The 115079-nt window shown below is 37.5% G+C and overlaps 3 protein-coding genes across 4 annotated transcripts; 2 read left to right on the top strand and 1 right to left on the bottom strand.

Moving 5' to 3' along the window:
- Nucleotides 1-5288: 5288 nt before the first annotated feature.
- On the top strand, nucleotides 5289-24323 carry LOC149814481 (GroES-like zinc-binding alcohol dehydrogenase family protein). Its single transcript, XM_089989786.1, has 7 exons — nucleotides 5289-5660; nucleotides 11406-11633; nucleotides 19229-19302; nucleotides 20063-20222; nucleotides 20502-20621; nucleotides 20713-20821; nucleotides 23879-24323. The coding sequence occupies exons 1-7, from the start codon at nucleotides 5439-5441 to the stop codon at nucleotides 24058-24060; spliced, it is 1095 nt and encodes a 364-aa protein (XP_089845912.1). The 5' UTR covers nucleotides 5289-5438; the 3' UTR covers nucleotides 24061-24323.
- An 8277-nt stretch (nucleotides 24324-32600) lies between these two features.
- On the top strand, nucleotides 32601-79711 carry LOC149814482 (OPA3-like protein). Its single transcript, XM_089989734.1, has 4 exons — nucleotides 32601-32858; nucleotides 48237-48371; nucleotides 70439-70525; nucleotides 79363-79711. Exons 1-4 carry the CDS (start codon nucleotides 32730-32732, stop codon nucleotides 79522-79524), a joined length of 513 nt encoding a protein of 170 aa, XP_089845860.1. The 5' UTR covers nucleotides 32601-32729; the 3' UTR covers nucleotides 79525-79711.
- Nucleotides 79712-84131: 4420 nt separating this feature from the next.
- On the bottom strand, nucleotides 84132-99108 carry LOC149814483 (putative E3 ubiquitin-protein ligase ZFP1). Of its 2 annotated transcripts, XM_089989817.1 has the most exons (7): nucleotides 98979-99086; nucleotides 97929-98009; nucleotides 86684-87618; nucleotides 85618-85997; nucleotides 85407-85505; nucleotides 84556-84723; nucleotides 84132-84451 (listed from the first exon to the last, which is right to left on the bottom strand). In XM_089989817.1, the coding sequence occupies exons 3-7, from the start codon at nucleotides 87570-87572 to the stop codon at nucleotides 84314-84316; spliced, it is 1674 nt and encodes a 557-aa protein (XP_089845943.1). In that variant the 5' UTR covers nucleotides 87573-87618; nucleotides 97929-98009; nucleotides 98979-99086; the 3' UTR covers nucleotides 84132-84313. The 2 variants fall into 2 exon arrangements, with proteins under 2 accessions (XP_089845943.1, XP_089845944.1); XM_089989818.1 differs by lacking the exon at nucleotides 97929-98009 and having other exon boundaries at nucleotides 98979-99108.
- Nucleotides 99109-115079: the final 15971 nt, after the last annotated feature.

The raw sequence follows: 115079 nt of genomic DNA on the forward strand, positions 1-115079 counted from the left end.
CTTTAACCAAAAAAAAAAGGATTCTGATCAATACTGACTCATGCGTGTAGGGATGGCAGTGGACCGGGGGAAAGCGGGGCCCCGCCTCGCCCCGTTTGGACCGGGGATGAAGGGTATGAAACGGGGATGGAAGCGGGGACGAAGGTTAAAATCCATCCCCGTTCGGGGATGGAGGCGGGGATGCACGTACCCTTTACCCCGCCCCACCCCATCCCCGCCTCATCCCCGCCCCGTCCATGCCAATTTCCCCCGCCTCATCCTCGTTTGAACTGCAGATGGAGGACATGAAACGGGGATGAAGGCGGGGGTGGAGGTTAAAATCCATCTCGCTGGGGATGGAAGCGGGGATGGAGGTTCTAATCTTGAGGCGGGGCGGGGGTGGAGACCTTCTCCCCCGCCCCGCCCCACCCCACTGCCATCCCTACATGTGTGTTGGCGCCTGCGCAAAAGATGAGACAGAATGTACCTGAAGCAGCCATGTTCGTCTGATAATGGTCGATGAGTGAACCCGATCCATCATCTCTGAAACATTCGTCTCCTCAGGCGATCGCAGCCCTTGATGAGAGCAGGCCCTCCAGCGACGGTGAGCAGGATCAAAATCCCAAAACAATCAATTGTGTTGATTAGCTTCTGTTATTGCTTCTCTTGGGATCTTTCATCAATACCCATTTTATAGCATTAACCTTCATTAGGAAACAGTTAAGATAATTGTTCCCTCCAATTGGTAAGGTTTATTCGATAGAGACACCTCTAGAAGAGTCCTTATACGTGGGTGACTCCAACATTCCTCCACTTGTCCCATCGATAAACCCTTAATTAACCGAATAGCTTATGGGAATAACTTGATGAATAGATTGGCCTTTAAAATCTATTTTACAGATCCTTAGTTGAATCTCTAATCCTTATGAGATTAACAAAACAAATGACCATAATGAGAATCAAAACTGAATGTGATCACTTTATTCTTATGCATATATCAAAAAGAGTTTAACAAGCACATCCTCAATACTTGTTCGGAATATAATCCTGGTGCTAGCCCTTTAGTAAGAGGATCAACAATCATCTCTTTGGTACCAATATTAACAATATGCACTAGATGATTCTTTGTTCATTCTTTAACAACAAAGTACTTTAATTCTATATGCTTACATGATGTAGTACTTTTATTGTTATTCAAAAAGGACATCGTAACTTTATTATCACAGTAGACCTTCAGTGGCTTCTCGATGGAATTAACTACCTTTAACTATGATATGAAGTTCTTCAATCATATGGCCTACGAAGTAGTTTCGTACAATGTTATAAACCCTGTCTCCATGGTGTGAGCAGTAGTGGTCATCTGCTTCTCACTACTCCAAGAGATCATGCCTCCAGCAAGTAGGAAGACATACCCTGTAGTAGACTTTCTACTATCAAGGCACCCTCCTAACTCTGCATCTGAGTAGTCAATGACCTCGAGGTGATCAACCTTATGATACGTCAACATATAATCTTTTATCCCTTACAAATATTGCATGACTTTCTTAGCAGTCTTCCAATAGAATATGCCTAGGTTAGACTGAAATCTACCAATCATCCTTACTGCGAAAGAAATATTTGGACGTGAACAAGTCTGCCCGTATTGCAAGCTACCAACAACTGATGCATATGGATAAGCACTCATATATGCTTTGTCAATATCATTCTGTGGACAATCCTTTAGGCGCAGTTTATCACCTTTTGATATGGGTGATACACAAGGAGAACAATTCTTCATCCCATATCGCTTTAATATCTTATTTTTATAGGATCTTTAGGAGAGACCTAGAAAACCTTTTGCTCTGTCTCGACGGATCTCTATGACAAGTACATAAGCAACATCACCCATATCTTTCATGTTAAGATGTGATGTAAGAAACTATTGTCTCTGCAAATAACTTTATATTGTTGGTTGCAAGTAGTATATCATTTACATACAACATCAATGTGATGAACTTAGTCTCACTTTCTTTAAAGTATATATATATCGATCAATGATGTTTTATGTAAACCCGAAAGTCACGATGACATGAAAAAATTCAATATACCACTGTTGGGAGGTCTGTTTAAGTCTATATATTGATTTATTAAGCTTGCAAACCAAACGATCATCTTAAGAGAAACCAAGAGGTTGGTCCATGTATACCTCTTCATTCAGATCCTCGTTGAAGAATAATGATGTTTTCACATCCATTTGATATAACTCTAAGTTATAATGAGCTACGAGAGCCAAAATTATCCTCATTGACTCCTTAGTTGAGACAAGAGAGAATGTCTCATTGTAGTCAATGCCCTCCATCTGGGTTAATCCTTTAGCAATCAATCTTGTCTTATGTCTCTTTATGTCACCTTTGGAGTCCCTTTTGGTCTTAAAGACCCATTTACACCCTATGAGTTTTACTCTTTTAGTTAACTTGACAAGATCGCATATTTGATTCTTAGCTATAGAGTTCAACTATTCTTTCATGGCTTTTATCTAGTGCAAAGATTGTTTGCTTTCAATAGCTTCCATAAAAGTCAATGGGTCATCATTTATGTTTATGAAATCATCAGGCTCCTGAAGGTACACCACATAATCAGGATGTATGGCAGATTTCCTAACTCTTGTGGATCTCTAAGTAGGTCATTATAAAGGTTCATATTGAACCTGTTCATCATGTTTGTGTTCTTTTGCATTATCCATAATAGGTTCATTTTGGATTTGTGCATCAAGAACTGGGTGATCAACCACATCATTATTAGGAATAACAATATGGTATCTCCCAGTGTTCTCCTCAACAAGTAATAAAACTTGATCTTGTATTTCCTTAAAATCAAGATTTTGAAGTACACTTAATCTGACTGAACTATCTTCAAGGAATTTTGCTTTATTCATTTCAACAAATTGTGGTGAATGAGATGAGCAATAAAACATGTATCCTTTTGATCTCTCTGGATAACCAATAAAATATTCATTGGTTGTTCTTGAATCAAAAGCTTTAATGTGTGGTTTATACAACTTAGCATATGCAGAACAACCCCATATGTGTATATAAGACAGTGATGGTTTCCTTCCCGTTCACAACTCGTAGGGAGTTTTAGGTATAGATTTGATAGAAACCTTATTCAAAATATGCACAATAGTCCTTAAGGCTTTACCCTACAACTTGATGGGAAGTGTTGAATAATTCAACATGGCCCTGACCATTTTTTAAATCGTACGATTTCTCCTCTCAGCTACACCATTTTGGTAAGCACTATCAGGCATGGTATACTGAGACACAATGCCTTCCTCTTTGAGAAATTGCGCTAATGGTCATTTCCTTTGCTTCATCTCAATGAACCTATCATAATATTTGTCACCTCTATCGGACCTGAAAAAAAATTGCATATTTGAGAGAAAGTCTCTATATATATACAAGGAAGTCCTCATATTTATGAGGAAATATGCATATTTAGGAGGAAATCCACATGGTTACAAATGTGAACTTCCTTATATTTATGTGAATTTTCTTATATATAAGTTCAAAAAATGACATTTAGTGGTAATTTCAAAGCATCACTAAAGGCCACAACTTCATTAGGACCATTAGTGACGCTTAAAGGTGCCAAAAAAATTTATTGGGCACATCCTTTGAGGCTTTTAGCGGCGTTTGAAGTTCATGTTCATCTCTTGTTTTAGGAACACTGTCGTGGCTATATCCTAGTGTCTATTTATCATTTTTCAGGGAATCAGATGTCGTTGAAAAATATTTCTATCTAGTTTCTTTGTTCTTTTATGTATTTTTTTGAAATCTTTTATTTTCTTGGTTGAAACATCTTCTCGAAGCTAAGACTATTTAATTGTTCTAGTATGTAGAGCATGCTTTTATTCTAGTTTTTAGAACTCAGAAATGGAAATGAAAATCTTAAATCAATTTTCAGTTTCGACTAAAAACAAAAAAGTTATAGACTTGTGTCTCATCTTCCAATGAATATAAAAACACAACTTTTTAACGTCAATTCATATATATATATATATATATATATATATATATATATATATAAGAACAAAAACTATTATGTAAAAAATAATTACATATTTTAGATGAAATTCACATATATTTAAGAAGTTTATACGTGCGAAAGGTAAAAAGGACTTTTTAAAACTGAATATTTGCGATTTTTGACGTGAGGAGAATAGTGAAAGTTGTAAAGCATTTCGAAAAATGTGTCATTTTTGCCATACGTAGGATTATTTTCAGTTATATTATTATGCATCAAATGCAAACATTAGGAAAACAATGGAGTAGATAGTGCAGCACCCTCAGGGTACCAAAAGTATGCCTTTAAGAAAACAAATACAGAAAGATTTAAACCCAATATAGCGGGAAGATATCTAGATCCGCCTATGTTTGATATATTGGATTCATATCCAAATCAAAATAGGTTATCACCTAATCCCAATGCAGAATGTCACGTCTAGGTTCGGATGTCATAAACTCAACCTGGTAACACCATAGAATCTGCTTTGGTGGGTCTGAGTCTAAAGTCTCTTGACACCAAGACCAGGTACCTGACCTTGGGTGGGGGCGGGGGACAATGTCTCCACCATCGCCCCGTCTCAAAATTTTGTCCTCTATGCCCACACGGGTTTTGATTTTAACCTAAATCCACAGCTCCATACCATTTTCATGCCCTGCATACTCGATCCAAACTGAGCTAGGAGGGTCGATCCACTGTCATCTCTAAAAAGTATTTTAGTTCATTCGAGATCGAGGACCGGGCAGTCCATCCCGCACAGGTTTTGATTTTAACCTCTATTTCCGCCACTATCCCCATTCATGTCCTCCATACCTGATCCAAACTGGGCGGGGCGGGGCGGGGCGGGGCGAGGCCCCGTTTCCCCCAAATCGACTGCCATCAGCCCATCCCTACCAACCGACGCACAAATGAACACGTAGTGAAGCCGTTCTCCCCAGTCTCCACGTCCACAGGTTCACATGAGTGACGCAGCCCAATGCGGAAGATCATTCTTGTCCTTTGACCAACTGAGGAGGTTGACTTTCAACTGTCACTTTTAAAGAAACCCAATGATTATGGTTGTGAGGGAAAATCAAGCCGTCGTTGATATCAAGCCATTTTTATAAAATGTTTGGTATTTGGGAAGATACAAGAGTATTAAAAAGGAAATATTTTCATTTTATCTACGCGGCAAACAATAAACTTTGCCCTTAATTTTCAGAGTGAACAATGGGTTACGGAATGTTTTCCACGATGGCTTGAAAAGTGAGGAAGGGAGCTGCCGCCGAACGATCTTCCTGAATCCGACGCTTCCGATCTATCAAGAACGGGAGGTGTACTCCCCGGAAGAAACAAGAAGGTTTTAGGCGTCCGGAGGGTTTTAGGCGTCGGTTCCGAAGAGTGGCCGGGTTGAAGGCGTCGGGCGAGAAGGGAGGCGAATGGCGGTTCTGAGGATTCGCTCCTCCTCCTCGACCACCGCTCCGGCGGCGGCGAAACTATGGTTTAGGCTCCTGAGCACGACGTGCCGGGCGGTGGTCGTGCCGAGGTTCGGGGACCCAGGCGTGTTGGAGCTCCGATCAGGCCTGGAGATCCCCGATCTGAAGCCGCGCGACGTGCTGGTCCGGGCTCGCTCCGTCTCCGTCAACCCTCTCGACACTCGAGTGAGCTCCTCTCTCTCATTCTAGCCTTATGGATGCCCTCTTGGACATTTTATAGTCTTCTGTTTATAATTATAGAGCTCCTTCTTGTGGCGAGAAGGAGCTAGCTGCACACATCTCCACTGCACCCAGGGCAGGATTCAGGAATTTAAGCTAAGTGGGTGCAGAGCCATGAATTTAAGTTAGGCTGGGCACAAATGCACAGTAAAAAAGTTATGACAATAAACTATACTAACAAGTGCAAAAAAACATTGAGGAACTATATAGTTGTCATATTTATAATTAGGAACCTTGGTTGAAACTCATGTTTTCAGTAATAAAGAAATATGCATGTATACTTCCAGGGGCGTAGCTAGGATTCATGTGAGGGGGGGGGGGGGGGGCAAACAGGGGTGTAGCAAAAAAAAATTTATTTGTGTGATAGTCGGGGGTTCGGGGGCAGCGCCCCTGAATTTTTTTTTTTGAGATAAAATAAAAATGGCTACAATTATTAATAAAAATCTATTTCATATGAACAAATCAAACTATTTGCTGCAGTCAGGGCTGGGCTAAAAAATGGATAAAAATCTATTTCATATGGAATCAGGGCAGGGCTAGGACTGGGCTTTAAAAAAAAAAAAATTAACTGTTTGGGGAGGCAGGACTGGGCTACAGCCCAGTCCTGCCCCCCCCTAGCTATGCCCCTGTATACTTCAACATTTAGCTTCATTTGATATAAAGATCAAAGAAAGTACCTTCAATTAATAATGCACTGCGACTAAGCAAGCTTCGATCTTGAAATGCATTTAACAAGAAGTGACAAAGGAACAAAAAATTCTTACAAATAAATAGCTAATTAATTAATTAATCTTTCAAAAAATCTACAAAGAACATAAAAAATGTTTTATAAATAATTAGAACTAGTACAAGCCATTCAAAACTAAGAGGAACATAAAACATATTTAATAAATTTTATGTCTTTCACCAATTTATCTTTATCATAAATTTTTCAAATAACTTACAAAGAATCATATACTAATGATTATTAACAAGTAATAAGTAATTAATAAGTGAATAAGAATTGAATTAATTAAAAAAAAACAAATATATACTAATTGAAGAAACCTAAAATTCTCATCTATGCTAATTGAAACAAAAATAACTCAAATTCTATTATTCTAAGTTCTAACCGAAGTCAAGAATTACAAAAAAAAACACATGACACTCTAAAAGCATAATCCAAATTCATGTCATTTAAACAAATAAAAAATTGAAACTCTAATTCTTACATCATCAATATGCAAGGGGCTAACCCTCTGGTTTTCCTATAACTTGTGGAAAAGACAACTAGCATTCATCCTTAGTCTACGCTTCTCTGTAAATGATTTTCAAATTTTCAGTTTTTAGAAAATTAAATTATTTTACATGTTTTATCTGTCAAAACTAGATCGATAGAAAGTCAAAAAATCTTAATTACATGTATCAATAAAATCCTAAATTGAATGATTATCCAAGCAAAAGGATCTAAGTTATTGAATAAGTTAATTTTTTCTGGCCCAGGCTGCCCAGTTGTTCAGTCCAAGAATACGAATATGGAATACATCTCATTCTCAGCCAACGATTACAGCATAACATAACTGGATCCATAGAAACGAAGTAAAAAAAACAGATCACAAAACAAAGAACTCCAAACTCAAAAACCCACAAAAAAGAATAAAAAGAAGGAGCAAGATGATGAGTCCTTTTGAAATTTCAGAATCTTACATGAAAGATCTGATGGAATGAACGCTTGTATTGATGAGAAGTAGGTATTATTTTTAGACAAAGAGAGAGCGGAGGGGGCCACAACTTCAGAGAGAGAGAGAGAGAGAGAGATGGATGCCCGTGCCTGGGTGGTTGGGGTTAGGGGCAGAGCCTCGGGGAGGGTGGAATAGGGCGGGTAGGGTCGTAGAGGCGAAACAACCTAGTTGGGGTCACGACTCAGGCTACAAAGCCTCACAGTCGCAGAGAGAGAGAGAGAGAGAGAGAGAGAGAGAGAGAGAGAGAGAGAGAGAGAGAGAGAGAGAGAGAGAGAGAGAGTTTTGTTTGTTTAGGGCTAAATTGGGGGTGGGGGGATTGGATCAGTCACCGGTTCCCACTCTGACCTGGTCAGGCTGGGCACTGCACATGGGGTAGGGTGGGCACTGCCTACCCTGACCTATATCCCTCTTTAGGGATTTCTTCGGGTTAGGGTGGGCATGTGCCCACCCTCCTGTGAATGTGGCTCCACCCCTGATTGCACCCAAATGAACTCAAATACTGCCTAGATTAGGGCAAGTGAGCTTTGAAAATGAATTTGTGTTCCTTGAACGTATGGAAAATTCCACAGCCATTGCAATGATTCCCTCTTTCCGAGTGTATGAGTGCCGTGTCATGTTGATATGAGATATGCATGCTAAGAAAAGCGTCCTTTACTAGGTAACTATATGCATGATTTCTCTCTTGTTGTGGGCATCTAGGCATTCATATTAGGGATGCAAACAGTTCAGATTTCGGATCATGAAATACATTAGGGAGTCAGATCGGATCAAATTCGGAACAGTCAAAATTTGACCTTCTTGAGTTCGATCCGTTTGCAACCCTAATTCATATGAGTAGAATTTTCTTTGTTAGCAATATATATATATATATATATATATATATATATATATATATATATATATATATATATATATATATACCAGCCCACACCAAAGGCATAAGGATCTGGGCACTGTCTCGAAGACAAGCTTGGTGAAATAAACATGGTTGTGAAGATGCTGAACTATATATGTATACACACACACACACACACACACACACACACACACACACACACACACACACACACACACGAAAGGCATAAGGATCTGGGCACTGTCTCGAAGAGAGGCTCGGTGAAATAGACATGTTTGTGAAGATGCGGGTCATAGTCACAAATCTAGTTCTCGGGATATTCTCAGCGAGAGAATATATCGAGATATTTTAAAAAAATGTGTTTTTCTTGGAGAAAATTCTGGATAATCTTGACAAATAAAAAAAATAGAAATATATATTTTGAAAGAGAGGAAAAAAATATTAGTTTGTATTGGAGATAAAGAGAAAGAGAATGGAAAGAAAATAAAGAGCTTGTAGTTTTGGGCTGAGCACTATGCTATTATTGCCCCTTCATATGGGATTAGTCCCATATCAAAGAGAATGGGTGAGGGAAGCCTCTAACATACTTTATAAAAAGGGGGCCTCCGGCCCTCCCCTCCCTTCTGCTTAAAAAAAGAAGCCTGCCCAACTAACATGGGGTGGGCATTAAATGCCTTCCTTATTTTAAAAGGTTGGGCTAGCTCTCTTTTTCAAGAAAGTAGAAGAGGTAAAAGGATGAGCATTAAAAGCTTCTCTCATTTTCAAGAAAGTAGGTGAGGCAATCAAAATAGTTTTTTTTTTTTAATATTTTAGTTGTTTAGCTCTTGATATAATGCCTTATTTTAAAAGGTTGGGCTAGCTCTCTTTTTCAAGAAAGTAGAAGAGGTAAAAGGATGAGCATTAAAAGCTTCTCTCATTTTCAAGAAAGTAGGTGAGGCAATCAAAATAGTTTTTTTTTTAATATTTTAGTTGTTTAGCTCTTGATATAAATGTGAAATATTTGTGATAATATCGCTAGATATTAAAAGTAAGCGAGATTTTGAAAATCTTGCAATATTATCGGGAATGTTACGTTTTGTGAATATTTTGCTATAATATCGTGAGATTTTGAAAATATCAGCGATATTTATGACTTAGATGCAGACTACTTGCACCTGGAGTCCTGGACAGAAAGACCCTATGAAGCTTTATTGTTCCCTGGCTCGGCTTTGAACGTTTCCTATGCAGCTTAGGTGGACAGTGAAGAAGGGCTCCACCCAGGGGCACCTGAGCCATCAGTGATGCCACTCTATAAGAGCTATAATTCTCTCTCTCTCTCTCTATATATATATATATACTGTCAACTGTAACAGTTCTGTAGCATCATTCTCTAATAATAAGATTGTTTATCAGTTGATGGATTTAACTCTCATATGTTTTTGATCCGTCAACAGTAAACAGTCCTGTAGCATCATTCCCTAATAATAAGATTGTTTATCACTTAATGGATTTAACTCTCATATCTTTAGCTGCCGATGAAGGTAGTTCCAATCCTGAATCATGTCTATATAAGTTGAAGGGTAGGTGTGAAACCCTATCCACATGGATGGGGTACAGATTCTTAGATGTGTGTCCATGTGGATTCAACAGAAAAACCAAACTGCCAAAGCAAAAACACCTTTAGCAACAGTTGTGATCACTTCTAAACACTTTTTTATGGCAGTCTTAACTGCTGCTAAAGGTGCACTTTGCAAGAACTATGCAAATCTGATGATGGCAGTCTGTCCACACGCCACACAACTAAGAACACAAACTTTGTTGGATTCTATTGTTGATTCCATATGTTAAAGGTATATGTAAGATTAAGGCTCTGTTTGGGAGCCTTAAAACAGAGGTGTGTTGCAGTTTCCCTAGTTATCCCATGCTCCCTGTTGTGTGGGAGCAGTGATTCTGCCAAAACACTGCACTGTTAATGTAGTTGACAGCCCCAACACCACATTTCAACACCATTCACAAGATGATGTTTTTGGCAACTCCCATCAAAACCACATTTTGGGAAAACAATATTTTGGCAACACATAGAAATGGTGTTTCCATGTCAATGCAGGGTTCCCAAACAAAGCCTAAAAGATGATGGACTTTCTTTGTGCAACTTTGGGAAAGAGAAATTTCATAATCTACACCTCTTTAGGAGTAAGGAATTGATTTTGGGCCTTAGAGGCTCCTGCCTGGGGAGTAGGAGTGGGCAACAGTTTGAGCACCCTGTGGGTCAAGGGGCACCCAGTCCGGCTGAGCCAGGTCAGCGTTGGGTATTTGAAGCCCAAATCCGGTATAGACCTGGCGTGATCTAGCTGAATTAGTCCTAGTCCATCCATTATATGGGCTTGTTCATTGCCCAACCCTACTAAGGAGCTCGTGTTAGTTGTTTGATGGGTTGACTGGTTCAGGAGTACTTTTTCTCCTTGAGCACCTTGTGGGTCATGGGCTGCCCAGCCCAGCTGGGACAGGTCTGGGTTGGGTATTTGAAGCTCAAACCCGGTCTAGACCTGTCATGATCTAGCTGAATTAGTCTGGGCCCCATCCAATGTATGGGCTTGTTCATTGCCCAGCCCTACTAAGGAGCCTTGTGCTAATTGTTTGATGGGTTTCACTGGTTAAGGGTTATTTTTTCCCCTTAGAAAAGTGACTCCTTGGAACATCATCCCCTTGCACATTGTATAGTCTTTTCTCATATATTTTTCTCCCTTCTTGAAAAAACAATAAGAATTTCCTCATAGTTTCTATGTGTAGTATTCATAGTTAAGTTATAGCTGTAAAGTTTTCTTGGTTTAATCCTTCTATATGTAGCTAGGATCAAGCCTGTGTTTTATGATACCATGTTAGCATTTTCATTTAATTACTGTTTTGTGTTTTTTATTTCAATAGTTTTTACTGAGCTAGTAAATTCTATGAAAATACATTGTTATTCATTTTCCAAGTTTTTTTTTATCTTGCTTGAAAATTCTGAATTGTTAATGAGTTGTATGGAATATTTTCCTTCAACGACATCAAAAGTTTTGTTTTTTTGTCAATCAGCTTCTTGTTAGAATATTGTACATTTCTTTTTGTTATTTGTTCATTTTTCATATTCTTCAGATGCGATCTGGTTATGGTCGTTCCATATTTGAACCGCTGTTGCCTCTTATTTTGGGTCGTGATGTTAGTGGCGAAGTTGCAGCTGTTGGAGCTTCTGTTAGTTCACTTAACGTTGGCCAAGAAGTTTTTGGTGCATTGCATCCAACTGCTATTAGGGGTACATACACTGACTATGCAATTCTTTCCGAAGATGAGCTTACTCGGAAACCACCTTCATTAACACATGTGGTTAGTGAACTTGTAGCTGCTTTGACTGTTTATATTAGTAGTTTGACAAAACCTGTCCTGCACATAATTATTTCACTTATTATATATTTAATTGTGAGTAGGCTTTCCTCTCTCCCACTATTAACTCTTCTTGAATATTGAGATGCTTCTGTTAAAGCTTGTATTTGCTTTTAATCTTTACGAATTCTAGGTATCTCTTGTTACTTCCTTGGAGATAAAGTACATTCCTTATTTTTCAATATTCGATTTGTTTTGCTTTTGTGTTGTATGAATAATTTTCTCTTTACTTTTAATGTTGAATTTTAACCACCTATACAGTTGTAGGATCCGGCATTAATGAAATGATGGTGGTATGTTTTTTGGTGACATTCAAAACAGAAAGAATGAACCAGAATCTCCCACAAGTTTTTGATATTCAAAACATTTATTTATGAACCCTTACAGTACATTACTGAATGTATTATGTCTAAATCAGCTAAAGGTGATTTACATATTCTGATAGAATCTTTTCCATTGTGCAACATGAAACAAGTGGCTTTGTGTGTTGATAAATAAAATCTTTTCAGCCTATCTATTCTATGCACCCAGAACTGACCAGCATGCTCTGGGTTTGGCATAAAGCAGCATACATGCAACCTATGTAGGTGTGGCCTGATTAAGATGCTCCTTGGTGCTATTAAGTTGTTGGTTTGATTTACATGGATTTGAACTCAACCTGATTTTAACTTCAAGGGGCCTGTCAGGTTTGGATGTGTCTGCATGCCAGATATTGGCACTAGATGGCACAGATATGGCTGCAATTTGTGTTGATGTTACTTGATTGAAGCAAGGAAAAATGAAAAACAAATGCAAGACAGTTTCTTGCAGTATGACTCTTGTTTATCCAAACAAGAAAATCACCTTGTGAAACATCATGAATATACCATTGAAGCAAGTCTTCTTATCATGGAGAAATAAACCAAGAGGAAAACACACACAAACAACAACTCCACGTAATCATATGTATGAAACATTTTTCTGAAATTGTCAATTATAATTTTGGAAATGACTAACATTCTCCTACAACCTAGACTCAGAAAACTAACTGACCTGAGCATTTTAGGCGAGTTTGACTTATGTCCTAATTCCCAAATTGACAAGAAATGAATAAAAATAACAATGATACCCCGTGAAAGAGTTGAAAAATTACCACTTTGCCCTTCAAATAAACAAGGACAACTCTGGATACACTACCCTTGGCTCTTGTTGCATTCTCAACTTAAATCACAACTACATGCCTGCTAATAGAGCAAAATGAATGTACTCTTGTTGTCCTTGTTCATCAATTTTTCTTGGATAAACAACAAAGTAGGCCAGTTTTATTTCCATAACAAAAATATTTCATATTATCTTTACATGCATCATTGAGCTTGCCCAGCAGCGGGCCAACTTAACCCATGCCATTTTGCTGCTTAGACCTCAAACTCAAGTCTGATCTGAACTATTGATATACAACAACAACAACAACTACGCCTTCATCCCAAAACAATTGGGGTCGGCGATATGAACCAACAAAGAAAATCATTTTGGGTCTTCCACATGAATCCTTCTCCTCCTATCATTTTTATCCAATGTCATGTCCTCGGTGAGGTTCAATGCATTCATATCCTTTCCTATCATCTCCATCCAAGTCTTTCTAGGCCTACCTCGACCTCTTTTAACTAATATATTTTCCCATTTCTCCATCCTTATAACTGGAGCATCATTAGGCCTTCGCCGAATATGTCCAAACCACCGTAAACGATTCTCTCTTATCTTATTTTCAATGGGTGCAACGCCTACCTTCTTACGTATCTCCTCGTTCTGAATCTTATCTTTTATTGTATTTCCACACATCCATCTAAGCATACGCATCTTAGCTACACTCATTTTTTGAATATGATGTCTCTTGGCAGCCCAACATTTCGTACCATATAGTAAAGCAGACCTAATAGTCGTCCTATAAAACTTTCCCTTCAACCGCAATGGCATTCTACGATCGCACAACACTCCAGTTGCACTTTTTCATTTCATCCACCCAACCTTTATCCTATGATTTACATCTCCATCAATTTCTCCATACTTTTGAATGATAGATCCCAAATATTTAAAACAATCATCCACCAATATTTCTTGCTCACCAAGCTTCACTATACTCCTATCACTACTTCGTTGCTTACTAAACCGACATTTCATATATTCTGTCTTACTCTTACTCAACTTAAAACCTCTTGCTTCCAATATCTGTCTTCATAATTCTAACTTAGCATTAACCCCAGCTCTAGACTCATCAATCAAAACAATATCATCAGCAAACAACATACACCATGTCATATTTCCTTGAATTGATCTCGTAAGCTCATTCATCACTATAGCAAATAGGAAATGACTTAAAGCAGATCCTTGATGTAACCCAACTGTTATAGAAAAATTGGTTGTCACCCCTCCACAAGTGCAGACATTGGTTACTACTCCTTCATACATATCCTTAATTATACTAATGTACTTGAGAGAAACACCTTTCTTCATCATTGTCCACCAGAGAACGTTCCTAGGTACTCTATCATATACCTTCTCCAAATCAATAAAAACCATATGCAAATCTTTGTTCCTCTCTCTATTTCTCTCAATAAGTTGTCTAAGAAGATGCATAGCTTTCATAGTTGATCTTCCAGGCATAAAACCAAATTGATTCTCCGATATCATGACAACCTTCCTCAACCTAAACTCAATCACCCTCTCCCAAAGTTTCAGAGTATGACTCATGAGTTTTATACCACGATAGTTTGTGCAATCTTGTATATCACCCATATTCTTATATAGAGGCACTAAAGTACTTTTCGTTCACTCATTAGGCATCTTATTTGTCCGCCAAATCTTGTTAAAAAGATTTGTCAATCATTCTAAACCTTTCTCTCTCAAACATTTCCAAGCCTCGATAGGTATACCATCTGGGCCAACTGCTCTTCTTGATTTCATTTTCTTCAAAGCCTTTACAATTTCTTTTGAATCTTGCGCATGAAGTCACGATTTATCTCATGAAAAGGAATGGACAAATCTCCAAGATCCTGAGCATGACATCTATTAAATAGCTTATCAAAATAATCTTTCCATCTCTCCTTAATCTCCTCATCTTTGACTAAAACCCTTTGTGTTTCATCTTTGATACATCTAATCATACCCAAATCCCTCGATTTCCTATCTCTCATCTTTGCAAGCCTATAAATATCCTTCTCGCCCTCTTTGGTATCCAACTTGTCATAAACCTCCTTATATACCTTATCTCTCGCGTTTCGAACTACTTTTTTAGCTTCCTTCTTTGCTATCATATACTTCTCCAAATTCTCATTATCACGACTCTTACTTAGATTTCTATAACACTCTCTTTTAACCTTAATAGCTAATTTGACATCCTCGTTCCACCATATATCATTATCTGAATTATTGATATATGGCTAGATAATTTGGTTTATTTTAAATGGTCATCTCTTTAGGTTATCCAATGAGCACAAGCGGCATCAAAGTTCTTCCAGGCTTCCAGCCCTCAGGGTTGCCACTGAGAGCCAAGTGGATTTATTTAGCAGTCACTAAAAGAGAGCAATAATCAGTGTGCATTCAGCTTTTCATTTTCTAGTGTTTTTAATCTTACTGTAGCAGGGCTATGCGTACTATGCTGGGAATGATTTCACTGGGAAGTATCCACATTTAACTCTTGTTTCTTCTTGGTTTTGAAAACCTGATCTTGTTTACAATGTTAACAACTTAAAGAAACTCATAACTAGATTAGTTGCATCCAACAATGTTGGCACAATATTGATCAGGAACAAGGCTGATATAGATGGAAGTGAACGTATGAATGAGGCTGATGAGAGTTTAGACTTTAGAGCTCACCCGGAATCTATGTCACATAGGTGCGGGTGCGGATGCGGATGCGGGTCGGCGATGCGGCACTTTAAAAAAACTTGGGTGCGGGGGTGCGGGGAGGATATATATATATTTTAATAGTTTTAAGTTAACGCTATGTGTATTTGTGTGCATTTATGTATTTATATATATATATATATATAATATAGATATAAATGGACTTGATTAGGGTTAACTGAATCTACTTTTGGATAGAAATGGACCTCAGTGTGGTTGACTTCACCTGACACAAAGGAAGCTGTGTCCAAGTGTCGCACCCACCCGTGTGCGGGTGCGGTGCCATGTTAGAAGGGTCCGTGTGACATAGCCCGGAACACATTTTCCTGAGGAGTTGAAAGTTTTTAGCTGGCTTTTTCTTGTCTGTCTTTTTATTCTGATTTGGACAATAGAGTTGAGTCCTATGTCACATGGGTGCAGGTGCGGGGATTCGGCACTTCCAAAAAACCCGGGTGCGGGGGTGCGGCAGGGGCAAAAATAAAAATAAATAATATATATATATATATATATATATATGCGACACGGGTTTTTTCAAATTTCATTTTATATACAGCTGCACACACCCATTTCGTCAGGAGAACAGTGGAAATCCTTTACTAAAAAGAACCATCATTATCATTTATTATGGAGAGAGAAAATCCTTTACGAAATTGAAAAGGCAGGAGCAGCAGCTGCTGTCATTTATTGTGGAGAGAGAAAATCCTTTACGAAATTGAAAAGGCAGGAGCAGCAACTGCTGTCATTTATTGTGGAGAGAGAAAATCTTTTACTAAATTGAGAAGGCAGCTGCTAGCAGAATTTTTTTTAAAAAAAAATTTCGCAGCCCATTTCGTAGGGCAATTTTTTTTTTTAAAAAAAAAAAATCCAAACAAAAATGGACCGAAATGATCCTGGGTGCGGTCAACGCACCCAGGATTGGGTTGACTGCACCCGGTGCCGCACCCGCATCCGCGTCGAGTCGAGTCGACGCGGGTGCGGCACCCTGCTAGCCGAATCCCTGTGACATAGGTTGAGTCTGAATCATATTTTGGGCATGATGATAGTGATGGGCATATGTTGGTAACTGAAGCGTATGTTAACTGTAGTCAGATAAGGTAGAACCGTAGAAGACTTTAAAATCTGGAGTTTGGACGGTAGAAAACAAAATAGAATATTCTATTGAGTCAGAGATTTCAGCAGATCAGTTCTTTGGACTGCATTCTTAGGAGATTACTCCTTGTTCTGATTCAATATTGCATGTTTCCTTTTGTTTTTTCATGCCTGGATAATGCTTAAATCTTGTATCCGATAGTTGGGCACCGACAACAATTGGCAGTTAAGGGAAGAAATGTTGTTTCCTAGGAAGCCTTATTGTATTTTAAGATCACTGGACTGACTTCTGACTAATCCTACATATGCAATATCCAGTAGGGGTGATTTATATTTGCAAATCTTGGGTTTTGTTGGAAAGCAGAAACTCTCATATTGCATCCTTAATGAAAAGTAAACTACAGAAAAAAAACATTATCAGGTCTATGAATAGTCCATATACAGGGAAAAGGTTGCGTCATTTGCTCTGTCATAGAATTGCTGATAGGCCAGTCCCATGCAAACATGTGTCATGGGTTCCCTCTTTCTTCCAGTGGGACCCAACATGTCCACATGGAATTCGTTTGTCACTACCATAGAATGGAATTGGCTTGTCGTTGGCTCTTTGACATATTGTTGAAGTCTTGAAGATAGGGCTTTTGACTTGTCGTTGGCTCTTTGACATATTGTTGACCGTAGGGATTTTGTCCTGTGTTCATCACATATGGTGCAATGGCTGACCATGTATTAGCAATAACATATTAAAGACTGCATGAATTCTTTGGCAATAAATGCAGGCTTGTGTTTTCTCCCAAAAAATGAGGAGAAAAGACTCACTGGAGGAAATTAAAAAAATATAGATAATGCAACAGAGCATGCCCTGATAACAGGGGATCGACCAAGCAAGGATAACCCTGATTAATGCACATGGCACTTCTACATTGGTAGGACTACTTGTTCAAGTTTCTGACTGTATGCAATCATGCTCATATAGAAAGATATCTGGATTTTTTTATACAACAACAACAACAACAACAACAACTACGCCTTCATCCCAAAACAATTGGGGTCAGCGATATGAGCCAAAAAAGAAATTCATTTTGGGTCTTCCACATGAATCCTTTTCCTCCAATCATTTCTATCCAACGCCATGTCCTCGGTGAGGTTCAAAGCATTCATATCCTTTCCTATCATCTCCATCCAAGTCTTCCTAGGCCTACCCCTACCTCTTTTAACTAATATATTTTCCCATTTCTCCAACCTTCTAACTGGAGCATCATTAGGCCTTCGCCGAATATGTCCAAACCACCGTAAACGATTCTCTCGCATCTTATTCTCAATGGGTGCAACACCTACCTTCTTACGTATCTCTTCGTTCCGAATCTTATCTTTTATTGTATTTCCACACATCCATCTAAGCATCCGCATCTCAGCTACACTCACTTTTTGAATATGATGGACTGCTTTACGTATCTCTTCGTTCCGAATCTTATCTTTTTAATATCTGGATTTTTTTATATGACCTAAATTTATGCCAAGAAATTAACCGATTGATCCATTATTTATCTGAACGTCGTCACCAAGGCCACAAAAGTGCCAACAAGTTCGACCTTCAAAATTCCACCTGTAACTGGGTAGAGCAGTCCAATTGTTACGAAGTGGTGCAAAACCCAATATACAAAAGGAATTAAAGCACAAACACAATTTATTTAACCAAAAAAAAGAAATAATATATTTATACATTCATAAGAACAACAAGAAATAAAATAAATAATTTTTACTAATAACAAAATAAACAAAAATTGCAAATGAACCTCACTATAAAACACTCAAACGCACCATATATTCATCCATCCTCTCTCACCTATACAATAAAAGGATGGACAATATATAAAGGAAGACATAACATCTAATTTGACTAGTCAAACTAGCCGTTAGAGCTAGAGCTAGTCCTAATGGCTAGTTTGACTAGTCAAACTAGTTGTTAGAGAAAATCCCAACAACTACTTTGACTATTCAATCTAGTCATTAAAGCTAGTCAAACTTGCCATTAAAACCCCAAGGCTTGTTGGTCATTCAGAAAATGACCAAAAAAAAAGAAAAGCAAAAAACAAAAATACATGTAGTCATTTTAATAATGACCACAAAACCTAATCTAACCTAAAGTATGCTATGAGTGTATTTATTAATCTAATAGGTATACCTAAATTATACCTCTCCTAAAATACATAAAAGGCATACCTAAAGTAAAATATACCTTGAATACAACTCAAATTAAATGTACAAGAATACACATCAAAAGAAAGAAAGAAAATACCTAAATTACACTTAAAGTGTACTTTGGTATATACAAGACAAATACAACAACATACGGAAATGTTACATATATCTTAACACCAATGTCTGCACTAAGTTAAGTTTTAGAGTTTTTTTCTTTTATATTTCCATTTTTCCCTGGGGTTTTGGTGGTAATAGCAATGTACAGAAAATATCACCGTTCTTTTTGTTTCCATGTCAGATGATGTACTTTGTCATAATTATTTCTACCTGTACATGATTGTTGCCAAATGCACTGTGTGATCCTGTAGGAAGCAAGTGCAATCCCCTTTGCTGCATTGACTGCATGGCGAGCTTTGTATGGTACTGCTCGAATTTCCATTGGGTATGTTACCTGTTTTTTTATTGAATCAGCATTTGCTATTCTCTTCATAAATGAAGCTGTGCGGCTGCATATCGAACTAGAAAGCAATTAAAGAGTGTGTTTAGGGGATTTTTTCTACTTTGGGGCAATGCCACAAATCTCATTCTCGGGAAGTCTAATAAGGAAAGACTGTAAATTAAAAATTGTGGGAAAATATGAGGACCATATCAGAATATATAAAAATAAAAATATATAAAACGGTAAGGAACATAGCAAATATAAAGTGTCAGAAAAAGTGCTTTTATAGCATTGATATCAAGTTGGTGGTGTTCTGGAAATAATGTGTTTTTTCCTAGAATGTATCAGTTTTCAAAAATATTACAGTAAAATCTCGACATTTTTCAAATTTGGCCAGCACATAGACTGGCATATTCCAACTACTGCTTGTCCATAGTACAAAAAGCTGCCCTGGAGGGTCAACACAAGGATTAATTCCAATCATGATCGGTTTGGGATTATCTCCGGAAATTTCATAAAGAAATCATCTATCACCCCTAGATTGCATACTTTTCATGTTTATTTGTTCCACTAATGCTGAATCATTTGAACATTACATTTTCCTCAATTGATGGTGTTTCTCACTAGTTCACCATGCCATTTGCTGTACGGGCATGGATTAAAAATGGCCAATAATGAAAATCTTTGAGTGGAAGTATGCTGTTTAATTCAATCACATTATATTGTTTGGCGTTCTTGTGATTCCTTGTGTTTTCATTTTTAGTCAAAGGTTGTTAGTTATTGGTGGAGGAGGTGCAGTTGGACAGTCTGCAATTCAGCTGGCAGTGGATAAAGGGTGTAGTGTCTCAACTACATGTGGAAGTCAAAGTATTAGTCGACTTCAGGCTGCTGGTGTCGAACAGGCTGTTGACTACACTGCAGAGGTAGTAGATGCTCGGTTTGCTTTTCTGTTATATTTCCCATTAAGGAATTTGTGGTTAGCCTGATACAGCCATATCTTTTGCGGGAGTTAATGTCACTAAAGCATTCTTTCCCACGTGTAGTATGTGGGTGCTTGTGAATGTTGGATATTAAACTGTCATGACATTGTTATTTGTCTTTTGATAGAAGTCCAGGAAACTTTCCAAGTATGTGTCTAGTTATTACTCTATCTCTGTTGTTGCTATTTCATTTGTTGGAATTTTGCTGTCTCCAATTTACAGGATATTGAGTTTGCGCTTAAGGGACCATTTGATTCTGTGTTAGATACCATTGGAGCCCAGGAAACAGAAAGAATAGGTGTTAATCTGCTAAAGAAAGGTGGGCACTATATGACACTGCAGGTACCACATTATTGGCCATAACTTTTTTTAGGCTTTGGACGTGTTACTGGAATTCTACTTCCAAAGAATAGCCTTAATTTTCATTTTGCAGGGAGAAACAGCCACCTTATCCGATAGGTATGGGTTAGCTGTTGGCATTGCTATGGCTACTGCCATATTGCTCAAGAAACAGCTTCAATATCGGTATTCCCACGGGATAGGTATGAGTTTTCAAACTAACTGTTTGAATTCATATTTCAAGAGTGTTGTCTACTCTGAACAATGTGATGTTTATGATTTCATGTTAATACCTTCTTTAACTGTTAGGGCATGTTTGGTAATGTCTCAAGATTTGGAGTCTCATGCAAATGAAAGAATGAACCTCATTGGCACGGCTAAATAAACATCAGAAAATGGGCAGTGAGAAACCAACTCCCATTTGCCTTTTCAAATGTGAGTAGTTTTCTCATTTATGTGAGAAACAGAATTGCAAGGGATCTTTCTTGCAATTCTGATTCATGTTACTCCAAATCAAATTTGATTTGGAGTCATGACTCAGCAAACCAAATATACTGTTATGTGACACCTATATGTGAATATCAGTGTACCTGATGTATTAATGTGTTTAATATTGCAGCTACCATTTTGAAACTACTGCTGGACAGTAATTTTCACTAAAAATCCCTATGTTTGGTTTTGATTTTGCCACTTGTTTCTTTGAATTTTGTTGATCATTCTTATTGCAGGAATCTCCACTTGGAACTGTATCCTTGCAATGCTATATATTTTGTTTACTCTCTTAAGACTCTTTTGAAGCTTTTGTTAAAATATGATGTATATTTATATATACATATCTATATATATAGATTACGACACATATACATATATATGATATATATATGTCTATGTGTCTCTCTCTCTCTCTCTATATATATATATATATATATATATATATATATATATATATATATATATTTGTAAAACCCGATAGGGGTATTTCTGTCATTTCACCTGTACACGCATATCCTTGATATGCTTTTTCTTTTCTTTCTTTTTCCTTTATTCTTTTTCCTTTTTCTTTTTTTAGTTTTTCTTTTTAATCATTTGAGAGGGGTCCACATAGAGTCGTTGGACCCCTCCAACGGTCATAAATATGACCGTTGGAGGGGCTCCAACGACTCTATGGGAGCCCCTCCTTGGGTCCCTTGCTGTGTATAAATAAGGGGCTCAGCCCCATGTATTTTCTAAGCTTCTTGTGAAGCATTCTATGAAGTGAAGAATATTTTTTACCTCTTTTTGTGCTTGATCACTTTTTGTGGTTTATTTTTGCCCCTTTGTGGCCTCTTGTGTATGTGCGTGCTTCCGTGCTTTCGCTTGAAGACTTTGCCCTTTTCATTGGGCACTTCATTACAGCTTTTATCTGTAGCATATTTCATTTTCTGATGCGTGTACACTAAGTTTATTGGGGACATTATCTCTGAACCTTCTTTGGTTTTTAGGAGTGTTTTATACCTCCCTTTCAAATTGAATTTTCAGTTGTGGTGCATGATACTAACACCATTCCATGTATCCAGTTATGACCATTGATTTTTCAGTTTTCATGTACCCCATTCAACAGGTCCTACTATGAGCAATCAATTCTCAAATTTGATAAAAGTTATATATATATATATATATATATATATATATATATATATATATATATATATATATATATATATATATATATATATATATATATATATATATATATATATATATATATATATATATATATCAAGTGCTTCCAAGTGATAGACAACACTGGGGCAGTCCATGGAACCATGTATAGTATGGCACATACATCAACAGATAAGTTGATTTTTTTTTTGAGAGGAACAGATAAGTTGGTTTTGCTTGAAGGGGCTTGTGATAGTTCTTTAATAAACTTGCTGTAATACCTGAATGGGCATTTGATTGCGCAGACAGCAGCATCTGCGGGTTGCTGCTGTCCGCGCTCCATGTGCAAGGCAGAAACGGTGGACGCGTGGGACACCTGGAACATGGTGTCCCACGCATCCAGAGGGACACCTTTGAGATGTCCCGCGGTGTTCCACCCCTTCCCCTGGTGTCTGGGGAACTTGGGACCAAAAAAAGAGAGAATGGAGCACCTTGGACAAAACTCGAGTTGTCTAGACTGCCTTTGCGCCCGGCCAGCAGTGTCCAGTCAGACCTGTTCTACACAGTTCTGTCTGTGCAATCAAGCGTCCCCTGAAGAACTCTTAAATGTCCTTGCCCCATATTGAGACTAGCAGTCTATTGCTTCCATTTTTCTTTTCACTTTTATTTCTAGCAATCATATCCAAAGACATGGAACATATTATCAAGCACATCATAGCACTAATGAAATGTGACAGTTAACTCCAGTATTTGGAGAGCTGTTTATATGACTAAAATCATACTAGCGTGCTACTCAAGTTTATCATGTCATGTTGAGGAATTCAATACGTAATTAAACATGTCAATGTAATATTTATCCCTTCGATGGCTGCCTTGAGATTATGAATCTATCAACATTCATGAAGTTTTCTAGTTTCAGCTGAGAGTCATGAAGGTCGAAATCATTTTATCCTTTACTCATTAAAAGGTTTAAGGCATCTATCCATGCGAATGACTGTTTCTTCAAGGAGCCATTGTTTTTGCTTGACATTAAACATTGTGTACTTAAAGAATATTAAAAGTGGAGAACTGTTAAAATCAAGTCAACTGCTGAATGACCAGTGGCTGATAAAGAGCCTGGTAGCCACATGGGTGTAAGAAGCAGTATCATTGACTGCAAATGTTCAAAGTTGGAACATTGCTAAAAGATGTTTTTCCAAGCGGTAACGCGGCTTGAATGGACAATGGTTATATAATTTCGTTTTTCCTTTGCCCCTTTTATTTAGGCTCTGTTTGGGAGCCTTGAATCAGAGGTGTGATGCAGCTTCCCCTAGTGCTCTCATGCTTTCTGCTGCTTGGGAGCAACGGTGTTGCCAAAACACTGCATTGGAAATGGAGTTGGCAGCCATTCACAAGATAATGTTTTGGCAACTCCATAGTCAAGACCACATTTTTGCAACACATAGAAATGGCATTTCCATCTCATTGCAAGGCTCCCAAACAAAGCCTTAATATGCACAGGGTGGAATTGACAGACTTCTTAAAGCTGAAGACTTATTATCACGGCATTTGGCCACCTCCCTCTTCATGACGGTTTGTTCAAGTCACTGATTCCAACACTCTGCTCTTGTGATCTGCAGAGTATTCGTGGACTTATATGCGAGCAGATTCTGAAGGGCTCCAGGAGATACACAGGCTCGCTGAAGCTGGAAAGCTGAAGATCCCTGTAGAGAAGACATTTCCGCTTGCACAAGCAAGAGAAGCTCACGAAGCCAAAGAAAAGCGGCTCATTTCTGGTAAGGTTGTGCTGGAGATTGACTGATCAAAATGGTGAAGGGCATCTCTCTCTCTCTCTCTCACAAGACCACTGGGCACGAAATTGTACATAATCGTTTCATTTCATTTCCATGGAATACTGTTCCTTAAGGCCTATTAGGTATCGGTACTCTCTTTATCGCCTTTCTCTCAATTTGTTCTTAAGCACCGGAGGAAAAGTTCGTTGTCACTGATAGATTTGTTCTTGTATAAGTGATGAGGATGCCAACCTTGGCCAAATGATCAAGGTCTCTCTCTCTCTCTCCCTCCCATATTGTGAGTACTTTTTATAGGGGTGGCTGGAATCTACACAGCCTTTTCAAGACGTGTTCACGTTATATGCAGCAGTTACCGCATGGTGGCCATGCAGCAACCTGCCTGACAGCCATCCATCTTGGCATTTTTTGAGATGGGTGTGGTTTCCATCTCTATAAATGTTGAGATAGACGGTTAGCAGTAGTGGAGCTGCATGCTCCGCTGCATAAAAAATGACCTCTTTCAAGAATGCATGTGGGGGAAGCAAGAAAATGAAAATAATCTAATAGAGCAGAACTAAATAGGCTTCTGGAGCATGCTTCGAATAAACGGTCAGGCATTGGGCCAGGTCTGCTGTAAGTGCACGTTTGGAAGTGAGAAAAATGTGAAAATTCTACAAAAAATAATTATCGCAGAATCCTCCAATGCGCATCCAAAGGAGAGAATTTTTCATATGAAAAGTTTTTGTATTTTTCTCGACAAGACATTGTATCAGTTGAAACATGAAAGGGGTGAACTGTTTTCCTATCTTTATCCAATCAAGCTATCTTATTGGACTCATTGGGTTACAACTACTTTTAAGTGAAAAAATGAAAAAGATTCAGATAAATTAGTCAAAAGTTCAAGGATGAAAATAAACCTTTATATATATATATATATATATATATATATATATATATATATATGGGTAGGTGCTTGACGCTTTTTGTGCCTAACGATCTTTGGAGAGGTTTTTATTTTTTTCTAAAATCTGACCATACTTACAATTTTAAAAAAATATTCATTGCTTAAATAATCATTTTTTCCTCAAAAACACTAGATCTAAGTGTGAATTCCTAGCAAATAGATCATGCCTGCAGGGTCAGATTTTTGAAAGGCAACTTGAAAACCCCTATCCACTGGAAGTAGGCACAAAAAAGGCATTGACCCATTACTCTCTCTCTCTCTCTCTCTCTCTCTATATATATATATATATATATATATATATATATATATATATATATATATATATATATATATGGACAAAACTTGCAATTTGGTTTGAAAAAGAAAAAAGTAAATATGGATGAGTAAGACATTGAATTTTATGCTCTAGGTGGGAACCGTAGGTTGGGGTTGCAATGTTCCACATGTAAAATAAAAATAGTGAATGATTGTACTTTCTTTGCAAAATGTTGCTTTTTTCAAAATGCTTACAAATTTTGACAAAATCACACTCATATCCAAAATAGCTGATATTCATTTTTTTTAGAATATTTTTGCACATGTGAACTTATTGAGGTTTGCGCAATATATATGTATGTTGTAGGAAGTTCACAACTTGTCAATAAAAAAGATATTCTACAAACATTTACAAATACAACATGACCTTTATAAATATAGTACAACCTTTACGAAGATAAACCACAAATCTCACTTAAGTAAATACTCATCAAGGAGGTTTACAAATTTGTGTTGACATTCACAAATTCCGATTGTGAATGTCCCCGACTTTCATATTCTGATGTGACATTTACAAATATAGTACGACTTTCAAAAAGAAAACCTATAAACCTTCATTAACTAAATACTTCTTAAGAAAGTTTGCAAATGTCTGCTGATATTAAATACATGTTGTAAATGCCTTCACACATTTGCGGATGTCCTCTTGACATTTGCAAGATGATTCATGAACATCCTATATATGTGTGGTTCTTGTGACCTTTGTGGGCTTTACGAACATTTACACATTGGATATAAGATTCACAAATTTTCTTAAAACTTTAATGTGAATGTCCTCATATTGTTGTGAATTTTTGTACGAGCATTAAATGCGATACTTTATTTTTTCAAAAGTGATGGTTCACATTTTAGGGCTATTTTCTTATAAATTAGGATTTTTTATCTCCTACTCGTGGTCCCCAATGTTTCCCTCGATAAAAATTTTTAGCAACTATTTTTCAGTAGAATTCTCTAGCGTTATTGCTTGCTCTCTGTCACACAGTGGCACTTTATCAATGACTTTTTGAGCGATTGGGACATCATTGACGATGAAATATTTTTGTAAGTACATCTTTAATGATTGAATAAATTAATTTTAAAATTTTTAGTTATTTTTTGAAATATTGGCATGCATAAGTTATTTTGTGAAAGAATTGCATGATTCTCAAGTTATTTTTGCATTTTTAATATCCTATTTCGTTTTCATAATACTTTTATGGAAAAATTTATATGATGAAGAGTTTTTGAAAGTTGGCAAAAGGTTCTTAGTCATATCCTATTGTACATAATTGAAACAATAGTAAACCAATCGATGCCATGATTTTTTTTGTTTTATGTTATTTTTTAGTGTTTGATTTTTGTAGTATAAATTATATTTAATCCCTATCATTTCATGGTCATAAGATGTTATACATATTTTTATTTTGTAGGATCTTATTTTTGACCATTTTAAAATTGATCTTATGTTTAGATGAGTGTATTTCAAACCTGAAACCATATTTATCAATGTGAACACGTATTTGTGAATGTCTGTCTTTGAGAGTTGTGAAGGTTAAGACGTTCACATAACATATTTGTGAACATCAACATGTATTTGTGGATACCAAATTTTCAACTTTTAAGTTATTGTATACTTAAAGGAGATCCACATGCAATTAACATGAGAAAGTCTTTACATTCACAAATATGTGAGGTGAACATGTGGGCTTTGTATTCATCAAAGAGTTGCAAAGGTTCGGACGTTTGCATCACATATTTGAAAACATAGGCTTGTATTTGCAGATGTCCTTCGTTTGCAAATTATGATTTATATTTCTAAATGTCCTCAGTTTTGCATAATGCTATATGTGATCATGTATATGATTGTCAAAATTTGCTCTAATTAAGGTAACAATTTGCATAACTTTGTACTGACAAAAAAATTACATAACCTTACATAAGAATGTGCATGCAAATTTACATAACTTTGCATAAATTAGTCATTTACAAAACTTTATTAAGCAAATTTACCACTGCATAACTTTGTATAACATGTGATTACATAACCAATGCATAACATTATAGTCACAGTAAATTTTACATAAAGATGTCAAATTTACAAAGCATATGATTACATATCAAGAACAACTCATTAAATTCCATATTTTCTTAATGTTGACTTTTTCATCAAGGTCTTCCAACACCTCCTTCTTTGCTTTCTCTTGTTTATTGAACTTTGTCTTTTGTTTGGTCTATGGATCTTTTATGGTAGTTGGCTTCACTTTTCTTACCTTTGTTTTGTATTGTAGTCATTTTTGCTTCTTTGCCTTCTTCTATGTTATCTCTTGGGTTTGCTTTTTTTGTATTTTCTTCTCCTTTAATTTTGAGATGGAAAGATTATTTTGATAAGCTATTTAATGAAAGTCATGCTCAGGATTTTGGAGACTTATCCATTCCTTTTCATGAGATGAATCATGACTTCATGCACAAGATTTAAAAGAAAGAAATTGCAGAGGCTTAGAAGAAAATGAAATCAAGAAGGGCAGTTGACCCAGATGGTATACCTATCGAGGCTTGGAAATGCTTGAGAAAGAAATGTTTAGAATGGTTGAAAAATATTTTTAACAAGATTTGGTGGACAAATAAGATGCCTAATGAGTGGAGGAAGACTACTTTAGTGCCTCTATATAAGAATAAGGGTGATATACAAGATTGCACAAACTATCGTGGTATAAAACTCATGAGTCATACTATGAAACTTTGGGAGAGGGTGATTGAGTCTAGGTTGAGGAAGGTTATCATGATATCGGATAATCAATTTAGTTTTATGCCTGAAAGATCAACTATGTAAGCTATACATCTTCTTAGACAACTTATTGAGAGAAATAGAGAGATGTACAAAGATTTGCATATGGTTTTTATTGATTTGGAGAAGGCATACGATAGAGTACCTAGGGACGTTCTCTGGTGGACAATGATGAAGAAAGGTGTTTCTCTCAAGTACATTAGTATAATTAAGGATATGTATGAAGGAGTAGTAACCAATATCCGCACTTGTGGAGGGGTGACAACCAATTTTCCTATAACGGTTGGGTTACATCAAGGATCTGCTTTAAGCCTTTCCTATTTGCTATAGTGATGGATGAGCTTACGAGATCAATTCAAGAAAATGTGACGTGGTGTATGTTGTTTGCTGGTGATATTGTTTTGATTGATGAGTCTAGAGTTGGGGTTAATGCTAAGTTAGAATTATGGAGACATACATTGGAAGCAAAAGGTTTTAAGTTGAGTAAGAGTAAGACAAAATATATGGAATGTCGGTTTAATAAGCAACGAAGTAGTGATGGGAGTATAGTAAAGCTTGGTGAGCAAGAAATACCGGTGGATGATTGTTTCCAATATTTGAGATCTATCATTCAAAAGTATGGAGAAATTGATGGAGATGTAAATCATAGGATAAAGGTTGGGTGAATGAAATGGAAAAGTGCAACTGGAGTGTTGTGCGATTGTAGAATGCCATTGCGGTTGAAGAGAAAGTTTTATAGGACGACTATTAGGCCCACTTTACTATATGGTACGAAATGTTGGGCTACCAAGAGACATCATATTCAAAAAATGAGTGTAGTTGAGATGCGTATGTTTCGATGGATGTGTGGAAATACAATAAAAGATAAGATTCAGAATGAGGAGATACGTAAGAAGGTAGGCATTGCACCCATTGAAAATAAGATGAGAGAGAATCATTTACGGTGGTTTGGACATATTCGTCGAAGGCTTAATGATGCTCCAGTTAGAAGAATGGAGAAATGAGAAAGTATATTAGTTAAAAGAGGTCGGGCTAGGCCTAGGAAGACTTGGATGGAGATGATAGGAAAGGATATGAATGCTTTGAACCTCACCGAGGACATGACATTGGATAGAAATGATTGGAGGAGAAGGATTCATGTGGAAGACCCATAATGATTTTCTTTGTTGGTTCATATCGCCGACCCCAATTGTTTTGGGATGAAGGCATAGTTGTTGTTGTTGTTGTTGACTGTATGCTTCATACAATTTATTGCATCATCTTGAAAAAAAGTTATTGGCAAACAACTAATTACCTTACATATAAAAAATATAACAAAATAAGACATATAAATATGTACATATGTAAAATTGAGTTTCTTGTTTTGTTGAAATACTACATGTACATTAAAACAAATACACCATAATCGATCATGCAATAATCATATATAAAGTCAACATGTATATATATTGAGTTTATGAATAAGTGTAACAAAACAAGACATATAATGTATGTTTTTGCTTATATGGTTCTACGAAAGATCAAAGTCATAAATTTCTTAGAGCTGCTATTTTTAGACCACTATAGATTTTCAGTTAGGATAATTAGACCTAAGACAATGTGTTTTAGCTCGTTTAGACGCCATCAATCTATCATTTATCTAATAAAAATAATATGTAACAAAAAGGTCATCCATATATCATTCATATGTTCAATTAACAAAACTACCTACAACAACTTTGAAAACCAACTACCTACAAAAACCTTAACCCCTATTAAATGTTTGTGCACAATCAACCCCAACCTCATCACACTAATTGAATGCTTGTGCATAGGGGTGTCAATGGGTCGGGTTTACCGAGACTTGTCTCAGACCAAACCCTATAGGGTTCAGGTATGGTAACAAATAAGAAGACCAGATTAAAACTCAGGTCCGGACTTGAAGGTCAGATTAATACATGGACTTGGGTATAGTTTATGAAAATTTATACTCAACCTAAGTTTTGATTAAGACCCACAAATTTTCAATATAAAAATGCTAAAAAATATGATTGCATTGGGTATGGTCCAGGTATGGTTCATGTAGTTCTTAAAGGATCCAAGTATAGTTTCTCTTATAGTAGACCCGATTAGACTCGAGTTTAGATATAGGTCTGAACCAAACCTGATCCGTTGACACCCCTACTTGTGCATAGTAAACTCTAACCCCATTACCCTAAAATAAAACCACTAATTATTAAATAAAAGACAAGAAAACAAACATAAATAGTTTACAACACCCAAAAATATATATCTATGAAAAGCCTTAAAAATAGTAAACCCTAAATACAATATTCAGTGCCAAATATTAAATAAAATATAAGCAAACATACATAAACCTTTCACATCAACAACCAAATACAAATACTACCAAGCCATATTAAATATATATCTAAAAAAAATTAGAAAGGCAAAAAAATAATATATATAGAGAGTAATGGGTACGTGCTAAATGAAACATGCTAAATGGGTTTTTCTGCTCTTAAGGTGTTTTTTTCATAGTTCTGACCCCATAAATGTGTTAGGCATGGTCGATACGAGGAATCCATACCCGAATCATGTGTTTTCAATGAAAAAAATTATATTTGGAGTGTAAAAAAATTATAAAGATTTTGGACCATTGATTTTTTAGAAGTTATAGAAATCCATCCATGTGTCGGAATTGAACACTTCAAGAGTTGATCCCTATAAAATTAAGTATATAGATCACAAAAACTCATTTTAGCATGTTTTATTTAGCATGTACCCATTACTCTCTCTCTCTCTCTATATATATATATATTTCTACCTAATCGAAAGACGAAAAAATTGATCAAAAGAATGCTACAATCTCGTTGGAATGCTGCAAAATGACTTCATAGAAATCACCACAAAGAGAAGAGGAAAAAGGGTTATGGTTCTAGGAGGATTTTTTTTCTAATAAGAAACAAATAGAAAAATAAAAAAATGAACTGCAAACACTTTATATATGAATCAATAAACATGTGAATGTACAAAGTTAAAAGAGTAGTTAGTTAAAAGAGTATCGTAGGTTTTTTATGAAGATCGTACTATATTTGCGAAAGGCATACTATATTTGCAAAGGTTGAATAAGAGTGCAAACGTTGGGGACATTTACAACATGCATTTATAAATTGTCAGTACACATTTGCGGATCTCCTTGAAGGGTATTTAGTTAAAGGATGTTCACATGTTTTCTTTACGAAGATAATAATGATTTTGCTGAGGTCTCATCGATGTGCAAAATTTAGGGACATTAACATGCATTTGCAATTGTCAATATACTTTTGCATACCTCCTTGAAGAGTATTTACTTAAGTGAGGTTCACAAGTTATCTTTGCCAAGGTCGTATTATATTTGTAAAAGTTGTATTGTATTTGTGGATGTTCATAAAATTTTATTTTTATATATCGTGAGAACCTCAACATGTTTGCCTGTGTGTAAAGGAAAAAAATTTCCTAAAAGAGTGGAGAATAGGCTATTTTGGATATGAGAAAGATTTTTTCAAATTGTTAAGCATTTCAAAAATTGTGCCACTTTGCTAGGATAATATGGATATTTACTAAAATAAAAATGGACAGACACTAGATGTTAAAGTTGCGATATAGAATCCACTCCTTTTGGAAACTGTAGTCATGATGGCGATTATGTATTAGAAAAAGTGGCAGCTGCACTTCTAGGAGGTGGTAACTATTAATTATATTCTTTAGTGTAAACATAATCGAGAGGACCTTACTTCCCATATCAAATGCATAAACACCCATCCCAATTACCAGTTTCAAACATCCACCACCAATATAGTTTGACCAAGTTTTTATGAATTGCATTAACTCCCATCTCAGCTACTAGTTTCCTTGAAATTGTTACACTTCTTGTAACACTTGTTTGGGATCCCATTTAAACTTAAAGGTGCTTGGGATACATCTGCAAAACTTAACTTGGTGGTAGTCCAAAGCGCCATAGGAGTGAATGCCTTTGCAAATTGCCACCTCTAAATGGTGTTAATTGATTTGAGGAGTTGGGGTTGGCACTTCCCATGGTGTAAAGGTGAAAAGGTTAGGTGCAATATGATCACCCTCCATGTTGGGGACAGGGCTTGTCAGGTGTGGGACCCAAGACCTGATGGAGGGTGATGAGATGGTTAATGCACAATTTTTTGTGCAATCATATTGCATTGCACTCGATCCGATCTCTTCCTTCCCATGCAACACCCTCAAAACACTAATTCTCTATGCTCTTCTCCCCAACAAAACTTGGTACTATGGATTCCAAACACTTCCTTTCTCTAGTTAGTGGGTCCCACGTGGAACGTGTCGGGGGTCTCGTAGCGCTTTACGTTGTGGATGTGAAAACGGGATTTATCCGTTCCCTCGTCTCGCTTGGATGTCCGAGACTCTGAGTGCCCAAAAGCGTGGGAGGCAAGAAAGCAATACGCTGACTTCCCGAGAAGGGGGAGACCATGACTTCTTCTTCTTCTTCTTCGCGTTGCTTCGTTGTTGGTCAGAATTGAACACCCGATTCCTTCTTTCCTCTTCGTCGACGAAATGAGGGGGGCGGAAGAAGCGGTCCAATCAATCTGATCTCCTTTTGCGGTTTCCCCATCACCCAACATTCTCCTCTTTTCCTTCGTCCTACTATGATTCTCCCTGTAGTCAAGCTTGGGACGCTGGCATTGAGGACCCTCTGCAAGCCCATCGCTGCAAAGCTCAAGAAGGAGGCCGGTCGGCATCCCAGGTTCCGGAATTTCATCCTCAACGTCGCTCAGGTTGCTCAATTCCGCTTCCTTTCCTTCCGTGATCGCATTTTTTTCGTGATTCTCGATGTTGGTATTGATTGCAGTTTTTGAGAACTAATTTTTTTCTCATGTGGGGAATTGCTTATTGCGGTCATTAGGATCGGCATTGTTTGATTCAAATGGGTTGTTGAAAAACGTGTAGCTATTGATTGGTTTTTTTGTTTGAGGGGCTCTGTTGTTGTTGGGTGCTGTTACACTCGAATTGTAAATTATCATTTTGTTGTTGCTGCTATTATTTTTATGTGTTATAATAATGGGTGGGGAGTCCCTGCATCTTACGGTGGTCTATATGCGTGATGAGGGTAACCGGATTCTGTTTTGAGATTGTGTTTTGCGAGATTTTTGCAGACCTTGTGGAGAGAGGGGATTTGATTGGTCTGGGAATTTTCCCTTGGTCAAATTTTTATTTTGAATCCCTGCTGCAGAAAACTTGACAGATTCCTCGTTCTCTATGGTCTTGGTGTTCGAGGGCCCGCTAGAGATAGCCTAGGACGGGTTCTGATTATAGATTCATAGTCTAATTAACTTACAATGGGGAGTGGCATTGAAATTGTGTCATTTCGATACGATAGCCTATGAATGGTTCTGATTATAGATTCATAGTCCAAGTAACTTGCAATGGGGAGTGACATTGAAATTGTGCTATTTCGATACGAGTGGTGATGATCTAGGGTACCTAGGTTCAAGAAACCAGTAGTAGATAGCTGTAAGGAAGATTAAGATCACCACCACTCATAGTCTGATTCACTTGCAATGGGCAGTGACCTTGAAATTGCACCATTTCAATGTGAGTGGTGGTGAAGATCTCGGGTACCCAGGTTCAAGAAACCAGTAGTAGATAGCTGGAAGGAAGATATTCAGGGGGACTGAATGGCTTTCAGATTGTTAAGGAAGCTAGCTAAACTTGGGAGCTAGATAAACATTTGGGAGTTCAACAATAGAAAGGATTTTACTGCTCCCTTGCTTGTGGATTGGGAGGATAGATTGAACAGATTACAGATAGTAACAGGGGTGATCGATGATGTAAGGGAAAATAGAGTTTGTAGAGGAAAGGAGAATTCAGAAAAAAACTATGCTGTCAATGCTAGCGATTTATTGGCTGTATGAGGGTGACCTGAATGCCTGTCACTTCCATCCGTGGCATCGGCTAGGAGAATAGTAATTTCCAGGAAGTCTAGAGGTGGAGTGTGCATGGTTGGAAGGAGCTGAGAATATTCTCAGAGCTTCTTTGGGGATTCTTCAAAGCCCAGTATAACCCTCTGTATAGTTAAAAGGACACTTATATGACCTAGTATTGAACCAATGCTTAGCAAATGCCTAGGTGAAGGGCACAGACTAATTAGGTGCCTGGAGGAGAAATTAATAAAAAACCATTAAGTTTTTAAAATAAATTTAACAAAATATTAAACCATAACTTTGTAACTTTATTTAATTCTAATTTTAATTTTTATTTGGGTCTTTAGGCAATCACTAAGGCCCTGTGTGGATGACATATATGAAAATATCATTTTTCATAAAAATGACTCTAAAGCTCATTTATATAATTTAACTATCTATGAGAATAGTAAAAATGAGTGTGAAAGCTCATTTAAAATAATTTAACTTGTTGGACCTAATTTTCACATATCCATCACTGAAATGTCGTTCGGATATTTTTACCCTAAAATTGTTTTTCTTGTTAAAGAAGCAGCTCCCACCCATGTGCCAAACTATAACTATATCTTACTTCTAAGATCAATGGTCCATATCAAAAGAATACGGAAGAAAAGAAAAGAAATCACCTCCGACATTTCAAAAAGACAAACTCTCCCCCTCCCCAACAAAAACCAGTCTTGTCCTCTCTTTCTTCAATCAATTCTACCACACAAGTTGATGATGTTGATGAGTTTGGATCCAATGCGCTCCTCCTGTTGAGGAATATAGTGGTGGTGGAGATGGATGCCATGGTTGGAGAGATCTTTGATGGTGGTTGAGAAGATTGACCTGGTGGTTGGCCCTTTAAAGTGGAGGGCTACCCTTAAAGTTTCATCCCAAAACTCAGGTTAGGTGGGTATCAGCTGTATGACAATGGTTGACACTCATTTTTTCATCTCCTTCTCCCTTATGTTGCAATCAGTGTTGTTAAAAACGCGCCTCAAGGCGCAAAAAGCGCGCCTCGCCTCGAGGCGAGGGCCTTTTTGCCTTGAGGCGCACTTAAAAAGCGCAAAATCGCAAAAGCGTACGCCTCATGCGCCTTGAGGCGTACGCCTTGAGGCGAGGCGCGCCTCAAAGTGAGGCGCGCATTAAGAAATCGGATGGCCCGGACCCGAGTTCGACCCGGATCCGGGCCCGTATTCTCGAAAGATCGAGAACCTGTGTCTTTAAAAAAGACACAGATGCTTCGGGGCGAGGGAAAGCCCTCGCCCCTTCTCTCTCCACTCCGTCCCCTCTCGTCCCCCGCCACTGCTGTCTTCGGCCACCACTCGTCGCCGTCCACCACTCGCCGTCGGCCACCACTCGTCGCCGGCCACCCGCTGACTAAGGCGAAGAGTTGTTACCTTGATTTCCAGGATGGTATAAGCCTGGTAATAGAGAGAAGCCAGCTGAGCCAAAGTCTCTGTTTCCTCCAACGTGGCTCGAACGAGGAACATCGAGAACGACTCCGCGTCGTGCTCGTCATCGGCTGGTCTGCCCTCCAACTCCGCATCCGAACCCACGCAACAGTATCCATCATGACAGGAATCTCCTCCATCGTGCGCCTCCGCATTTTCTTCAACAGCAGACCGCCCCTTCCTTCCATCCTTAGTCTCTCCCTCCACCACCTCCTCCTCCTTCCGGCCCTTCCAATCCCTCCTCAGCTCCAGCAACCTCTCGATCCAATTCACCCTCTTCGGCCTCTTCCTCTCCTCCGGCACCTCCTCCGCATCCGCGATCCCTTCCTCAGGCTTCTCAACGAATAACCGAACCGTGTTGGTGAGAACTGAACCGGCAATATGGAGCGGGAGGAACCCTAGCAATCTCAGCGAGGTGGACGAGCTTTTCAAGTGGGTCTCGCTCGGCGAAGGCGATGATGCCCAGTTGTTGGTAGCCAGCGAGGAGTGTATCTGGGGATCAGAGATGGATCTTCGCATCTTGCAATGGTCTGTCATGCCTTTGCCCACAATGACGGGGTTAGGGATGTTGACCGCCATTACTGGGGTATGGGGGGAGGGCAATCGGAGATCCCCAAGAAGACACCACAAGGATCAATGGTCGATATGGCCTCCCCTCCTTTATCGTTCACTTTAATTTGTTTTTCCCCTTCATCCTGCAGAGGAAAGAAAAGGAAGGGAGCGAAGGACCAAGTTTGGTTAAACAATAAACACAATGAGAGCTACCGTTTTTTCTTTTAATGTGTGTGTATAGTGGATCCGATTGTAGTTTGACCAATGGGCCTGGCTTTGCTGGAAACTGCTGAGGTCGTTCGGGGTATAAGAGACAAAATCCAGAGAGGTTCGCTCGGACTTCGCCTCTTTGAAGAACAGCATTTTTTTCGCTGGATTGGTTGGGAAGGTTGTTGCAGGAAATGTGGTTTATGAAAAACAAAACAGCTTTGCAAATAACGCACGTCTGTTGCATGGGTATATGAAGTAAGGAGAGCTTTTAGGTGAGGCTAATTTCGTCATATTGGTCAGAGTTTCTGGATCCTGGAAAAACAAACAACTTTTATAGTTTTTTTTAAGTTAATTTTTTTTTGAGGCTTACGCTTTGCGCCTCGAGGCTTACGCCTCGCCTCAGATTTTGGTGGAGCGCCTCGCTACGCCTCAACGCTTTTAACAACACTGGTTGCAATCAATTCATATTTAGGTCTAGTTGACAACCTAGATTCATGATAACCTTTGCCAGAAGTTATGATGGTGCTATTGGCATTTCATATGATGGTACTGGGTGGGTGGGGATGATGCAGATGTGAATAATAGGGAGGAAGAATTGCTCGCTCTCGGCACATTGATGAGTTTCCAGAGCACCTTTCCTCTGTTATGGAATAGTGATTGTTTTGATGGGTTGAAGGATCTGCTTACCTCCTTGTTGCATCATGGGAATGAGAGGAAGGCACAAAGGAAGCATGGAAACAGAGGGACCGGCAAATAACCAAAATTTTGAACAAAAAGGCTTAGAAAAGATAGTTTTTTGCTGTCTTTCCAAAACTTTATTTTCACATCTCAAAAGACCATTTCAAAATGTTTTTTAACAATAATATCAGCCAAATGCACTTTAAAAGTTTTGGAAAAAGGTAGTTCTCAAAACTTGTTCTGGACGTCACCTGAGCAACCCTTGAGTTTCTCCTAAGTACCTATGTGTAACCTACCACATTTCTAAGCATAAGTACCAGGATCCCTAGGCACCTACCGAGTCACAACATGCAACCTATAATGAAATGATGCTCTTCCACAAAAGCACGAGAAACCTTCAAGGAGTGTCTATTGGAGATACCTCAAACACAACCCATAAAAGGGTAAAAATGAAAGAACACACTAAAATAATAAATCTTTATTTCTTCACAAGAAATGCTTAAAAAACATTGATCCATTATTGAGGGGGATCACCCCTATTTATACAAGTGAGAGAAAGATGAGAGAGCTCTTTTAGAGCTTTCCTTGAGAGTCTAGTCCAACGACTCTAAATATGGCCGTTGGACTAGGTCCAACGACTATATCCTAGTAAGTCCTAGTTGGGACTTGACTAGATTATAATATCTAGTTCAAAATGAACTAGATAATAAATCAAAAATAAAAAGGAAAGAAAAAGAAAATAAAAACTATATATAATAATATAATATAATATAATATTATTATTATATATATTATATATGTTATCTTTTACATTTTAACACTCCTCAAACTTACGGTACAATGAGCGAAAGTTTGTTTAAGAGGAAGTGAAATCTGGGAGCAACAAGAGGTTTGGTGAAGAAGTCTGGCAATTGATATTCTGATCAAACATATGACAAACCAATGGTTCCATGTAGATATTCCTCTTTGACATAGTGACAGTTCATCTCAATATGTTTGGCGCGTTCATGAAATTTCCGGTTGCTGACAATATAGATCGCACTCTTGTTGTCACAGCACATTCTTGAAGCTTGTGTTGCTTCAACTCCCATGTCAGGTAACAAACGTCTGAGCCAAACTACTTCCATTATCGTAGTGGTCATGGCTCTATATTCAGCTTCGGTGGAGGAGAGAGAGACGTTCTGCTGTTTTTTATATCTCCACGAAATTAAGGATTCACCTAAGAAAACACAAAAATCAGTGGTTGAGTGTCTATTATTGGGATCACCTCCCCAGTTAGTATCAATATAGACAATTAAATCTAATGACGATGAAGCAAACAAGAAGAGACCTCGTGAAAGAGAAGACTTTATATATCTAATAATACGCAAAACTGCTCTCATGTGAACAAAGGTGAGAGCATGTTGAAATTGGCTAGCTGTGTGTACAATGTGTGCTATATCTAGCCTAGTAATGGAGAGATAGGAAAGTGCTCCGATAAACTGTCTGTAAGGAGTGAGATCATCAAGAGGTTCTCCATCATCAATTCTCATTTTAATGTTGACAACTTCTGGAGTGTCCACTTTCTTATCATCTGTAATTCCAGACCTGAAAACAATATCAAAGACAAATTTAGATTGAGATATTAAATACCCATGAGGGGAATAAACAACTTCAATTCCTAAAAATATCTTAATAAACCTAAGTCAATCATTTCAAAATGAGTTTTAAGAAGTTTTTTGATGTTTTCGACTCCCTGTTTGTCGCCTCCGGTGATGATCATATCATCCACATAGAGAATGAGAACAATAATTCCTGCATCAGAATTCTTAATAAATAAAGCAGTATCAGTCAAAAAAGATAAAAAACCAATATCAAGCATAACATGACTAAATCTGTCATACCAGGCTTATGGTGCCTGTTTAAAACCATAAAAAGCTTTTTCTAAATAGAGCTTTACCCTTAGAGATACTAATACTAGGTGGTGCTTCCATGTACACTTCTTCAACTAGATTTTCATTGAGAAAAATATTTTTGACATCTATATGAAATATGAATAATATCCTAATAGAGGCCAAGGCTATTAATGTTCTGACAATGGTCATACGAGCAATTGGGGCAAAAGTTTCTTCATAATCGATGCCATACTCTTGGGCATACCCTTTGGCCACTAATTGGGCTTTATGCCTTTCAAGAGTTTCATCACTCTTGGTTTTGACTTTGTAAACCCATCGACAACCTATAGGTTTCTTACCTAGAAGAATATCTTGAATAGTCCAAGTGTTAGTTTTTTTTAATGCGTTCAATTCTGCCTTCATGGCTTCTACTCATTCTATATGATTTTTGGATTGAGAATAGGATAACGGTTCTACATATGATTGTATTAATGCAATAACTACCCTATATGTGGGTGAAAAAGATTCGTATGACACAAATTTTTCAGGAGGTCTAGAAATTCTAGATGACCTTCTGGTTGATACTTCAGAATGTTTTTCTAATGAATATAGAAGATTTGACTCTTTACGCCTTGAATATTGTAGACTAACGTCCCTATGAGTTTGCTCTTCATTATCAACATTATGTTCAAAATCAATAGTACTTTGATTATTGTCAAAATCATATTCAAGATCACATTCATTAGATTTTGAAGTCAAATATATTAAAAAGGAATATTCAGTGACTTCTTTGGGTTTTTCAAATTCAAAAAAGCTTTCTTTCTCTAGGAAATATACATTTCTTGATACATATAATTTTTCATTTTGAAAATCAAAACACCTATAGTTTTTTTTATTATCGGCATATCCTAAGAAGGCACAAGGAATCGCACGGGGAGAGAGTTTGTCATTTTTGTTGGTGAAAACAAAACACTTGTATCCAAAGACTCTTAATCTAGAATAATCAGGAGATAAGTTAACAAGTTTTTCAATTAGAGTTATATTTTTCAAAGAAGAAGATGACATTCGATTAATAAGATGAGTAACAGTTAGGGCAACTTCTGCCCAAAATTCTTTTGGAACTTGATTTGCTATTAATAAAGTCCTAGTGGTTTTCATGATGTGTCGATGTTTACGTTTGGCCAAGCTATTTTGTTGTGGTGTGTGTGGACAAGATCTTTGATGTGTGATGCCATGTAAGTTGTGATAGTCTTTGAATTCTTTGGACATAATGAGTGTAAAAAATGGAAATATTATTTTGAAATTTATTTTTAACCATTTTATGAAATGTTTGAAAGTGTGAAAAAACCTCAGATTTATACTTAAGGAAGTAAATCCAAGTATACCTAGAAAAATCATCGACAAAAATTACATAATATGCATATCCACTTTTTGAAATAACTGGTGCAGGACCTCAAACATTCAAATGTATTAATTCAAATGGTCTAGAGGAAACAAAAGTTCTATCATGAAATGGTAATCTTTTTATTTTGCCAAGGATACAATCTTTACAAGTAAAACTTTCAGAATTACAAAATTTTCCTAAACTTGAAAAATGTTGGATTTTAGACATATGAGGATGATCAAGTCTTTTGTGTCACAAATCTAACTCTATTTTTTGAACATTATAACAGAACGCATTCTTAGGCAATTCCAAAAAATTCATATAATAGAGTCTTCCTTCTCTATGGCCTTCCCTAATCAGCTTCCATGACTGGCGATCCTATACCCAATAACCATGAGAAAAGAAGGATATATTACACCCATAATCCGATATTTGAGAAACAAATAAAATGTTTCAATTTAGTTTAGAAATATATCTAACTTCTGGGATAAAAAATTTCTTTGTTTTATGAAGTTTTTCAAATTTTTTTATTCGGTACCATCAACTGTGAAAACTTTTGACACACTTGAGTTATTTTTAAGACATCCAGATAAGTTATTGATATTTGGGATCATATGAAAAGAAGCACCTGAGTCAAGGAGCCAAAAAAAGTTACCAGGATCGGAGAATGATGAAACAACTGCTCCAGTTGAGGAGGATGCTCCTTTGAGAAGAGGTTGAAAAATATCCATTAATTGAGCCATAGATACCAATGCATCTTGATCTTTTGATTTCGATCCGATAGATGCAACTTTTTTTTCTTCTCGTCTTTTTAGCTTAGGACATTGAGGCTTATAGTACCCCGGCTCATGACAATTATGGCAAATAACTTTTCTTTTGTCAAAATCACCATTTTGTCTACCGAAATGAGGTGGCCTATAAGTGCGCACATAGTTACTCGGTCTAGATACAGCTAGAACAAAATCATCTTCTTCCTAAGTCTATTTTCCTTCATAGTCAGTTCTTCTATAGTGTCAATGATAGAGGGAACCTTTTCTCGATATAAAAGAGCCGATTTGGTAGACTCAAATTTCGGTCTTAAACCGTTTATAAATTGATAAAAGTGTTCCATATCGAGTTGCTTTTGGCGAAGCTCGATATCTTCAGAACAATGCCATTTTGGCTCAAGAAGAGCCAATTCCTCCCAAAGTTCAGATAACTCATTGTAATATTCCCTATAGTTTTTGTCCTTTTGAGTCATCGTTCGAACTTTGTCTTGCAAATTGCACACATGTGCAATATCTTTAAGGGAATACATATTTCTAAGATATTCTCAAGCTTTATCGGCATGTTCAAATTTAGCAAGGCTAGAGCATTTTTTAATGTCAACGCTATTAAATAGCCATGACATAATTTTGGCGTGCCCTATCCTCCACTTTTTTCGTATTTTCTCATAGGTTGCCAACGCCTTATTCTTCTCTCCTTCCGTGAGAGGTACTTCTTTGTTATTCTTAGTTTTTGTGAGAATTAGTTTCGGTTCCAAATCAGAACCATCCACTATACCCCCACAACCCTTTTCCCTAAATGTGATGCTTCATGATTGAAGCCCACATCACATAGTTGGTGTCATTTAATTTCATGGGTATGATGGTGATCTTATCATTGTCATCCATTTTTTACAAGGGTGAGAAAAAGAGAGAATAGACGAGAAGAAAAAAGAGAGAAAAAGAAAGATAAGAGAGGAGAAGAATGAGCATAATTACAAAATTCCATAGCCAAGCTTCCTCTAAATACTTTCCTTCTTCAAAAAAGGTCTCTTGAGTCACGAACAAGAGGATAAAGCACTCTTTGCAAAGGAGGCACAGAAAACAAGATGAGAATCTTCAAGATCTAAAGATCTTCAAGGCTTTAATACCATGCAATGAAATGGTGGTCTTCCACAAAAGCACGAGAAACCTTCGAGGAGTGTCTATTAGAGACACCTCAAAAACAACCCATAAAAGGGTAAAAATGAAAGAACACACTAAAATAATAAATCTTTATTTCTTCACAAGAAATGCTTAAAAAGCATTGATCCATTATTGAAGGGGATCACCCCTGTTTATATATGTGGGAGAGAGATGAAGGAGAGCTCTCCTTGAGAGTCGGTGGACCTAGTCCAATGGCTCTAAATATAGCCGTTGGACTAGGTCTAATGACTATATCCTAGTCAAGTCCTAGTTGGGACTTGACTAGATTATAATATCTAGTTCAAAATGAACTAGATAATAAATCAAAAATAAAAAAGGAAAGAAAAGGAAAATAAAAAAATATAATAATAATATAATATTATATATATGTTCATTTTACATTTTAACACAACCAATAAGCTGCTTATTCTGGTTCTAATAGCATGTCATGAAGAGTCACCAATAGCTGTGATTGGAAAAGGATTTCTCTGTAATAGGAGGGACTAAGTTGGGTTGCATACAAACATGTTATTAAGGGGAAGCTATTCAGAAAAAAACATCTCTGTGAAGAAAATCTGTGTGAAGAAAAACCATACTCAGCCGTGAATATCTAGCGTGCATCTGTGTGAAGAAAATCTCTGTGAAGAAAATCTGTGCGAAGAAAAACCACAGCATCAGCCGTGAATCTCAAAGAATCACAGCATCAATCTGTGATTTCTTTCATCAGTGTGCTTATACCTTTCTTTGTGAAATCAGGTTCCCCCTTTCCTTTGTGAAAATTCGATCCTCTTTCGATCCGTGGTTTAATCCCTGCTGTTTTCCTGCTGTTTTTCCTACATTTAATCTCTTGATCTGTGATTTCCTTTCTGTTGTTTTTTTTTTCTGCTAATCACTGCTAATCATTGTTAGCCATCTGTCATATCTTATCTGTCTTTTTCTATTAGCCGAGTTCTTTGTTCTTCATACCTAAGTGTCAGTTCAAGCATATTCATCAAATGGAATTTACTCAGGGGCAATCATGCCTGTCCTCAAGTTTTCTTGGTCAACTAGTCTCTGAAAAATTGAATAACTGTAATTTCTTGACCTGGAAAAGACAGATTATTCCGTTTATAAAAAGTCAGGACCTTTCTGGTCATCTGGATGGATCGGTCCCACCGCCTCCAGAATTTCTCTCGCAAGAAAAAGTGGACGATAAAGGCGAACAATCTGTTGTTCTTCACAGGAATCCAGAATATGTTGCTTGGATGAAGAGAGATCAATCGCTAGTGGCATATATCACTTCAACTCTTTCACAGGAGGTCCTTATTGCTCTTCCTGATGATTGTTCGGCAAAGGAACTGTGGGATATGTTAGTTCAAACATATTCACAAATTTCTGAGGCAAGAATTATGTTTCTTAAGCGAGAATTTCAAATGCTGAAGAAAGATTCCATGTCTATTATGGAATACCTGAATAAAATGAAAGGCATCATAGATCAGTTGGCGGTTATTGGGTGTCTTGTCAGTGAAAAAGATAAAGTACAACAAACCTTGAGTGGATTGGGGCCAGATTATCATGTTATGACGACCTTACTATGCTTACCAGAACTTCCAAAGTTTGAAGATCTTCGTGCAAAACTGTTGCAATATGAGATGAATCTGAAAGGTTCCTCTGAAGCCTTTCATGGGAATTCCGGAACACAAGATGTGCTGGCTATGGGAATGAGTTATGGTCGAGGTAGAGGAAGTTCTTTTCGAGGAAAAGGAGGACAAGGGAGAAATAACTATGGAGGTCGTGGCATACTTCCAACACCCAATGTTCAGGGACAAAGACCCATTCCCACCTGTTTCCTATGCAACAAGAAAGGGCACATTAAAGCGAACTGTTGGTTTAATCCTCAAAACAAAGGGAAAGCTCCACAAGCAGAGGCTAGAAACGATGGAGAAGTAAAAGAGTTGTTGTTGGCAGCCTTGGCAGGATTGAATATGAAACAAAATGACAAAGGAACTTGGTATGTCGACTCTGGAGCAGCTACTCATGTTACAGGTGATGTAGGTAAACTCTTGACTCTTACACCTTATGTTGGAAAGAATAGCATTGTCACAGGAGATGGATCACATCATGCCATCTCACATACTGGAAATGCCATTATGCACATGTCAAAGTCCTCTCTTAAACTTTCAAGTGTCATCCATGCTCCTAATATTCAAAAGAACATTGTTTCTGTCTCAAAGCTTGTTGATGATGCAAATGCTTCAGTTGAATTTACTCCCTCTTCTGTTTATGTCAAGAATCTTCGCACGAGGAGGACATTCGCTGAAGGAAAACGATGGGGCAACATGTACATCTTCCAAGAAGATCCTTCCTTCATTCATCCCAACTATTCATCCTTGAAGCCTCACCAAGTTTTTGATTCTGATTTTTTATTTAATGTTTCTGAAAGTAATAAGCCAAGACTTTGGCATAGTCGTCTTGGCCATTGTGGTCGCCATTTTATTGAAAAACTTGTCATGAATAATCTTATTCCTAAGTCCAGTCTGAGTTCAGAAGTCGTTGATACAAAATGTTCTAGCTGTCATCTATGTAAGAGTCATGTCTTACCTTTTGCTTCCATTAATAAAAGAGCTTCAAGGCCATTTGAGGTCATTTGTTCAGATGTCTGGGGTCCTGCTCCAATTACTTCCTTTTCTGGCAGTAAATACTATCTTATTTTCGTTGATAGTTATTCACGTTATACTTGGATATTCTTTATGAAGCACAAATCAGAAGTTTTTGGATTGTTCCAGAAATTCCACTCTTTCGTTCAAAATCATTTCTCTACCAACATTCTTAATTTCCAGTGTGATGGAGGAGGTGAATTCTCCTCGAGTGATTTTGTTAATTTTCTTCAACATAATGGGATAAAGAGAAGAGTGTCTTGCCCTCATACACCTCAACAAAATGGGATTGCTGAGAGGAAGCATCGACATATTGTTGAGACTGCAATGAGCATGATGCACGGGAGCAATCTCCCTACATCATTATGGACTGAGGCCTTCCACTTCACAGTTCATGTGATAAATCGCTTGCCCATGAATATCTTAGAAAATAAGTCACCATACTTCTCTCTTTTTGGCATACAACCTGATTATCATGAATTACGTGTGTTTGGGTCTGTTTGTTATGTGCACATTGATAGCTCACTCAGGCACAAGTTCTAAGATAAAGCTTTGAAATGCAGGTTTATAGGATATGCCGAAGATTACAAAGGGTACAAGTGTTATGATCCCCTGAGTAAGCGTGTCAAAGTATCAAGGAATGTTATTTTCGATGAAATGAACTTTGCTGATCAGGATAATAATTCAACTATGGTGGATACTGATAACTCAAGCTCCAGCATTGAGGTATACTACCCATGGTTAAATTCAGAACTCTTCTCCAATGGTACAGTAGAATGTCCAGAAAATTGCAGTCAGAATGAGCCACATGAGGATTCAGCCAATGAGACTCAAACGGAGGAAACTGTCACATATGACTTGGAGCCAACAAGGTATAAGGGAATTGTGTACACTCGGCGAGAGAAAGAGCCCTCATTCATTTCTTGTTCGAACACGGATCCATCTGGATCATCCGTTTCGCAGCAAATGGATATCAGAAGATCTTCACAGATTCGACATCCACTTGACAGGTGGGTAAGTTATAAAAATTTTTCAATGGATTTTCAGTTATTCTTGACATCCATAAGTAAAGAGGATGAGCCTCTTATGTTCTATCAAGTTGCGAGCTCTAGAAGATGGGTAGAAGCAATGAATAAAGAAATGGAGGCCTTACATGAATGTGGCACATGGGAGATTGTGCCTAGACCACTGAACAGAAATGTTGTTGGGTCAAAATGGGTGTACAAGATAAAATATAAACCAGATGGGAGCATCGAAAGGTACAAGGCTCGACTGGTAGCCAAGGGATTCACACAAGAGGAAGGCCAAGACTTTGATGAAACTTTTAGTCCTGTAGTCAAGATGGGGACTATTCGTATTGTGTTGAGTCTAGCCATTAAACATGGATGGACATTGAGCCAGCTGGATGTAAAAAATGCTTTTTTGCACGGGGATTTAAAAGAAGAGGTCTACATGGAACAACCCACTGGATATGCAGAACGAGACGCCAAAAAATATGTATGCAAATTAAAGAGAGCACTCTATGGTTTGAAACAAGCTTCTCGTTCCTGGTTCGACAGTTTTTCTCTAGAAATACAACGGCATGGCTTCTCTAGGTCTCTTCTGGATCACTCATTATTCATTCACAATGAACAAGGAGTTACTACTCTTCTGTTGATATATGTTGATGATATCATCATCACAGGGAATTGTAAAAGCCACATTGAGCAGGTGAAGAAGTTATTAAATCAGAGATTTAAGATGAAAGATTTGGGAGAGCTGCGATATTTTCTTGGGGTAGAAGTTGATAACAAGAATGATACACTTACCCTTACTCAACACAAATATACGCTGGACATTCTCGGCAGAGCAGGCATGACAGATTGTAAGCCGTTAACAACTCCAAGTGTCATTCATCAGAAATTGAGTTCACAAGAAGGGGATATATATGGAGATCCCACTAAGTATCGCAGTTTAGTTGGCATGTTGCAATACCTGACTTTTACTAGACCCGACATAGTATATTCAGTTAATCAGGTATCCCAGTTTATGCATGAACCTCGTGTGTCACATATGGAGGCAGTCAAACGTATACTTCGCTACCTAAAGGGTACAGTGGGTGATGGGCTGGTATACAAAGGCAAGGAAGAATTAGATCCAGGCGGGGGCCATGAGATTGTTACTTATGCTGATGCTGATTGGGCGGGTGATCCAGACGAACGACGATCAATATCCGGTTACTGCAGCTTCATTGGGCCAAACTTGGTATCCTGGAGCAGTAGAAAACAAAAGGCGGTTGCTAGATCGAGCACTGAGGCTGAATACAGATCAATGGCCACTGCCACGGCCGAGGGTACGTGGATAAGACATTTTCTGACTGAAATGGGAGAGCCGATTGCTCGGTCACTGTTGCTGTGTGACAATCAAAGTGCCATCAACATGTCATTCAATCCCATTCACCATAGTCGAGCAAAGCACATTGAAATAGATCAACATTTTATTAGGAAAAAGGTTGAAGACAAAGAGATTGAGCCCATGTATGTGTCAACTAAATAACAAGTTGCTGATATTCTCACTAAAGGGTTGACAAAGGATAGATTTTGGTTTTTGAAGAACAAGTTGTTCATGGTCCAACACCATGCACAACTTGAGGGAGGCTGAAAAGAAGGCATCGTTATCTTCATTGTGTATGTCTGACCCGATCCATTTATGTAATGGATCGGGTCCAGATCCAGTCCATGTGTTGTAAAATAACATTTTGTAAAGGGGTATTTTCGTACCCTAGTGTTTTACATTTTATTTTAAATAGAATGAGAGGGCAGTCACGATGGACTGAACCCTCCTTCATCTGGAATCTCTCTCTCCCTCTCTTCTCTTCTCTCACTATCGATTAGGGTCTCCTTCTTTCACTTATGACCCCTAGACAATAGTAATGGAAATTGATAGACCATAAAAGAGGTAAAAGGACTAGAAAATACCCCTTGTTCATTATGCTGTGGTAAGATTTGGGACATATTAATCACCTTTATACTTATGTTTTTTGTTTTGAGCTTTCAATGAAACTGCGCTTACTTGATTTACTCAATTTTGAAATAAAACTGTTCATCTCTTTTGCCTATAGTGTATTAGTAAATATTAAGCATTTGATCAAAGACATGGTTTTATCATAATTTACTTTTTACAAGTGAAAGTTTGTGAATCAGGTAACCTTTACTAGGTTGCAGGCCATCTATTTAGATGCTTTCTCATTTCTACATTTTGAATGCTAGCACTCCTCCCTCTCAATCAAACAACTTGCACTCGTGTTATCTGTACCATCTTGAGATCTTTTGGCAATCATCTAGAAAAAGAAGAAAAAAAAAGAATGTTGTACATTAGGATAGCCTATTTCTGGTTCACAATTGATACTAGGAATTTCCAGGCCTGTAAGATATTCATTAGTGCAGCTAATCCGATCATTGAATGTAACTTATTACATTACATGACAATTTTTTCTGTACTTGCAACGAAAAACAGATCAATCACAGATTCTCAACAAATGTGCAAAGGAACCTTTATGGGCATTCAACTAATGTTGAGATCCGTCCTTTGAATGAGGAGAAAGCTATTCAAGCTGCTGCAGATCTTCTTGGTGAAATATTTGTGTTCTCGGTACTACCCTCTCTCTTGCTGATGGAATTTATGGAAATTTTCCTTTGCATTTCCATAGTATTTCCCCTATTTTTATGTGTTTTCTCAATTCAAGATGTTCTGTCCCATTTTTGAATGCTTACATATCTCAACTGCAAGAATATTTGAATTTCTGTCATGTGGTGAAACCATGGTTGCCAGTTGAGGAAGCGGGAGCAGGAAGCGATACGGGAAGCGAGGCACTTTCAAAATTTTAGGAAGCGGGGAAGCGTGGGACCACTTAGGAGCGATTCGGGAAGTGTCTCGGAAGTGACCTAGGAAGCGTCTCGGAAGCGAAAAAAATAAAAATAAAAAATAAAAAGTACAAAAAAATCAAAAAAAATCAGGGGAAGCGAGGGGGAAGCGTGCTTCCCATTAAAGGGAAGCGCGTCCCCCATTAAAGGGAAACACGTCCCCCATTAAAGGGAAGCACGCTTCCCAAAAAAGGGGGACGCTTCCCCCCACGCTTCGGAAGCGCGACGTTCTGCGCTTCCGAAGCGCGCTTCCCCTTTTAGCTAGGCGCTTCCGGTAACCCTGGGTGAAACTAACATTGATTAAACTATCCCCTGTGAGTACAAAGGTTTCCTTGCAAATCCCAGTATATTTTGGTCATATCACCACTTAACTGGCTTTTACATCAAAAGTCAAGACACTAAGTTCTATTTAGACTGACTATAAAGCAAGCTAACATGTGATGAACAAATCATTATGCTGGTGCAGAATCATGGCCGTGTGTGCGTGCATGTTGCCATATGCCTAGCTGTTCATTGGTTTATTTTGATGTTTGAAGCCTTTACAAGGTACACCGTTATTTTGATCATGATGGTGTAGTAAAGATGCCAATATTGCAAATATACCAGAGCGGAGATGTTCTTGAAAAGGTGAATATTTGCCAAGTCTGCTAGCATTAGATGCATGTTAGCTAAATGAAACTGCAAAGGGAGACGGTTCTCTTCACTCATAAACATGGGAGAGACACGTATATGTTTGATGCTATATGTCTAAGAGTTTTATGTAGTTGTTCATAATTGGCATCAAATGCACAACTGTGCAAATGGTAAAAATTGAAGAAAATGCAGTATGTAGTTCTACTACATAGAACACATGCACACGCACACAAACCATACCTGTTTTTTTGCTTTTATGATATTGTTTTTCAAGATTAGACTGGTAAAAAAGCAGTGGTATTACCAAGTCCATGAAGGAATCAGACTTATCTTTTCTGGAAAACTCAACACAAAATTTTATTCTGAACTATATGAAGTTGATTCAAGATCCGATCCAACCTAGAATCAAATCACGACTAAATAGTCTCCCTCAAGTTGTGCGTGGTGATAACCATGGACAACTTGAACTTCAAATGCCAAATTTTTTATTTAGTTAAGCCTTCTGTGAACAAATCAGCCAATTGATTTTTGGTCCTAATGTTTGCTTCCAATTCTCCATCCTCAATTTTGCTTTTGATAAAGTGCTGGTTGAACACTGTGATTTGTCCTTCCATGGTCAACCGGATTTAATGAGATTTTTATAGCACTTTGGTTATCACAAAACAATATGGATCACAAAATCCTTTCACTTAAATCATGTAATGGATATCGAATCTAAGCTAATTCGGATGAAGCTGCTGCCATACCTCTATATTCTACCTCTATGTTGAATTGAGCTATGGCCTTCTGTTTGCAGCTTGCCCAAGAAACCAAATTGCCTCCAACAAATACACTATCCTGAAATTGATCTCCTATCATCTAGGTCACCTACCCAATCAACATCTGAGAAGGCCATAACTGTAAGGATGTCTTATCCTTGTGTTCTCTTTCGATAATACAAACCATCGCCAAGAGTCCCTTTTAAATACCTCAGTATTCTTTCTGTTCTTGGCTGGTGTATAAATTAAGAAACTTGGTTTACCACATAAACTTATCTGGACGAGTGAATGTCAAGTATTGTAGCATTTCCACAATACTTCTATATCTGGTTGGATCACTATAAATCTCCCTATCCTTCATACTAAGCCTTTAATGTATTAGACTAGGCGTTGATAGAAGTTTACAATCACTCGTACTTGTCTTGTTTAAAAGATCGAAAGTGTATTTGTGTCGTGTGAGGATCAACCCCTCCTTATCAACTTCACTTGTCACATAAAGTATCTCATTTGCCTAAATCTTTAATCATGAACCTCTTACACAATACATTTTTTTATCTCTTTAATGTGCTCTTCCTAACTTTCTGTAATAATTATGTGATCAAAGTAAATAAGCAAAATTGACATATAACCTTTACCTTTGTGAATGAATAATAAGTGATCAAGATGCGATCTATAGAATCCATGCTTTTGCATCTCCAAGGATAAGCTCTCAAACTATAAATGTGATGCCTACTTCAAACCATAAATAACTTTTTCCATTGCACACATAATAATTTGGGTCTTTTTCATTGTAGCGTGGAGCTTGCTCGATGTGTACCTATTCCTTCAAATCTCCATGTAAAAATGCATTTTTAACGTCTAGCTGGCTCAATGAATGCTCGTAATCAATAGCAAAAGCTAGTATACTCAACACAATAGACCGAATCTGCTGTGTTCACAGGGTTCAACGTTCTGTTGTCAGCCACAATGTGGTTGATGGCTGGCCTACGAGTTTTTATATATATATATATTATATATATATATATATATATCCAACTGCGACAAACATAATGTGTGTCATAGTGCAAATTTTTTTTTTTGAACAAGAACAACAACAACAACAACACCGCCTTCATCCCAAACAATTGGGGTCGGTGATATGAACCAAAAAGAAAATCATTTTGGGTCCTCCACATGAATCTTTCTCCTCCAATCATTTCTATCCAATGTCATGTCCTCGGTGAGGTTCAAAGCATTCATATCCTTTCTTATCATCTCCATCCAAGTCTTCTTAGGCCTACCCCGACTTCTTTTAGCTAATAGATTTTCCCATTTCTCCATCCTTCTAACCGGAGCATCATTAGGCCTTCGCCGAATATGCCCAAACCATCATAAACGATTCTCACTCATCTTATTTTCAATGGATGCAACGCCTACCTTCTTACGTATTTCCTCGTTCCGAATCTTATCTTTTAGTGTATTTCCACACATCCATCGAAGCATACGCATCTCAGTTACACTCATTTTTTGCAAATGATGTCTCTTGGCAGCCCAACATTCCGTACCATATAGTAAAGCGGGTCTAATTGTCGTCCTATAAAACTTTCCCTTGAACCGCAATGGCATTCTACGATCGCACAACACTCCAGTTGCACTTTTCCATTTCATCCACCCAACCTTAATCCTATGATTTACATCACCATCAATTTCTCCATTCTTTTGAATGATAGATCCCAAATATTTGAAACAGTCATCCACCGCTATTTGTTGCTCATCAAGCTTCACTACACTCTCATTACTACTTCGTTGCTTACTAAACCGACATTCCATATATTTTGTCTTACTCTTACTCAACGTAAAACCTCTTGCTTCCAAAGTCTGTCTCCATAATTCTAATTTAGCATTAACCCCAGCTCTAGACTCATCAATCAAAACAATATCATCAGCAAACAACATACACCACGGCACATTTTCTTGAATTGATCTTGTAAGTTCATCTATCTCGTAAGTTCATCTTTTTTTTGAACAATAAGACCCCAATTAAAGCCTCATGTCCTTACATATCTGATTATGCATTTGTAAGTCAGATTTACATAAAGGTTTTTGATTCAGCAAACCATGAGTGTAAATGCTTATGCCCAGCTGACTACACTGTATGAAATCCTTTTATTATATATATTTTTTTCAACACACTACTATCAGCAAGTAGTGTATGCTTAGGTACATGATCCACACTACATTCCATAACTGTGCATCTCACGTTAGGGTGCAAGTTCACAGAACGATCATGGTCAGGTGGCTGTCAGCATACTTATACAATTATGAAATAAACAGTTTTTGTCACTAACGATGCCCCACCATATTTGTGTATGCCAGTTTTAAAAATTATTCAGGGATCTGGTATAACACGCTCATACCCCTTAATTCCCAAACCTAGATTCATCTTACCCTCAAGTTCGGATCCATATATTTGAATAGGGTCGGATGGTCAGACCCTTATGACCGATTCATGACCTAATCCAAGCCTTTCACCTGGAATCCAATCAGTGTATGGATGTGGTCTCAACCCACTACCATTTCTAAGTTTAATTAGGGTACTATACAATGAAAGAATTCACACAAGTTAAATCGATTCCATAAACAGAAATCACAAAACGTTGTTTCAAGAATTCATTGTTTTTTTCTTCATATGCATACAATCATGAATAATATAGGGAATCAGTGCGTTCCCTTTTATTCATATTATTATTATTTTTCTTTATTTTCTGCTGAGGTTGGACAGACCCACAACCAGTCACGATTTGCATCAATGACTACTTATATGTATCATAATACATATATCGCAGAATTGAATGTTGTCCATGAAACACCTAACATGGTGTATACCCATAGAGCTCAGGTGTACCTACTGACCCAATCAATAAAACATCCATGGAGAATAAAAACTAGCAAAAGAAACCTTTAAATAAATACTTTTACCACCAATAAAAATTCTGTTTTAACATGTACAGAATTTTATTTCTTTGAAAGAATAGAAAGAATCAAGCATACAACCATGGAGGAAGATCTATGCCTCATCTTTCATGTGTTTTTGCAAAAAATAGATATAAACACTTTTTTCATGGATTTTTATCAGATTATTGCATGAAAATCCAATCTATATCAATTTCTCACTAGATTCAAGAGAGAAAACCCATACCTTGAATAAAAAAAGTGAAGAAAAATAGGAGTGAAGGTTGAAAAACGTGGGTGGAGGGCTGGAGCAGGTCTCCTCCTCCTCTGCTTCCTCTCTTTTTTCTTTCATTCTCTCTTTCTTCCTTTCTCTTTCTCTTTCCTTTTTTTTTTTTTACTTTATATAGATAAGAGGGGGGTGATACCCTCCCCCTTCTCCAGCCCTCTCTAAATGGGATGGAGAAGGAGAGTTTCCTCCTTGGAGGATTCTCTCTCACCCTCTTTTTAAAATTTCCAAAACTCTATATTTTGACTTTTTTAAAGTTTCCAATTTTTTTGAAGTCCTTTCTTAAACTTACTTAAGTCTCTTTAGGAATGTATAAGGACCCCTTTTAAGAAGTCCTAAACAACCATAAAATAAAATTCGGAATTAAATAGAATTAATTAATTATTTAATTATTTATTTAATTAATTAATATTAATTAATTAATAATTATCTAGAAATTACCAAAAATATCCAAATTAACTAGGGAGACTTTTTAACCTTAATTAACTCCAAATTGAAGCTTTTTAATGAATTTAAAGCTAGAAAATGTTAGGCATGGATTTGGGTCTGGATCTAGATCCAAGATCCAATTCCATTTCAAAAATCCAAATAAATTTTGGGTTGGACCAAATCCAGATTAATATGGGTCTTGGATAGAGTCCAGATCCATATTAATTTGGATCGAATCTATCGGATTGAGTCCGATCCAACTCCGGATCCAAACTGACAAATTGCTCCTTTTTCGAAAAATGCAATTTTCAGGCCAACCGAGACTCGAATTCAAAAAAGTGACATACCGTTGCGCTCGGTATGTCAAGACGCATCCAACGACATATTACACGAATATCAAATTCTGAATTTCACCTAAAAATAACCTGAATTTCGCTTAAATTTAAAAGTCAAAAATTAAACTTTTTTTCAAGTTTTGATTGGCTCATCTCGACCTAGCTGATGAGACCTGAACCAGGCTGAGACTCAAACTCATCAGTCTAATATTGAGGTTCAAACGATCTTTCTTTTATACTTAGCCAAATTTTCGAAAAATCTCAAAACGATTAAGTGTGAAAATACGTGATATTACATTATGACTCTTTTTTTCCAAAATACAAGGCATTCATTGCATTAATTTATTCATACGTGGAACCTTCAACCTATAATCAAGCTAAAGAACATTCTGTATGGATAAAAGCCATGAGAATAGAGTTAGAGGCTTTAGATAAGGCTAATACTTAGACCATTCAAGATGTTCTAAAAGGAAAAAAACCTATATGCTATAGGTGGATATACAAGATTAAAACAAAGAGTGATAAAACTCTTGAAAGATATAAAGCTAGATTAGTTGTCAAGGGATATTCCCAATAATATGACAGATTACGAGGAAACCTTTGCTCTAGTCGCTAGAATGACCACCGTTAGAATCCTAGTAACATTAGTCTCTGTTAAAAAATGGCCTATATTTCAAATTGTTGTTAAAAATATTTTTCTTAATCAAAACCTAGTTGAAGAAGTTTATATGGAGGCACCATCAGGTATAAATGTTCCTAAGGGTAAAGCTCTTCGTCTGGAAAAGACTTTTTATGGACTTAAACAAGCACCAAATACTTGGTATGACCAATTTGGTCGAGTTATGCTTGATATTGGATTTAGAACTTGTTTGACTGATACTGCACCGTTTGTTAAGTTTCTGATGCAGGTATTATTATTCTTTTTCGCTATGTGGACAACATGATCATCACTGGAGGAAATAAACAATGGGTTGAAAATATTAAAAAACTTCTCAAAAAATATTTTGAAATGACTGATTTAGGCCTCTTAAAATATTTCTTAGGAATTAAAGTTGCTTACTCTCCTAGAAGATATTTATTATCTCAGTCTAAATTTGCTTTTGACATTGTCTCCAGGTCTGAAATCACAGGTGATAAGAGAGTTGATACCCCTGAGATTGACAACACCAAGATGTGAATTGATGATGGAGAACTTCTTGAAGATCCTACTACTTACAGACAACTTATTGGAGCACTTTCTTATCTTTCAATTACTAGACCTGACATTACACACACTGTATACACAATTAGTCTATTTTAGCACGCTCCTACTTCTGTTCATATGGGAGCAGTTTTGCATATTATTAGATATATTAAGACTTCTCTTTTTCGAGGCCTCTTTCTGTCTGCATCATCTTCTTTAAATTTAATTGCTTATACTGATACTGACTGGGGAGGTGATCCCAATAAGAGACACTCAATTACGGGTTTTGTGTTTTCTTAGGTGAATATTTGATTTCGTGAGGATGCAAAAAACAACAGAAGGTTTCGATTTCATCAACTGAGGCTGAATATCAGGCCATGACAACTACAACGATGGAGGTAGTCTGGTACAAAAAGTTGTTGGCTAATATGGGAGTTCAAGTGACAGATGCCTCTTGCATGTGTTGTGACAACAAGAGTGCGATTTACATTGCCAACAATTATACTTTTCATGAACACACTAAACATATCGAAATGGATTGTCACTATGTTCGAGAGGAGTATCTACATGGGACCATCGATTTGCCTTATGTTGTATCAGAATACCAGTTAGCAGATTTCTTCACCAAATCTCTCGTTGCTCCCCATTTTCATTTTCTATTAGACAAACTTTCGGTTATTGTACCGTAAGTTTGAGGGGAAGTGTTAAAATTGTATATATATATTTATATATTATATATATATTTATATTATATATATTATATATATATATATTCATATAAATATATATTTTTCTCTGTTTTTTCTTTTCTTTTCTTTTCTTTGTAATTGAACTAGTCAATACATGTTGACTAGTCAAACATAAGAGTCGTTGGGACTCCAACGACTCTCTACGGAGTCATCCTCTGTGTATAAATATCGGGCAAAGCCCCCATATTATGTATGCTTCTTTCATAGAGGTTATTAATAAAATATTATTTATTTTAGCCTCTTGTCTTTGCCCCTTGTGTGGGTTTTGTGAGTGAGCCCATTTGTGGATTTTGGCGTGTTCACTTTTGCATTATGGTGGATCTTGTTGGAGGCTTCCATTTCTTTACAATTAACACGTGGGAAGAGCTCATCACACAACTAGGGCTAATAGTACTCTATTCTTGAATCAAATGTCTTATGTTGATCCAATGTCATGTCCTGCTTAAAAGGATTTTCATCGTAAACAACATTTTGTGAAGTCCGAATACATTTATTCTTGGTGTCATAACATCTGAACCCTTTATAATCATCAACATAACTAAGAAAATTACACATATAGGCTTTAGCTTCAAATTTATTTCCCAATGCTTTATCTACATGAACATAGCAAAGACAATCATATGCACACAAACGAAATGTAATCATGGTTCCTTCCAAATAATATATAATATGGCAATTCATTATCCAAAATTCTCATAGGAAGTCTATTTATGATTTGCACAACAGAGTGAAAAAGGAACATCCCTTTCATACATCATCGCCAAAGCACTCTCAACAATATGTCGATGCCCTCTTTCAGCAAGTCTGTTTTGCTGTGGAGTGTAGGAACATGTGACTCATCGTTTGATCCCATTATTCTAGAGATATTCAATAAATTCTCTCGAAGAGTACTCCCCTCCACCATCACATTGGAAGTTCAAGACAGAGATAGAGAATTGATTTTTAACTAAAGCATGAAATTTTTGAAAGATATTGAATATTTCATGCTTGTGCTTCATAAAGTATGTCCAAGTATATAAAAGAAGAAACAAGTGGAACACCCCATACATCAGAGTGAATAACCTCAAAAATTTTGATTCACTTTTATTTAAAACATTAAAGGAAAGCACATGACTCCTAGGGCATCTAACAACTTGAACAAATAACATCTTCTGACTCATGACTCAAATTGGACTTCAGAATTAAATCACTATACACTAATCTTTCAATAAAAGATCAACTACAATGAGCTAAACGACTATGCCAAATATTTGGCCTATTCGACTTAGACACACTAAGAAGACATGACTGTAACGCCCCAAAATCGTGGACTTGAAACCTTTTATGAAAAAGGTTGAAAGCTTTGAAATCAATCATTTATCAGAGTTTAAAACAGAAGTTCAGCGGAAGATCAGGTTCAAAACAACAAGTCCCTAGACCTTGAGCACATTACAACCAAAAGCAGATTCCCCCTTACAAACCGATTTGCAGTTCAAATATATATTTTATTGAAATGAAAAGAAGAACCACATTTTGGTAATACAGTTTTAGAAATGCAGAGTTATAATAAAAAGAGATGCTTTCAAAGAAACCTTATACCGCATCTATCAAAAGTATCCCCAGGAGCGCAACGTCAGGAAAGGGCATTGCCTTAAATGCATCGCGTCATCATGCCATCGCAAGCTGTCTCAACCTGTTCACCACCTGCCCATGAAAATGGGTCAGTCACACAACAGACTAGTAGGGGTGAAAAGGACAAGAAAGAGCAGAAGCTGCAATAAGTAAGATAAACGCTAGCTCAAGCAGAAACAAGCAAGACTAGCAGATCTAACCAAATGTGCTGTGGAGTAAGCAAAGCTCTAGTAAAGCAGACAGCTACGTAAAAGAGCAGGAATGATCAGAGTGCTTGAACAGACCACTATAGCAATCTCACAAATATAATAGGTGAAGAGTAACTAACTCTATCCACCAGCCAAGCAAAAGAATTGCAAAAGACAGGTATTCATAACAACATTCGTAATAAATACAAGTACCATTATATGGTTCAGCCTATCGGCCAACAGCTACATTAATCGTGAGGCACAAGCTATTGCATCACAAGCAATTTGTAAGCTACACAGGATAAGCAATCAACTAGTATGAGAAGCTAGTTATCACCAAGCACAGAACTGCGTAAGCAGTTTAACCAACAAGGGTAACGCCTCGACAGCCGTACCTAGCTCAACGAGTAGCATACCTAACTACCGAGCTAACAAGCAAGCAAGCAATGCACGTCACAATATGCATATCTCATGATCATGTGCATAAGTTATATCTTGTCTCATTACTGAGCAGGCCGTTGTGGGTACGCACAAGGCAAAACGTAGAAACAACTGAGATCGATTCGGGGGTCCATTATGCTATGTATTTTATTATACCCCGAATGACTGACTGAGTCCGCTTCCTAAGGGGACGGTCTGTGACCAAGAGAGTAAATCCCCAAAGGCAAACAAAGGCCCAATGGATGCGCATCCGTACTTCTGCAGAAGTGGCCCAAAGGATTTCCCCTAACCTCCGATGACTGGGGAAGGTCGGATCTTTGCCCGAGATTGCCATATATGACTGTCCATCGGAGTTTTGTACCATCCATCCTCTCTCTTGATGAACCATCCGAATGAGCACGACGGAGGGTTTCTTAACCGCCGTCCCATTCTCATGCTCTGGTCTCTCAACCCAATCGAGCATCTTGCCTGTGAAGGCGCATGATTATTATTTAGGTGAGTTATACGCGCCATTGCGCGTTCGAGGCAAGCACACAATTCACATCCTACTCACCGCGGTACGCATCGTACCTATTCAAATGTATAATCACAATGAAAGGGGTCAATCCCTAGTGAGGGTAGAAACATCACTCTTGTGATCTCAAACACATGCCATTGCATGTTCGAGGCAGACATAGACCTCTCATCCTACTCATCGTAGTACGCAACGTACCTGTTCAAAAGTACAATCACGATGAGAGGGGTATGGATCTCTCGCAGGAAATCCCAATGCTTCTACTTTATAGAAGCCAACAGTGAACTCATTCCAGTTCCAACTGATCGTGCTCGGGTCCTTTAGACAATTGCGAGCAACCCGCCTATTAGGCGAAAGCAACATAACAGGATTAGCTTAATGTGTCAATACACGCTTAGAGGTTACTGCAGACCTCTCGTTCTGCTCTCGTAGCCCAAACATTTCGTATGTGACTAAGGGTACAACTACAAAAGGAGGAACATGGATCCTTCGTAAGAGATCCAACAATACCTTCACAAAGGAAGGCACTATAATCTCGGTTGAACCAGAAAGCCTAGAAACTTGGTCTCGTATCAGAGGTGAGGTAACGTCGATCTAGTGATGGCGCAAGTACCTCGCTAGGATCCCCGCCCCTATTCGTGCATAGGATCCTAAACTAAGGTTGTAACACATCTATCCCAAATACATCAATTTGGGCGGTCCGACCGCTACCTCTGTTTTACAAGCTATACATCTTGAAAATAGGTTTGCACCTAAGACGATGTCTTTTGAGAACTGAAGTGCATAAGTGTGTGTCGTGGCTTGTAAGACAAGTGAAACGATATACACTATACATTCGAAGCTGCACTCAGGGAGTGCAAGCTGACAAGGGACAAACCCGTGCACAAACCAATACAAAGGCAAGTCGAGGGGCAAGACTCGATGGGCGAAGCCGCACCGCGAGGGTAGAACGCTAAAGCTCCACACGAGGTATGAGATCATACCTCGATCATCGTAACGCACAAGCAGGCAACTACGTAAGCAACTCGTGAGGTAAGAGATCCTATACTAACCACGCGAGTGTAAAGGACGACTCACGAGGCATGGGGTTGCACCTCGATAGATCAATAAGCGCAAGCAGGAAAAAGAGCATGCAACAAAGATATGATATATGCACGAACAAGGCATATGCACGAAGCGCATCAACAAGGTAAAGACGAACGCATACAAAAGATAAGGGCAAAAGCAAGCACGACAGTTCAGGAAGGTAAAGCACGAGAAGTAAAGCAGAAGCAAGGCCATGGCGCATAAAGCGCGGGGCAACAGGTAAATGCAGGAAGTAAAGTGCAAGAACGTAAAGGAGGACCAGGATGTCCTGGAGTAAAGAACAGACATAAGCAAGTAAATGCCAGGGCGCAAAGCGCGGGGCAGCAGGAAAGTAAAGTGCGGAAAAGTAAAGAGGACAAGGATCGCGAAACCGCATCCTTGAGTTAAAAGACATGGAATGTAAAGACAGAAATAGAAAGCCTAGGCGCATATAGCGCGGCGGCGACAGAAAGGAAAGTGCAGGAAAGTAAAGAGGACAAGGATCGCGAAACCGCGTCCTTGAAGGTAAAGACATACATATATATATTATACGTATACATATATCGTCCTCTTTTAGTTATCTATCTTATTTTAGCATTTATCAGTTCATTGTCCTTTCACGCACGAATCCCCTACCTTAAGGGGTTGCGGGTCCTCATACGCATGCAGCGTAGGCAAGCTAGAGCTCGAGCCACAGAAGGCGAGCTGGATCCACCGTTCAACCTGGAGATCTTAGAACGTTAGTATATGCCGAAAATAAACAAGCAACAAGGCAGCAAGGCCTCCCTGCCTACAGGAGGCAGATGCAGAACTCTGCATCTTGCAGACAGGGGTGCCAGAGGCAAGGGCCTCAACCCTGCTTGGCAACAGCAGCAGAGGCAGGGAGCAGAAGCTCCCTGTCTGTCAGGCACAAAGAAAAAGGCAGGGGAGGGAGCAGAAGCTCCCTGCCACACCTGCCATAACAAGGCAGGGGGGAACACCCCCTGTCAGAACACGAGACAGGGGCGCAACCCCCTGCCGACAGCAAGAACAAGGCAAGGGGGCAAGGCCCCTTGCCGGAGAACAAACACAGAGATGCAGGGGGCAAGCCCCTGCTCGAAAACAGGAAAGCAGGGGGGCTTCGCCCCCTGCTGGCACAACGCAGGAGGCAGGGGGGCCTCGCCCCCTGCCGGCACAATGTAAGAGGCAGGGGGATAGAACCCCTGCCGAGGAACAACAAAGAGTGCAGGGGGGCTCCGCCCCCTGCAGGGGAAAATAACTGAAGGCAGGGGGCTAACCCCCTGCCGGCAAGCAACACAAAGGCAGGGGGGGCCTTCCCCCTACCGAGAACCAACAAGGGAGCAGGGGGGCTCGCCCCCTGCCAGAAAACAAATGCAGGGGGGAGCCTCGCCCCCTGCAGGCAAACACCAAAAAAGGGACAGGGGGAGAGGAACCCCCTGTCAACAAAACAAATGGCAGGGGGAAGCGGAGCCCCCTGCCAACCCAATCAAGCGAGAAGAGACGGGGGGTCACAGGGCTCGATCGGTCCCTGCCGACACACCCCGAAAGCCCAAGGTGGTGACAGGGACTCGGTCCCTGCCGACCCACCAGCAAAGAGGCAGGGGGGGGGTAACCCCCTGCAAAAAAAAAAGAGGCGACAGGGGGCTCAGCCCCCCTGTCGACCCACAGCAAACAGGGAGAGTGACAGGGGGCTCAGCCCCCCTGTCGACCTACCCTGCACAAAGGAGGAGAGGGGAGGGTTTTATACCTCAGAAGACCGCAGCAAACAGGGGAGTCTGCAGGCTGGAGGGTCGAGGGCCACTATCGGCTGAGGCCACCCGAACGGAGGGTGGTGGCCGCCTGCGAAGACTCAGAGGGAGCAGCGAGGATGTTGCTGTCGATCGCCAGCAGCTAAAGATGTCAGGTGGCCAGAGGCGAAAAAACCGCAGGTGTCGACCAGGGGAAACGAGGGGAGCCAGAGAATAGGTGGTCGCCGGAGCTGAGAGGTCGTCGGTGGCCGGCGCAGTCGACAACAGATAGGGGGAGACCTGGAGCGAAGCTCGGGGGCCACTGGGTCGCCGGAACTCAGAGCGGAGGCGAAGAGGTGGCCGCAGGGAGGATCGTCGGCGGCTGAGGATGCCGGTTGCGAGTCGCCGGCGACTGAAGGGGAGACAGCACCTCCCGGCAGCAGCCGCAGGGAGAAACAGCAGGGAGGGGGAAGAGGTCGGCGGCGGGTCGCCGGTGCTCGGGGTCCCTGGCGCAACCGCTAGCCAAGCAGGGAGGTCGGCAACGAGGATCGTCGGGGAGGCGGCCTGACGGGAACGCTCGCCGGCGTCTCTGATCGCCGGAGGCAGCGTGAGGGGGGAGATCGGAGCTGAGGAGAGAGAGAAGGGGTGAGGGTTTTGCCCCTCGCCCGAGACACCTGCGTCTTTTTAAAAGACGCAGGTTCTCGAGAGTTCGAGAACCCGGGTCCGGGTCCAGCTCGGATCCGGGCCCGACAAAGCGGCCCAGACTGTGACACGTGCAAGGCACGTGTCTGACACGAGTCTGACACGTTTTTTTTTTTTTCACGGTTGTTACAATGACGAACTTGTCACCAACTTGGACTTGGAAACTGAACCAGCGAACTTGGAAGAAGGATCTTCTCTGAAGATGTACGCATTGTCCCGTCTTTCTCGTTTAACGAATATCTTCTTCATTTGAAGATCCTTGACATAGACAAGGGAATGAGTAAATGCAACACAAAAATTGGTATCATCAACTGATTTAGAGATTGAAATCATTTTTTTTAATATTGGAAACAAAGAATACAATATTCGACAGATTGATATGTCTAAAATTAGATATTTTGCATGTCCACGTACTCTTTCACCACAGAAAACTCCTCTTCCTCTTCCATGGGCAACTCCAGTAGTAAACACCTCATGGGAATCTCTTGAAGCTCTAAAAGCCTCCCTAGTCATATTATTGAGAGTCATCTCATAATGAAGCAACTTGGCTCTCAAATTATCAAAAGAAAAAAAGATCACGAAGAATTACACCGTAGTAGAAAGAACATAATATTCTGGTCTAAGTCTACTGAGGGCTTGCTGAATTCTATCTTTTTCCAGCGCATCATATCCCACCATGGCCAATTGATTCATAATTGACTTCATCTTATTAAGATATTCCATAACTAACATAAACCCGTTTTTGAGATTTTGAAATTCCTTTTTCAAAAGCATAACTCTGAACTCTGATATTTGTGAATATCCTTGCACTAGCTTTGTCCATAACTCCATGGTGACACAATAATCATAAATACCCGAGAGAACTTCCTGCGACAATGTGGATGTGATATATGCAAATAGTGCTTGGTCTCTCTTCACCCAGGCTACATTGTTTGGATTTCTAACAAGAGAAGTTTGTCACAACCCCTTTTTCATCTCTCTCTTCCTTTGTAATGAATTATGGTAGAATCGAGATTGTCCCATCAAGGTGTTCAGCAAGATCGTGAGGAACGATTTTGTAACACCTCGATCCGGGACCTCTGGAATCTGAGTTCGTGGGCATTACTTCCCATAGGGAAATACCAAAGTAGCGCATAGAAACATGGCATCATTTTTTTTTATAAATAAATGTCATTAATTAAATTCAAACAAAGTAATCCCACATAAGCCATAAAGGCCACATCATCCAAATGAGGCTTCAACTCTCAAGTTCAATAAATAAAAGAAAAAGATAAAATTGCTCTGCTGAAAGATGAGGTCACCTACGTCCTGAATAAGGCTGGCAGCATCCTAATACAAAGTCCTGTCTCACAAGTCACCTGAAACCTACTGTTGTAATAATTAAAGAGGGGGTTGAGTCTACAACTCAGTAAGAAATAAATTACAAGCAACATAAACTCAAAGTTACAACTGTAGTGGGCTCTAAGTCCCTAGTGTTATTTTAGTTTTGGGTTACACAATACATACATGTTTATATCTTTTAATTCCCTCCGGTTCCTTACACAATTCTCACAAGTTGGCATTCTCTTGATGCTAGCCACTATCTATTTCGGCTATATCGGTAATAGTTTACTATGAGCGTATCAACCCGTGTAGAATACCCCAATTCTACGGTGTTAGCTAGACTATGAACTACTCCCTCTGTCTATTGCAATGTAGGACCCCCAGTAGCGAACTGCCAAGTCAGTAATCTAAAACTATACCTCCCTTAAGGTTTTTCGTGGTTCATGCTATATCTTAATCTAATTATAGTCTCAAATCTCTCGGTGAAACCCTAAGATTCCCTAGGACATATGTATCTCATGCATTCACATGAACTCTCACTCGAGTTCATTTCCACTGTCTTCCGATAAGTGTTCTCAAAGGACATTCTTATTCAAGTATTCTCAAGGGACAATCCTAGAGTTTTGAGGTTCACCAATTCTCTCAGCATGTAGAGATATAGTCTCTCTATATCTATAAATCCTGAGGACCCCAAGAGTAGCGGCTCTCACGCTGACAGCCATCAGGCAGCTATTTCTACTGTCTTCCCCAATAATTTATGGAGTTTCAGCATGCAAGGTATTTCAAGTTACAATAACACCTTTGTAACTATTGTGAAATTCAAATCTCATCTTAAGAATTCTATTCTCATGCATGTATTTCTAAGTTATTCAAAACTCAATTATGCATTTCATCTAACATACAATAATTCAATACATGCAACTTATGTTGAAGTATCACATATACATGAAATCTTTTATGGCATTCTGGACTAATTCACATGTATTCATTCTCTAATCGCAAAGAAAATGTATTTCTAACACGTAGTTGCAAACTCATTAGGATACAACCATAATTTCAAGCAAACATGATTTCATGTAGTCTAATTCACAAATACGTCAGCATACAATGTTTTATTAACTAAAATACTTTTAATTTTCCTTACCTTGAATGCAAACACTGCATTCTAGTCTGTTGTCGAATATCTCATGACTCTAACAGTAAAATCTGATCATCATACAAGTATGATTATATTAATAAACATACATTATTTATACTTTATCAAAGTTACCAAAATATCTCTCACGAGGTTGTCAGTTAGACCTTGATTTTGTCACTCTGGTTTGGTCAAAACCATAGGACAAGTAGATTCTTCTTTGCGATACAAACCCAATGCACCAAACCTCACTCAATTCTAAATTCAGGGTGCAAAGTTGTGCTCGTTTTACTAACTTGATATAAGGTCGCACATACAAAGGTAATTTGGTCATTTCAACTTTCTATGATTTGACTTGAGTCAACTCAGATTAGGCCAGACTTGGTCTGAATTTAGAACACTAGGTTTATTGAACCTAGTCTAGACCCAACTGGGTTTGGGTTCAAACCCAATTGAACTCTAAAAAATCCATAATAGATCTGCTTACTAAATGATGCAGATCCATATTCAATTTGGTGTAACTCGACTGGACTCAACTGTTTCAACTGAGAACAAACTAGATCGGTTCAGTTCTGTCTTAATTAGAAACATACTAGACTGGATCCGGTTCGGTCTTTGTCAGGATCCAGAACTGCTCCAATTCAGAATAGACTGAACTGGATTCAATAGTTCAAATTCAGTTAGGATCCATAACTAATCACATACTTGATCTAGATCCAGTTCTGATCTTGATCCATAACTGATCCAGCTAGTCACAAACTGGATCCATCCAGTTATAAACAGGATCCCGACCCAATTTTGATATGGATCCAGAACTGATCCATCTAGCCTCAAACTAGATCCAGATCTAGTTCTGATCTAGATGCATGACTAATCCATGCAGATTGGATCCAGACCCAGTTCTGTCTCGATCTAGTCCAACCTGTATTGGTCCAGATCAACTGGATCGAATTGGACCTAGACCCAGTCTGATCCAGTTCAATCCAGACCCAAACAAGGAACCGAGACTCTGTTAGAGCCATCCCGGTCTGGATTCACACCAGACCGGTTCAGTCTAGACCAGTTCGGTCGACCCAGACAGGCTCAAGGGCATATTGACCAGACTCGATCTGGATTGAACCCAGATCGAGTCGGTCTTAGTAAGACCCGACCCGGTCTGGGTTCATACTCAGACTGGTTCGGTCAAACCGATTCGGTTCGGTTCAACCTGGACGTATTTGGTCGACCGAGATGACCCCCCTTTTCTTTTCCTGGGGGGGGGGGGTTGAGGTTTATCCTCGTCCCCCCACAGATGAGAGATGAGAGGGGAAAGCGGTTCCTCAATTTGGGGAACCATTTTCCCCAATCTCATCTCTTTTTTTTTTGGAAGTTATCTTCCCCACCCGACTGCATCGGGTGGGTTTTTACAGATTTGATGCTTTCAGGTGAAAAAATTAGTATTATTCAACTTCTCAAATACTAATTGGGTGAGAAAATTTGAGGATAAAACAGACTGAGATGAATTAGATTTCATGGATATCACCCACAAGACAGAAAATGATAGAAACACAATAAGAAAAAATAAGTCCCCAGAAAAGATCTGCAGTTTTTTTTTTGCAGATCACAGATCAGCCAGGACAATGTAACCATTAAGACCACAATCAGCACACTACATTTTTTCCACATTCCAACATGAAAAATAAAGATGTCTATTTTGGCATTAATAAGACAAGGTAGCCGTAAATAAGATTGGACCAAAATAAGAAAATCTGATGCAAAACACAAGAGACAAAAGAAGCAATGAATCTGATCAATATCAAGAGGAAAATATTTTGGGGACAAAAGACAAAAACGATAGAAGAAAGAAATAGAGACTTATAAAGATGACTTGAGAAGCAAGAAAGTAGATAATTGATAAAGAAGATGAAAGAACAGAAAATAAACCAGAACTAGAGTGCAGGGAAAAGATTGAAGGAAGAAGAATAGAGACAAGAGAGAACCGAGAAAGAAGAAAATCTCTTAATACTTACCTTTGATGGAGAGGACCAGGATCGTCATCGCTCTGATACCATCTTAGGATGCATCAGATCTGTATTTTCATTATCCAATAACCTACACAAAGAAGAGAGGAAGAAGAGCAGACATTTTGGGCTGTATGCTGCACAATTCCCAATGTGGGAAATCGTGTGGTATCTTGCATTATATAACCAAATCAGTTACAATATGTTACATTGACAGAAATACCCCTATTTTAATATACATAGTAAACAACATAACGTGGGGTATAATTGGAAAAGTAAACTTTCTAATAACACAACATGATGACCCAACAATGGATAAGTGGATCCAAAACCCTATCCAACCTAAAATTAAATCACGGTTCAATAGTCATCAGATGTGTAGGTTTGTCAAAATCTTTGAGTTTTAGAGATTCATCTATGTCAAAAGCAACACTCAGATCTTAAAGCATGTGCAGAGGACCAGAGTTAGTCATGTATTAATCTGACTTAGCTTATGATTGAATCAGATTTTAATTTCTTTAGTTATGTAAAATGCATATGTACACCCACATGTGCAAAGACTTTGAATAGCATGCAGCCATTGGATGCCCGGGCATGTACTTCTTCAACTCAATCTTTGTGTGATGGCACCTGCGAGGACTCCATATATGCAATTCACTGCAAAACACAGTAACTTCTGTTTGACAAATATAACTTTTGAAGTTGAAAAATTCTAGAGATAATGCATGCTCAATGAATACATAGAACCTCGATATATCAATGCCTTTGGAAGGACCATCGTTCTCAGAAGCACTTAAAGTGGGAATCCCAATCATAGTCAGCGATACATGAAACATCAAAAATCATTAATTAAAAAGTTTTTTTCATTCAAAAAGATGAGTAAAGAAACAACACAATAAACATGTTGACAAAAATTGGCAAACAATATATGCATGGGTTTAATTTGGTTTTAATTTTATAAAATGAGGTAAAAAATGTATATATGAGATTTTTCATCGAAAAACAAGTTACAGTATAGAAACTGCAGGATTTGAATTTGAGACTCAATGTGATTTGAACTTAACAACAACAACAACAACAACAACTACGCCTTCATCCCAAAACAATTGGGGTCAGCGATATGAACCAAAAAAGAAATTCATTTTGGGTCTTCCACATGAATCCTTTTCCTCCAATCATTTCTATCCAACGCCATGTCCTCGGTGAGGTTCAAAGCATTCATATCCTTTCCTATCATCTCCATCCAAGTCTTCCTAGGCCTACCCCGACCTCTTTTAACTAATATATTTTCCCATTTCTCCAACCTTCTAACTGGAGCATCATTAGGCCTTCGCCGAATATGTCCAAACCACCGTAAACGATTCTCTCGCATCTTATTTTCAATGGGTGCAACACCTACCTTCTTACGTATCTCTTCGTTCCGAATCTTATCTTTTATTGTATTTCCACACATCCATCTAAGCATCCGCATCTCAGCTACACTCATTTTTTGAATATGATGTCTCTTGGCAGCCCAACATTCCGTACCATATAGTAAAGCGGGTCTAATAGTCGTCCTATAAAACTTTCCCTTCAACCGCAATGGCATTCTACGATCGCACAGCACTCCAGTAGCACTTTTCCATTTCATCCACCCAACCTTTATCCTATGATTTACATCTCCATCAATTTCTCCATACTTTTGAATGATGGATCCCAAATATTTGAAATAATCATTCACCGGTATATCTTGCTCACCAAGCTTCACTACACTCCCATCACTACTTCGTTGCTTACTAAACCGACATTCCATATATTCAGTCTTACTCTTACTCAACTTAAAACCTCTAGCTTCCAATGTCTGTCTCCATAATTCTAACTTAGCATTAACCCCAGCTCTAGACTCATCAATCAAAACAATATCATCAGCAAACAACATACACCACGGTACATTTTCTTGAATTGATCTCGTAAGCTCATCCATCACTATCGCAAATAGGAAAGGGCTTAAAGCAGATCCTTGATGTAACCCAACCGTTATCGGAAAATTGGTTGTCACCCCTCCACAAGTGCGGACATTGGTTACTACTCCTTCATACATATCTTTAATTATACTAATGTACTTGAGAGAAACACCTTTCTTCATCATTGTCCACCAGAGAACGTCCCTAGGTACTCTATCGTATGCCTTCTCTAAATCAATAAAAACCATATGCAAATCTTTGTTCCTCTCTCTATATCTTTCAATAAGTTGTCTAAGAAGATGTATAGCTTCCATAGTTGATCTTCCAGGCATAAAACCAAATTGATTCTCCGATATCATGACAACCTTCCTCAACCTAGACTCAATCACCCTCTCCCAAAGTTTCATAGTATGACTCATGAGTTTTATACCACGATAGTTTGTGCAATCTTGTATATCACCCTTATTCTTATATAAAGGCACCAAAGTACTCTTCCTCCACTCATTAGGCATCTTATTTGTTCGCCAAATCAAGTTAAAAAGATTTGTCAACCATTCTAAACCTTTCTCTCCCAAGCATTTCCAAGCCTCGATAGGTATACCATCTGGGCCAACTGATTTGAACTTAAGATCCAATAAAATTGGATCCATAATTTAGTTTCTTTGAAATATATTTCTAAATGTAATTTTTCATTTTCTAAATGTTTCATGCAAAAATAGTGAGCTTTTCTTGATGAATTAAAAAAATTAACTTCAATTTTTCTTGTTTTCGATGTTTGTTTGAAAAGACTTGTTTGAATGGAGTTATGTTAACTATGATCCCAATTCCTAAGCCTGATTTGGAAGTGAGAAGCCACTAGCTTTTGAAATGAGTAGTAAGCAGTTAGGAATCAGAATTCCTACTATGCGGAATCACAAATTCTCATATTTTTAAGAAACGTGATTCTTGAGATTAAGGAAATGGCATTTTCAAAGCAATTATTTTATGGAACTATGTTTTTACCAAAAAGTACCATCCATGGCTTATAATGTTTATTTATGATTATTAATAGTCAATCAACATTGTTGAATATGTTTAATTGTTGCATTAATTTTTTCTTAAAATCTTTAATACCTAGATATACAACGTAAAGTTACTATTAAAAAATGTTATCCTTGTTTCAAATATTGCATAGATGATTACTGTTTTTGAATGTTGAATATCTATTATCATGTTCTTCTAAATAAAGTAAGGTAGGGTGCTTGAAATAGGTTGTAATCATGATACCATGTGATAGTTTTTTTTTTCTTACTTTACTTCTTCGTAACTTCACATGATCATCCTATTTTGCTTCCCAAACTTACTGGTGGAGATTAGGAATTGTATAGTAGAGGAGAGAGTAAAAGTGAAGAGCATCTGTTAAATGTATCTGATGCAATGTGAGGAAATGGCATATGATAAGTAATTCAAAGTTCAAACTCATTTTCTCTTAGTTCTTAACACATTTTGCTCTGAATTGTGATCTAAGTATGATGCAAAATGCTTCATGAAATAAATAGTAGGAATTTGTCATCAAATCTTATTTCCTTGTTCCTATTTATTTTTGAATTCAAATTATCTATAGTGACTTAATTATGGAAAAATATAACAAGTTAACATTTTCAACATGCCTTCTATAATGCTGTGGTAAATAACAAGCTCTTGGGATTATATTTTCCTTTTTAAACATTCTTCAGGTTAAATGTTTCCTTAAAAGAGGACTGCTTTTTTTTTTTTTGGATAGGTTGTAATGCAGTTTTTTTTTCAGTATGAGAGCTCTTTTTTTGTTATTCTGCTACTTAAGTGCCATATTGCATAAAATAGGTAGCAGGAGGTGTAGTGATTTTTGAGGTGCAAAGAGGTGCTAGATCTGAAGCTAGAAAAGAAGAAGCACGGAAGGCAGAAGTGGCTGTAAGTTTTGGACTTAAGCTCCTCATTTTTCTTGTTGATGTTGTTAACCTGGTTTTTCAAATCTATCTTAAATGAATCTATCATATTGAAATAAAGCTTTATGTTTTTAGGATTTCTTTTGAAAATTTACTAGAATCTTGCAAAGAGGGTATGCTTTTATCTTATTGTTAGAAACAACTTATTGCCCTTTTTTTAGGTCTAGATAGATAGCTGTTGTAGTATGTAGTTTGACAAACATTTTTTTCTAAGAAAAAAAGTCTTTCTTTCATTTTGCATTTTCTTTGAGCTCCAGTTTTCATAAAATGTTACAGACTAATTTGAAAGTACTTATTTAGACATTAAAATGGTCATTAGGATTATAAGTGTCTGATCCATATGGAACGGACAAGGGCATGATGATCCCTAATCCATTGGGGTCATGGGTTGTATGTAGATTATGGTTAGAACTAGTGTTTTTGTGTGTGTGTGTGTGTGTGTGTGTGTGTGTGTGTGTGAGAGAGAGAGAGAGAGAGAGAGAGAGAGAGAGAGAGAGATGTCGATATCCTCCAGACTTTGTGAAATCTTGCAAGTTAAACATACTTTTGCCCTTAACAGATTTTGAAATACCATGAAGGTATACATTAAGTGTTATTGCTAGGGATATTTAAGTAATTTTACAAAAAAAATTATCTGTTGCACTTTACGCATGTAAGGAATCTGTTGATAACTTAATGTGTACTTTTCATAAATGTCTTTGTTGGTGTTGGCTAATACGAGGCACCAGTATTTGTTGGTGTTGGCTAATACGAGACACCAGTATTTGAAAATTTGTTAGGGGAAGAAAGTTTTCTTGCTTGTTTATATCCACTGAAAGAAGTTTGCATTAACACCTCTCTCTCTCTCTCTTGCTTGCTGGCTCCCTCCCTCTGAGTCTCACAGACACATGCATAGCATCCTGTGTATATGCAAGGACATATAAACATGTGAGAGTGAGGGATGGTTTAGTGTTTGTAGGGAAGACATTATCCGGTGCACCTCTTTCATACCACACTGATACTGGAAAAAATACTGGTTGTTCCATCTTGGCTTATGTTTTTCAACTTCAATGTGGCTGGAAGCCTGGAAGAGATGCTGATAAAAGGATCTCTCAGTAAAGTCCCTTGCAGTAATCTGCAGTTAGAACGATGTATATTGCAAGTATGGTGACCATCCAACCAAAGGAAGGTACAATTAGTACAAACCACTTTTAAAAATTGTATTTAAAAGCATTTTTTGGCAAATCCGACCGCACAGGTTGTCATCTTCATGATAAAAAAAATGTAAGAACTGTCTCTTGATGTGAGCTTTTTTGATGTATAGATTGGATTTTTATGATCTCGAAAACTTTAAAAATATTGAATTGTTGATTTTCAACACATTATGAAAATCATACGCCGAACAAATTTGCTGCAAGATCCAGTTCTTAGATTTTTTACCATCCAGATCACATCGGTACAGTCATGTTTGCCAAAAAACACTTTTAAAAAAATCAATTTTCGAAAGTGGTTTGTACCTTCCTTTGGTTGGGCAGTCTCTCTCTCTCTCTCTCTCTTTATATATATATATATATATATATATATATATATATATATATTATATGGGCTACTAGAATATGAGAACTAGAGTGAACTAGGCATTTCCAATGTTTTTTTTGCAAATCCGATATTGCACATGCATTCTGCATGGTCCATTTGCTAGGAATCGGTTGTTGGATCATGCTTTTTCAACAAAAAAAGCATGATTTTTAGATACTTGAATATTTATGAAAGTTTGAGCCATCGATTTTCAAGCCTTAAAAAATCCTGCTTATGCATCACAACTAGATGATTCAGGATCTGGTCCCTTTAAAACCAACCATGTAGATCACACATCCGTACAATCAAATTTAAGAAAAAGAACAAAAAAACCCATCAAAATCTTGGTTCACAGGCTAGTTCTCATATATATGTAATAAACTATGCGGAAATATATATATATATATATATATATATATATATATATATATATATATATATATATATTTTAACATGACCCCTGAAACTTTACGGGGAGATAACCGAAAGTTTGTTGAGGAGAAAAATAAAACAAGCAGAAAGAGCTTTGGTGAAAAAATCCGCCAACTGGTACTCTGATGTGACATATGGCAATGAAATAGTTTCTCTTAGATATTCGTCACGTATATAGTGGCAATTCTTCTCAATATGCTTAGTACGCTCATGGAAGGTGTGATTGTTTACGATGTAGATTGCACTTTTATTATCACAATACATCTTTGAAGGTGTGGAAATGACTATGCCCATATCACTGAGAAGACTTTGAAGCCACACAAGCTCCGTGGTCGTAGTGGCCATTGCACGATATTCAACTTCAGTTGAGAATAGTTACTTTGTGTTGCTTCCTGCATCTCTATGAGATCATAGAGTCACCTAAAAACACACAGAAACCTGTAGTTAAGACTATCATTGGGATTTCCTCCCCAATCAGCATCAACATAGGCATATAAATCAAATGAAGAGGATGAGGAAAGAAAAATCCCCTTTGTTATAGTATTCTTGATATATCTGATAATTCTTAAGACAACACTCATGTGCTCAGTGGTAGGAGCATGTTGAAACTGACTGACTGAATGAACTGTGTGAGCTATGTCTAGTCGAGTGATAAACAAGTATGTAAGTGATCCAACAAGTTGACGATAAGGAGTAGGATCTTCGAGTAAAGTCCCATCTTCCAGCCTCAATTTGGCATCAATGACTTCAGGGGTTTCTATCTTCTTATCATATGAAATAGTAGACTTAGTGCAAATGTTAGCACCAAGTTTTATTTGAGAAAAAATGTACCCTCTGGGAGACTACGCAACTTCAATACCTAAGAAGTATCGTAAGAATCCTAAATCAGACATGTAAAAATTTTCTTTTAAAATATTCCTAATGTTATTGATTTCTTGCTTATCACTTCCAGTGATAATCATATCATCTACATAAAGTAGAAAAATAACCACTATAGAGCCTGTACTTTTCACAAAATGAGCAGTGTCAGTATAATACGAATGAAAACCCAAATGAGTCATCATATTACTAAATTTATTATGCCAAGCTTTTGGAGCTCGTTTTAGACCATATAAGGCTTTTTTAAGTTTAAGAAATTTTCCTTTTTCAATGTAAACCCCCGACGGAGGATCCATGTAAACTTCTTGACTTAATTCATCATTTAAAAAAGCATTTTTCACATCTAGTTGATAAATGAGCCATTGTTTAATAGATGCAACAGCTATGAGGGTGCTAACACTAGTCATTCTTGCAACCGAGACCAATGTTTCTTCGTAGTCAATATCATACTCTTGAGAGTATCCCTTAGCCACAAGTCTAGCTTTGTAACGTTCTAAAGACCCATCACTCTTTGTTTTAACTTTAAAAACCCATCTACATCCTATAGATTTTTTTTCTATGGGTAATGAAGTTATTTTTCAAGTTTTAGCTTTTTCAAGATCACTAAGTTCTAAATTCATAGCTTCAACTCATTGCGGATTTTTTTTGCCTCATTATAATGAGATGCTTCATGAAAAGAATGTAATGCAATTAAACATGACCTATATTTTAGTGTTAATGTGTCGTAGGATATAAATCTATTTGGTGGATTGAAAATCTGATTGGATCTCTTAAGAGAGGTTTCCTCTAAGTTTGAATTTTGGAAATATTTTTCTCCATAACCTAAGAATACACATTCAATAGCTTTTGGAGACGATTTATCTCTTTTATAAAAAAACACAAAGCACTTACGACAAAAAATCCTTAATCTATTGAAGTCGGGTGTTCTTTCAAATAATTTTTCATAGGGGGATATGTTTTGTAAAGACGATGAAATCATTCTATTTATTAAGTTGATGTTAGGGCAACTTCGGCCCAAAATTTTTTTGGAATGTCTTTAAAAATAAGTAGTGTTCTAGTGGTTTTCAAGATGTGCCTATGTTTCCTTTTGACTAATCCATTTTGTTGGGGAGTTCTAGGATATGGTTTTTTATGAAAAATTTCATTTGTTTCTAAATAATTTTGAAACTCATTTGACAAATATTCACCACTCGAATCGGATTTAAGGATAGAGATGTTACTTGAAATTTGATTTTTGACAATCATATGTTTTTGAAGAATGAGAAGACATCAAATTTAAAGTTAAGAAAGTATATCCATACATATCTAGTGAAATCATCAATAAACGTCACATAATATGAGTATCCTCTTTTTGATATGACGGGAGAAGGTCCCCGAACATCCAAATGTATTAATTCAAAAGGTCTCTTATAAATAAAAGTTCTTTTTGGAAAGGGAGTGGATTTTGTTTTTCCAAAGATACAATCCTTACCAACAAAATTTTCCTTATTACAAAATTTTTTCCCAAATGGAAAAAGGTACATCTTAGAGAAACTTGATGTCCAAGTTTTTTGTCAAGTTTCAATATTTTTATCTTGGACATAATTACAAAAAGAGTTGGTAGGGAGATTTAAATAGTTCATGTAGTAGAGATCTCCCTTCTTATGGCTTTGCCCAATCAACTTCCTGGATTGGAGATCCTGCACGAAACAACCCTTAGATGAGAAGGAGATTCCATACCCATTATCGAAAATTTGAGAAACGGAAAGAAGATTTAGGTTTAGTTGTGGAACAATTCTTACATTTGGCACAAAAAAAGTTTTAGAAAAATTTAGAGTTCCAACACTTTTAATTTGTAAAGATGTTCCATCGACAATTGAAACATAAGAGGTTTTTGAATTAGTGCATAATTCGGATAAACCACTCTCAAGAGGTGTCATATGAAAAGAAGCTCCCGAATCAATAATCCAAGAAGACATACCTGGAGGTGAGGAAAAAGCAATGGCGGCACTTGATGCAGATGGAGATTTGAGTAGAATTTGAAGTGCCTCCGATAATTGAGCTAGTGAAAAAAATCCTTTCCTTTGGTTGATTTTTCCTTGATGTAGTTTCTTCTATGTAAGCAATTTTGTTCTTTTGAGTTTCATATAACCTAGGACAATTAGGCCTTATATGTGCCGGTTCATGGCAACGATGACAAATAGCTTTCCTATAACCTTCATTATAGCTATTTTGCCTTCCAAAGTGTGGAGGCTTATAAGTTTTAATATGATGGTCGGGCTTAGACATGACCAAAACTTCATCTCCTCCCTTTATCATGCCAATACGAGTTTTCTCTTAGCATATTTCGGTAACGACATCCTCTAAAAAAAGAGGCTTAGATCTATGGAGAAGGGAAGATCTAACTTGTTCATATTGGGGCCTAAGCCTGTGTAAAAATTAAAAAAGTGTTCTTTTTTTTCATTTGTTCTCTTTTAAGTTCAACATCTTCACTAGCCACCCATTTGGGTTCTAGAAGTGATAATTCATCCCACAAGGGACTAAGGGTGCTAAAATAATCATGGACACTCATGTTCCCTTGCTTAATGGTACGGTTTTTTTTCTTGATATTTTTTTTGTCTTGCAAGGTCTTTTTGAGTATACATACCTTTCATAAAAAACCATGCCTCATTTGCTTTACGAAATTTGGCTATGTTGGCGTATATCTTGTGCTCCACATTGTTCATAAACCATGCAAGGATTTTTGCATGTTTACTTTCTCAATCCTCTATCTTGGATTGGTGATCTTCAATGTCTTTAGTGTGAGCATTTTCCACAAGAGTCTTTTCTTGTCCATCCTCCATTTTTGTAAGCTTGAGTTGTGGTTCTGAAATGGAACCCATCACGTATCCCCAAAGTTTTTTGCCATTGAGGTTATTCTCCATGGCAGAGGCCCACATCATATAGTTGGTGTCGTTTAACTTGAACGAAAGATCAATCTTATGCTCATTCTCCATAGTAACTTAGAGAGAGAATGAGCAAAAAAGAATGGAGGAGATTTCCGAATCACAAACTATCAAGAGATAGATTTAACAAAAATCAAGAGCTCAACCTAGTTCTGATATCATGTAATAAAGTATGCGAAAATATAATCTAAGAATGCAACAAGCATTAACCAAGTCCAATAATGGACATGCTCGATGGCACAAGGAAAATACAAAAACAAAGTCAACAATGGGACAATAGCCAAGCCTTAAAAAAGCAATACAACAAGTAAAGAATATACGAACTTTATTTAAGAGAGCTAGAAAGCAATACAATTACAAGGGGAGAGGTCCCCTATTTATACACACGAGAGGAGTGAGAGACCATTGGGGGCTCCCACATAGAGTCGTTGGGAGCCCCTAACGGTCATATTTATGACCATTGGGGGTCCCAACGACTCTATGGTGGGACCCCAAATGTGTATTAAAAAAGGAAAAAGAAAATAAAAAATAAAAAATACAAAAAAGGCTAACCTAATAAACTAGTCATTTCTAGAACAATTATGTGAAAAGACTAAAATACCCTATCAAGTATTCTAGACAAGACTATATATATATATATATATATATATATATATATATATATATATATATATAAGGGGTAGCTGCCTACTCCGATCCGTGCCTACCGGGTTTTAGAAGGTTTTTTGTGCTTTTCTCAAATCTGACCATACATATGTGTTCACACTCTAGTTCTCATATTTTTATAACTGTAATGTTTTCATTTTTTTTGCACATCTAACCCTCCTGATGTGATCTACATATTTGGATTAGTAGAAATTGGTGCTTTGATCATGTTTTTTTCATTTGTATGTTAGATTTTTTGAGGATTGAAGAATCAACAACTTACAATTTGTCAAATTTTCAAGCCTCAAAAAAATCATAAATATATATAGGGGCACTAGAATATGTTAACTGGAAATATGTGAACCGTAGTGTGAACTACACATTTTCGACACTTTTTTTGCAAATCCAAACCTATAGATGCATTCGGCGTGGTCCATTTGCTAGGAATTGACTGTTGGATCATGTATTTTTTTATGAGAAAATGTGACTTTTGGATGCTTGAATATTTATGAAAATTTTGAGCCATTGATTTTCAAGCTTTAAAAGATCCTTATGCATCGTAATAGGATGATCCAAGAGTGTGTTTCTATAAAACCAAGCATCTAGATCACATCCGTATGGTGAAATTTAAGAGAAAAAAAAAAACCCATGAAAATCTCGGTTCATACTCGAGTTCACATATGCCCAGTTAACATATTCTAGTGGCCCTATATATAGGGTGCTTCTATGGGGGTACACTACAAAGCAGTTCAAAGCTAATAGGGCGCCCTGCAAGCCATTGAACAAGCTCGCGATCAGTGGCACATTCTTTTTTTCTGCAAAAAGGGTCTTTAGCAGCAGTCAACAACAGCTGCTAAAGATCATTTTTGATAATTTTTGTGTGAATTGGACTCTTTTTAAGCATCCAATTTCGTTAGACTGTTACAGTGTTCGAATGTACACTGTTATATATATATAATACTTAGAGAGAGAAAAATTTTCTAGTGGTTTTAAACTGATTTTTTTACATTCCTAACATGGCATTCAGTAACTGATTTTTTTACATTTGAAGATCTTTGAATCTTTAGTGGTTTTAAACTTTACATGTTTTGACTGCAAAACTTGCATTTGATATCTTGATCATACATTGAATTTCTTTAATCTTTGATCTGAATTTTATACTTTCCTTTCCAATTTCTGGCAATGCAAAAATTTGGATATGAAACTATTACTTCATTGCTAGAAACACTGAGTTACACAAAGAGGATTGCAAGTGAACTATTGGGACCCTAGAAAATGCATAGGAAGCAAAACATGAATAGTCTTGTGGAAGAATTCTGCTCCTATATTAGAGATTACTGATGTCATGAATGTTCGAAAAAGTGTCAGCTATCTCTTTGAAGATTCTGATGTCTGATCTGAGAATAATTTGAACTGAAATGGCAGTTTATGACTACTTTGGACTTTTCACTGATAATGCAACCTTATGCCTTGAGCTGGCTTGAGATCTCTTTGTTAAAGGGAACTTGGAAACCACAACTTTTGGGTTGATTGTGTGGTAGCTAGAGTTCAGGAGTTTGGCATTTAGTTGTGACATCCTAAGGCCAAAGAAAATTGTCAAGAATATGCTGGAAACAACAAATTTTGGTTTTAGTATTTGAGGGTTCTCTCCCAATAAATTTGGTAGGTTTCTGACATGAGCAACTGTCTCATTTTCATAAAAAAGGAAACAAACTTATGATGTGGAAATTCCTCTAAAGTTTTGAAGCTTTATGATTATGAAGCATTTGTTATTCTTCCAGCCTAGAAATAGCTATTATTGTTATTAATGTTATGTCTTTTAACCACTGCTTCCGGTTTCAAGATTTTATATTTGCTTGTTTATTAGAATGGGCCTTGTTTTGATCATTCTGGTATTGAGATTGACTTAGAAGTTACTAATAAATTTGTTCTTAATCTAAATTCCCTCTAAAAATTTGATTTTTTTGTCAGACCTAACAAGATGCAGAATTCGAGTTCTATAAAATTTTCAGTCTGGTTAAAAATCTATTTGTGGTGATGAAATCAGCTTGCTGTTTGGCTCTTTGATGTTTAAATTGCATGGTAATCTTGGCTAGAAACTTATTGTTGGATTAAGGGTTGAGCCTAAGACTGAATGTTATGGTCTTCCATCATATATATCATATATGACATATATGGGGTTTCTTTTTCCTATCAGATTTCTCATAAGGGCTTGTGACTGATAAAGTTCCTAATCATGATATTTACTTAATTTATTAGTTGCTATTTGTTTAGTTGAGCTCTTCTATGAACATGCAAACCTCACTTGTCTCACTAGTGTAATGACATTTATTTTAACACGGGAACACATGATATCTTTTTCTAGGCTATGCTGCAGAGAGAAGATGATTTAGCTAGAGAACTAGAACTTCTTAAGCAAAAAATCAATGAGCTGGAGCAACTTGCTCAGGGACGGGGCCTTGCAGGTATTTTGAAATTCAGACAAGCGCAGCCAGCTGAACAGACCCAGCCAACTGCTGCTGCTTGACCTCAATTTATCTGCACTCTTCTTGTTTTGGTTTTGATGCACTCCATTAATGATTCCTGAATATGTTTCAAGTAACTGCACATGCCTGTATTCCTGAATTGTAACCATTTGTCTTCTGCCTTCTGTTTTTATAATTCCTCTCTGTAAATGCAATTGATTTGAGTGAATAAAGATTTTTTCACTTGTATCATTGGGACATTGATGTTCCCTTGTCTTCATGAAAAAGCTTTTGAAGTTTCAGCTAAGATATTCTGCCACATGAGTAAACAAGGATAACTTAATCGGCACTAGTAGCCCGGATGAAAGTATTATTGGGCTAGGTGAGAAATGGAAACATGTGATATTCTCATGTTTGAGAGCTGGTTTGGCTGTGAGCTGTTTGTTACCTGACATGACTGATTTAAAGGGTTTTTCTTTTCTGTTCTATTCTTAGTTTCTCCACTGTACCTTATATTAATGTGATAAAAATCACTTTTTCATAGAGGTTTTCCGTATTACTGATTTATTTATTTATTTATACAATTTAGGGAAATTTGCAAAAACACACCTAAAGTTTTGGCAATAATAAAAAATACCCCTAAGTTTCAGATACTGTTAAAAATACACCTAAACTTTTTCGCAGTTAATTTAAAAAATCCAGAGGTTACTTCAGCCAAAGTTGCCATTAAATGTGTGCTAAAATTACCATTTTGCCCTCAAAAATATGTTCTCAAGAAAGCACACAATTTTTGAGAAATTTCCAAAATGCACCTAAATTATTGGAGATAATAAAAAGCCCACCCAAACTTTTTCATGGTTAATTAGAAAACCCAATGAATGCTGAAATTGTCAATTTATCCTCACAAGTGTTTTAGAAAAGAACCTGTCTGACATTCATAGAGAAATATATTTTCAAAATCTTAGATTGACAATTAAAATCTTCATATACCAATCCAAATTTTGACACCTAAACATATCTAAATCTGAGTTGATGATCTGGTCAAGTTGGTCAAGGTTAGAAGTAGGTAAATAAATATGTTCAAAACTAGGTCTGATCTATATTGTCAAATCTAAATGAGGCTGATCCAAAATTTAGGTGTGTTTTTAACAATATCTAAAACTTAGGTGCATTTTTTATTATCGCAAAAACTTGTGTTTTTGAAAATTTCTTAAAAGGTTTAGGCCTTTTTGAAAACACATTTTTAAAGGCAAAATATATTTAAAGGGTAATTCAGTAACTTTATCCTATTAACTCAATTTGGGTTCATGATAACCCAAGTTAAATTGACTGAAATATGTCGTTGAATAACAGAGCATAAAGTGAGGTTTGATGTATGGCCAAAACTCAAGTGTTTTTTTATTATGGCCAAAACTTTTGGTGTGCGTTTTAAAATGCCCTACAATTTAAATTTTATATATACCTATATTTTCTTGAGAAGAACTAGAATTTTCAATTTCGCTGCAAATATTCTGTTAGAACCAGATTTATGCTTATGTTTTCAATATTGTAAAGAAACAAGGCTTTCTTAAAATAAATGTTTTGTAACCACCCTTGGTGATTCACTTAGAAGTTATTAAGAAGGCAAACAGTTCTGCATTGCAAGTCTATTGGATCGGCCATTAACTTGGTTTTATGTATCAAAAAATGATTGTAATGTATGAAAAATGACACATTTTCCAAAAAAAACTTATAATATGCCAAAATTTGATTGATGGCCAATTTTGGCAGGTTCTTAACTTTTTAAGACCTTTTTACCCTTTGTATGTGCAAATCTCATAAATTTTGTATCCAAAATAAGCAAGTTTCCTCATAAATATGCAGAACAACCTCCGTTCTCAGATCTATATTTCATCCATCCGACATCGAAAACCCATATATTCATAGCCATTGATAATTTGATCTCAAACTTTCTTGTTTTGAGTTGAAACCCCCTCTAGGGTTCTCATTTCTAAGATGCAAAACTGGAACAAAAAATTGTTTTGCAAATTATTACATCTGAATAATATGTGTTCCAGAAAGTGTTTCTCCACAACCTTTCATCAGATAAGTGTGATCTTAGTTTTGTTGAAAAGTTAACATCTTGATCTTCCTCTTTATTTTTTATGTTTCCCTGGATTCCAGTTGCAATTGGCTGAAAAATAACGCAGAATCTCTGGGATAGGTGCATCTGCGCCTATTCATCTCTTGTTTCAGAAATGTTCACAAAGTTGTATTTCATCACCCGTTCTTCATTTTCCAGTAAATAAATTATCGTTGGAAGATATTTTTGTCTAGAATCTCTATTCCTTTTTGTATTTTTCTGAATTCTTCTATTTTCTGAGTAAAAAATCAGTGGTAAGATAAAGTACCACCAATAAAGTGTCGTCGATGTGTGTTTCGCCAGAAATTTTGTTGGGGGAGAAAGATATTCGGAGATCACTTATTGGGGACCACAAAAAATCCTAGGTTATATGAAGATAACCCTAGGTTGCACAAAAAAGGTTTTAAGAAACAAAACATCGCATTTAGTATCACGATTTTTGCAAATACTGTTTTGATTTTCAGGAATTTTGCAATGACTCTTGACAAAATTCACAAGTAGTGTTGTGATTTTTGTACTATAGTAACATGATTTTTGCATTTAAAATAAAAAATTGCATCACCGCAAGCGAAACTCGTGAATTCTGCAAACCTTTCAAGAATTTCACAATCAATAATGTGAAACTCTTGACAAAATTTGCAAGTAGTGTCATGATTTTCATATTATAGTACCACAATTTTCTCATGCATCACCTCATGCAAAAACTCGTGATGAAATTCGCAAGTAGTGTCCCGACCATGATTTTCGCATCTGAAAAAGAATTTCACATTACCTCATGCAAAACTCGAGATAAAATTCGCTAGTATCATGATTTTATGCTATGATTTTTGCATCTGAAAAGAAATTTCGCATTACTTCATGCAAAACTTGTGACAAAATTCGTAAGTAGCGTCGCGATTTTCAGGCTCGCTATGAGCTCAAGTTCCGGTCAACTTGCCACAAGGACAGGTCGAGTTTGAACACCCTCTGTTCGGTCCACTCAGATCGTTTACGGACCACAGAGGGACAACTGATTGGGCATCATTCTTATGTTAACCAACCAGAGAATCTATTATCGATTTACTGATGAGGTCAGACTTGATTTATGGAGCCCACCCAAACACAGACCTCAGGTCCTGGATGCATTTAGTCAAGTGCTGAAGGATCTGTAGACCTAATGAACTAGTGTCAACCTAAGTCCGTCAGGTCCACAGCTCTATTTTGATGCCATTTAATTCCGGCAAACTGGTCAGACCAGGTGGGTCTGCCCTGGTTCATTCTCCTCTAGGATTAAACAAGTTCAGGTACAGATTCAAATCCATGAAAAAATTTGACTGGCAATCTTCACCATTGCATGTTCAATGTTTCCAGTCCCTTTCTTGTCCCTTCCGGTGATTGTTTTCCTAAGGTTGCGTTTGAATGCCTCGGATCTGAGATCTGAGGATCTGAACTGGCATGGGGCTGGCTGATGTGGCATGGGCCCCATGCCAGAGATCCGAAGCATTCAAACGGATCTCAAATACCCTCATTTCAGGGATTTGAGGTCCCTGAAATAAAGGGAGAGGGATAGAGATATTCGGATCTCTAATCCCGACCCAGACCTATCTGAGGGATTTAAACGCACCCTAAGGGGCATTTGCTTGTCACGGAATAGGGTGCCATGGCAGCCCTTCCATGGATTCCTCTGCTGGGGAAACTGAATCGGACCCCCTCCCCCCATGGGAACCGTTTCCGCAAAAAAAAAAAGAAAAGGGGTCCAATGTGTAAAATGGCACACCCACCGAGGCGTTTCTACGATGCCATATTTGTTTTGGCATTGTGGGCTCCGCGGAAAAGCAAGCCCGTCCATGACATGGAAATGCCCCAGTTGGCCAATAGCGCACAAAAGTTTAAAACGGCAAAATAGCACCATCCTTTTTCTAGTGAGAAAATGAAAACCCGCAGTTTTTGCAAAAACATCAGTTAAAAAAAGTGATTTAAAAAAAAAATTACAAAGAAAAAAAAAGTAAAAACAAAAAATAATTTATGTGAATATTTTACCGATATTTTACATTTTTTATCACCTAGGCAATTTCTAGCAAATTTTCATGATCTTTTTTTTTTTGAAAAAATTGTCAATATTTGTTACTATGATGTTAGGTACCTTGTGTACCATTACTCCAGCGTTCACAACAAACCTCACATCCATACCAAGGGTATATATTTTCTACATCAACTGTACCATGCTGTCTAGTTGGAAAATATAGGCGAGGCTGTATAAACTTTCTGCTAAGGTTGGCAAAATGGATCATGTTTTTAGTCCATTAAAATCACTGTAGAAATCACATTGTATGGTCAGATCCACGAAATTAATGAGGCAAAAAAAGAGTATGATGGTATTGATGGTAGCAAGGGCAAGCCTTGTGGAGATTGATTTATATATGACGTAAATGTACATCTGCACACTTACAAAGCTTTATGAAGCATGCAAATTGTGTCAAATAAAGGAAGACTAGAAATCATCCGAGGAAGGTTCTCCCGTGTTTAATGCAAAATGGTTAAGCACGAAATGTTGTGGGGCATAGAGAATGAACAAACTGAATAGAGTTTCTTTATACAAAGCTTGAGAGGCAATGCTTTTCCCTCTGAATTTTGAGGGAATAATAAATGACTTTCTACTTTATACAAAATACAAAATGAAAATCTTTCTAAAAACAAATGGGTCAGAAACTGCAATTGTTTGTTAAGAGAGGCCAGTATCTATGTCCTCTTTATTTTTCATCTGTTGTTAGTGCATGTGTTTTGCAGATTGGGCACAAGTTCTTGAATAGCAGCCACTGCCTGATGCAGGCTGCATGGTACTCATGCCCACAATGCAAGGAACCAACTTCCTCCTCCTTGTATTCCTCCTGCAATACCATCATAGTTTAGGACTTCATGAGAAAACCAAAGGGAAAAAATAAGATTACACTAGCATGCAAGCAAAGAATTTACAAGTAAAATGTGTAAATACCTGACATATAATGCAGGTTCCACTCTCGTAGGTCTTGTTTCTGCATTCACTGCAAGTAGAGGAACATGTGCAAGAAATATGCTTCTTGGTTTTCAAACATTTTGAGATGGATTCCTCAGACAATCCAGTCTTCACATCCCCTATCCGTTCTTCCAACGATAGTAACTCCTGTAGTTCCAGTAACATAACCATGAGGCAAGTGCAGCAACAGCAAAAGTTAAAAGAATGCTAAAATCTCAGAGAAACCAGTAAAAGAGCTATGGAATGCACATCCATTTCCACCAGAGACAAGAAATGGAGCTGAGAAACTTGGTTCCATTCTGAGAACTAAAGGCAGGGAATGAACCAAGTCAGCTTTGGTGCCACAGAAAAAAAATCTGTCTCTGATCTGTGCACAAGATGCACACTCTGCCATTATTTTCAGACTGAATTGGCATGAGCACTGCTCAAATTTCCTACTGCCGCTCATACCACACAACACGGGTAACTGAAAATTCCATGATGCAAAATGTGTGCTTCAGAATAAGACATGCAGTACTTATGCACATTATCTATTTATGTCAATGCATATCTACTCTTAGCATTTTATGGACAAGAGACCTCCCTCGAGACTTTACAAGAAAATTATTAAAATTAACCACAATAAATTTGTTGTTTCAATGTCTAAGGGGAACAGTAACTACATTTTGAAAAATATTCAGAATGTGCGGTTGAATGAAATAGTTGAACTAGGTAGATCCATGCTATGATAACCGAGGGTATTTTCAGATGCCAAGGGGGGCTGCCCCCTGGCATGGGTGTTAGAAAAAAGAAAAAAGAAAAAAGAAAAAAGAAAAAAACAGACTCATTACCTCATATGACATGTTGTCAATATCCAACCTCATATCCCTGTACTGATCGATGAAGTCTCCAGAACCATAAAATCCTGAAAAATCTAGCATTGCTAGATTCTGCATAAAACACCACCAATTAAAAATTCTCCCTACTAAGCAGCACTAAGAACATTGCAGCCAAAGGCATAAAAGAGAAACAACTTCTTTCCATAGACAAAAAAATAATCACCTGAGACGACAGCATAGTGAAGTGCATATGATTGTTATTACGAGGGAACCTTGGTGCTTGCTCATAAGAGATCCTTCTTGGGTGTCTAGGAATTCTGTCTCCATTTGGCTGTAAAACTTGAACGTACCTGCTATCATGTGGAGGATTCTGCATGTTCTGATGGAAGGAAAGGTTGGTTGCTTCCCTGCTGATAGGTGCTGCCACGGGGGTATAGAACCTGTAGCTATTATCCCCTACCATTGGCTGCATGGGCTGAGAATGAACATGATGCATGGGTGATGCATGCCATACAACTGCAGGAATTCTACCAAATAACGGACCCTGGTACCCTTGGTTCATCATGTTTCCAACATCAGCAGGACCTCCATTAACACTCGACCCTGTAAGAAACAAACAAACGGAAGGTTTATGTCCATAATCTTCCTGCGACAGCTTAATTTTGGTGACAGCAGCAACAGACACCCTGTTGTTTCAATACAGTAGGTGAGAAAAGAAAAGTTGAAGATAGTAGTATCAAGCTAACGTTTGTGAAATTAATATCCATCAGGAAAAGGGAGGAGATAAGAATATGGTATGAAAAATTATAAGTGAACATACTTTCAGTGGAACCAAAATGTGCAGGGTTAAAAGTTGTATCCTGTATGGCTCTGAGGCCTGAACTTACATATTTTGGCTAATGCAAGCACAACCTAATTATGATTTGCAAGTATGCCAAATGAGCTAATTTGACGCTTAAAATCAATAGGATTTGCATGAAAAACTTTCCCAGAACCACAAACTATCAAGCACACAGTTCAAAATAATCACACAAAGTCTCTTTCTTGAGAAAATTCTTGTTAGGAAATTTGATTGGAACTACAATTTTAAGAGAACAAATTGTTAAATTAGAATTGGACAGTGCAAACTTAAATCATTTGAATTAACAATTATAACATCATGTGAAATAAGGGCAATTTTAATGTAGTGTTTCCCCAAAATAGAGGCATTCTAAGACCTGCAGTAAACAAAAGTCAAACCCATGAAATTTCACCAGGACATGATCCATTTTGTGCAATACAAAACTCACCCGTGGAAGCATATGTCCTCCTGTGCAAGCCAGGAAGAATAGGCAAGTGGCTCCAATTTGAGCTGCCTCCACCATCACTGCCCAATGGTGCCACCATTCCATCACTGCCAGCCAATGGAGGGGGTCGATCCATATGATTCCCTCGAAGGAACTGATTACGAAAGGCTATGGCTTGGTCTGCACCTGTGTTCACACTGCCAGACCTACTCCTCACACTTCTCTGGGAACCTCCTGAGATGGAGATGATACTGTTCTCTCTCTGATCTGATTGGTTGAAAGATGTACGATCCCGAACTCCCCTTACAGATCTGGATGGACCTTCTGATTGCTGCTGAAAAAAATTTATGCAAGCACCTGAAGAACTTGTGCTTGTTGAGATAGCAACAGGGTAGTTTCCCAGTGGTGCTTCTCCACTCTTCCTTTTGCATGATCCTCTACTGGTATCAATAAAATCATTTGACCTGGCATATTGATGTACCCCAACTCCAAATGTTCTATTACTGCTAGAAGATGCCAAATGACCAGAGGGGTTCAATGGACTAGGGTGCATGGAGTTAGCAGTTGTATGGATCATGTAAGGTCTATTACTTCCATTCTGTAAAAAGCTGGTAGGAGTTGCACCTAAATCAGAGAAAGGAATAGGCTGTGGATGATGATTATAATGGTTGGGATAGAAACTGCCATTTCCCAGATGACTAGGCAAGCAACCCAAATCTAGACCACAGGGGTTTTCAGAAGAAAATAAGCTTGTATTGTTGCTATGCTGGTTCGAAGAATTGGAGACATTCCCCAATAAGATGCATGGTTCTGGGTGCACATATCTATGACTTGGCCTGATTTCTGTGTCCAACACTTGGGGAATGCACGTGTCTTTCTGCCCCGTATGCATTGGATTATACCGTTTTCCAAAGAGCAACAATCCCAAAATTTATCAACTGCAGATGATAAGGTACACCATCAATAAAAAAACAGAAATACCTTAGTTCAAAAAACAAAAAAAGAGAAAAAAGGCAGTGTAGCTGAATTCTATCAAAATAATCTTATGCTGGAATTCAGGATTCAAACTCTAACTGAAGAGCTGTTCAATATAAAACAATCTAAACATCTGGAGTAGTCTTAAAAGGCACTACTGCAGAAGAAGGAAAAAACAAACAAAACACCAGAAAAAAGTTGCTTAATACAATGGTTTATAACCATTTTCTGACAATAGCACCATAGATCAAAGGGCATCACACTAGAAAAACTGAACCTACTTAATTTTTCACCTTATCTTGAAAAAACTTGATATCTACAACATCCATCTGGTGTACCCAATGGCATTGACTGCATAACATTTGAATCCTGCTTTATCTTATTGCATTTTCACCTCAGGATAAATGTTACATCCTGACCATGTATATTAATCATAGACAAATAAGCCCAACGTTGATTATTAAAACTATGATGTGAAACTGAAGATAGATGGCATCTTTTCTCTATGCCCATACATAACAAGATCTTTATGTAATCTATTGATAATTTCAGATTATTGGTAATTTGCCATAATAATAAGCTAGCCTTTGGATGAAATAATATAACAGCTCCTATTATTGTCATGTTTATTTTAAACAAAGACATCTTGTTTGAATGCTTTGTTTTTACTTATCTTCGAGAAGTTTGAATAAATAGAAACAAAAAACAGCCACACCTTTTAAAAACAGGTGGGGGCTATTTCTAATTGTCATTTCTATTTTTTTTGGGGGGTGGGGTGGGGTGGGAGGGATGGGGGGGGGGGGGGGGGTTATGATTCTCCCCAGAAAGTAATCCCTCACCCTATCAAGCCACTAAGTCACTAACTGCCTAGACTCAAACTCCTCTTTCTACACCTTTTGCAGTAGCGCTACCACCATCACCACAACCAGCGGCTCTAGCTACATCATTGAATATGTCCTTGTGTAGCTCCTTCATCACCAATGCACACAAGCCTGGGAAAAAATTAATGCTCGCTTGTCTTCCAATCCTTGTTCAAAACCCTAAATTACATGCTCGACCCTCTTGGCTCATCTTTCATCCCAGAAAATTGACACTAAACGTGGCCTCAATGACTTTGCAAAAAGGGACCAGCAGGGTATTGAAACTCTGCAGCAGAGGGTGACAACAACCTTGATTTGTGCAGATGAGGCCAACCCTATTGGCTGATCTTCAATCCCAGCAAATTGATACTAAACACGACAATCAGCAGGGTATTGAAGATCTGCAGCAGAGGGTCGACAACATCCTTGATCATCTGCAGATGGGGCCTTTTGCTGTCTTGAAAAAGCTGCCGCTGAGCATGCCCTTGATGAAAAGGCTGTGGTTGCAGATTGGCTGCTATAATCCTCACCGAGCCATCTCCCCCATGAACCTAAAGGCATGGACTTCACCTTGTTGGGAACTCTGCAACACAGAGAGGAAGCAGTTGGGGATGCTGATGGTCTAGGGGCAGCCAAGGCAAGGCATCTGAATGAAGACCTCCATGATGCAACTAAGAAGCCTGCCGTAGCCATAGGATGCAATGATGTCAGTGAGGGAATCAATGGTGAAAAGGAGGTCAGCAATGGAGATATAAGGGGACCAGGGCTTGTCATACAAATGGATTTACATTAAAAATAAGTATAAATAGTTTCTCATCCAAACGAGGACTAGTTTGTTATGTTTTTTATTTATTAACACTATTTTGATTTTTTGTTTATAATGATTAAAAAAATTGATTCAAAACAGGCCCTAAAATTTTGTGTCATATACATTGATACAAGGACTGGTTCTTCTGATGTAAAATTCTCATCTTCACTGTACACTAGACATCACACCAATTTTAGAGAACCATTCTGCTATTTATAGACGAGGTGTTCATGCAAAATTGGAGATTAAAAATGATAATTTACTTCTTCTGACTTCCCTTTCCAAATTGCAATTTATCCAGAATTTGAGAGTAACCTCTCAGAAAGCCAAATATTTTGATGATTTGTTGTCATTGGTCAACTCAACCTACCAATCCATAAGACAACTTCAACTATTTATGCCAATATTCCATGTTACTCAACTAACTCTTTCTAGATTATATTTTGGAAGTAGACTTTCTCAGACTGCATGGGCTTCATGAGATTACTGAACATTTTTAGATATTTCTATTAAATTTTTTTCCATATAGACAATTGATTTAAAATTTTAAAAGGATCTAGATTTGTTGATCAAATCCGTAAGTCATTCTCATGTCTTGTTTAAAACAAAGCAACAAATATGAAGTGCATGTATCATGCTACTAAACCTTAACTGCTTGTATAGGTGATGAAGTAACACTCTGTTGGATAAAGCCACTTTTCCAACATTAGACAGGCATCAACCAGCAGCTACAAGATCAAAATAGACTTTGCACTGGTGGACCTCTTGACAAAACTTTTTTCTGCTAGAAGACATGATGCAAAGATGTTTCAATTTCAGTGACAATTAGATTTCTTTGGTTAAACACAATTAGCACAGAAAAAAAAGTTTTCGTTCCTGGGAACAAAAAAAGAAAAAGGTTTGTTTCGACAATTATACTAACACCCTCTTGGTTACTTAATTCGGCAGATCATTTCATATGACCTGCATCCTTTCCTTTCATTGTGTTCCTTTGCAGTTTATTCATAAAACTGATGAAAATTTTCTCATTTAGCACTATTATGTCCAGAACTTTGTTGATCCCTCTCTTACAAGACCAGCCTTACATATAGACACTTGCTGTAAGTTTTCTTTATCAGCAACAAAAACAATGAAGCATAATTGTGAACAATTTCAGATTCCTTATTATTTTCCATATAGGGGGATAATCTGCGGAAAAAAAAAGTAATCGATGACAACTGCTTGGCTAACATCAGAAGCAGTTTGTATCATTGATGACATCTCACTGATGGACGCTCTGAAAAATGTCTAAAATTTTGAGTCTTACCATTCAAAACTCAGAATTAGCCATTTACTTCCATTCCAGGGCAACCCCAAAGCCATAATTTACTCTTTACCACCAAATCTCATCCTTCACATCAAGCCTCAACCATAAACTTGTGGTGGATGCTTGTTTGAGGTGTCTAACAAGCCAGGAGCTGGAAGAGCAGCATTTGCAGGATTAGGAACACAAGCATGGAACTGCAAAGCCAAAAACGGGGTTTGCCCATGAAGAGTTTTTGTGTGTGCATGTGCATGTAAAGGAAATTACCCATCAAGTTATTCCGTATAAATGTCTATGGGTTTATGTTTTGTTACTAAATATAAATATATTTTACTAATGTAGGTCATTGTCTAATATTTATTTTCAAACCTAGGTACAGCTATAGGATTTGAAATACCATAAACTTTTAACTTGTATAGATGTATAAGATTATGAGAATATTCACATAAAACTTGTCCGATGACAAGTCAAATCTTAAGGTGATTGAGATTATTCTCTTTGGGAAATGGACATAAATCAGAGCAGTTGTTTAGGGTTCTAAACGTACAATTTCCCAAGATTATTTTCCTGTATTGATGGAAGCAAGCTCCTGTCTACCTGGGAGCATGAATTGGCGCAAATGGGTAGAGCATGATCAAATAGAAGAAATCCAGTTATGGCCTATTCTTCCAACCTTGATCATGCTACCGCAGCTTCCGCTTAACCTTAACTAGTGGGACGTCGAAAAATTCAGTCAATGAATTCAAAAGAGGCAGAGGAGGAAAGATTTTTTTTTCTTTGAAAGAGGGATGGGGGCTGGTAATGAAGTAAAAATGATTAGAGCAGACTCCCTTTGTACTCTATCTAAATGTGCCCCTGCTTTCCATTGTATTTGCTTTATTATGCTACTGATAGCTCACTTTTACTTCTTTGAATAGAAGATTTACATACATATAGTTTTTAAGGGGCAGCCAGGCCCAAATACAGACAGTAAGATATAGAGAATCATTTACAAAATAGTGACTGGGACACAGAGAAGAACTATCCCTTTTTCTATCTTCTTGCCCAAAAGCCCTCATAGCACAAAGCCCACTGCCCATGGATATATATATATATATATATATATATATATATATATATATAGAGAGAGAGAGAGAGAGAGGTCTCACTCCTTTTCAGAACAAGACACAGGAAAGAAGATTTTTATAAGCAGCATTTTTTTTTGTTACATGTGAAACAGTCTCCTTTCCTCCATTTTTGGATGAGAATGCAAGAAAAGAAAAAGCAGTTGGAGTAACACAATTTTTTGGTCAAAGTCATTAATGACCATTATTTTTCATGGATATTTGTCACAACAAGTATAACACAAAATGTTTTAACAAACATAGGCAACCTTATAGTTATGGAAGATCTAGCTTATTAGAGAAAGCAAACCCGAGGGGTCGAATGAGATAACTGGATGGTTAGGTCACACTATCATAACCGAATGAGGGGTCTCCAGTTTGGATTCCATGGGGGAGATATCCCAAGTTTCCTATCAAAAAAAGATATTGCAAACCCAAAACCCAATTGATCAGCTGCTATGTCACATATAATATATAATATAGACAAAACTGGACTTGGTTAGGGATAACCGAATATAGTTTTGGGACAGAAATGGATCAGTAACTCCGCCTGTGTAGTTATACACTGCCGGTCCCAAGCCCGGATAAAGGAGGAGGGTTGCGGTAGGCCTGTGACAGCCAGCATAAAAACTTTGTCATATCCTATGAAAATGAACCAATATGAGAATTTCGTTGGGGCGTTCCCTACTGAGCGACGCGCTGTACTCTCTAGGCCCGGAGGCAGTGATAAATGTGCAAGGGTTGCTAGGTCGTCGCCCAGAAGCGACGCGTCACACCGGCGCCCGGGTGTGGTGTCAAATAGGCAAGGGTTCCCTCACTTTGTTGGACGGGTGGGGGTAAAGAAGTTAGTCCAAGACCATAAAATTAGGTTAGCCACTTGGAACATAGGGTCTTTAACTGGTAAGTTGGTAGAGTTAGTAGATGTTATGTGTAGGAGAAAGATTGATATTTTATGTCTTCAAGAGACCAAATGGGTAGGTGAGAAAGCTAAAGTGATAGAACCTTGGGGATATAAGATTTGGTATACAAGAATAAATAGGAATAGGAATGGAGTAGGGATTGTTATGAGTCGTCAGTTTATAGATAATGTAGTTGAGGTCCGTAGGAAGGGTGATAGAATTTTACTTATTAAATTAGTATTAGGTACGGATATTATTAATATTATTAGTGTTTATGCACCTCAAGTAGGTTTAGATGATTCCATTAAGCATCAATTTTGGGAAGATTTAGATGGAGTAGTACAAGAGACATCTTATGAAGAAAAGCTTTTCATCGGCGGTGACCTTAATGGACATGTAGGCATTAGTAGGGATGGATTTGAGAATATCCATGGAGGCTATGGTATAGGAGAAAGAAATGAAAGTGGAGAAAGGATTTTAGATTTTTGTTTGTCCTATGATATGATCTTAGCAAACACTTGGTTTAGGAAGAGGGAGTCTCACCTAGTAACATTTAAAAGTGGGGTTAATACGAGTCAGATAGATTTTTTCCTACTTAGAAAGAGAGATAGGGGTTGTTGCATCGATTGTAAGGTTATACCAGGAGAAAGTGTAGCTACACAACATAGTCTTAATTTTAGATCTTAGAATTAGACAATGCCGCAAAAGGGATAGACATAGGATAGATCCTAGAATTAAGTGGTGGGCACTGAAAGGAGCTAAACAAGGAATGTTTGTAGAGCAGGTAGTTAAGGAAGTTGATTGGTGTCTCGAGGAGGATTCAGAATCAATGTGGAATAAGATAGCGGGTGGTATGAGAAAAGTAGCTAAGGAGGTATTGGGTGAGTCTAAAGGCGGTGCACCACTAGGTAAGGATACATCATGGTGGAACGAGGATGTCAAATTAGCTATTAAGGTTAAAAGAGAGTGTTATAGAAATCTAAGTAAGAGTCGTGATAATGAGAATTTGGAGAAGTATATGATAGCAAAGAAGGAAGCTAAAAAAGTTGTTCGAAACGCGAGGGCTAAGGTATATAAGGAGGTTTATGACAAGTTGGATACCAAAGAAGGCGAGAAGGATATTTATAGGCTTGCAAAGATGAGAGATAGGAAATCGAAGGATTTGGGTATGGTTAGATGTATCAAAGATGAAACGCAAAGGGTTTTAGTCAAAGATGAGGAGATTAAGGAGAGATGGAAAGATTATTTTGATAAGTTATTTAATGATAGTCATGCTCAAGATCTTGGAGACTTCTCCATTCCTTTTCATGAGATAAATCGTGACTTCATGCGCAAGATTCAAAAGAAAGAAATTGCAGAGGCTTTGAAGAAAATGAAATCAAGAAGGGCAGTTGGCCCAGATGGTATACCTATCGAGGCTTGGAAATGCTTGGGAGAGAAAGGTTTAGAATGGTTGACAAATCTTTTTAACTTGATTTGGCGAACAAATAAGATGCCTAATGAGTGGAGGAAGAGTACTTTGGTGCCTTTATATAAGAATAAGGGTGATATACAAGATTGCACAAACTATCGTGGTATAAAACTCATGAGTCATACTATGAAACTTTGGGAGAGGGTGATTGAGTCTAGGTTGAGGAAGGTTGTCATGATATCGGAGAATCAATTTGGTTTTATGCCTGGAAGATCAACTATGGAAGCTATACATCTTCTTAGACAACTTATTGAAAGATATAGAGAGAGGAACAAAGATTTGCATATGGTTTTTATTGATTTAGAGAAGGCATACGATAGAGTACCTAGGGACGTTCTCTGGTGGACAATGATGAAGAAAGGTGTTTCTCTCAAGTACATTAGTATAATTAAAGATATGTATGAAGGAGTAGTAACCAATGTCCGCACTTGTGGAGGGGTGACAACCAATTTCCCGATAACGGTTGGGTTACATCAAGGATCTGCTTTAAGCCCTTTCCTATTTGCGATAGTGATGGATGAGCTTACGAGATCAATTCAAGAAAATGTACTGTGGTGTATGTTGTTTGCTGATGATATTGTTTTGATTGATGAGTCTAGAGCTGGGGTTAATGCTAAGTTAGAATTATGGAGACAGACATTGGAAGCTAGAGGTTTTAAGTTGAGTAAGAGTAAGACTGAATATATGGAATGTCGGTTTAGTAAGCAACGAAGTAGTGATGGGAGTGTAGTGAAGCTTGGTGAGCAAGATATACCGGTGAATGATTATTTCAAATATTTGGGATCCATCATTCAAAAGTATGGAGAAATTGATGGAGATGTAAATCATAGGATAAAGGTTGGGTGGATGAAATGGAAAAGTGCTACTGGAGTGCTGTGCGATCGTAGAATGCCATTGCGGTTGAAGGGAAAGTTTTATAGGACGACTATTAGACCCGCTTTACTATATGGTACGGAATGTTGGGCTGCCAAGAGACATCATATTCAAAAAATGAGTGTAGCTGAGATGCGGATGCTTAGATGGATGTGTGGAAATACAATAAAAGATAAGATTCGGAACGAAGAGATACGTAAGAAGGTAGGTGTTGCACCCATTGAAAATAAGATGCGAGAGAATCGTTTACGGTGGTTTGGACATATTCGGCGAAGGCCTAATGATGCTCCCGTTAGAAGGTTGGAGAAATGGGAAAATATATTAGTTAAAAGAGGTCGGGGTAGGCCTAGGAAGACTTGGATGGAGATGATAGGAAAGGATATGAATGCTTTGAACCTCACCGAGGACATGGCGTTGGATAGAAATGATTGGAGGAAAAGGATTCATGTGGAAGACCCAAAATGAATTTCTTTTTTGGTTCATATCGCTGACCCCAATTGTTTTGGGATGAAGGCGTAGTTGTTGTTTTGTTGTTTGTTGACAGAAATGGATCAGTGTATGCACATTACCCATCGAAGAGTCCATGTTACATAGATCAGCCATTAACCTGCATTTAAAGTTTTAAACATGAACATTTGTTCATGGGCATGCATGTGGAAATGATTCAAAACAAAATGTATAAATGTGTCATCCATCTATACATTATATCAGCATATTGGAGGTTACTGAACTCTAGCCATTTAGAATTCAACCAGTTTTAATACATAAATAAATAAATAAAAGAAGAGGTAGCTTTGCAGATTTTAATTTTATCTTGAGAAAAAGATAAATTGGAAAGGGTTTGAGTAGGGTATATGATGCATCCATTATGGCAACAACTCCAAGATATTTGTCACCATATGGCACACAATCTCAAGTCAAAAGGAAAAAAAACTATAAAGGAAGCCAAAAACTTTGCACTTGATTTTTCTTTTTTTATGACGAAGGAAAACCCTCACTGGGAACCGGGTCGCTTAATGGGTCTGCCCCCCCTGCGAGGTAAAACTCAGGGTTAAGGACACGACCACCCAGCCTTACGTGCCCCAACCGTGATAAAGCAACGGCAGCCTCCATGCTCCAGTGGGATTCAATCCTGGGCCTTCAGCTTGACATAGGACCCCACTGATCACATGGGTAACCACCGCGGTGGCTTCACTTGATGTTTTAATACCCATTGAAAAGGGATCTACATTTACTAAATCACATTAGTGTGCTACTTCGAGATACATAACATGTAGCAGCAGTTTTTAAAATTGATTACCACACTGGTTAGGTCGTAAGAGGTTATCTAGCAGTGGTCAAAAAGCTCTGGTGCAGACACCTTCATGCACCATTGTCACATTTGCTGGCAACTTCTTGAAGACTCCAGGGAAGGGATTTCAGATGAACCAGCCAAAAGATCCACAAAAATGCTAGAAAAAATCATGGCAAAAGGGAATACCGAAATGGCATGCTATCAAGGAGCACACAGGTCTACATCATTACAAAACTAATAAGTTCCAATAATTTTAACAGGTAAACAAACTGAGCATCCAGTGTGTGCTAAAAAAAAAGATGTGGTTTCCTGATTGACATTGAACAATAGTTTGACATCCCCATTCATATACTTGAAATAGGAAAACAACATCAGTCCCATCATACATTGTGTTTGAAAGATCTATGAGCAAAGAGATTTATACATAATATACAAGCAAAGACTTCTCAAAAAAAAAAATGAAAGCAAAGAGACATCAAACCGAAACAGAAATTAAAAGAAACAACTGGAAAACACTAAATATTTCACTAAGGACTTGCATAAAGTAGGAAAAGATGAACAAGAAAACGTAAGCCTTGATGACCAATCTATGGAAATCATTTCATATAGAAAGATTTATTCAGTTTATTTCACATAAAAACAGATTATTGTAGAAGTAAAAAATAGAAAATCTTAAATAATTCTGTTAACTACCACAAAGGCATGCTCTATAAGACTATAACACAATGTGCACAGTCATATAGCACTAGTCAACTAGACCATTCTTTCTTAGATATGTGTATGATATAGCTCAAAATCAATACAAAAAGATTTTATTAAATACTTTTAATCAGAATTCCCCATTTTGCAACTGAAACATGTACAGTTGCTAAGAATTTTCTTTATAAATATTTGACCAGTAAAAGGAAATTAATACCTTATGCCCTTTAAACCCACTAAATACAGTTGGAGCACGAGCAATGCCCCATGTATAGAACAGCGTTAAGTTTTATATGATGATACACACAAACTCAAAGCTTACATGTTATACAGGATACATTAATTGACCATGAATTTATGAAGCATCATTCTTATGGACCAGTTAATACGTGTATGCCCATGTCAAAAGTCAGCACTCAATCATTATACATGTGAAACTCACAATTATTATGAGATTGTGTCCAACTGGAAAATGATACACCCAACTCCTACAAATTCATCAAAAAAAAGTGTCTCTATATCCTAGTATCTCTTAATCAAAGAAGCACCTATCAAACCACAGTAAAACTCGTCACTTTTTGGCCTAACGGCCAATAAGTGGACCACAATAACCCTCTCTGCATGAGTGGTTGGCCTTGTGTGTCGCATAACATGACAATATTGCTTTGCATTGTTTGTATAATTCTTAGGTGTGAAATTCCTGCTGACTTCCTTGCTCATATTTGCTACTGCTTCACCGGCACTGGTTGGTTAATGTTGGCACCTTTTCAATTTTAGTCTTCCAAAATGGAAAACCCAAATGAGATCAGACAACATAACTGCACGGCAGACATTCAAATGAAATATATTGATAGTAAGACCCATATCCACTTCAGAAACTGTCCCTTGCTAGGGCAAGGGGTTACAATAAATCTGAAGAAATGCTTCGTCTTGAATAAGTTGAGTGAAAAATGAATGCCTCACCTTAACAGCTCTATGAGTATGAAAAAGAGTCCAAATTGATAACATGTATTCGACTGAGATGCAAGTATTGATGTTTTAGACCTGCACAAGATTTTTACAGGCATAAAACCAACAAAAGCACATATCACACACACATACACAAGATTTTTACAGGCATAAAACCAACAAAAGCACGTATCACACGCACACGCACATATGGGGTATCTTCTTTTACCACTATTAGATTTTTATATAGCAAAATCTTAGGAATTGTAGGTTTTTTAATACATCTTGAAAAATTTTAAGAAAAAATTCTTGGCACATAAAAACTTGAAAAAATATGAAGGATATCACAATAAAAAAGAAAGATCATATTTTAGGAACCCATGAGAGCAACCGGTTTGTGGAAGGATTTATCTTTGCATAACAATCCAGAGAAAAGAAGTAAAATATATGCTATCGATAACCGATTACGTGGAGGGTCGGGGTACAGGTTTTCTGATGAATGCCAACGTAATCCCCCGATTCCAATAACTCCCAGGAATCTCAATTAGCACAAACTAGTGCGCACGGAATGATGCGTTCCATAATCAAACCAGAATTAGCCGCATGTATGCATTCTATATCTCCCGAAATCAAGTCTTTCTTCCCCCCCCCCCCCAAAAAAAAAAAAAAAAAATCAACCACAACAACCGGAAACGAGAAATTGATAGCACGTTGTTCAATCAACTTCAAGATATTCGATCATTCAATTCAGAGAAAACATCAAAAAGACCACACGCCGTATAGCACCCCAAAAGAAAAAAGAAAAAAGAAAAAGAAAAAACGAGACACGAAATCAGCAAACCCCTGAAGAAAAAACAACCCTCAAAATATCTCCAAAAAATTCACAAATCGGCAAAAGACTTTGCCGGTTCAAACAAGAAAACGAAAACCGAAGAATCAAACCATACGATCGTCCAGACGTGAAAACCTCAACAAGAAAAGCCAAAAAAAAATCGGGATCCTAAAAAAATCACAGGGGCAACAGTATAAGCCATAAATAACACCAAAGAGGAGGAAAAAACTCACCGGATTCCCCGTTGTCGCCTGCGATCGGGGACTCTAAATTACGGGCAGAGAATCGATAATCCGACGACGAAGATGAGATTTTCAGGGGGGAGAAGGAAACCTTAAGAAGAGAGGGGGAAAGGAAGAAAGGCGGCCGAAGGAATCCGATTAGGAAACAGAGAGGAAGAGGCGTTTCTCATCGGAGTTCTTATGACGATGATGACGAAGCAGCGCGTGTCGTGTGGGAAGAACTACCCACAAATTTTTAAAACGTGGCGGGAATGACTATTCTATCCTTGGTCTAAAGAATCTTGCGGGAATCGCCCTTGCTTTCTAATGAGGTTAGGTTTGGTTTGAGTGCGGAATTGGGAAAGCGCTGCAAGTGGACTCTCCTCACGAGTCCCACGGTTGGAAAGCCTGTCAACGGGTCGGTTTGGAACCGGATCAGGGCCAAGATGTTTGGCTATTGGCGCCGACGTGAATCTTTGTTCAGGTCTCTGACTTCACCATGACCTAACACGGGTCAGGTTTACCGCCACGGTGGTTACTCATGTGGTCTGCGGGGTCCTGTGTCAAACTGAAGGGTCAGGATCAAATTCCGCTGGGTGGTCTTGTCCACAAGCTGACTCAGTTTTCGGTGAGAGTTTTTTTTGTCATTATATATATATATATATATATATATATATATATACGTGCGCCAAGCATCGGAGGCCGAGTACGGTGCATCTGTTTTTTTTTTTTTTGAAAAATTTGAACCACCACTAAAAAGTGTTTTGTGTGCAAATCTTTTTGTATCGTGTGTGCTATCAGCAGTTTGGTTCATATCAGCGGTGCACAAAGTGTTCGAAAAGTATGTGTGACAATTCTTTCTCTTTTGAATGAAATATGATAAATGATATGTACTAAATAGGGTTTTCTTTAGGTTTTTTTTTTTTTTGCAGTTTCGACCCTATATATGTGTTAGGCATGGTCGATTTATGAGGAATTCACACCTGAATGATGTGTTTTTTGATAAAAAATGATATTTGAAGCTTTGAAATTTTACAAAGATTTTGGATCATTCATTTTTTGAACCTTATAAAAACCCACCCATGTGTCGGAATCAAACACTCAAAGAGCTGATCCCTATAAAATCAAGTACATAGATTACATATGTATGGTGAAAATTTAAAAAAAAAAAAAAACTGAAAAACTCATTTAGCACGTACTTAACATTATTAATATATATATATAAGGTAACTAAAATATGTAAATAGTAAATTAGTATGCATTGAGATTTTCATGTTTTTTTATATTATTTTATTCTAAAGTTTAACCTTATGGATGCGATCTCAATGCATGGTTTTATAGAAAGATATCATCCAATTATGATGCATAAGACGTATCTTTTAAAGCTTGAAAAATCAACGACTGAACATTTTTGTAAATATGCAAGCATAAAAAATCACATTTATTGATGTGAAACACCAATTCTCTTCTCTTGTTGGGACAAATTCCAATTCATTCCCAACAAAACAAATGGGTCCTCCTCCAAAAAAATGTGCTTAATATTCAGCTATTAGATAAAAATGACTGGTAACAGCAAAAGGATATCATATGCTATGAGAAACTTTATGGGGATCTATTAGATAATAGGACTTGAATCGATGATCTTAAATGAACTTCTTAGGATAATTGCAGCAGAACCTTTAGGTCCACTCTAGCAACAAAAGATGAATGCATCATATGAAGGCAAAGCAAGAGGGTCGATTGAGATGCCAGGGTCATGAGCGAGCTCGAGATAGTATATTGCATAGATGCATCTTTCAGGTTAGAGATCCAGACTTGAATGTTTGTCTTGTATTAGATCCTGTATTACAAGATGGGACCATGTTTTATGGAAAAATAAACACCTTGATTGGCAAATGATAGAAAAAAATCCTTCATATTCTTTTTCCATTTTCATTTCTTTAGAGAAAGCTAATCAAGCTAGTTTAAGTGTTCATTACACACGATGCAATCCTTGCATAAAGGACCTCATATCTCAATTACAACTAGTTTCAAGCTAGAGGTTCACCCTTCCTAAGGTATACTTAATATGGGTTATCATGGGGCATCAAGATTTTCTGAAATGCTATATGAAATGAAACTTAATTACTAATTAGTTCAAAGATATTGTTTTCATATTTATTAAAGTAATGAAAGCTGCCATAAATTTTGTGGATTAAAATTGTTTAGGTACTAATATGATTAACCAACACATGATATAAAACCCTTCTTAACAAAAGTCAACTATTTATCTTATTTTTTTATTTTTTATTTTTACCTAGAGAGAGCGTTTGCATCCTTCATTCAGAACACCATTAACAAATAAAGTCAATTATTTTAAGTTGCCTTTCACTGCCTGTAAATATTGTCATTAGCTCTCTTTGTTTTCTTTTACGCCCACCTTTTTCCCATGAATTTAAGAAACCGATAATACTTATTTTTTATCTTCCACACATCAGTAGAGTATCATATAGGTGTAACCGGATTGGGTATAAGCTGGATCATGCTAGATATGAGTCTGAATCTAAATTTGCATACAATAGATGAAATCATAATTTGAATATTAATGATATCCACTCAGGTTGAATATGGTCTCTCTCTCTCTCTCACTCTCTCTCTCTCTCTCTCTCTCTCTCTCTCTCTCTCTCTATATATATATATATATATATATATATTGTTTTTATTTATTGTCACTAAAACATGTTAACTGGAAATATGTGAACCGGAAAGTAAATTAGGCATTTCCAAGACTTTTTTTTTGCAAATCGAGCCCTGCAGATGCATTCAGTGTGATTTATTTGTTAGGAATCAATTGTTGGATCATACATTTTTGATGAAAAAATACAATTTTTTGGATGTTTGAGTATTTATGAAAATTCTGAGCCATTGATTATCCAAGATCCTTACACATCGTAATCAGATTATCCAAGAGTCTGTTTCTATAAAACCAAGTATCTGAACCACATCTATACAATAAAATTAAAGAAAAAATATAAAAAGCCTCATGAAAATCTTGGTTTATAGGCCAGTTAACGTATTCCACTATGCTAAATATATATAAGACCATTAGAATATGTTGACTGGAAATATGTGAAATGGAGTATGATTTGAGATTTTGAAGGGATTTTAATTTTTTCTTAAATTTTATCATATGGATGTGATCTAGGTGCTTGGTTTTTTAAAAACTGACTCTTAGATCATCCAATTATGATGTATAAGAAGGATTTTTTAAGGCTTAAAAATTAATGGCTTAGAATTTTTGTTTATATTCAAGTATTCAAAATCATATTTTTATTAAAAATACACGATTCAACTATCGATTCCTAGCAAATGAACCACTTTGAATATATATATATATATATATATATATATATATATATATATATATATAGAGAGAGAGAGAGAGAGAGAGAGAGAGAGAGAGAGAGAGAAATGGTTTTTTTTGCTCTTCCAGTGTTTTGTCTGCAGTTCAGACCCCATAAATGTGTTGGGCATGGTCGATTTATGAGGAATCTATACCTGAACCATGTGTTTTCAATGAAAAATTAAAATGATATTTGGAGTCTAAAAGTTTTACAAAGATTTTAGATAGGCCATTTTTCAAACATTATAAAAACCCACCCATGTGTCGGAATTGAACACTTCAAGAGTTGATCCCTAGCTATAAAATCAAGTACATAGATCCGATGTCATGATTTAAAAATAAAACAAAAAAAACTTGAAAAACTCATTTAGCACCTACCCATTTCTCTTTCTCTATATATAGTAATATGGGTTCGTGTTAAATGAAATATGCTAAATGAAACGTGCTAAATAAGTTTTTCTGCTTTTTTGCAGTTTCTACCCCGTAATGTGTTGGGCATGGTCAATTTATATGGAATCCACACCTGGATCAAGTTTTTCAATGAAAGAGCCTACACAATTTACAAAGATTCTGGACCATTGATTTTTCGAACCTTATAATAATTCACCCATGTGTCGGAATTGAACACTTTAAGAGTTGATCCCTATAAAATCGAGTACCTAAATCACATCTGTACAGTTAAAATTTAAAAATGAAATGAAAAAATCCGAAAACTCATTTAGCACATATCATTTAAAACCCGCCCATTACTCTTTATGTATATATATAATAAAAACGCAAAAAATGAGCATGGTGCTAAAATGAAACATATTGGATTTTCGATGATTTTTCAAAATTTTGATAGTACATATGTGATCTATATTGTTTTTATAGGAATCACTTCTTGGAATATTTGATTATGATGCATAGATAGCTTTTATAAGTTTTCAAAAATTAACGACCTGTAATTTTCATAACTTTTTTAGGCTCCAAATGCTATTTTTTCATCCAAAATGCATAATCCAAGTATTGATTTCTAGTAAATCAATCATCTATAGGGATATTTAGAGCCTTAAATGGGTTTTTCTGCCCTTCCATGTTTTTTTCACAGGTTGGACCTCATAAATGTGTTGGGCATGGTCGTTTTACTAGGAATCCACACTTGGATCATATGTTTTCAATGAAAAAGATATTTAGAGCCTCAAAAATTTACAAAGATTTTAGACAGTTGATTTTTTGAACCTTATAAACCCACCCATGTGTGGTAATCAAACACTTCAAGCGCTGTTCCCTATAAAATCAAGTACATAGATCACATCTGTATGGTTAGAATTTAAAAATAAAACAAAAAATCTTGAAAAACTCATTTAACAAATATCATTTGGCACCTATATATATATATATATATATATATATATATATATATATATATATATATATATATATATATATATGGGACCAAACCTGCCCAATCCAAACCTTTTAATATGCACTAAAAAAATTGGCAGTTTGGTTGGTTCACGTATTTCATTGAGAAGTGTAAAGTTAACAAAACCTTTTAATCTACCCTCCATCTCTGAGATAGACGGTGTGGATCGAATTAGAGAATGAGGTCAAAGGGGAGTTAGTATTCAACTAGTTTTCGTCTAAAACTTGCTCAATCGGAAGTCGTTGCCTATGCTTTACTCAATCACTTCAACCTTTAGTTTATCCAAAGTTCCAAACCAAGCAAACTTGGTCCTTAACTTCCATATTTAATTAGCTCATCCGTAGAAGTGGGCAAAAGGGAACCTTTATTGCTATATTATGAAAGGCCAATGTAATACCATAAAAAACAGGATATTTTTCAAATTATCATTTATTTTGAATGGTGTTCTTAACCATCTATTAAATGTCATAAAAACATTTCTGTAATTGTTACTATTTTCTGTTTATATTTTAAACAATTGCATGTTTATATATAAAGAGCCGGACATATTAGGTCCCATTTCTCGTTCTGCACCATAGTTTTGAAGTATTTTATAATCGATCTGAACTGTTAGATGTGTTTAGCATGCTAGGTTTAGTGGGAATCGGTTCTTGGATCATATTTTTTCGACGAAAAAAACATGCTTTTATGAGCCAGGAAAAGCTGATACCTTTATAACCATTGATTTTGGATCACCAGAAAAACCTGTATACAGGTCAGATTCATGTAATCCAAAATCTGGTTCCCACTAAACAAAACCTATAGATCACATCTATGGTGTTAGATGTGAGAAAACTACCCCAAAAAATGCGATTTTGAGGGGGGCAGAACCCAGTGCATTACTCATTTACATTTTCAAGATTTTGACCATTACTTGCAAGATTGATACTCTTATGCAAGTGGCAGCAATGTAGTACTTTATCAAGGTAGTGCCATTTTTTCTAAGCTTTTGGATTTATTATTCCCTTCACCAAAATTTAATCCAATTGAAAAGCCCCACTGCACTGGATATCATCCGATCATAGATTAAAGTACCAAAAGGGACATGACGTGGACCAATGAAAAAGTGGGACATATATAGAAGGGGACATCTCCTGACCGCATGTATAAACATCAATTTTTGGTGTGGAATCCCGATCCATTTTTTGTGGTTAAGTGGGCAAAAGGGAAAAGGAGTGGCCCCCACATGCCCCACTTGAGGTGGTGGGTTGCCCTCATCCTCAACCAAGAGCAAGATGTTTAAAAGCCAGTATGGGCCCCACTTGGTTCATACCTTTTCTAAAGTTCAAACAAATAGTTTATAGCCCCTCTCATTTGACCCTATCCATTGAGGGATATGGACCCTTTATTACCACAATGACAAATCTCGTGAGATTTGTAAAAATCTAGGGAGAAATTATCCCAAAGTTAAAAACGGTAATTTCTTGCAAATTAGTTTTAGTCAAAAACATAAATATCACGTTTTTTAAAAGCTATTTATCATAAAAAATGGTGTGGTTTTTTATTTTTAAACATTTTATTTATATTTTCTTAAAAAAATATATTTTTTTATTTTTAACTCATTTTTATTATCACGATTTTGTCAAAAAATACATGATTAAAAAAAAAAACATAAATTTCTCGCAAGATTTTGGCTGACGATATTTTTATCGTTTTTAAATTTTTGTCATTATTTTATTTCTCAACCTAAGTGAGGTGGCTTTGTTGGACTTGTCACGTGGAGGCTTCTTAGCTCTACTATCATTAATGCCATCCAATCATAAAGAGAATTATGCATGTATATATATATATATATATATAGTGACAAATGTTTTAAAGGGCTATTTCTCATTTTTCAAAAACTAGTGAGAAATTAAAATTTTTTCATAAATCTCACATTTTTTTGGGAAAAATCTCGGCAATAAAAAAATAAATTCAAAAATATAAAAATTATTTTTTATAAGAAAATATTAATAAAAAAGTATTTAAAAATAAAAATACACATTTTTTGTGATAAATAGCCATTTAAAATGTAAATATCACGTTTAAATTGCGGTATTTATGTTTTTTTCATAAATCTTGCAATATTTTAAAAATCTCGTGAGAAATTGCCGTTTTAAACTGTCACTATGATATATATATATATATATATATATATATATATATATATATATATATATATATATATATATATATATATATATATATATATATATATATATATATATATATATATATATATATATATATATATATATATAGAAACCCTCTCAAACTTATTCAATGGATTTTTTTTGGTATTTTTTTTCAAAATTCTGAGATGTGTTCGGCATGATTGATTTGCTATAAGTCGATACTTGGATCATGAATTCTGGATCTACAAGTTTTGTTTAGTGGAAACCAGCTTTTGGATTGTAGAATCTGATCTGTATACAGGTTTTTTGGATGATCCAAAATCAATGGTTATGAAGGTATCAGTTTTTTCAGCTCATAAAATCATGTTTTCTTGTCGAAAAAACATGATCCAAGAGTCGATTCCTACTAAATCGACCATGCTAAACACATTTAATAGTTCTAATCTATCATAAAACACCTAAAACGTATCAGGCAGAACGAGGCAGAGAAATGGGGCCTAATATGTTCAGTTCTATCTCTCTCTCTCTCTCTCTCTCTCTCTCTCTATATATATATATATATATATATATATATATATATATATATATATATATATTTATAAATGTGTGTGCGTGTGAAAAGGTGCATGGTCCTCCCACTAAATGGTGCCTTTTCATGGTTCTCTCACTAAATGGCCCACCTACCTATCCTTACCTTAAAAAATTGTATATGATGTCCATGGTTGAAAACCTAGAAATAAACCACTTAGATGAAAGCCCAAGGGATCTGGTGCAGTAGTGGAAGGGGTTTCATTCCCATCAACACTATTATCCGATTCCAGCAAGGGATAAGCCATGGGTTACGGCAGGTTTTGCCAGCGCCACTAGTATCCGATTCCAGGGTGGTTTTTCCTCTCCTCCACGAAAAAAAAACCCACTTAGATCGAACTTTTTTTTATGTGCAGTTAGCATATTATAATATACAAAATTTCAGATATTTTAGAACCACTGATTTTTATATCTTTTAAAAAGCTTACTTATACATAAAAAAAAGTTTGATGTAAAAGTCTATTTCGTTCATACAACCAGGCATGCCGAAAAACAAAGTTTTTGAAGGTGACGGCAGGTAGGACCATCTCTCTCTCTCTCTCTCTCTCTCTCTCTCTATATATATATATATATATATATATATATATATATATATATATATATATATATATATATATATATATATATATATATATTGGTTGGAGAACTCAGCCAATCTTGACTTTTGACGTGGCTGAGTTGCTACGGATGAATAAATCATAATCAAGTGAACCAATTTGCAGGATCCATTCACCATCCTCTACTGCTCTTAGTATTATTTTCTTAGTTACTCTTTGTACCATCATGCAAAATGGTAGGATGTGAGCTCATTTTGCAACAAGCCCCAACAATAATTAGGCTAAAAACATGTTGGTTGACTGGGTCTAAAGAGTTCACTTTCAGGGAATTATTCCATCCAATTGATAGCACAAGCAAAACCCTGACCCCAAGAACTCAAAGGCTGGGTTGAGTTCTTTTCTGTTGGGCAAAATGGTTGGTTCCGTACGTAGGGTGGTGAGGGATATGGTTGAGTTTGGACCAGTTTTGTGGTGGGTACAGTGTGCGCCTGATTGGTCGTTGATTGTATATGACTCAAGCTCACGGGAAGGTTGAGTAGCTTGAGCACCAAGCTGGTACCGACTTGTGAAGACGTGAAACTCAGGTCAGATGCACACCCTCTAATAAATCAATTACCTGGCATGACCATGACGAAGCAACGCTTAGAAGGACAAGCGTATGCACTACGTCCATGTAGGCACAGTCAACCCCCCCCTCTCTCTCTCTCTCTCTCTCTCTCTCTCTCTCTCTCTATATATATATATATATATATATATATATATATATATATATATATATATATATATATATATATATATATATATATATATATATATATATATGAAAACCTGTTTCAGCCAATGAGTGAAGGATCGAACAAAGCTTGGACATGCACTACAAGAAAAATGCGTAATGGCGACAGATGCTATCCGTTGCTAATCCGTTGTTGTACATGTTTACAACGGATTTTGCGACGGACTAGCGGCGGATATCATCTGTCGCATAACCCTAGTTGCTAAATTACGACAGAATTTATCTACCGCCAATCCGTCGCTATTTTGTGACGGCTTAGCGACGGATCATGTACGTTGTGAATTTCTCGTTAAACGATGACTGATTTGGTTAAGCGACGGAATTTAATCTGTCACTATTTTCGTCGCTACAATTTATTGATGGATGAATATTCGTCGCTAATGTCTGTCACTAATTGGTGACAGACATTAGCGACGGCTTAAATCCTGCCGCAAACTGACGACTACTTTAAATTGGCGACAGAGTAGCGACGGATAATATCTGTCTCTAATTTGTAATAAAAATGTTAATTTTTTTTGAAATATTTTGAAAATCGAGAAAAATTTTCTATACAATTCATATATCCTGCTTATGAAAAAACAATACAAATAAAAAATGCATACAAATTAAACAGAAATGCTAAGTTAAGCAAACTTTAACTACCAAGTACAATCCTTGCAAAGTTATAATTAGTTACAAGTTTGTTAAACAAATTAAATAAAAAAATCTAATCCTCGCCAAGATTTTGGGCATCATCCTCTTCATTTTCTCGATCTGCCCCTTTCTCCATGCCTCCATCACTTCCTCTACACTGATCATCTCTATCATCCTACAAAAGAGAACCAAAATGTTAGTATTTATAAACAAAACATAATGAAATAAATTATATGCAATCCACCTAATCGAATGCAACAAAGTAAATGACTGAATGACAAATAGACTAGTAATAAACAGAAGGACATTAACAAAATTATAAATAAAAATTTATAGCAATTCAATCATGCATACTTGACGGGCACCTGAGCTCATGTTGAATGCATATGAAGTTCTCCTATCCTGAAAAAAGTTGCACAACTCATTACGGACAAGGTTGGGAATGACTGCATTTAAAAAGTGTTGCATTTTGTCCTCAAGACACTAACAAACACCATCCCAAGACATAGCAGGGTCAATAGAACGTTGGGAGTTGATGTTGGCGGGAGAACTCTGTGAGCTTGGGCTGCAGGAGGCAACAACTGGTGTGGTGTTCATGTTACTCCCAAACCCGAATACACGACCCTTTTTGGGTTCACATATAGCAATCACCCATGTTGCAGGATCAAAAGACGGATGCTGAGTGGAGTCATCGCCATATCGTTGTATCATTTGTTGTTCGTATGACTCATACAAAGTAATAATTAGAATATGAATTAATAATTAAGAATTATAATATTTATGATAATATAATTCAAAGTAACTTGTATATTACAATGTTTATTAATACAATAAATACATACCATTGTCACTCTCGCCTTCTCTGATACAAAATCTCTCATGCTCTTACGTTTATGTGTTTCAACAAACACATCCTTGTAAGGCACAATGCTTTCTTTTTCTACTTCCTGCAATGTGACATGATATAAAAAATTGATTAATAAGTATGTAGAAATACTCACAAATTTGACAATATATATATATATATATATATATATATATATATATATATATATATATATATATTGATGACTTACCATTTTCTTCTGGTGGCTCCCAAAAGTCCTAGATTCACCTGTGTGTAAATGTGCATCAGGCATTGCTGCTCAGTTTTGTGCAGCTTTTGCTGAGCAATTTCAAAAATCATTGCTCGCCCACTTGTTGCACATGCCCTCCCAATAATCTCTCCTGACAGTAGCCGACACATGACCCTTCTACTGCAGTGGATCATCTATCCCATCAACTATTTTTTTTGTTGCATCTTCATATTGTACAGCATGTCAGCAAATCGATTGACAACCACATTCTGCCACACTACCCTCGCGTCCTTCTCCTCGTTTGCACTCGCAAAGCGATGGGAGGCCTACAAATACTTTCAGAATGTTAGTACACATAAATATAAAACACTGCTTGTTATGATAAATGATTGCATACCATGAATGAAGAAATTAAGCTGTCCAACACCTCTCTCGGGTACTCTTTTCATTACGCTACCGGTCATGAAAGATGATGCAGTAATGACTTCATAAATCCTCATATTACTTCTTGCTACTCAAACCTCGCATTGCACATGAAAAGATACACATTAACAATCGACCGTTAATAAAAAAAATTATAAGTTAAAAAGTGTAAGAATCTTAAGTGCAGGAATCAACTTATCGAAAATGTTGTAATTTGGAGAAGGAAAAATAGAGAAAAAATTCTAGACCTTATATAATCAATCATTCAGTCATATGCTACCCACTCTACTACAAATGCATGAGCCTCATTGCATATCATAAAAGTTTATTGCATGCATCAAAGAGTCCAACAATGGAGATCTTGAGTCTGAGAAGCATATAAAAAGATCTGCCCTCTCTTACGTGATACCAGATCGAAGTATGCCTGACTCCCCTCACTAGGGCAAAAAGTCTTACATCTAAATTGATCATCTTAGGAAGGGTATCTTCACCCTAATGCCTTATTAGTAGGGGTGGCAATCGGGTCGGGTTGGCGGGTCGTGTCGGTGGGTCAGCATACCTCAAGACGAACCCGACCCATTTATTAAACGGGTCGGATGTAGCAAACACGAACCCGACCCATTTATTAAACGGGTAACTCGACATGACACAGTTAACCCATTTAATAAACGAGTCGGATCGACATGACCCGATTACACGGGTTTCAGGTTGACAGGTTGCAGGTTGACCCATTTATTAAATGGGTTGTGGGTTGACCTACCAGCTCCACGGCGCCGCCGCCCGCCTCTATCTCTCCCTCTCCTCCTTTCCCCTCGTCTGCAACTGAATCCCCTCTCTGCCGACCCAGATCCAGATCGACCAAGTCCTCCGGCGGGATCGACCAAACTCTACGGACAGGATGGAGGCCCTAAGCCAGGCGGAGTTCAAGGCGTTCTCTATCGAGCTATTTGCAGACGCTGCCATGTCCAATGCTGGAACGGCCCTCGCGATGCACATTCTGGATGGATTGGTCGCGATCAGTGCGGCATTCTTCATGGCAGAGTGGATCCCTGGCAACGTCGGAGCGGCGGTGCATTCCGGACAGAGCCCGTCGGAAAGGCGACTGAAATCTATGCCTTGGGCATCGCCGACGCGGTTTATCTCAGCCTCTCAGGCTAGTGGCTGGGGCTTCCTTTGCCCTTTCTATGAAGTGGAAGGGCGTCTTTGCCCCTACCTATTTTGTGTAAGACGCTACTGTCTTGTATATTTTTAAATGATTAAATTTTAAAAAAGTATATTTTAAACGGGTTCGTGTAAACGGGTTGACCCGCCCGCCTAACCCGTTTATTAAACGGGTCAGGCGGGTTGGCATACCCCTAACACGAACCTGACCTGTTTAATAAATGGGTTAGGTGGGTCGATCTGTTTACGACACGAACCCGTTTAAGCCAAACCCGAACCCGCCTAAGAAGCGGGTTTGCGGGTCGTGTCAGATTTTGCCACCCCTACTTATTAGGGCAACTCTACCCTATTTATGAACCTACAAGAGGTGTAGGACACCCGACGCTCACTCCTCACAAATTCTTAAAAAAAAAAACCCATCAAAAGACATAAAAAATCAAAATGAGCTTAAAAGGTATGAAAGTGAGCCACATTTTCCTTGTACTACCCCTGCCTGAAGCTCAACATTTTCTTTCTCTACTACAAATAATGTGTTTTCTGAACTAGCCCGACCTCGTTCGACAAAACCCATAATGGTCTTCAGATCCCAATTCTTTACTCTTTCAACACTGGCAACGATCTCTTCCAGCGGGACCACAAAATGGTCATGACAATCTAGTTGTCCCTGTACTGGCACCAACCTCGCTTGGCAAGACCACCAAAAGGTCTTGACAATCCAGTTGTCCTCAAACTGATCCGACATCGCTTGGCAAGACCATCAAAATGGTCTTATCAATTTAGTCAACTAGAAATTGGATCGGCCTCGCCCGACGAGACCACATATGGTCTTGAAAACCTGATTCATCTCCCGACACTGGTCTGACCTTGCTCATTGAGATAACAAATGGTCTTAAAATCTCAGTTGTCCCAGCATTGGACCAACCTTGTTCGGTGAGATTATAAAAAAGTTTTTGATAATCTAGTGACACTAAAAATTGGCCAGTCTCCATAGGTGTCTACTTTTTTGCCATAAATCGAACCACATTCGATTGATGCCAAAGAGGGATATCTATAAACACCTCAATTTAGACCAGGTTATTATAAAGTTTTGCTAGTTTAAACTTTTGAACTCCAAAATTACATCCTCTGAACTTTTATTTTAAATATTAATTACACTAGAGGATTTTAGTTTTCCAACAAGCTAAAAATCATGTCAATATGATATCGAAATATAAAGTTACGATGAAAACAATGTAATTTTTTTAATGAAATCATATTTTCAGGTAGGATCTATTTTGAGTGCATTTTTGACTACCAAAATGATTGAATTTAGTTTTATACTTAGAAGATGAATTAAATTTAAAGATGTTAGCTTTCCAACGCATTAAACAATGCTTTAATCTGACATCTAGATAGAAAGTTATGGTCAAAACAAGTTATTATGTCATAATAGATCTGAAGTACGACACAATTTAAGCATAGAGATCCGAAATTCCATGATCCTATCTATAGGAAAACACTAGAAACTCAATTCATATGTGCTATTTAGATAAAAATCAAATAAAGGTCTATCCTTGTCTTCCTAGAGTCCAAAAAAAATTGAATCATGTCCTACCTAAAGTCCTTTACTTTTCTTGGATGAGTCTTATCCTTTCATAAGGATAAGAAAATATCCATTTGGGTTGAGTTCAAGCCAAAAAATTCTTAGATCTATATCTCATCCAAAATTCTATAAATAAGAGCTCATCCCTATTAGGTAAGTGACTGCAAAATTTCATACCTAAGTACTGTCTCTAGAGAATAAGCCTACCCAAGTCCTGCCTTCACTCAGTCCCGACACCATTGAAGAACACTCATACCAATATGGAGGTACTAACAAACAAAAAAAACTTGAACGATAAAATGGACCCTCGAGTATAAAAAAATATTTTTTAAATTCTTAATCGGCTTATTTTAATTTTATATAATCTTTTGATGGGGTGCTTATACACATTTTAGATTTGTTTCCGTACCTGAATCCTCTGTGGTGCAATTCAAGCTACGAAAATCGAAAAACTTGTTTTGACTTTACCTTTCCTTCGGACAAAGAACGATCAGAGGTTGCAAATGGCATCCTCACATCTAAACAAAAAGATTTTGCGTAATCTGAGTAAGTCAGATCTTTCCTAAACTTTCAAATTTTTATCAACATATTTATAACCCAAAAAAATTGCCCTTGACACAAAGATCTGGCAGTGATAACTCAGCCTTCCATACTTACCGTCGTTGTACCAACAACGTAAAACTCAGAGGCTAGGACCCCCACCCCGAGAGAATATGCTGGCTGTCAGCTTACGTGTATAGGAGACATGAGACTCAAACCTTAACCACCCGTCTAGTGAACAAGGCCCTGCCCCACTATGCCAATCCCCCTTGGGGCTTTAGTAAATTTGATCCAAATGCACATTTGGATGTGCCTTTGACCTGGATCCTCACCTCACTCTCGCACTCTCTCAACATTAGGGGTGGCAATTTCTGACACGACCCGCCAACCCGACCCGCCAACCCGCCTCTTAGGCGGGTTCGGGTTGGGCTTAAGCCAACCCGTTTAATAAACGGGTTGACCCGTGTAACCCGTTTATTAAACAGGTCGGGTTCGGGTTGGGGGTATGCCAACCTGCCAACCCGGCTGACCCGTTTAATAAACGGGTTAGGCGGGTGGGTCGACCCGCCAACCCGTCTGCCCGACCCGCCAACCCGCCAACCCGACCCGTCAACCCGACCCGCCAACCTGCCTACCTGCCAACCCGATCCGTCAACCCGCCAACCTGACCCGCGAACCTGAAAACCCGTTTACCCGACCCAACCCATTTATTAAATGGGTTGGCGGGTCGTGTCAGGTTACCCGTTTATTAAACGGGTCGGGTTCGTGTTTGCCACAGCCGACCCATTTAATAAACGGGTCGGGTTCGGGTTGAGGTATGCTGACACGCCAACCCGCCAACCCGACCCGATTGCCACCCCTACTCAACATGTTTCTTCTGTCACATGGGTAAAGATACTGATACGTACAAAACCAACTTGAAATATGACTACAAAAATATAGGAAGGACACTCTTTTAAATAAATAAATCATGTAAATATTTTTTACAGTTTTAATATACAGAAAAAATATAAAATATAAAATAATCTCATAGCTTTTCACATGAGATGTCCATGGATTACGCCTTGTCCCTTATACATGGGAATTGGGAACTAACAAGAGCTGGCCTTGTGAGAGCATATTCTGACAGTGATACCGTCCTTCATCTTAAAAAATGAACGACCCTCATCAAACAGAGTGAAAAGGCTCATGATGAGCCGTTCAATTTATGTCACTCCGATGCCGTTCATCCAGGCCAGGGACAACACCGGGAAAAAGAGTGGGGCCCATCCAAGAGATGGGCCATCTCATCCGTGCAGGATTCGATGCGTTCATCCTAAGATCAACGACATCCAAGATTCCAAAGCTCACTATGACTTGATCTCATCTCATCTAGAAAAAGGAAATGAAAAAAAAAGGATAATCCTTGTTGGCACATTCTCTTCCCTTCTGAGTTGTAGCGGGAGTCAGTGTGTTGCTGCTGTCCGAGACCCACATTCTAGATGCAAACATCAGATGCACAAGACACCTTTTACGTGTCCTGTGCTATTTCACCTCTCCCCTTGAAATAGTGTTCAGAACACTTGAGACAAAAAAACCAAAAATAAAAATAAAAAAAAGGAGCAGAACACTTAGAACAAAAACTCGGCTGGATCAAGACACCTCTGCACCCGGTCACTAGTGTCCAAATAAGACTGTTCTACACAGTTATATCATCGCAATCAAACACTCGTGTCAAGGACGAGGAGTATGTGACTCAAACCAATTAACCTTCATCCCGATCCAATAAACCCATCTAAAATCCAATTACTTAAACAATTGGATCTCATCCATCTGAT

This window comes from Nuphar pumila, chromosome 15, assembly GCF_984573655.1.
Source record: "Nuphar pumila chromosome 15, dmNupPumi1.hap1.1, whole genome shotgun sequence".
Lineage (NCBI taxonomy): Eukaryota > Viridiplantae > Streptophyta > Magnoliopsida > Nymphaeales > Nymphaeaceae > Nuphar > Nuphar pumila.

Excerpts from the sequence above, each read along its gene's own strand:
- LOC149814481 (XM_089989786.1), top strand. The coding sequence starts at position 5,439 with ATGGCGGTTCTGAGGATTCGCTCCTCCTCCTCGACCACCGCTCCGGCG. Across the intron at positions 20,223-20,501 it reads CTGTTGACTACACTGCAGAG|GATATTGAGTTTGCGCTTAA; the intron begins GTAGTAGATGCT and ends TCCAATTTACAG. Across the intron at positions 20,822-23,878 it reads TCGGTATTCCCACGGGATAG|AGTATTCGTGGACTTATATG; the intron begins GTATGAGTTTTC and ends TGTGATCTGCAG.
- LOC149814482 (XM_089989734.1), top strand. The coding sequence starts at position 32,730 with ATGATTCTCCCTGTAGTCAAGCTTGGGACGCTGGCATTGAGGACCCTC. Across the intron at positions 32,859-48,236 it reads TCATCCTCAACGTCGCTCAG|ATCAATCACAGATTCTCAAC; the intron begins GTTGCTCAATTC and ends AACGAAAAACAG. Across the intron at positions 48,372-70,438 it reads GTGAAATATTTGTGTTCTCG|GTAGCAGGAGGTGTAGTGAT; the intron begins GTACTACCCTCT and ends TGCATAAAATAG.
- LOC149814483 (XM_089989818.1), bottom strand. The coding sequence starts at position 87,572 with ATGCATACGGGGCAGAAAGACACGTGCATTCCCCAAGTGTTGGACACA. Across the intron at positions 85,998-86,683 it reads GAGGACATATGCTTCCACGG|GGTCGAGTGTTAATGGAGGT; the intron begins GTGAGTTTTGTA and ends TGTTTCTTACAG. Across the intron at positions 84,452-84,555 it reads GAACCTGCATTATATGTCAG|GAGGAATACAAGGAGGAGGA; the intron begins GTATTTACACAT and ends ATGGTATTGCAG.